The sequence below is a fragment of the Polypterus senegalus genome, chromosome 2 (assembly GCF_016835505.1).
Source record: "Polypterus senegalus isolate Bchr_013 chromosome 2, ASM1683550v1, whole genome shotgun sequence".
Taxonomy (NCBI): Eukaryota; Metazoa; Chordata; class Cladistia; order Polypteriformes; family Polypteridae; genus Polypterus; species Polypterus senegalus.
The window spans coordinates 79,734,012-79,878,190 of NC_053155.1; the positions used below are offsets into that span (position 1 = coordinate 79,734,012).

The window sequence follows — 144,179 nt, forward strand, 5'->3', positions numbered from 1 at the left end:
TCTTAATTATTTATTTTAAGGTAGGCTGGAAGGATACAAAAAGCAAGGAAGATACGACAATCAAGTCTGAGACTTGACAAGACACCATATGCATAAACGTAACCCTGCAGTGTGGTGGCAATTAAAGTTATACTTTGAACACTGAGTAGGCATGTAGTAATCAGTTTAACAGTAACTGTTTTGTTAAAAGTAAATGCAACTTTATCACTTGCAGGTAGCTTTCAAACTCAAGTCACATAATATATATTGGTTTTCATTCTATTAAATGTCTTAATCAGATTTTACCCTTTAATATAATGCAGTGAATTATATCAATTCCCTGTCTCTGTTTTGTCAGTTTCATTTTATAGATCTATAGTTCTACAAAAAAGTGCTTACTACACATGCTATGACCTCCATAGGTTCAGAGTGCATCCATAGCTTCTTTGATTCAATGATTTTAATTGAAGTTACTAGTCCAGCACACCACAGCGTTGAAGATTACACTGGCCATCACAGTTGCAGTTGCAGAAGATGTGAAGGACATTACTATCCACGTTAAAATAACACAGTCTCCTAAGAAAAAACAGCCTAGTCGGCCCTTCTTTTATAGTTCTGTGTTATGAGACCAGTCATTGATGTGGACCCCCAAGTACAGTACAGTACTTGTAAGATCACACTACCTCTACATTCACTCCCTAAATAGTAATCCAACATAAAGACTGTTTGGTATGGTGAAAGATAATAACCATTTCCTTGGTTTTGCTGATGTTAAGTTGCAGACTCTTTGCACCAAGAAACAAGTGTCTCCACCTGACTCCTATTCTTTGTCTTAATTCCTCTTATCAGTACACCCCATAAGTGCAGAAGCATCAGAGAATTTCTGCAAGTGACATGACCTGGTGTTATACTGTATTTAAAGTCTGAGGTGTACAGAGTGAAAAGAAAAGGAGACAGGACTGTTCCTTGTGGTTCTTTAATGTTGATGTCATCTGTATTAGAAACAGTCTCACAAACTGCAGTCTGCCTAATAGATAGGTGCCTGCCTTCTTTGTAACAGGGACAATATGAAATGTTTTCCCCAGTAGTGGCACTTTCTGGAGCTTTAGGGACAGACTGAACAGGTGACAGAGGACACCTGAAGTTGCTCAGCACAAGCCTTAAGAAATCGAGGACTAGCTCTGTGTGGTCCTGCAGCTTTTCCTGTGTGTGGCTTCGTCAGTTTTCTCCATATTTGGCCTTCAGTTATGGACAGCCCATACCTATGGTCAGTGGTGGACTTGCCAATTGCCATTCCAGCCGATGTGGTAGACGTTGTTAATGTAGTAGGGATGGTGTGGGGAGACTGTCATTGTAAGTAAGAGGGTGGCAGTGAGAGGGAAAATCTGTCAAAAATTAGTTCAGGGCATTAGTTTTATCCACATCCCTTTCTAGCATATGAACTCTGGATTGCTTGTCTCCAGTAATTATGCCCAGTCCATTCCAGAAATGCCTCACATTATTCTGAGTGAGTTTGTTTTCTATTTTAGCTTTGTAAGCTGCCTCTCCTTCACTCAGCTCTTTCTTTAACACATGCTGTATGCCCTTTTGAATCTCTTTGAATGCACTCATTTTCTCATTCGTTCTCTTATTCCTTAGTAATCCGAGGCTTGTTGTTTGCGCAGCAACTCTCTGTTTTAGTTAATACAATTGTGTCAACACAGAAGTTAATATATTCTGTGATGCAGTGACAGAGTCCCTCAAAATTGTCTCTATTTGACTCACACATCATTTCTCAGTCTGTCATTTGAAAGCAGTCATTCAGAGCCATTTCATCCTCCAGGCTTCACATCCTCTCTGTTCTAGTGGCAATATGTTGCTGTCTAAATACAGGCTTTTAGCTGGGAATAAGATGAAACTGGTTGTGATCAGATCTGCCCAAAGGTGCCAGTAGTTTACATTTAAAGGCCACTTTAACATTTGATAGAGTACGTCCAGCTTGTTATTTCCTCAAATTGAGCAACACAAACTTATAGAAATGTATCATAGTTCCTTCCAAAGTCACATGGTTGAAGTCACCACATGATATAACTGCTGGGTGAAAATGAGTTATCAGTGCCGGTGACAAGAGTGAATAATTTCCGTTGCTGAATTCTCCTTTGCGGAGGAAGGAATGTAAACATTAATAAGGATTATGTGAATATACCAAGGACAAATTTTGACAGCCAGAATTTCAGTGTCTGAATTGGGTCTCTGTCTGCTCAAATAAGATGAAATCTGTTTTGTCAAGGGAGTTAAAATACGCATGTGCAGAGACTGTGAAACCCTGAATTAATAACATTTTCTAATGACATAGTATTTGGGTGGATCAGCATTAGTAGTGTGACTGCACGCATCAGTAAGTTGTCAGATCTTCAATAATGATATTTCCACAACCACTTACACCTCAGTGTCACAAAGGCAAATGAGCTAATAATGAACTTAAAAAGAAGCAGAGAAAGCCAAAGTCCTAAAGCATCAGTGTGAATTACCACCTGCTTCAGATACTTTGGACTGCACATCCTTGAAGTCTTGGCTTGGACCCACGATGCTCATGTCATACTGAAAACTTCACAATAGCCCCGTCACTTGTTGTGGAACACAGAAAAGTGCAACGTAATTAAGAAGATGCAGTTGAATTTTACAGATTGGTTTGAATCCTACCTGGCAGGTAGAAAATTCTTTGTGAGTTTTTTGTAATCACATCTCAAAGACACATGATATCCGATATGGTGTTCCACAAGGCTCTATCCTGGGTCCGCTGCTGTTCTCAATCTATATGCTTCCGTTAGGTCAGATTATCTCAGGTTACAACGTGAGCTACCACAGCTATGCTGATGACACACAGCTGTACTTATCAATAGCACCTGATGACTCTGACTCTTTCGATACACTAACACAATGTCTTACTGGTATTTTTGAATGGATGAATAGTAATTTTCTCAAACTAAATAAAGAGAAAACTGAAATTTTAGTAATTGGCAATAATGGATTCAATGAGGTTATCAGAAATAAACTTGATGCACTAGGATTAAAAGTTAAGACGGAAGTAAAAAATTTAGGGGTAACCGTTGACTGTAATCTGAATTTTAAATCGCATATTCATCAGACCACTAGGACAGCATTTTTTCACTTAAGAAACATAGCAAAAGTTAGACCTCTTATATCATTGAAAGATGCTGAGAAATTAATTCACGCTTTTGTTTTCAGTAGACTAGATTACTGTAACGCACTCCTCTCTGGACTACCCAAAAAAGACATGAATCACTTGCAACGAGTGCAGAATGCAGCTGCTAGAATCCTAACTGGGAAAAGAAAATCTGAACACATTTCTCCAGTTTTGATGTCACTACACTGGTTGCCTGTGTCATTCAGGATTGACTTTAAAATACTGCTTATGGTTTATAAAGCCTTAAATAATCTCACTCCATTTTATATATCGGAATGCCTGACACGTTATATTCCAAATCGTAACCTTAGATCTTCAAATGAGTGTCTCCTTATAATTCCAAAAGCTAAACTTAAAAGAAGTGGTGAGGCGGCCTTCTGCTGTTATGCACCTAAAATCTGGAATAGCCTGCCAATAGGAATTCGCCAGGCAAATACAATAGAGCACTTTAAAACACTGCTGAAAACACATTACTTTAACATGGCCTTTTTATAACTTCACTTTAACTTAATACTGATACTCTGTATGTTCAATACTTCATAATAACTATTCACAGTGGCTCCAAAATCCATACTGACCCCAACTCTCTCTTCTGTTTCTTTTTCCGGTTTCTTTGTGGTGGCGGCCTGCGCCACCACCACCTACTCAAAGCATCAGGATGCACCAACATTGATGGACTGAAAGCCAGAAGTCTACGTGACCATCATCATCAGGTCCTTCCATGAAAACCCTAAATACAAAGAGGACTGTTTGACTTATGTTAGGTAGATTACCCAGAGGGGACTGGGCGGTCTCGTGGTCTGGAACCCCTACAGATTTTATTTTTTCTCCAGCCTTTGGAGTTTTTTTGTTTTTCTGTCCACCCTGGCCATTGGACCTTACTTATTCTATGTTAATTAATGTTGACTTATGTTTATTTTTTATTGTGTCTTCTATTTTTCTATTCATTTTGTAAAGCACTTTGAGCTACATTTTTTTGTATGAATATGTGCTATATAAATAAATGTTGATTGATTGATTGAGATCTGTGCACCAGTATTTGATTCCCACTCTGTCCAGTGTTGGGATATTCTATTGATATTTGCATTGGTTCACAAGCTCACTGGGTCACTCTGACATCCCAAAGATATTGTAGGTCATGTGAACTGGCTACTCTGAACTGATCCAGGTGGATGTGCATGTGAGTGTGCCCTACTGTGGACTGATAGTCCTCCAGGACCGCTGACGTTGGGGGACATGGCTGCCCTTCAGAAACCCCCTTCTTAAACAGTTTGTCAATGGGAAACAAGCACACTCTTACACTTTCTCTTTGTGGGATCAGCTGCAGGCTTGTCACACTATGTGCTCCTTGTGCGAGGCTTCGAACATTTAAATTACCGAGCTGCGGCTATTCTGAAGTCGCACTCTCCAGTGCAACTTTGTGACTCAACCTTCACAAGTGGTACCAGGTGGGGTGTTGCACAGATGGATCTTCAGTATGTTCTCCTTCCTCTGGACCCAGGCAGAAGTTTGGTTAGGCCTCAGTTAAAGAAGGTGAATGAGGTGCTCGCTTAACCCGTCCAGAAACTCAGAAATAGGTTTGTGCCTTCCTTGGACATGCCGGTTATTATAGGAGATTCATCCCAAAATTTGTTAATAAAGCTGCTCTTCTTACTGATCTTACTAAGGGCAGAAATAACCACTGCATTGTTTGGTCCAGATGATTGTGAATGGTTCTTCAGTGATTTGAAGTCTGCTTTGTCATCGTAACCGTTTTTGTGAAACCCTGATTTTTCTTGGGAGTTCCTCCTGCAGACGGATGCTAGTACGTTTCGGTTTAGGTGCTGTCCTATCTCAGGTTTTCGATGATGAGGAGCATTCCATCATGTTTTTGAGCAGGAGACTGCTTCCCAGGGAGCACAATTACTTGACTATTGAGAAAGAATGTTTGGCGATCAAATGGGCCGTGGAAGCACTCTTATTATTTTAAAGGTGCGTAAGTTTACCTTGGTGACAATCACACTCCCCTTCAGTGTCTCTACAGACAGAAGGATGCAAACTTTCGTCTTACACAGTGGTTCTTGAGCTTGCAGCAATTTAATTTTATTGTCCATCATTGTCCTGGCTCTGCGCACAACAATGCAGATGTCCTTTCTCACCTGGCCGAGTCCAGTTTTACAGATGAACAAAGCAGAGGTTGGGGGACGTGGCCACCCTTCAGAAACCTTCTCTTAAACAGTTTTTCAATGGGAAAGAAACACACTCTTACACTTCCTCTTTGCGGGATCACCTGCAGCCTTGCTGGCTTGCTGCACAACGTGCTCCTTGCACGGGGCTTTGAACATTTAAAAGACCGAGCCGCGGTCATCCTAAGGTCTCACTCTCCTGTGCAACTTTGTGACCCAAGCTTTACACTATGTTGCACCCAATTTCTTAAGAGTATGCACTTGTTCCCCTTTTACCTTGCAATGGGAAAAAGCTGGATATGATAAGGTTAAAACAACATAAAACATTAAAAGAAGTAAGGACACATGCAATACAGTAAACAACTTCTTATAAAATTGTATGTCTCACACTCTGCATAGATTGATTCTCCATATCAATGGATGAACACAATAAACCAAACAAACATTCATTTGACTTGGGATAATGGTGCCTTTTACACAGCATGCTACCTATCTGATACATTTTTACAATGAAATATGTACATTAATGTATGATTACTAAAGTATATTTATTAATTTTGTTATTTGTTTCATATTTGAATATACGCCCATGTTCTGTGGATGGATTTCAAAGTAATGACTGAATTAGAGCTTTAGTTGTCTATTTCTAAAAAGTATATTGCAATTACTTTTCTGAAAGCATGCTCTTTTTTTTACTTCCAGGCATAGAAATATTTTCAAATTAAAATTCTGAGTTCTACAGTTTATTTGCTACTGTTTGACAAGTAATTATGCTTTAGCACAGTGTGATGGAATAGCCAGTTATTCAGGGCTTTAGAGGACCCTGACAATGGTATGAATGTAAACGCTGGCAAGAGCAGCATGACTTCCTGTTGGGTCTTGCGGGTAGTGCCAGGGTGTGCTGCAGGGACTGGGGAGCCCTGCTTTGTCAGAATCCCACCTCACTCAGAAGTGCTTCCGGGCCACTTTAACGGGCCACTGGAAGTACTCCCGGGTGTCGCATAAAAGAAGCCCATTGCCATAGTTCCAGTTTGTGTTTAATGTATTGTGTGTGTTTTACACTATGCTTCTGTGGGAAACGCTTGGGGAAGAGTTTCCCACAGCCAAATAAAAGCCTATGTGTTGCTGGACTTGTGTCTGTGTGTCTGTGTGGAGTTAGGGGAGCTGGAGCGCCCTCTGCAGGTCACAATATTCAGTGGATTCAGAAGGTCTTCAGACCCTGCACTTTCTTCACATTTTACTCTGTTGCAGCCTTAATGCTAAAATCCTTTAAATTAATTTATTCTGCTCATATCAAGGAACACTTAATAGCACAAAATAGCAAAGCCAAAACAGGATTTTAGAAATTTTTTCAAATTTATTAAAAATAAAAAACAGTGACACAAGTATTTAGACCCTTTTCTCAGAGACTTGAAATTTGTCTCAGATGCGTCCCATTCTATTGATCACTGTTGAAATTTTCTGCACCTTGTTTAGAGGCCAACTGTGGGCAATACATCTGATTGCAAATAAATAGGAAAGGCACACACCTCCAACCCATAGGAGGTTCTCTAGCTGACAATGTGTATCAGAGCAAAAACCAAGCCATGAGGTGTAAGGAATTGCCTGAAGAGCTTAGAGACAGGATTGTGTTGAGACACAGATCTGGGGAAGGCTACAAAAAAATTCTACAGCATTGAAGGTTCATAAGAAAACAGTTGCCTTCATAATTCTTAAAGAGAGGTCTGGAATAACCGCAGCTCTTCTTAGAGCTGGCCACCTGGCCAAACTGAGCAATCATGGAAGAAGAGCTATGGTAAGAGACTTGACCAAGAACCCAACTGATCTGCAGACAGCCTATGAGAAGATGGGAGAAATCTCTCTACAGCCACTCTTTTTGCAAAACTGATCTAGGCTTTATGACAGAGTGGCCAGACAGAAGCTTCTCCTCAGATAATGACAAATAGAAGCCATCTAAAGTACTCTCGGACTGTTGGAAACATAATTCTCTGGGCTGATGAGACTAAAATTAGCATAATTTCTGGAGGAAACCATGCACCACATGTCATCTGCTGAGCAGCATTCTAACTGAGCGGAGCATGGCCGTGGCAGCATTATGTTGTGGTGGTTCTTTTTCAGTGGCAGCGACTGGGAGATTAGACAGGGTTATAGGAAAGGTGAATGGAGCAAAGTACAGAAATACCCTTAATGAAAACCTGCTCCAGGGGGCTCTAGACCTTAGATTTGAATGAAGGTTCATGTTTCAATAGGAAATAGATTAAGCACAAAGCAAGTACAACAAAGGAATTGTTTAGAGACAAATCTGGGAATGTCCTTGAGTACCCATGCCAGAGCCTGAACTTCTGTCCATTCAAACATCTCCGAAGAGACCTGAAAATAGCTGTTCACCAACAGACTCCATCCAACCTGTCCAAGCTGGAGGGGATCTGCAGAAAATATCCGAGTCCAGGTGGACAAAGCTTGTCATGTCAGACCAAAGAAGACTCCAGGCTATAATCACTCACAAAGGGGCTTCAACAAGGTACTGAGTAAACTACAGGGTCATGGGGGTCTGCTGGAGCCAATCCCAGCTAACACAGGGTGCAAGGCAGGAAACAAACCCCTGGCAGCACAGACTAGGGTGTGTGCCAGCCCACCGCAGGGCACACACACACACAGCAAGGGCAATTTAGAATCGCCAATGCACCTAACCTGCATGTCTTTGGGCTGTGGGAGGAAACTGGAGCACCCGGAGGAAACCCACGCAGGCACAGGGAGAACATGCAAACTCCACACAGGGAGGACCTAGGAAGCAAACCCGGGTCTCCTAACTGCGAGGCAGCAGCGCTACCCACTGCGCCACTGTGTTTCCCGTCTGTTTATTATTTTTAATAAATTTGCAAACATTTTTAAAATTCTGTTTTCACTTTGTTGTTCTGGGATATTGAGTTTGCTTGATGTGGGGAAAAATGAATATAAATGATTTTAGCACATGGTTGAAATATGACAAAATGTGAAGAAGGTGAAGGGGTCTGAAGACTTTCTGAACCCACTGGATCTGTGGTATCCGGGATGAACTTCTCAAGGCTGTCTTCCTGGCATTGCAAGCAATCTTTGCTTCCATTTTGGAGATGGGCATCATCCTAACTGACTGGAAAATGGGACTTGTCATCCCTATCTGGAAAGAGAAAGGTGATTATCTGGATTGAGGCAACCACAGGGAGATAACACTGCTCTCAGTGCTGGGTAAGGTCCTTACTAGGGTCATCCTCAATAGGATCCGTGATCACTTGCAGTCTGGGCATATGCCTAAGAAGTCTACCATCGACCGCATCCTGGCACTAACAGTTCTCCTGGAGTTTCTTTGCAGCCGTTGTCAATTTTAAAGCAAAAAGTGTTCGACTTAATTGATCGAGCTGCCCTGTGGGACAGCATGAGACTTTACGGGGTCCCCTCAAAGTTGTTGAATATCATGGGTGGGCTGTACACTGGTACTGTGAGTGCTGTGCAGAGTGGAGGCAGAACCTCTGCGTTATTTCCCAGTTGATTCTGGGGTTTGTCAGGGGTGTGTTCTTGCTCATCCTCTGCTCAGTGCTTGCATGAACTGTGTATTGGGCAAGGTTGTGGGGTCCAGCAGCTGTGGGGCATCTGTTGGTGAAGAAAGATTCACTGATCTTGACTTTGCTGACAATGCTGTGATCTTTGCAGAGTCAATGGAGGCTCTGATTGGGGATCTCCTGAGACTGAGCAAGGAGTCTGAGTGTCTGGGCCTGCGAGTGTATTGGATGAAAACCAAGACACAGGCCTTTAACAACCTCTTGGGCACAACCATCAGCAGTGTGTCTGTCTGCAGAGAGAGTGTCGACCTGGTTGAGAGGTTTACTTACCTCGACAGCAACGTTCAGTAGACAGATTAGGAGAGCATGGGGGCTCATGAGGTCACTGGAAAGGGCTGTTTCATGCTCCTGATATCTTTGCAAAAGGATGAAATCAAGTCTTTAGAGTCTTGGTGCTTCCTGTCTTGCTATATGGTTGCGAAACATGGATGCTATCCAGTGACCTGAGATGAAGACTGGACTACTTCAGTACTGTGTTTCTTCAGTGAATCCTTGGGTACTGCTGGTTTGATTTCGTGTCAAATGAGTGGTTGTTCACAGAGTTCCGAATGAGGCACATTACCTGCATTGTGAGGGAGCGTCAGTTACGGCACTATGGCCATGTGACATGATTCCCTGAGGGTAATCTGGCTTGCCGGATCCTCATTGTTGAGGGCCTAGTGGCTGGATCAGGCCAAAAGGGAAGCCCGCGTTAACACCTGGCTGCAGCAGATAGTCTTTTCCGTGAAGGTTTTGACTGGACTGCATGTCTGCCTGAGGGGTTACCAACCAGGATCCCAAGCTGGTTTGTCATATGGTGGGTGCAGCCTAGCGTTGTACCAGTGCATGCTCCTCAACCTGACCTGACCTGAATATATGTCATGTTTATATCTCAACATTTTTTGTGTTATAATTTCATTCAAAGATATAACTGTACTGTATCCATCCATCCATTATCCAACCCGCTATATTCGAACTACAGGGTCACGGGGGTCTGCTGGAGCCAATCCCAGCCAACACAGGGCGCAAGGCAGAAAACAAATCCCTGGCAGCACACACTAGGGACAATTTAACAGTTTAACCTGCGTGTCTTTGGACTGTGGGAGGAAACTGGAGCACCCGGAGGAAACCCACGCAAACACGGGGAGAACCCGGGAAGCAAACCCGGGTCTCCTAACTGCGAGGCAGCAGCGCTACCACTGTGCCACCGTGCCGCTCAACTGTACTGTATTCATAATCAATATGTACTGTAGTGTAAGTGTCCTTTATAAGAAAAAAAATTAACTGATTAAACTGAATTTCTTTATTCTCAATGCACGTCATGCTAGGATGTATTCTGGCTAACGTAAGCACTAAGCAGAGGTTTCATACTGTTATGAGTTACACTGGGCACACAAACCAGAATAAATAATATCTGTGTAGTTATCAGTAGTTTTTGTAATAGTGCTAAAACATGTGGAATATAAACACACCACACAGAATAGAAGAAATGTAAATAAGAGAATACAATTTTGTTGTACATCCACACCAAGACGTCTCCCCTGCCAAGATTTACATTTCTTAACTACTGTGAAGTGCTGTATCAGTGTGCCAATCAGTGAACACAATAAGCACAAAAGGTTCACCACTACACTACCATGTCTGCCATTATGAAATGTTCTGGGTGAAATGTTGAGTAACCCCTGCCCCATTATTCTGCGTTGTGAATTGTGACCCCAGGACATGCTTTTAAAGTGTAACTGTCTCCATAGATCATCAAAGGTACATTTGCATGTATTGTGAGTTGGCTTAGTGGATTACAATAAAATTAAGTAATAAAACATTAAGGTCTGCCCCATACAAGCAAGATTGTTTTCTTCAAACAATTAGTCTTTCTGGTTCTTAGTCACCTGTTTTTTTATTTTATTACACCAGGGATCAGATTTATAAAATCTGTGTACATATTAAAAAAGCATGAAATGTGTGTAGACAACTTCCCACACAAAAGTTAGGATTTATAAAAGAAAATTTAATGGGAGAACTTGCTTCTGTTTATGGCAACTCTGACCCATCTGTATACAACATTTCAGACAAACTTTGAAATGAGGACATCCTTGCCTTGAACAAGTAGGGACACCCAGATTGTGGGTTTTTGACATAACCTGCTTGCACTTCTTAGGGTTGGTTGTCAACCTTGTCAGCCACAAACTATCAATCACCACCCGAAGGTGGACAAGATGAGATTTCACAGTCATTACTGAAAATGATCACATCGTCAAGATAGGCACCCGCGTATGTGGAATGGGGATGCAGGATCTGGTCCATCATATGCTGAAAGGTCAGCAGTGTGCCATGGAGACCTAAAGAGAGTGCTGTAAATTCAAACAACCCGTCTGGAGTGGTGAATGTGGTTTTCTCACAGCTTGACTCTTCCATGGGGACCTGCCAGTAACCCTTCGTGAGAACAAGGCTGGAGATATGTGAAGCCTGCCCGAGCTTTTCTAACAGCTCGTCCTCATGTGGTATCGGGTATGTATCAAACTTGGAAATCTTATTCAAACGCCTAAAATCATTATAGAACCGTACCATTGGACTTTGAGACGAGTGCGATTGGACTTCATCATTCACTGTTGCTCGGCTGAATAACACCTGATTGGAACATCTGTTGGACTTCCTCATGCATCACTTTCCTGGTTGCCTCTGGTAGGCGATACGGGGGCACCTGTATAGTCACACTGGGTGGAGTATCAATCTTGTGTTCTGCAATTGTCGTCCACCCAAGTGTTGCTGAAAAAACGTCAGAGTACCCATCTATCAGCGGTAGCAATTCCGCTTTCTGGGTGTCAGTTAAATCATCCACGATAGGCTGTCTTCCATAGATTGCGGCGATCACACTTTGGGACGCTTGTGTCGTCCCGCTGGGGGGAGCCCCAAAAGAATTTAGAAAACTTACAATATATAAAATATAATATGTTTTTGCCTATTTAAAAAGGCAATTGTTTAATTGTCCTAACGTAATCAGAGTACTTTACTGCACTCATATTGCAGTAAGGACATACTGAGAATGAAACTCCTTTTGTTACCTATGAACAGTGACAAACCTTTAATGGACAAGTCATCTGAGATACCAAGATGAGACTGACAAATTTTATGGCTCAGTGGATTCATTTATTTTGAGGCCGAGTAGCTGTGGCAGACGTGACATTCGTGGTGGATGCCTTGTAGGTAATATAACTAGCCAATCCCTCAATTTGTTAGATAGCCTGTACTATTCATTGTAATCGCAATCACATAATTAACATGAGCCAGTTGATAGTGGCCAACTGCTCAGATGCTTTGCCTTACATATTTCCCTGAACCCCAGAATATAGAGGAGATGGCTATACTGCCTCACATGCTCTTTTGGCACTCAAATGCGGAACGCAGCATTAGATTCATTGTGTCAAGAGGGAGGCAACTCAACTAGCCAATGAAATTCTGCACTATCCTGATTGCACATTTCAAAGTTGATTAGCATAGTCCATACAATGTTGTTTCAGGGTGGCAATTGGGTGGTGTTTGAGGCAAGTTCATGTGTGCACATTTAAAAGATGATTGTATATTGCAAGAAGTATCACCAGATTTTATGAATCATATCTTTTTTTGGTGTACACATTTTCTTCTTTTTTGGCTTAGGCATATTTCCAAGTTTCAATCAATGCAAAGCTTTCTAAATAGAGATCCCTGGTTAACAGTTTATTACTCTTCTGTTTGGGGGAGGAGTTAATTGGGAATCAGAGATTCAATTTCTGCTGAAAATGTTTATGCAATTCATTTGGAATTTTTAACTGAAGCATCTCTTTGACCAGAATGGAAAATTAGAGTTATTATTTTATTCTTGCACTTCAACTTGTTATTTTGTGTTGAACAGAAGCACAGTTCTGCAAGTGGCTCTTCTAATGGCATCTGCAGCACTCTGAATATATGATTCATACCACAGAAGGGCACTGTTTTATTCATTTACAATGAATTAGTGTCTGCAAGTTTAAATCAATAAAATCATTTTTTTCTCTGTGACTACAATACGTACATTCATGTAGGACACACAATCACTTGACCCAGCTTCGGTTAGTGCTGCAGCCAAACTCCTGCATTGTTAGAGAATGACTCCCGCTCTGATATTTTTGCTGTCCTTCATTCAAAATGTACCTCATTAAAAATCAAAATAGAATTACTATGTTTTGAATTACACCAAGATGCCTGTTCGGTGGTACTGGGTAATCTTGTCAAATTATAGAATTTCATAGATTTATCCTGTGAAATGTACTGCTGTCTAATCATTGTCTTTTGCAGTTTGATGCTATGGTAGCATTGGAGGAGTACAGAGAGATATTCTTAGAAATAACAAAACTTCATATAAAATAAAACCTGACAAGCAAAACTTGCTAAACTTGAAAACTTGTAGTACATTAATACTTGGGCAGTAATAATCAACCATACCGTGATCAGTTGAACAGGTACTCCCAAATGGATTTCAAACTCAAGGCACCTCATTTATGTTGATCTTAATTTCATTAAATGTCTTAATCAGTTTCAACCCTTTAATATAACACATTTAATTATATCACTTCGTTCTCTGTCTTGTCAGCTCCATATTTCACATGCCCCCTTTTCTAATGTGACAGATAGGGGGCGCTATCGTCTCCTTAAACCCTCAGACCAGACGCTAGACAGCAGATAAAAGTCCAACCCGCTGGGGTTTCCCATAATCCTTTTATAATCCTTGAAGTGCTTCTGATCCCTCAGTTCATGTGATTACCCAGCACTTCCTGGTCAGGTGAAAACTCATCTTTTTCTTCAGCCTGGAAGTGCTTTATTTCTTCTGTCCTTGTGACTTTGAAGCCATACTGAACATATGAGTCCTTGAGCCTCCTTGCAGCGTCCTCTGGTGGCCCCTACGGTATCCAGCAGGGCTGTGAAGGGAAACTCCAAGGTCCATGATGCCCTGCTGGAATTCGGGGCATCTCCACATTGCAGGGAGGGCTCCACCTGGCGGCTTAGGGGTATTGGCCGGGATAAGCTGTCATGTCATGTCATGTGCTTCAGAAGCTCTAGGCTGCACATACTGTATGTGACATCCTGGCTTGGACCCACAGTGTTCAAGTCATATCGAAAAAGTCACAAGAGCCTTTTGTGGGGCCAGAAGAAGTGTGGTGTGACAAAGTAGATCCTGATTACTTTCACAGATCTGTAGCCCAGGGTTTGATTCCCAGCTCTATCACTCTCTTTGGGGTTTGGATATTCTGTTCTTATTTGTATTGGATCACAGGGTCACTCTGCCATTCCAAAGATATGAAGGTTAGTTGGATCGACAGCTCTTAATTGACCCAAGTGAGTGTGCCTGTGAGTATGCCCTGTTGTGAACTGATATTCCTTCCAGGACTGTTTTCTATTTTGTACTTAATATTGCTGGAGTTGTTCCCTTTTTACCCTGCAATGGGAAAAAAAAAACTGATTTTGATTTGATATACTTTATTAATCCCAGAAGGCACATTCTCTTTTTGCATGACCTTTGGGGGTGTCAGATGACAGGTTCAGCCATTGTACAGTACACCTGGAGTAATTTTCAGATTAGGGGCCTTGTTCAAATAGTAGGATTCCTTCTGGAATAACAGGAATTGAACCAGCAACCTCTCAAATACCAGTGCAGATCCTTAGCCACAAACCCATCACTCTGTCCAGTAAACAGCATATTCTCATCTCATATACATTACAATATAAAAAAATGTAAGGACATATCACACTAGGGGCGCAGTGGGTAGCGCTGCTGCCTTGCAGTTAGTGGACCCGGGTTCGCTTCCCGGGTCCTCCCTGCTTGGAGTTTGCCTGTTCTACCCGTGTCTGCATGGGTTACCTCCGGGTACTCCGGTTTCCTCCCACAGTCCAAAGACATGAAGGTTTGGTGCACTGGCGATTGTAAATTGTCACTAGTGTGTGCTTGGTGTGTGTGTGTGTGTGTGTGCGCCATGCGGTGAGCTGGCTGGGGTTTGTTTCCTGCCTTGCACCCTGGGATTGGCTCCAGCAGACCCCAGTGACCCTGTAGTTAGGATATAGCAGGTTGGATAATGGATGGATATTACAATAAATATAAAGTGCAATTTAAAAGGTTCTTATGAATATTTGTGTGTGTCACACACTGCATAGATCGCTTCTCCATATCAGTGGATTAGCGCAATAGACTATGACATGGCAGACTACCTACTGTATCTCCTACATTTTTCGCTATGAAAAATCTAACTACTGGCATACACTCTTTAATTTTGTTATTCTTTTTATTTTTATATTTAAAATGAAAACATTGAAATTTGCCTTAGTTCCTGAATAGATATAACCAGTCTATTGATGTATTCTTTGGCGTTACCTATGTAAAATCTTCTCAATGCACTTTGCAGTATTGCCGCTTTAGGTCTTTACTGCTTAGGACCCCTTTGTGTTTCATCCTTAGATCCTGGTTTTATCAGGTCTCTATGTCCTTCATAATATATCCTGCTTTTAGCCTAAAAATGTCAGATTGCCTTTTCATTCCTGCATTTTTGCATTTCATCTCTGCCTCTTGCCTGACCTCTGTGTTGTTCACAGCTTAACGTTACTAATGCTTGATCCTGTCTGATTTCTGTGCCCTTCAGAGCCCAACTATGCCACGCTCTTCATGGCATTACCTCTTTACAGAGTGATTCTGTCAGATCTCTGTGCCTTTGGAGTTTGGTTCTTTCAGATTTCTTTGTCCTTCACAATTTAATCTTTGGTTAGAAGTTATTACTGTTTACAGCATTTCCTCTTTTGTACATCATGAAATCTATGATAAATCAATGTGTTCCTTTCTTAGATAATGTTCTTTTCAAATCTTTTGTGCTTCATAGCTTTTTTTTTCTTGGAATTTGACCCTACCAGATCTTTGCCTTCTTTACAATATTATGTCTTGTGTGACTTACCCCATCAGATATCTTTGTCACCCACGGCATATTTAGGGCCTGCTGTTTTCACAATTCTCTGCCCCTTACAGTATGAAATGAGAGATCCAGGTGCCCTTAACAAAACTCCCTTCTTTAAGTTTGATCCTAAAATATTTCATGGAATTTCACATCACTTCTCTATTGCCTGATTTTGTTAGACTAATAGTTACATAATAACATTACTTCCTTAATGTGTGTTCTTTTCAGATCCCTTTGCCTTTAATGACTTTATCATAGTATAGCTGATCGCGTCCCTTTTTTGTTCCCTTCAAAATGCTGACTCCTTAGTGCCTGACCATGTGAGATCACAGCATTTGCTTCTTTGAACCCCTACACTGACATGTCTATGGACGAGTCCTAGCATTACTTCTGCCAGACTGATCCTGTCTGATGCTGTTTATGCAGTTACCTCCTGTGGCCACTAGGGGGCACATCAGAGCCCCAGACCTCAGACACAACTGCCAACACAAAGTCATGGGTTCAAAAGAAGTAATTTTATTTGCCTGAGTACCTTGACAGGCTTCTTTCTGTCAGTCCAGCACAGCACAGTACAGTATAATACAATACTGTATAATGCAATACATTTTGTTCTTATCCTTTCCTTTTCTCTTCTTACACTCCTCTCAGCCAGCCTTGTCCCAGCCTTCCACCCTACTCCAAGTCCCTGGGTAAAGCAGAATGCATCTTTTTATGCCAGACCAGGGAGTACTTCTGGTGCCACAGCATTGCTCCCCAGAAGTACTTCTGGAGGCAGTGTGAGAGAATAATTCAGAGGTAGCAATACAGTGAACCCTCGTTTATCATGGTTAATCCGTTCCAGACTCTACCGTGATAAATGAATTTTCGCGAAGTAGGATTCTTTATTTATAAATCGAATATTTTTGCAGTTAGAGTATAGAAAACCTGTTTACGACCTTCTAAATGCGTTTTTTAACATTATTAGAGCCCTCTAGACATGAAATAACACCTTTTAGTCACCATTACACTCATATTACCCAATATATTAGACAAAATAAGAGAAAATAAGACATATTAGACGTTACAAATATCATATTATTAATAGGCTCACCTACCTTTTAAGGCGACCGACTTTTATCATCAATTTGTGTGCACTCCATGTGTACATCAGGCATGTAAGTGTAGGGAATGAGAACATCAAAGTGCCCATTCATAACATGAGTCCAACGAGTGCCTGTCCAAAGTCGTACAATGTCAGCCCGAATCTGTACCGCTAAAGATGGAGTTTCATGCACTAAATAAGCTATAGATGAGAATAAGCAAGCACCATCTCCCCTGATATTTACTACGCGGTGAGGCATTTGTACTCCATCAACATTAATTATTTCCAGAGACATTATTCTGTCTATTTTTCCAGTGCATCGCGCACAAAAGCAAGGGAACGACGGGAGCACCAGAACTCTGCTCACATCGCGTCACTTCATACCGCAAGCCGCAAGTAGTAAGTCTGTGATAAGCGGAATACCGCTACGCTTTCCACTCACGGGACGGAAGGACAATCCCGACCGCTTTTATATAGTAGATTATTGTACTGTACATTTAATTACACACACACACAGTTCTTACACATAACCACTAACCTATGAAGGCACGACCTCAGAGGAGAGTCTTCAGGTGGTGTAGTATCTTCAGCAGGTGCGTCGTTAACTTCTTCCGCTGAAAGAGTACTTGGAGTAGGCAGTGGGTGTCTGGGTGCGCGGCTGAAGAACATCTTGATAGGCAGTTGCTGGCACTGTCTTTTCATATGCTTGAGGAGGCTTTTGTAGGGTATTGCCACCTTCTCCTGGATAGTAAGATTCTTCCTCCGGCGCTTGGTTCTATTGTCAGAAGGCTTAGAAAAAGCAGCACGTTTAGGAGCCATCCTGGGGCTTAGATAAAAGTTCTCAGAAAGCGCATGTGTAGTGACGTAAGCGTGTATGAGAAAAAATCGCGATAGGGTGAAGCCGCGAAGTGTGAGATAGCGAGGGATCACTGTAGTTAAGTATTTTGGTTTGCAGTGCACAGTGAAATATATAAGCGTTTGTCTGAAATGTTATTAAGAGACTTCTGAAATGGTCAAGCAAACAAGTAGAATGTTCAGGGGGGGATGGTTCAAGAAACTGGCTTATACAGTATAATGTTCTTTCACGCACCTAGTAAGACTTGCTCATTGGCACATATATAGTTTTCATAACTTAATAAGAGCTGAATTCAAGAGATTGAAGAATAAGGATATAATGGAGAACGAATTTTATTTTATCCCGGTTGTGCTCTGTGCTAAAGCACCTCATATCTTTTAACCAAACAGAGTATGATTTGCAGACATTAATTGTCTATAAATATAACCCTCTAACTGTATTTTTGATCATTCTGACCATCCTGTAACAGACTGCCATGATGGATGCTTCCTCTTCAGCCTGGTGATGCAATGGATCATTTTTCTCCTGCCTTATTATTGACTCGAAAAAGGTTTTATCAAACTTGTTCTGGTAGAGGATATGTTCCTTTTTGTTAATTAGGATGTCGATTTTTACCACAGCAGACCAGCCATAAAGTACAGGAGGCCTCTCCTGGCAGCACGTCCGGTGGCCCCACAGCACCCTACTGGACTACAGCTCCCATAAACCTACACATTGTGGCATACCAGTGAAGCAGCACCACCTAGTCTATTGGGGGACTCATCTACTTTTGTCCTTTTAACCTTCCTAGGGCACCCATCCATCTTATTGCTCCCTCCAGCATGGTGTACTTCTGCCCGGGAAAGGTATGATCTTCTGTCCCGGCTGGTGGGTCAGTCAACCCGTGTACATTACCCTCTACAGAATGTAATCATGCTGGGTACTTTTGTCCTTCACAATATTACCGCCTCACAATGTGTTCCTCTTAGACATATTACCATTGCCTTCTTGAACCCTGATCCTGTCAGATCTCTCTGTGTTTATTGAAACATACCATTTCAGATCTATATACACCTAGGAGTTTTCTTTCTTTTAGGGTAAATTGGTAATTATATTGAATATTTTCTGAGAGAAACAATAGGTTAGACTTATAGTGCTAGACAGTTCAATACTTGGAAAGCCACTAGAAAACATATTGGCTGCTAGTTGGTTGTTATCCTTTTAAATTCCTTCTGTTTAAATGATTTATTTAATGTGAATTTAAAGTGATTATCATTGTCTTTCAGCCATCAGTGATGATTTAGACTTTCTGTGATCTCTTTGTCAATGCTTATAAATAAAAAAATCATTTGGTCACCGAGACAGTCAATTTTCTCATTACATAAAACACATAGGGTTTGCCACTAGGTGTCCACATTTGCAACCTTACAGGTTTTATATAATAAACAACATCATTTTGTAATCCTTTCTGGACCTAAGAGCTGGAGTTGCTGGGATATAATACTGGTATTTGTAGTATTGGTGTTCAACCGTAACAATTCATTTTTATTGCATATAACACCTTTTATATACTTTGATGAGTAACATAACACTTTATTTAAAAAATCACATTATGGCACATAAACGAAGCAAGTTATTTAATGGAAAGTAAGAAATAGGAGTAAAAACACATCAAAATAATAAGGCAGAGTAATGGAAAGTGAAAATGCATCAGAGTGTTAGCATTGTAAGTTTCAGAGTGCAATGCATAGGAGGCGACCACTGGGGTAAGAGTTCCAGAGAGTGAAGTTGTGAGATGCTTTGAGGGGAGTTTATCTTATGGTTAGTTACGTTGACACCACATTTGCAGTACAGCACTGTAGAGGGATAGCTAATTTTTTCCCTGCCTAGTGAACCAGTGATGGGATTTAAACTTAAAAAATGTTTTGGTATCAAGTCCCACAGCCGCAATCAGTACACCACAGAGATACTGGTCTTTTTCAAAATACTTTATTCGACACATGAGTAAAGAGCACAGTGACTCTCACCAGGAAAAGCAGTTTCAGAAGATTAGGTGAAATGAAAATAAAGGTTCAAGTGACTGGTTTTTGGAACTTTTGTCATTTTATAGAATCAGCTTAAAGGGAAAAAATAATAACAATGCTTTTGTCCAGTAAAACGTCCAGCTTATATGTCAAACCTTGTCCAGTTCATCCTACTCTTCTCTATAATACCTGAAACTATCCTTCTAGATGAGGTGAGACATTTCATACAGTCTATACCAAGAATGGCCAAATCCGACTCTAAAGAGCCACAGTGGCTGCAGGTTTATGTTCCAATTAGAAACTAATCCTCAGCAATAACATAACTTATATACTTTTATGGCTTGTTAGTGTTTAACTCTACCATGTCAGTTCATTCTTAAATCATAGATTTGTTTTTTTATCCAAGTGATGTGAAGCCTAAAATAGCTGAGTAATTTTCAGTTCTTCACTTCAGTTTTCTACTTAATTTAACAAATAGTGAGTGATGAATACACAACTGGTGGAAATGAAGACAAGCTACATGTAAAACTACTGGTTCCTTTGTTTCGTCATTTGCATCTTACTGCTAATAAGGAGAAGTTAAAACAATGGCTATAGCTGTTTAAGACTAAAATAAGCAATTAAATGTTCAAAGTCTTAAAAAGAGACACAATTAAAATGAAGCAGAAAAATGTCACTTTAGCAATAAGTGCTTCTTCAGCAATGAATGATTTCTAATGAAGGAATTGGGTTGGAACAAAAACCTGAAGCCACTGCAACCCACCAGGAATGACTTTGCTTAGTCCTGATTTAAAGTGCCTGAGTCTTAAATAGCAAATAAATTAAATGAAGTTAATTAACAGCAAAAACTAGTCACTAATAACGAAAATAGAATGAGAACCTGTTAGCCACTGTGGCTCCCCAGGATCAGAGTTGGCCACCACTGGTCTACAACTTACTACTGTAAATGTACGTTATCTTGTCAAGCTTGTTCTGTGATGTCACTACTTCCACTAATATTGTAAACAAACCATACCATCTTTAGTGTCTCCTGTTTAGTCATATAACTCTAAAACAGCAAGCAAGATTGCCATGATTAATTCCATATAACCTGTACTCCACAAATCTGTTTTTCCCTGAACCTGTCCACTAACCTGTTTATTTTTCATAAAATTTCCCTTACAAAAGTATGAAAGTACTCGGGAGGATTTAAAAGTCACTGTGATCAATCGTAGCTGGCAATATGGCCCCAGTTTCCCAAACCCCCCGCATCCCCTGCCTTATCAGGATCTCGGACCATAAGCCAAGACTGTTTCTGTGTGTCAGGAGTGGCGCCGGGCAGCCCAGCAGTGTCCACATTGCTCATTATGAATACAATAACAGGGAGGAAAAGCAGATACCAGAGAAACAATGCGGGCAGCCTGGAAGGGAGGGGTCCTTCCTAAAAATAACTTTTCTGGAAAGCGTCCCACAGCTCAGCTTATCAGCTGGAAGGTTTTAAATGTGCCTCAGTCTTAACTGCATGTGTAACTTGCCCACTTTTTGAATGTTTCGGACAGAACGTTCTTTTACCACTGAAGAATTTTATTGTGGATGTGATTTTGCAAAATGATAAACACAGACAAATGCGCACATATACCCTTATGCAGCTGCACTGGTAACATTTACAGACATGTTTAGATGGTATTCCAAAAATATGGATTCTTACATGTGTGTTAGCTTTGACTGATTACACACATAAATAATTTTCATGTACAAATATGCTTGCAGCTGTACTGTACACACTATTGTGTACACTTACAGAGATGCAAACACTTGTGTAGAAATGCATATATTCATATGCAAATTCTCTTACACAAATTAACACAAGTTTGATTATAAACACACATTGTATTCTGCAAGCTGAAATCTGCAGGTAGTGTTTACAGTATGTGCATAGCTGTGATTATAAATGCATGGGCAGCCACAATAAAATGGATTTAAAAAGAGACAAATATGAATTTAGTCCTGTATTTTTCTACATTTATTAACATGTGCAGTATATAAAGACATACTGTACAGTTACACACTTCACTGTTTACACAAGTTATCATGTTTGCTAGTCATGGAGTGCAGCATGCAGACTTCAAAAGCACAGAAATAGGATTGGTGGGGCGGGCAGGCTAACAATTGTTATTTTAGCTGGAAATCCTTTAAGTATCTCACGTGAACTGGGAGTTGCTGCTTTAAAGTGTCTGGAAAGCTGAACAGCAACAGATGAGACAAATCCAGAGGCTCTCACAAGAACACCTTATAGTTATTCTATGTGTGCCAATAGTACAAAGAGCGTTTAGCTATTAAAGTGCCTTTAATATGCAAGTGCTACTGTAAATATTTCACACTCTCCTAGTCCATTGTCCTCACTATCAAGGTTTAAGAGAATTTTGAAGCATTTTTGCCATCTTTTATTGTTTTTGTTTATTTTAACAGTATCAATTCAATAGCTGAAGTTATCACAAGAATCACCATTTTGTTCAGCTGTTACTGTGATGATGTGTGCTGTCAGGGCCCATCTTGTATCATAATATGAGATGTCATTGTGACTATCAGCCTGTACATCACATTCCGGAATCCTACATTTTTTTTTATCAAAGTTTAACCATGCTGTGGGTTACCAATTTTTAAAAAATCCTGTATTGCAGACAAGTTTTGCAATATCCTGTTCCTTAATTTACTTTGTAATCTGATTACACTTGGAACACCTAATTTTAATGTTGCATTTATGAAAATCAACATTGGCACCTTTTAGACTTTAGAGATTCATTTTGTCATTTCTCAGATTCATGTTTCTTTATTACAGAATATTGTAATGCTATCATATACAATATTTTTGACCTTGGGTGTGATCCTCATAAATCAGCATATTGTTTGCTTCTAAAGACTTTGGTTCTAAGAAATCTATTAGAATAATGTGAAAAGAAAGTACAGTAAGTACTATTTAAGATATTGCAATGTAACTAGCAATATGGTAGCCCAATGTTAAAATTAGATAAATCTAATATCAGGTGACAAACAGCTAGTTCATTATTTATTAAATAAAATAGCCAAGAGGCACAAGTCATGTGTGAAAATATTAGTACACCCTTACAGCTTCCATACCAGTTGCAAAAGTTAGTGATATCCTGGTACAACTATCAAGCATACTTGATGAATTGGTCGTGAAGTTCTACTACTACTATAGAAAAACAGAGTGTTAGCAGGTATGGAGTATTCAGGTTTACAGTAACTCCATACCAATGATAAAACCAGCTGTACTGATCTCAGGAAAGTATTTCCTTCTGTCAGTTTGGGAGGCTGTTTCTGAAAAGTAGATAGCTTGAACTTTGTCCATTTTACATTATTTTTTATTTGCCTAACAATGACCGCCACCAGTACTGTTAGCCAACAGGGTGCTGGCGGAAATTGGGCTACTGTTGGCTGAAGAGGAAGAAGGAGAAGAAGAGGGGGGATGGCGTGTCCGGAGGCAGGAGGAGAGGAGGAAAGTAAAGAGAGTGGAACTGAGGGTAGGAACTGTGAATGTTGGCAGTATGACAGGTAAGGGGAGAGAGTTAGCAGATATGATCGAGAGAAGGAAGGTTGATATATTGTGTGTGCAAGAGACTAAATGAAAGGGGAGTAAGGCCAGGTGGATCGGAGGTGGATTCAAATTGTTCTATCATGGTGTGGATGGGAGGAGAAATGGAGTAGGGGTTATTCTGAAGGAACAGTATGTCAAGAGTGTTTTGGAGGTGAAAAGAGCATCAGACAGAGTGATGATTACGAAGCTGGGAATTGGAGGTGTGATGATGAATGTTGTTAGTGCATATGCACCGCAAGTTGGATGTGCAATGGGTGAGAAAGAAGATTTTTGGAGTGAGTTGGATGAAGTGATGAACAGTGTACCCAAGGGACAGAAAGTGGTGATTGGAGCGGATTTCAATGGGCATGTTGGTGAAGGGAACAGTGGAGATGAGGAGGTGGTGGGTAGATATGGTGTCAAGAAGAGGAATGAAGAAGGTCAGAGGATAGTGGATTTTGCCAAAAGGATGGACATGGCTGTGGTGAATACATATTTTAAGAAGAGGGAGGAATATAGGGTTAAGTACAAGAGTGGAGGAAGATGCACACAGGTAGATTACATCCTATGCAGAAGTGTTGATCTGAAGGAGATTGAAGACTGCAAAGTGGTGGCAGGGGAAAGTGTAGTTAAGCAGCATAGGATGGTGGTCTGTAGGATGACGGAGATCAAGAAGAGGAAGAGAGTGAGGGCAGAGCCAAGGATCAAATGGTGGAAGTTGAAAAAGGAAGACTGCAAGGTTGAGTTTAGGGAGGAGGTGAGACAGGCACTGGGTGGCAGTGAAGAGTTACCAGACAGCTGGGAAACTACAGCAGATGTAGTAAGGGTGACAGCAAGAAGGGTGCTTGACGTGACATCTGGAAAGAGGAAGGAGGAAAAGGAAACCTGGTGGTGGAATGAGGAAATACAGGAGAGTATACAGAGGAAGAGGATGGCAAAGAAGAAGTGGGATAGAGATAAGGCACAAGGTGAAGAGAGACGTGGCGAAGGGTAAAGAAAAGGCGTATGATGAGTTGTATGAGAGGCTGGACACTAAGGAGGGAGAAAAGGACCTGTACCGATTGGCCAGACAGAGGGACCGAGCTGGGAAAGATGTGCAGCAGGTTAAGGTGATAAAGGATAAAGATGGAAATGTACTCACAAGCGAGGAGAGTGTGTTGAGCAGATGGAAAGAGTACTTTGAGAGGCTGATGAATGAAGAGAACGAGAGAGAGAAGAGGTTGGATGATGTGGAGATAGTGAATCAGGAAGTGCAACGGATTAGCAAGGAGGAAGTAAGGACAGCTATGAAGAGGATGAAAATGGAAAGGCCGTTGGTCCAGATGACATACCTATGGAAGCATGGAGGTGTTTAGGAGAGATGGCAGTGGAGTTTTTAACCAGATTGTTTAATGGAATCTTGGAAAGTGAGAGGATGCCTGAGGAGTGGAGAAGAAGTGTACTGGTGCCGATATTTAAGAATAAGGGGGATGTGCAGGACTGCAGTAACTACAGGGGAATAAAATTGATGAGCCACAGCATGAAGTTATGGGAAAGAGTAGTGGAAGCTAGGTTAAGAAGTGAGGTGATGATTAGTGAGCAGCAGTATGGTTTCATGCCAAGAAAGAGCACCACAGATGCAATGTTTGCTCTGAGGATGTTGATGGAGAAGTTTAGAGAAGGCCAGAAGGAGTTGCATTGCGTCTTTGTGGACCTGGAGAAAGCATATGACAGGGTGCCTCGAGAGGAGCTGTGGTATTGTATGAGGAAGTCGGGAGTGGCAGAGAAGTATGTAAGAGTTGTACAGGATATGTACGAGGGAAGTGTGACAGTGGTGAGGTCTGGGTAGGAGTGAACGATGCATTTAAGTTGGAGGTGGGATTACATCAGGGATCGGCTCTGAGCCCTTTCTTATTTGCAATGGTGATGGACAGGTTGACAGATGAGATTAGACAGGAGTCCCGTGGACTTTGATGTTTGCTGATGACATTGTGATCTGTAGTGATAGTAGGGAACAGGTTGAGGAGACGCTGGATGGGTGGAGATATGCTCTATAGAGGAGAGGAATGAAGGTCAGTAGGAACAAGAAAGAATACATGTGTGTAAATGAGAGGGAGGTCAGTGGAATGGTGAGGATGCAGGGAGTAGAGTTGGTGAAGGTGGATCAGTTTAAATACTTGGGATCAACAGTACAGAGTAATGGGGATTGTGGAAGAGAGGTGAAAAAGAGAGTGCAGGAAGGGTGGACTGGGTGGAGAAGAGTGTCAGGAGTAATTTGTGACAGATGGGTATCAGCAAGAGTGAAAGGGAAGGTCTACAGGATGGTAGTGAGACCAGCTATGTTATATGGGTTGGAGACGGTGGCACTGACCAGAAAGCAGGAGACAGAGCTGGAGGTGGCAGAGTTAAAGATCCTAAGATATGCATCGGGTGTGATGAGGATTGACTGGATTACAAATTAGTACATTAGAGGGTCAGCTCAAGTTGGATGGTTGGGAGACAAAGTCAGAGAGGCAAGATTGCATTGGTTTCAACATGTGCAGAGGAGAGATGCTGGGAATATTGGGAGAAGGATGTTAAGGATAGAGCTGCCAGGGAAGAGGAAAAGAGGAAGGCCTAAGTGAAGGTTTATGGATGTGGTGAGAGAGGACATGCGGGTGATGGGTGTAACAGAACAAGATGCAGAGGACAGAAAGATATAGAAGAAGATGATCCACTGTGGCGACCCCTAACGGGAGCAGCCAAAAGAAGAAGAAGATAATTGATTATAATTTTTCATTAATGTTCCTGGAGTTTTCCTTACACTTAAAAAAACCTATTTACATAATTTCTGGGGTTTACTTATCCAGTGTATCCATTTTGACATTTGTTTTTCGTTTGGATTTAATAACATTATTTTCAATGTCATCTTGTTTTGAGAGCTTCTCATCACCTGTTACCTTGTTAATGCTCCTATCCTTCATCTGGAGTATATGTTGTTGATGTCATCAAGAGCAACATTATAAAGTTTGCTCCTTGTAAAATTCAAACTATCATAGATTGGATAATCTTACTGGTAATTACATTTGACTCTTTCTTTATTATTTTGGTATTTGATCCTTGCTTGAAATAAGTCTTTGAATTTATATTCTGAAGTTGGGAATGTATCCTTCAGTGGTTCATTAATGTTTAGACAGTGCTGTCCTGTCATGAGTATTGTGTTTTGTATTGTGGATTTTTGCTTCTGTTTTGTGGTATTGATTTTGGATTTTATATTGGGACTTGTTTGTCTTGGATTTTCCTTGGTTTGCCTTATTTTGCCCTTTTTGCCATTTTTGTTCTTCTTGTGTTTACGTGAAAAAAAAAATCTTTAATAAAGATTCTTTGTGCACTTATTTCTCAAGTCAAATAACTTTCCTTTTCTTTGAGAGGTATTTTGATATATGTTGGGGAATTTAAAGTAATTAGAACTTTCAAGGTCCGTTTCTCAATTTTGGGGCATGGACAGGCCTGAAGCCTGCATGTGGAGTTGAGAGATCAGGCTACCTAAGGTAAGGCCTATTCTATGCAGGCCGGGGAAGCCCTTGTATAGACTTGTAGGTTTTCTAGAGACCTTGCACCATTTTTCTATTTTGTGTGCTGTTCTGATTCAATACCAGAAAATTCTCATAAAGATCAGACTGTGTAATGTTGCAGAACTGCAAAGAACTTAAAAAGCTACATCATGTATCTACAGGTTTCAAAATGATAGCAGTTCATAACTACAATCAGAAAAAGATAAGATAAGAATGGCAAACATGGAAGACAAGCCAGGAGAAAGACCATTTTCTCCAAAGGGAAAATGGAAACATGGCTTAGATTTGTAAGGTTTGTATGTGAATGAACTACAAAAATTTCAAAACAATGTCCCTAAGAGAGAAAAGACCAGAATGAAGTTGTTTAGTTGATATGAACACCACTATGTATGGTAAAAACACAAGGTGATAATTTGTAGGACAGAATGTACTGCAAGGAACTGCTTATTCCCTCCATCTTGCTGAGGGCAATCCCTTGGTGGTGACAGAGAGGTTACCTGTCCCCGCCTCTTGTGGAACCACACACAAAATGCAAGGAACATGGTAAAAGAAGCATAGAAATTGTAAGAACTAAGGACAGAGACAGTCAGTGTTTTAGGGCACCCTGAGTCAAACCCTGTATAATTGAATGCATTCATTCAAAAATAAACTTGTGAAAATATGCAAAATAGTCTTCTTAGACATGAGCACTTATTGAGATTGCCCATGATTGTGGTCATATGGCAGCCAGACAGGAAAAGTCAGGTCCGGGTGGATGGACACTGGAAGTGATGTTGGCAGAGGAGAGCTGTCAGTCTTCCTGTATGCAGAGGAAAGAAAAGAGGGAATGTTAACATGCAGTGCCTCCCCCTAGACTGATGGAGAATTACCTTCACCTGAGCCCTTAAATTCAACGCATAGAAATAAAACAATACACAAAACTAATAAAAAAACAGAGAATAGCATTATGAGGATAAGCAAAAAAAAAAATCAAACCTGAACAAAAACAGAAATAAAAATGGAATTTGAATATGGCTGAAACATAACTATGGCAGTATGGAAACATGGGTAAGGAGTATATCAGGTCAGCTGAACTGTGTTTTCTAATAAATAAAATGTAAAGTATATAATGCATCCTTATTTATCATGGTAGCAGAGAGTGGTGACACTTTACTTGTTTTGGTCAACATGTAAGTAAGATTTTTTTTGTACTCTTTATACATGGCATTTCTGTTACTACTGCTACTACTACTTAAACCACAGGAAATTTGACTTCCTTGGAACGTGATTCTGTAAGACCCCAGTAAAGCCTTACTCAACAGAAACTTATTCTGTCTCATTTTAACATTCTGTTATTTTATTAGATTGAATCTGATTGGGCCATCCTTATTCAGTGAAATGTGATGCTCTTAAATTGCTTGGGGTTTTAATCAGTTGAGTCTGATCCTTTTAGATCTTAAGATGTTACCATTTCACTAATGTGCATCCAGTTTGACAGTGTCCTGACAAAGAATCGGGATTGAAAACCAACCAAGAAATAAATGTTAATGAAGGAATCTAACCAAAATTGAAAACTGTGAAAACAATAATACCTACAGTCAAACCCAAAACATTCATAAAAACCTGTTGTCAACATTCAGAAACTATGAATTGTAAACCAAAGAATTACTTAAACCAGTGTTTTTCAACCTTTTCGCTGGAGTGGAACCCTGCGCGAATGGTTACCTTGCTTACGGAACCCTGTGCAATTATCCACCAGTATGTCCTATATCTTATCAATAGCACCTGATGACTCCGACTCTTTCGATACACTAACACAATGTCTTACTGGTATTTCTGAATGGATGAATAGTAATTTTCTCAAACTAAATAAAGAGAAAACTGAAATTTTAGTCATTGGTAATAATGGATTCAATGAGGCTATCAGAAATAAACTTGATGCATTAGGATTAAAAGTTAAGACGGAAGTAAAAAACTTAGAGGTAACTGTTGACTGTAACCTGAATTTTAAATCGCATATTCATCAGACCACTAGGACAGCATTTTTTCACTTAAGAAACATAGCAAGTTAGGCCTCTTATATCATTGAAAGATACTGAGAAATTAATTCACGCTTTTGTTTTCAGTCGACTAGATTACTGTAACGCACTCCTCTCAGGACTACCCAAAAAAGACATAAATCGTTTGCAACGAGTGCAGAATGCAGCTGCTAGAATCCTAACTAGGAAAAGAAAATCTGAACACATTTCTTCAGTTTTGATGTCACTACACTGGTTGCCTGTGTCTTTCAGAATTGACTTTAAAATTCTGCTTATGGTTTATAAAGCCCTAAATAATCTCGCTCCATCTTATATATCGGAATGTCTGACACCCTATATCCCAAATCGTAACCTTAGATCCTCAAATGAGTGTCTCCTTAGAATTCCAAAAGCTAAACTTAAAAGAAGTGGTGAGGCGGCCTTCTGCTGTTATGCACCTAAAATCTGGAATAGCCTGCCAATAGGAATTCGCCAGGCAAATACAGTAAAGCACTTTAAAACACTGCTGAAAACACATTACTTTAACATGGCCTTCTCATAACTTCACTTTAACTTAATATTGATACTCTGCATGTTCAATTCATCATAATAACTATTCATAGTGGCTCTAAAATCCGTACTGACCCCAACTCTCTCTTCTGTTTCTTTTTCTGGTTTCTTTGTGGTGGCGGCCTGCGCTACCACCACCTACTCAAAGCATCATGATGCTCCAGCATTGATGGAGTGACAGCCATAAGTCTACGTTACCATTATCATCAAATCCTTCCGTGAGAACCCTAAATCCAAAGAGGACTGTTTCATTTATGTTAGGTAGATTGCCCAGAGGGGACTGGGCGGTCTCTTGGTCTGGAACCCCTGCAGATTTTATTTTTTTTCTCCAGCCGTCTGGAGTTTTTTTTTTGTTTTTTCTCTCCACCCTGGCCATCGGACCTTACTTATTCTATGTTAATTAATGTTGACTTATTTTGTTTTCTTACTGTGTCTTTTATTTTTCTATTCTTCATTTTGTAAAGCACTTTGAGCTAAATTTTTTTGTATGAAAATGTGCTATTTGTTGTTGTTGTTATATCATGGGACTTTTTCGGCGGAACCCTTGGCTAGCACTCATGGAACCCCAGTTGAAAAACACTGACTTAAACCCTTGAAGTGCTTCTGTCTTGTACTTTTAGGATGTTCATGATGCTGACCTTTATACCATCACATTCCCAGCACTCCCAGTACTCCTCACATACTGACACGGTAGCAACTGCTAAGAAAAAGACAAAACGGTGGCGTCCAGAGGAAACAAAGATGACATTGTGGGAAGATGAAAAAAATCTCTGTAAAAACAATGTGAAAGTAAATATTGATAGTAAAAATTTAAATCGGCACCTTAAAAAACCCTAAAGGAAATCTGAAACATGAGAAGAACAAACAGGAACATGTTAAAAAAACATCTCAAAATGAAATCAAATTGTGACATGTTGTTCTGTTCAGTGGAATGTAATGCTTACTTAGTTTATTATCCTGGAGCAGGAATCCTCAAGCTTTGGTCCTGGAGGGCCATAGTGACTGCAAGTTTTGGTTTCATGCTAGTTTCTTAATTAAAAAGTAATTATTGCTATGGAAGCAATCTTTACTCAAGCAACTTTTTATTGTTTCATTTTCATTAACTCACTTGTTGTGATTCTAAACCCTCAATTACTTCTTTTAAACTTTAATAGCTGTATTCTTTGCTTTTAATTGCTTCTCATTTCCTTATCCAGCTGCCAATTGACAATGAGATAAACATAAGAAAGAAACCCACAGTTCAGTACCTAACATGGTCCCATTTACATTTGGGCGGTCATCATGAATAAAATATTTGGAAATGGAAGAGAAAAAAAGGTGATTGACCTGGAATTTCTATTCTGGTCCAGTTCACAAATCATTTTGGTGATATTCTAATGAATATAAGGTCTAGGAAATATAAAGAATGACCTGATGTGGCAGAATGAAAATGCTAGCTAACCAAAAAATTAACTAACAAGTTCCATTATCAATAAAGAATTTAGACATTACATTAAAACATAAACGGCGGTGCGGTGGCTGCCTTGCAGTATGTAGATAAGGGTTTGTGTCCTGGGTCCTCCAGGTGTGACGTTTGTATGCTTTCCCTGTGTCTGTGTGGGTTTCCTCTGGGTGCTCCAGTTTCTCCTCTCTGTTCAAAGATATGCAGGATAGGTGAACTGGTGACGTTAAATTGGCCCTAGCGTATATATGTTTGCCCTGCAATGGACTGACACCCTGTCGGGGCTTGTTCCTTACTTGTGCCATGGGCTTGCTGGGATAGGCTTCTGAAACCCCTGTATGGATTAAATGGGTTAAAAAATGATATTGAAGCAAAAAACAGCAGCCACCACAGCTCTCCAGGACCAAATCTGAGCAACTATGTCCTGTAGATTTATTCCGAGTAGTTAAATTCGGTTGTTTTTTAGTATTTGCTTAGTTAATTCAAAGGAGTTTGATCCTGTCAGATCTTTGTGTGCTTATTCAGTGTTGATTGATCCTGTCAGTTCTTTGTATCATTTAGACTGTAGCTTTATTTAGAAGAGTCCAATCCTGTTAGATCCTTATATTTTTTGGTTATATCACTCTAGTCTTTTCCTGAAAGATCTCAGTATGCCATGTCTTTAATCTGGGGAATCAGATATGTTTCAGTATTCTACTGTTTTATATTTGTGCCTGGTCTTGTAAGTTAGGGTGCTCCAAGTTTCTAACTCAGAACTTTATTCAATATAGTCTGATTCTGTATTATTTCAGGGCCATGTAGCTTTATGAAGGAAATTCTGATTCTCTCACATTTTAGTATCCAGTAGGTTTACTCAGTGAAGTCTGATCATGTCAGATCTCATATGTTGTACAGGGCAGGTATTACTAAATTTGATAAGATAAACTGGGGGCTAAACCATATTAGGCTTAGCAGAGATTAAAACAGAAGTACAGCACTATAGCAGAAGAAGACTATGCCAAGGTCCATTCCTGTCAGTCAATTACATTTACATTTTACATTTATTTTCTTAGCAGATGTTTTTATCCAAAGTGACTTACAAAAGAGGTCAAGATAATTGAGTATAATTGGTCTGGTGACTGTTTGGGGACAAGTGCAACAGGACAAGGGTACAAAATTGACCATCATGTGTGAAAAGTGAGTTACAAGTCCTAGATTTAAAAAAAAAAATGTCAGACAGGAATTCACCCAATAACAGTCTTCAAACACCACTTGAACACATTGAGAGAGAGTTTTGAATGGAGGTGTGCAGCTCATTCCACCAGCCAGGAGCTACACATGAAAAGAATATCAATTGAGATTTGATACCACACAAGTGGCATCACCAGACATCATAGATCAACAGACCTGAGTGGCTCAGAAAGAGCATAGGACCTCACAAGTATGTCCAGATGTATAGATGCAGACCCACTGGCCACTCTGTAGGCAAGCAACAAGGATCTGGACTTAATACATGCTTCTACAGGAAGCTAGTCTAGTGGTATGAAGAGAGGAGTGACATGTGCCCACCTTGGCTAGATGAACACCAGACATGCCACATCATCTGAAGCAGCTTGGTGATATATGCTGGTGCTCCTGCCAGCAGAGAATTGCAGTATTCCAGCTGTGACAAAACCAGAGCCTGGATCAGGAATTGTGCTGTATATTCTGTCAGATATGGTCTGATCTTGCAGATTTTGCACAGAGTGAATCTGTAAGACTAAGAGGCCATAGCAATATGATCCTTGATTGACAGCTGGTCATCAATCACCAATCCAAGGTTGCGTACCGACCTGACAGGTGTTAGTGATAATAAACCAAGCTAAATGGACATAGGGTGCTGAATAGAAAAATGAACTGGGATAACAAGAAGGTCTGTCTTTGGGTTGTTGAACTGGATATGGTGTTCCTTCTTCCAGGTTGCCAATATCAGTGAAACTCTGCAGAGATTCTAGCTGATACCATATTTTCCTCTGGAGGGAATGGCAGGTATAGTTGCATATCATCAGCTTAGCACTGACAGGGGAAACTATAGGGCTGGATGATGGAGCCTAGACAATAGAGGGAAGAGGTGAGGGCCCAACATCAATCCTTGGGGCACACCTGTGCTCACCTAATGCACCCTTGATATCTCTTCATGCCAGGACACATAGTAGGATCTGCCCAAAAAGTTAGGACTCAAAACACCTAAGAGTTTAAAGTACACGTAGATGAAGATATAGTGGGCACATTACCACTAAAACTACACTATTGAATGATGGTATAATTTCACCTGGTCTAATAAAGATTAATTTTTGTGGCAATAGGTAGAAAGTAGGGTCAGAATCATGCATAACTGAACCTTTCTTGCTTCCTGTTGATGGTTCAGGCTGATGGTGGTAATGTAATGGTGTAGGAATTGTTTTCTTGACAGACATCTCATTACCGAGTGAGTATCATTAAGTTGCAATAGGGTACCCAAAGAAAGGAGGATACATTCAGTTTGATACAAATGAAAGACCTGAGTATAGCTATCCATATGGCCTAAAAAACTGAGATTTGCCAAACCTGGTCAAATTTATGCATTTAGTGTATAGTGCCAACTGTAGCCTTATCTTCATGTTCTTACCTAAAATGAGTGAAGTCGATGGACTTGTGCTACTGTAGCCCATCTACTTCAAGGTCTGATACATAATGAATTCACAGATGCCTATCTGGAAACCATTGTTTTATAGAGCTCTGATTTGAGTATTTTTGTTCTTTTTATTAGCCTGGGCTAGTCTGACCATTTCTTCTCTGACTTCTAATGTTTGGTCTAATAACAGTTAAACCTACAGAACATGTCTGCATACAAATTAAAATACCAGTTACAACACCATTTAAGGCCATGCTACAACATTCTGAAAATAGAAATTTCTAATAAAAAACGTGTTTTTTCAAGATAAGAGTAAAGTTGTGAAGTTATACGTTTTTTTTAGATAGCTGCTCTCATTTCATTAATTCATGAACAAGCAAATGCATCTGATTTTGTTTTTCCTTTTTACATATCTCATTTAATTCTGTAGTACTAGGGTGTTGTACCATGTTAGTCATTATGAATGTAGTGAGAAGTCAAGCAAAATGACATCTTTTATTGGCTAACTAGAAAGATTACAATATGCAAGTTTTCAAGGCAACGTCTTGCCTGAAGAAGGGGTCTAAGTTGCCTCGAAAGCTTGCATATTGTAATCTTTCTAGTTAGCCAATAAAAGATGTCATTTTGCTTGACTTCTCATTTCATTTAATTCTGAAATACCTGTGATTGTTGGCAATTCATCCATCCATTTAGTTTTAAACCCTGTAATCGTGTGACAGACTACACAAGCCACTCTGGAGAATGTTGGGGCTACAACCTTGTGAATCCCCATTTAATTGCACAAAGTAAAGAAAATAATGGATGCTCAAGGGCACAACAAAAATGTCAGCTACAGTAGCCAAAACACTGCTTTATCTGAGAATATAGAAAAGGCAAAGTGGAGCTCCATCACTGTTGAACTTCAAGTATCAAGGACACCTTCTGGTTGGCTGTCCTTCTTTATAGTGCCCAGTCCATAAGATGTAGGATTTGCTCTGGAAGTCCCATGTGGTGATAGGCATCCTCACTGGATGTTTCCACAGAGCGGTGGGAGAAGGAGGACAGGCTGTAAGCATTAGGTGAAATTTGAAATTTGAAATTAGAGTGAGATGTGATACAATGATGTGAAAAGCATTTTCTTTTAATTTTGAAATGTGAGACTGTTTTGAATGTTTTGAGTCAACACTTAAGTGACACCCTTCTCCTTGCATCTTTATAGTAAGAATACTCCAAAGATAAACCAGTTTTGGTTCACACTTGGAATAATGTCCTCCTTACTGCTGATCCCAGATCTCCTTCAGCAGTGCTTCTTCTTGATCTCACTGTTCCTAAAGTAGGCTATAATACTTTTCTAAAGTTTTAACCATACATATGGATACATGCTACTTGTGCTTATACATCTGCTTCTCTTGTCACAGGTAGCCTGTTGTTTTTGGTGTTAAATCAGTCTCTCTACAGCTTCTCTCATGTGGTGTGCTTTAAGATCTGAATTTTGGTAGCCTAATGTTTAATGCCTTCCAACCTGATGGTGGGATTCTTGATTAGTTGACGCATTGTCCTTTGGTATGTGGATGATATACAGCTCTGTTGACCTCTTTCTTGGCATGTATCTTCTTCTAGATAGATAGATAGAGATAGATAGATACTTTATTAATCCCAAGGGGAAATTTACATACTCCAGCAGCAGCATACTGATAAAAAACAATATTAAATGAAAGAGTGATAAAAATGCAGGTATAACAGACAATAACTTTGAATAATGTTAAATTTACCCCCCTGGGTGGAATTGAAGAGTCGCATAGTGTGGGGGAGGAACGATCTCCTCAGTCTGTCAGTGGAGCAGGACAGTGATGGCAGTCTGTCGCTGAAGCTGCTCCTCTGTCTGGAGATGATACAGTTCAGTGGATGCAGTGGATTCTTCATGATTGACAGGAGCCTGCTCAGCGTCCGTCACTCTGCCACAGATGTCAAACTGTCCAGCTCCATGCCTACAACAGAGCCTGCCTTCATCACCAGTTTGTCCAGGCGTGAGGCGTTCCTCTTCTTTATGCTGCCTCCCCAGCACACCACCGCGTAGAAGAGGGCGCGCACCACAACTGTCTGATAGAACATCTGCAGCATCTTATTGCAGATGTTGAAGGACGCCAGCCTTCTAAGGAAGTATAGGTGGCTCTGTCCTCTCTTGCACAGAGCATCAGTATTGGCAGTCCCATCCAATTTATCATCCAGCTGCACTCCCAGGTATTTATAGGTCTGCACCCTCTGCACACAGTCACCTCTGATGATCACGGGGTCCATGAGGGTCCTGGTCCTCCTAAAATCCACCACCAGCTCCTTGGTTTTGCTGGTGTTCAGTTGTAGGTGGTTTGAGTCGCACCATTTAACAAAGTCCTTGATTAGGTTCCTATACTCCTCCTCCTGCCCACTCCTGATGCAACCCACGATAGCAGTGTCGTCAGCAAACTTTTGCACGTGGCAGGACTCCGAGTTGTATTGGAAATCAGGTATGATCCTGATAGAACAGCCCAGAATCTTCAAGACATGGATTCAGTGAGATGCTGGAAATATTTCACATGCAGTTTACTTCATATTGATTATTAATAGAGTCACACAATTCCTGCGGATGTTAAATCCACATTTTTATTAATAGAGTCTCACAATTCCTGTGGATGTTAAATCCACATTTTTATGATGTAAATATCCCATTCCGCCTTATCCCAAAGGTTTCTGGGGACTGTGCAGGCCATTGCTGTAAACTGAAGTCACTGTTATGTTTGCAGAAGCATGTAAGTTGGTGTGTTCTTTGTAATGTGGTGCATTATTCTGATGGAAATACCCATATTACAAAAGTTAGCAGTAAAAAAATGCATGTGATCAGGCACAATATTCAGGTATTCTGTGGCATTCAAATGACAGTTTGTATTAAGGAGTTCAGAAACACCATTATTAATAACAATATTTACCTGACTCTTCACACAAGCCAGATGGTTCATGTTCTTGCAAATTCTGACTCTACAATCTGTGTGCCATAGAAGAAATCGAGATGTGTCAAAAATGTTCTAATTTTCCCATTCTTCAGTTGCCTATATAGTCTTTTGCTGCAGTAGTCCATGTGCTTCAAAGTCTGATGAGTAGTTTATAATGAGATACCCTTCTATGCACAAACTGTTGTTAACAGATGTTATTTGAGTATTTGTGGTGTGATGGACGGCACACATCGACTGGCATCCTGACTGGGATTGTACAAAGATCCTTACCTGGCTTGGAGGCCAGTACAATGGAAGGACTGGGGGAGATACACACTGATAAATATTTTCTACACAACATGCTAGGAGGCAGCTTCCTTGGGTTGGGTTCCCTACATGGACACCCACAGGGCATGTTGTAACCTATAGTCCTGTGAGGCAGCACAAGGGAGCGCTGAAGGGATTTACAGTCCCTGCTTTTGGGATTTCTGACTGAGCCAAAAGTGCTTCAATGGGTCTGTGCCCTAGCACTACAACTACTCCTGGTTGTGGCATAAAATAAGCTGCTCAATATCATCCAGTTGAGTTGGAGTTGGGTGGAAGAAGGACAACGTTCGCTTGAGAGTTCTGGAGGAGAAGAGAGACCGAAGAAGAGAAAAAGAGTTGTGCTGTCTTTGCCACTATTAAAAAAGAAGCCTTTTTGTCACAGTAATATTTTATAATAAATCATTGATCTGAACCCGGGACATATATCTGTACAGTTGTGCTTGGGGTTTGAGGTGCTGCAATGCCTCCTACTGGTCACAGTGGCCATTCAGTTTGCCTGAATGAGTCTAGTCATTCTCCTCTCACCTCCTTCATTAACAAGGTGCTTTCTCCCACAGAACTGCTTGTTTTTTCTTGTTTATCAAACGATTCTCTATAACAGGGCTGTCCAAAGGCTGCAGGTTTTACCTACTACCACTTTTTTAATCAGTAACCAATTTCTGCTGTTAATTGGCTTCTTTTTATTTTAATCCCTATGTTTTTAAGTCCTCTGAATATTTTTCCCAAAAATGGAAGCCAAACAAAAATGAAGGTGAAGTGAGCCAACAGTTGAGCAGCTAAGTCGGGGTTTCAAACTCCAACCAATTTCACTTTGACTAGTTTCTTAATCAGAAGCCAATCAATTTTCTTTTTTTCTAAGAGCACTATCAATTTTTTTTGTTTACTTCAACAGATCCAGCTTACTGAAACCTTCACCTTTCTTTATTTTCGGACACAGGTTAGCTGTTCATGCGTTGGCTCATTTTTTATCACACTATTGTTTGGCTGCTAATTAAGAAAAAAAGAAACAATTGAGGGGTCTGACTATTGAATTAAAATGATGGGAAAAGAAGTTAATTAGCAGAAACACCTGGTCACTAATTAAGAAAAGGGGTTGGAATGAAAACCTGCTGCCACAGGATCTTTAAATTCCTCTTTTTCATCTACTGCTCCTCTTAAATGTGGTGTTCCTCAGAGATCCATTTTGGGTCCTATCTTATTCTCTATATAACTTCACCCTATTGGAGCGATTTTTAGGAAATTTACCATTTCTTTTCACTGCTATGCTGATGATGCTCAGGTTTATATTCCCGTCTGCAACTCTGCAATACATCAACTGCACAACTGTCTTTCTGAACTAAGATCCTGGATGGCTAATAATTTTCTTGATCTAAATCAAAATAAAACAGAGGTGCTTATGGTGGGTCCATCAACTGAAGCACAAATTGGTCTTGGACTTCTCAGCTCTTTCTCTGTCTTTTGCAAACCTCAAGTCTGCAATCTTGGTGTTATCTTTGACAGTTACCACTCTTTTGAGAAACAAGTTAATTCTGTAGTCAAGAGTTGCTTTTTCCAGCTTCGTCTGTTAGGTAAGATGAAGCGTTTTTTAACTTCTAGGAATCTTGAGAAAGCTTTTATCTTTTCTTGCCTTGATTACTGCAGCTCACTGTATTCTGGGATTAGCAAATCCCTGATATGCAGGTTACAGTTGGTCCAGAATGCTGCCGCTTGCTTTCTGGTTGGGGCAAGAAAGTATGACTCTCTTTCTCCAGTATTAGCATCTTTATACTGGCTGCCTGCCAGTTTTCAAATTGATTTTAAAATCTTGTTGCTAGTTTTTCAATCTTTACATGGACTTGCTCCTACCTATTTATCCAAATTGTGTGCTTTACACCAGCCATCCAGAGTGCTTAGATCTTCTGGTCAGTTGTCTCTTGTTGTCCCTCGTACTAAGTGCAAAATTATGGGGGACAGGGCCTTTGCAGCTGCTGCTCCTCGCCTGTGGAACTCTTTATCTCATTACATAAAGGAGTCGTCTACAATTGAAATGTTCAAAACAAGATTAAAGACTCATTTCTATTCACTTGCATTCCGTGACCTTCAGTACTACTGATGGTTCCCTCATTGTGAATATGTAACATTACTTCTATTTATCATTTATTTTATTTATGTTTCATTTATTTTATTTCTATTTATGTTTTTTTATGTTATGTTTATGTTTTTATGTTTTTCCTTCTTTCATTGTAAAGCACTTTGGCCACAGCATTCCTATGTTGTTTTAAATGTGCTATATAAATAAAGTTGACATTGACATTGACATCCCTCTGAGGTCACAGATGAACTGTTAAAATCCAGGGAGGGCAGCTGTTTAGATGCTGAAACCACCATGTCTGCCTCAACACACAAACTAAAGTCGATGTTGCTTAGATCACATATCTTACCCATTGTAAGTGAAACAAACAAACCTGTTGACAATGGCTGCATACAATACAGACTGATTTGCAGCCACGATTGACTGTTCAGAGAAGCAGGTTATAAAAACGTATTCACTACCTTGCAAGCTTTTACAGTTTATTGTTATACATATCAGTGGATTTGGTTCGCCTTTTTGATGATGATCAACAGAAAAAGACGCTTTAACATCAAAGTGAAAGCAGATCGCTGCTAAATTAATTCCAATCATAAAAACATAAAATAATTACTGTGACCTCAGAAGTATTCAATCCCTTTTAATATGACACACTTCAGTGATCACTGCTGCAGCCAATTGGATTTACACATCACATAATCAGTTCAATTGAGACAACCTGTCTGTAGTTAGGGGGTTTCAATTGACTGTAATATAATTACACCTTATCTGGAGGGTCCAACTTGTGGTGAGTCAGTATGGTGGCCTAATCTACGCATTGAAGAAAAAAAAAAAAACACTCCAAGCAACTTGGTGAAAAGCTCAATTCGGGATGAATGCAAGAAGATATACAAGTCATGGAATATTCCTCAGAGTCCAGTTAATTCAGTCAATAAGAAATGGAACAAGTGTGGCACAGCTGTAAAACTGCAAAAACTGAATGATCCTGTAAGATGAGGATGGGAGGGAGGTCACCAAGAAACCTAGGTGGTGGTGACTGGGCAGACTGTTGCTACAACTGTTGCCAGGGGAATGAATTAGTTGAAGCTGTATGGGGGAGTGGAAAAGAGAAAGCAAGTCTTAAAAAACACACACACACCTGACATCTCAGCAGAAGGCATGTGGGAAGTCAGCTAGCAGAAGGTTCTGTGGTCTGAATGAAACCCAAATTGAGGTATTTGGCTGTCAGAATAAACTGGTGAAAGCCAAACATTGCACATTATCAGAAACACACCATTCACACTGTGAAGCATGTTGGTTGCAGCATCATGTTGTGTTACTAATTCTCTGCAGCAGGCCTTGGAAGGCTTGAGAGGGTAGAGGGTAAAATGAATGAGGCAAAAAACAAGGAATTCTGCAGGAAACCTACACTTTGGGAGAATTCCAGTGAGACAATGACCCCAGCATAAAGCAAAATCTACACAGGAAAGTCTTCAAAACAACAAGGTTAATGTCCTGGAGTAGCTGAGTCAGTGTTCAGATCTTATTATCTGAAAATTTGTGTCTGGACTTGAAATGGGCCATTCACTCACGATGTCCATGCAACCTGACAGAGCTTGAACAGTTTTTCAAAGAAAAATTGGGAATAGCTGCAGTGTCCAGAAGTGCAAAGCTGATACAGACCTGTGTACAGAGACTAAAGACTGTCATGGATGCAAAAGGTGCATCTACTAAATACTGGCTTAAACTGGTGAATACTTATGTGATCATTTATTAAGCTTTGTTTTCATTGTCACATAAAAGAGTCTTTCATGTTGATCTGTATTGTTGATCAATATCAAAGAAGCCTAATTGAATCCTCTGTGATTCAATGTTGCATAACAAAAAATATGAAAACTTCCAAAAGGATGAATATTTTTATTGGCACTTTATGTTAACTAGCTGGTTGCTGAGTGTATAGTCCACTTTATCTCTGATGGGACTTTTCTCTTCTTTGCAAACCCTTTCAGTTAGTTTGCTCTGATAATGGGATTTTATAAAATAAGGATTGTTTAACATAGCATTTTCTGATCTTCTTTGCATTTCATCTGTGCTATTGTTCTTATGAATATTAGTAAAATGTTTAAAACAGAACAAACATGGGCTGAACTGTTCAAGTGCATCTTTTTTTTTTCTTCAAAGTGGCAGCTTCCACACAACTTGACCTTGGGCTATCATATTGCTCTAAGGTTAGGCATCAACAAAGTATTCTCGGAGTGACTTCTCGCCCTACTACCAAACAGCAACTCTCTAGACCTTCTGACTGTTCATTGATTCTGACATGTGTGACACAGCATTTCAGTTTACCATAGCCTTAGCTGTTGACCCAACTAAGTGTCTTCTCTTTCCGAGTGATCTTTTTCCTTTAGCTCTGGCAAGTCACTTTTTCTTACAACTTCTCTCTTTTTTTCTTCAGAGTCTTTTAACACAGTTGGTATTTGGCATTGAACTGCTAAGAACCTGTCCGGCAGAAGGAGCACAGCCCCTCTGTAAACATCTTCCCCTTCTGATGGGGTACAGCAAGCAGGACAGAGCAGAGTTGAGGGACCCTGCAGAGGCGACGCCCCCGAAAATGGCTCCTAGAATGAATGTGTGCATTGTCCTCCCTGTAAACAAAGCTGTTATTGATTTCTACCAAACACAACTTCTGATGTTTCAGAGATTTCCGAGAATGCACCCCCCACCCCCAAAGCCTTCAGTCGGTGTGGCTTTGAGAGAAGAGCCCGCCAGAGAGTCGCTAACGAGAACCATACGTTGAGAGGCCCTGCCCCAACTACCCCCCCTTTTCCCAGCCACAGGAAACGGGGCGGCTGCAGACCAGCAGGTCTGGCTGAGAGTCACTTCCTGCACACACAAGGCAGGCTCCAGCCACCACCCCTCCACCAGCCAACTATCCACTAACAGCCGGGCAGCGGCCGATAAACAGGAGGGAGCAGCCCTCAGCCTCACTTCCTGCACTTCCTGAGGTGACATGGAGAGGGGAGAGAGAAGCGAGTGAAGGGGAAGAGGCAGGAAGCTGAGCGGCTGCATGTGCCCATAGGTTGGTAGATGGACACAGAGGGACCGCTGGCTGCTTTGCTAGCCGGTTTTGAGGATGGAGGATTTTTCCCCAGCTCGTCTCTGGCATGTCATGAGCTGGCTTAGCTGACCACTGGCAAGCATTCAGATTTTTGGACCCCTTTCCCATGTTCCAGAACTTCCAACTGATGCTGCTGCTGCTCTTGTAAAGACCTTCACGGATCCCTCATGAAGAACAAAGCTGCAAAGCAGAAGAGCAAAGGCAAAGGCAGTGGCAGTGCTTTTGGCTGCGACCTGACTGAGCACCTCCAGAGCTCCGGGCATGAGGGTGAGTCTGATGGGGTTAAGGGTGGAGGTGACTGCTCATCAGAACCCGCCTTCATTGAGTTGTCTGATTGTACTTGAAAGCGTTCACAGGTATGGGGTAACTGCTTGTTCTGAGTGACCTCAGTCCTCAGATTTTTAGATGTGTTCTGCTTGCTTCCTGCTGTGGTGAAAGAGCAAAGGCATTCGGAGTCTGTGAAGAGTATGACTGATCTGAGATCCGGTGTGCGAGCTTTCTGAATGGGTGAAGGAATATAGCGGAAAACTCTCACCCGGTACTTGGCTCTTACACCATGTCTAATGACTAATGAGTCTCAGATGTGAAGGTGAATCTTCCGTCTGCTGGGAATCCTTGATATACCGAATATTCATTGCGTCTCAGATGCGCAGCTGCAGAAAATCTAAATGTGTCATTTGAAGTCCATGATAGCAGCTTTGGGTGATATGTATGTGTGTGAGCTGTGAACCTCCTGGCACCACTGAACACAGTTCAGAGGTCAGAGAAGTGGTGCCACAGCTGCTTTCATCTGTGACCAGCTGAGAAAACAAGAGTTTTAGTCTCAACTGAAGTCTTTGAAATAGGAAAATTTGCAGCTCTTGTTTCAAGCTTAACATCTTGGTGCCCTGCTAGAATTTGATCTTCCGTTATCCAGTTTTGCATTCCTTATGCCAGCTGATTACAGTGTAGAAGTGGAGCTCGGCAAAGGCAACAAACCTAATGAATGGCTGAGGAGATCTACACTGTGGTGGTTGAGTTCAGTGGAACTACTTTTTGAGTAGGGAAAGCCTGTTGCACTTGAGGCCTGCGTGGAACATGGAGGGATCATAAATAGATAGTTGAAGATCGAGGTCTCAGGAAAAGGCAAGGCACTAACCTGGTGGTTTGATAAGGCTGTTTTGTGTGAGAGTGTGTGAGTATTTGGGCCTGCTGAAAAAATCTGTGCAGGAATTCCCAACAGTTGTACCGATGAAATCCAATGCCCAGTCGATTTGCAGAATCAACCAAAGTGATTCCAGGTTACTAGAAAATATGCCAGTCTGGCCTTCTAGTAGACACTCCAAACACACACATTGGCCAGTTGAGAGATTATCAATTGGCCCTCAGAAACAAGTGCAAAGTCTCTAGTTTTTTAGCCTATGGCATTCTAGTAAACCAACACCATCTCATCCACACGAATGGATGCACAGTTCAGGAGCTCTAGTTTCCCACTGTTCAACAATATTATGGACTCCCACAATGCACTTAGGGCCGTCGGGATAGCACTGGGTCTGAGCCATGAGTGCACAGATTGTGTTCCTGCAGCATGTTTACGTTGCTGCCCTTAGCCTCTCACTTCCTGTCTATCAAGGCCGTGGTAGCTGAGGCAAATGCCAAGCCCTAGCAGCAAACAGGATGAGCATTCCGATAAGAAAACCGGCTTGTGTGGGGAGAATGGGGCCCCATGGGCCCCCTCCCATCAGATAGAGACGGGCATCTGGACAACGTGGGCGTGAGATGCTTTTGCCTCTTGGGGTCCTAAACCCCATTGAGCCACAGTGACTGAATGAGACTGATTGTTTCACTGAAATTGTATGACTTTTCCCAGGATGACTTACTCATTCTTTACTTCATTTACATATTGTGTCAAGGGTACAGCTCAATGGGCTGGGGGATGAGTAGACCAAGGCAGAACTCTGCACTGTATGATACATTTTTTTATTTTTCCTTTTCGCATACACACACAGACACACACACACACACTTAAGCACAATTGGGTGGGACACTGAAGGAACACACATCAACCTAAAGAACAAAGCAAAAGCACAAAACCCTAGAGACTTGTGTGGGCTCGCTCAACCAAACAGGATATGTGTTGCCTAACACAGAACCCATCTTTTCTGCCTCCCACCAAATCACCTGAAGGGCCAGATTCTCTCTCATCTCTAAGCCCTTTTCCTCCCATTTTTAACTGCTCATCCTCCTTACTGCTGAGCTATTTTCATCGGCCTTCCAGCTCTAAACTCAGTGCTCAGTATCTTTTATAGCCTGCTTTCCTGTGGTGACCCAAAAGGTCTTACGCTTCTAAAGACCCCCAATTTCCTTGTGATCTGTAGCATTACTGATAAAATAAAGGATTAAGGATGTTAAGAGGTCCCGCCTTCTAGTGGTCACTGGTATAGCTGTCCCCCAACTGTTCTGTCCATTAAAGGACCATGGTCTTCAATCCCTTGTGCTTTTAAAGGAGGATTACACAGTTACTTAAACTGAGCATGCCCAGCCCCATTCTTTCCATAATTTGAATAAGAGCACCACTATCCCCCTTTTTGTCAAAATGTCAGTTCTTTATGTTCCAAAAAGTCTTCCAGCCTTCTCCCTTATATTAGAAAACAAATTGTTCCTAGTTTCTAGGAACAAAAATAAGAATTTATTTTCCTTATTGAAACAGACAAGCTCCTTTTTTGAGCCACCTGGTGTTTCGTATAGCTAAAGGTCATGTCACATTAAATGACATTTACATAAACTTAGCAAATCCAAAGCAGTCAGTGACTGGGTCTGATATACCCAGTGACTTATTCTAACTTGTCCACAACTAGCCCCTACTTTAATTGTAGGAGTGGGTTCTGTGTACATGAATGCTAACAAGCAATAAATGCTCATGTGGAAGTACGATACATGGAATGCATCAATGAGGAATAAGGAATGTGGTTGTTTTGAACCTCACAAACAGAAGAGAAGCTCATCTGTCTGATGTCTGGTGCTTACGTACCGACAGAATGGAAAAAATAAAAAAAAAAAAAAGGACCAAGATTGCAGCTGAACTCCCCATACTTGTTAACCCTTTGTTCATCAGATAGCACGCTATTGGGTGTCAGAAAAAGGGGCGAACATGGTTGTGCTGGAAAGCCATCATACAGTCGCTATATTTGACTTGTCCAGCATTTTCAGTCATGTAAATTAACATGGTCAAGCAACATGATCAGTAACTACAGACATCGTGTCTCTACATATCCTATGACTAGAAGTCATGTAAAGTGACATTGGCTTGACAGCCCTCCCAAAAACCCTTCCTGCTGTGCGATGGCCCAGAACTGTCCATATCCAATAATGGGTAACCTGTCCCCACAAGAGCTCTTTATTTTATGGAAGTTATTTGCATCACATCAGCAAACAACGCATTAGTCCTCAACATTGGAGTGAGAATTGACAGGGTAAAGACTCAAGAACTTGGAAATGTATGACATGTGGATGTTGGGCCATATTAACCTTAGTGTGTCCTATTGTTGTTTCACGTTAGCTGGTAATGGTTTTCTATTGTATATAGGTTGACAGGTGCTTAATGAAATCAAAATCAAGTGAACAGGAAGGATGTATGTAGCTGAATTCCCAGTCACATTCATGGGACCATTCCAGGACTTGTCTAATCTTTTTTCACATAGCTTTACACTTTTGAACAAAGACCATGCAGACCTTTTCAACATCCGTGCTCTGCTGCATAAAGGGATACCCCGAACTGACAATGATGTTAAGATATCTTGTGTTGTTCAAATGATGATCTACTCACATACGACCAAAACACACCCTGTACCATTTGTGGAAGACAGCCCAGACACAGACAGGCGGACAGTGATGGTTCAACCCACACACGTTTATTATACATAATTTCCTATTTACAACAGTGCACACAACCCCAAACAACTCCCCCAAAAGTCCAGGCCTCTACCCAATGCCTCTTTCTTCAGGCCGCCTCCATTCCTCTCCAACAAGACTTGGTCCCCTCCTCACCTGACTCCAGCCCTCAAATGGAGGGAGGCGGCCGCTTTTATGCTCACCTGGACGTGCTCCAGGTGCCTCCCGATTAGCTTCTGCCGGCACTCCCCAGTGTGGCGGAAGTACCGGGTGCATACCCGGGAGCACTCCAGGTGTCCCTGCTCTTCTTCCCCCCAGCACTTCCGGGTGTGGCGGAAGTGCTGAGGGCCAGGGCTCCTCCGGCATTAGGGCGTCCCCTGGTGGTGATCACGGGCCCCTATAGAGTTGAGCTTCCATGCTCAGTTCCCATGGTCCCGAAATCCACCAGGGCGGTCGCCCCTTCGTGGTCTGGAAGAGGCGCAACCCCTCCTCTTGTCCTTCCGGGCATCCCGGCTGGGTGCCACCCCCTGCTGCTTGCCAAACATTACACCATTACCAGTCTGCTTTACTGACATCCAGGAAGGTGCATTCAAGTTTTTGCTACATCCTGACCTTCCAAGCATCATTAATAAGCAGGAAAAGGTATTCAACTAAGAAAATGTTTTATAAATCTCCAATGCTGAGTGCTTGTGATTTTCAGGCCTTTGCAGCCATTTTCTTGGTCACCTGATAGTATAGGCGTAAAATTGTTGGCTTGCTGGCTGCCATGTTCCATTCGAGATAGCATATGATAGGAAGTCCATTCTGATGTGCCCTTGTAAATTGCAGTGTTCAGTTAAATGGCTGACTACACCTTATCTGTTATTCTACTTGATCATATATTATTATTAGTTGCAGTGGCGTTTAGAGGGTTGTGCTTTTGATGCTCTTTTTTTTGAAGTGGGAAGAGGGTCCACCCCCAGTGTCTGATTCTACCTTGAAACAAATGTAAGAGGCTAAAGACCCTGATACCATCAATCTGAGAAACACATCTGATTAATAGTATTATTGATAGTACCTATTGGACACTTTAAATCATTGTCTGTTTTTGATCGCAGGATGTTTTTTGGATGGTGATACAACAACAATGTCAACAACATTTATTTATACAGCACATTTTCATACAAAGAATGTAGCTCAAAGAGCTTTACAAGATGTCAAAGAAAAAGTTACAAGAAGGTAAAAAACAAGATTAGATAAGAATATAAATGAACATGTAACAAAGAAGAACAATAAATCCACGCAATCATGTAACATACAGATATATGGTTAGTTAAAGGGTAGAGTTCTTATATATAATATCATAATGTAAGTCTCTAAAGATGAGTCCGTTGATAATGTCAGATGGTCAGGAGAAATATCTGCAGCATGTTTTCAGTAGACTTGAAGTGCTGTCATGCATTAAAATCCTGAAAGGGCTGATTTTAGTAATCGACCCATTCACAGACAGACATGCCCCATTTATAGCTATTTAAATACTTAGTGTTTCTTGTTTCTTGTGTCTCTTATCTTCTCACACAGGTGATCCATTGCTTTCTTCTGTCTGCACCTAATGCTCCAGTAGGTAACAGAGCAAAGAAATTATTGGAAAAAGCAAGCATACCTAATAAAATAACCACACAGTTTGTAAAAGTGAACTGCATGCTGGTTAATTGACTAGAGACAGAGTACATCTATTAGGAGGCTGGGCACTTGAAGGACTGACTGGTCTTTTCACATGTCTTCTCATATTCTTCAGGATTTGACATGCATGATTTGATTCTTGTGCCCCCAATGCTTTGACCTAATCTTACAATATCTTTTTAATAAAGTTATCTCATATATGCCTTATTTACCACACACCAGTGGTGACTTTTAATCTGATTGGCACAATGCACCTTTTAAGAACAGGTCCATTCTTGGGGTTCAAGAAGCAACTCCCAGACGTTTAAACTGTGATAAATTTCCATTGATAGGAATGTATTTTAAGGCTTAAATGATTTATCTAATTCTTCTTTCGAACATCTTTTGTAGCCAAAAATTTAAATTAAGATCAGTACAGAGATTAAGAAAATGTCAGAAAAATGTGGAATGAATGGTGCTAAGCATATTTATATTAATTCTGGGACTTTAGCCTCTCTTTTACACCATCATATATGAAGAATGTTGATCAACAATCTTAAGAGTCAAGTATTCTCCTGCTGTGATGCAAAAGAGTCAAAGTAAATCCTTTTCATAGAGTAAGAATGGTGCTAGCCAATTCTTTAAAGTCTCTGCCTCTCAAGGGTATTGTAACTGTCTCATCTATTTTGCAGAAAAGCGTGTTACTGTTATCTGCATGGCAATCATCAGCACTGGCACTGGCTGACGAACAGGAAATACAGAATTTGGTTTTAATTAAAGTTTCATGTTTAATACTGTTTTCCTCTGTCTCTGACGTTTTCATCTCCCTTTAGTCTAATTTGTGGGCAACACACAAGTCCCAGGTATACAAGAGATACATGACTGATTGAGCTTCCAGATGTTTCCACTCAGCTTACAGCTATCTTCAGTTGTGGTCAGGGTGTCAGCCTGCTTGGCTGTTACAATGCAGAGGCTATAGTCATGAAGTCCAGTGTGAGAGAGGAAGATGGGCCTGCTAGAACTGGACAATGCACTATGTAGTGATTTCAGCTTGAGGTGCTGGACCAATATAAGACAGGGAAGGAGGTCTGTTGGTTGGCAATCTGGAAGGTGATTGTTGAGATGTCTTAATAACTATGAAAGTGCTTGATTTTTTTATTGCACTCTGGTAACCTTCGTCAGAAGGCTTTCATCCTGCTCTTTTTATATATAGGAATATCCTTAACTAGCCAGTGCTAACCCTTTCCTGGGTATATCAATTCTTTGAGGTACCAGAAGTTAAATTAACTTTTGACAAGTCAAGTCACCCTTGGTCGTGCCTGGCTCTGCCCCCTTGTTAAAAGTAAATGATCAACTTTCTCTTGCTGTGTTGAGCATCCAGAGATAGGGGTGAAACCTTAACCAGCTCTCAAACTGGTAGTGCAACATACAATCTTAGCTGGATAAAATGGAGATTTTTATCGTTGTTCTGCTTGCAGGGACTGGACTGGTCATCGCCCTCTCTGTTTCTATACACACTGGCTTTAGCTGCCCTTTTCCATTCAATGCCCCATTGCTCTCCTCATTCGCTTATTGTGTTTCCAATTGCATGATGGAAAAAAAGGCCACTGGCAGGAAGTCCAATGGCTTGCCAGGAAGTGAGTTCCGACATCAACAGGATGCATCCTGTGAGGAGAGAGAGGACAAGCACACACATTCCCAATGGAAATTAATGAAATTTCTTACTGGTTATTCTTTGTCTTCTGTGGGATTGTGTGTGCAACAGAAATGCAGGTTTCTAAACTGAGACTCGTGCATTTTCTTCCATCTTTCTCACACCAATGTCTGCTAATATCCAAATGCCTGACAGAAGAAACATTGATGTACAGCAGCCCACCATCCTGTTGCTGACACACTAACTTTAATGGCAATTAGAATGGCTTTAGCCCTGAGTTGGGCATATGCAGACATGATTAACTATGAAACATAATAGACATGACAATTATTAAATGTTTTTAAATCTCTATTTTAGACTTGCCGTGCTGCTCTATAGCACCTTGTCTCCCAACCTGTTCAAAAGCATTTCTTCTCACTTCTCTCCATCCTGAAGAAACTATTCTTCTGCTTTGTTCTAAAAGTCTCACCTTTCTTTTTGCCACCCTAGTTTATTCACGGATTTCCTGTGCCTGCTAGCCTGTGCTTGTTATTTTAGCCACACAATGTGTCAGTTTTATGACTACTCCATTCCACTTCTTAGTACAGTGCATTATATTTGATGTAATGCCCTGTCTACTTGTGAAGGATAGGCCTAGTGTTTTTTAATGTCTCCAGCAAACTGAAGTTCAGTTTAGCTCTCTGAATCAGACTGGGGAGTCTTGTGGGGAACCAGTTTGGGTGTCAGTCCATTACAGAGCCATCTGAACAATGTCTACTCCATCCCAATTCGGATACTTGTTGCTCCCATTAATTCTACATTGACATATTTTAGTTTTTAAATTCCTAAATCTGCATCTTTTTCATATTCACTGCTTTGGCTGCCATGCCAATTATAATCTTTGACATTGTCATTTTCCATCTGCTGTTCTTCTTGTAAATCAACATTTTTCCTCAATTACTGTATGCCTTTCTTACTATAAAGAACTCAATGTGATCTGCAGTATTAATTAAAAAAATCAAGGGCTGGCAAGCACCTGGCATCCCAAAAGACAGGATCCGTCACATGTGGTTTGTGCAAGTCTGCTTAACCCATGGTTTAGTCATTTTATGTCAGAAGCTGTAGTTTATATCATCGAGTATTCCACACAGTCATCACTACTGGGGACATTACGTAGTTTGATTATGGTGAGCATGTGCATCAGCCTCTTCAGACAATTTCGACACATATGAATCTCAACTTTTTTTATAAATCTGTCAGTGTTAAAACGTTGTTGTTTACATCGCACATGATTTTGAAGTTTTGAAAGGTAATCATTGATAACTACTTTTACAAAGCTGTAAGGATAGTTCAAGTTTTTCTGGCACTTGACTTCATGAAGATTTGATTTTAGAAGTAAAATATTGCAGGCCAGTATTTGTATTACAAACAATGAAACAGATGACTCATATCACATTGAAAAAAATTGCAACATCCTTTCCCAAATGTGCTGCAGTTTTGTCAGACAACTATTATTTGTAATGATTAGAATTAAAGTATCAGCACATCCAGTGTTCAAACAAGAATCCTGAGCTATTGAATTGTGGAGAAATGTAAGGTGAATTTCATAGCTGGGGAGGAATTTCGGATACATCACTACGACCCCGATTCCAAGCAGCAATCAAAGCAATTGAAGCATGGTGGTTCTCCAAGACCAAGGAAATTCAAAGTTCAGGCCAGTGCTGGCAAGATCATGTGCACAGTTTAGACCACATTGATGGTCTCAAATGGACTAATTTACATCAATCAGGGAAACTACGCAAGGAAAGCTGTTGAGCATCCCATCTTCCACTTTATGACAATGTCCCCACTAGTAATGTGTGAGTTGCAAAGACTGCCTCTTAAAACTGTTGATTTCCAGATGTTACAGCCGCACGATTCTCCAGACCTGGTCTTGTGTGACTATCATGTTTTCTCCAGTCAGAGTGGTTACCACTGTGAGGTACAATATGACAATGATGTAGATGTCAAGACAGTCACAGAAAGCACTTGCACAAGTAAGTAACTGTCTGAGTAGCACCGAAGTGCGTTGTGAATGTTAAAACAACTAGTGTTCATGCATTGCAAAATAATGTATATGCAAAAATAAGACAAAAAACTTTAATTAGGAGTTGTTTTGCTTGTATTTAGCAAAAAAAAAAAAAATCTGCCAACAGGGTAAGCAAAGTTTACTTGACAAGATTTCTTAAAGTAAGCTAAATAATTGTAAATGCTCATTTTTGGATAAGTTCATAATTAATAAGAATACAATAAGAAAAAGTGGAGTTGATGTCATGATTCGAAGATTTCATAGATAGATAGATAGATACTTTATTAATCCCAAGGGCAAATTCACATAATCCAGCAGCAGTATACTGATACAAAGAAACAATATTAAATTAAATAGTAATAAAAATGAAAAAAATTAAAATAAAATTAATGTTAGCATTTACTCTTCCGGGTGTAATTGAAGAGTCGCATAGTGTGGGGGAGGAACAATCTCCTCAGTCTGTCAGTGGAGCAAGACAGTGACAAAAGTCTGTCACTGAAGCTACTCCTCTGCTTGGAAAGGACACTGTTAAGTGGATGCAGTGGATTCTTCATGATTGACAGGAGTTTGCTTAGTGCCCGTCGCCCTGCCACAGATGTTAAACTGTCCAACTTTACTCCTACAATAGAGCCTGCCTTCTTAACAAGTTTGTCCAGGCGTGAGGCGTCTTTCATCTTTATGCTGCCACCCCAGCACACCATCACGTAGGAGAGGGCACTCGCCACAACCTTACTGCAGATATTGAAGGATGCCAACCTTCTCAGAAAGTATAGTCATTTTTTGCAGTGTGGGAATAAAGATTGTTTGGTTTTGTGCATACTGACAGTATATATAAGGAAAGCAATAATGATTGTTTATTTGCTGCTACGTAAATTACATTTGTTTCGATTATTGACACATCTGAAGAGCGGCATAAAAATTGCACTTTACAGAAGTCTCATTCAATTCACATTTTGTCTCTCCACTTTCCCTTTGACCATTCTGCCATTACAAACATCAGGTAGAGGACAATTTACTACATGACCTCTTCCTCGTTTTTTTCTCTGGCCTCCTTGAGCCACCCTTCCACAAAAGCAGTTCTGTTAAAGACTGTGCTGCTCCTTCTGTTCATCAGCACCCCTTCTTTTCCCATAGAACTCTCTGCCTTTCCCCAGGGGCTTGAACAGACCACTGTTACACTTTATTTTTATAAGCAAGCTTTTTTCTACTGAATTCATATGCTAAGACTTTACACAAATTAAGATCCCTATCCTTTATTCTCAGACTTCATCTCTTTTACTAGTTCAAACCTCGTTTTCGCTCTGATAATTCCTAACTGTCTTTCCATCCATCCATCCACCCATCCATTATCCAACCCGCTATATCCTAACTACAGGGTCACAGGGGTCTGCTGGAGCCAATCCCAGCCAACACGGGTCGCAAAGCAGGAAACAAACCCCGGGCAGGGCACCAGCCCACTGCAGAACTGTCTTTCCTCTGTCCAATAACCCCACACTATTCTCTTTCAGCTACTCTACATCTCTGTAACTTTTCCCACACCCCTTTACAGTGCCAGCGCTTTCACAGGTAACATCTTTGAATCTAAAGAACTAGAGGCTTTAAGAAGAATACTCAGCACTGCCTCTGAAAGCTCTGGAAGAAGTTTGCATGGTCTCACCCTGAGTGCTCAAATTTAATGTTAGGGTGTGGCCACAAATTCCATTTTAGCTCCATCACTTATTTGTGTAAAATCCCAGGAACATGCTTTTGCTTTAACAGTATACGTCTGAGTTCATTTATTTTCCATGGCAAAAATCCACGAGGTGGCTGAGCCTGACAGACTAAATCAGGATGAGCTCCACTGGGGTACATGGAGCAGCTGAGCTTTTGACATGGACGTTCAAGAGAAACTGCTGGGTGGCAGTTAAAAGCTGTGATCTAAAAATAAGACCTCCAAATTAGAGGAAGCGGCTGCGGGAGTTTACTGAAGGGTATGTTTAGTGAGTGAGGCCGACTCCCAAAACCAGTTTCTATAAGAGGAAGCGCTGGTACAAGATGTAAGTCATGGGCGTGCTGGCCTTGTCTAAAAGAAACAGCTGGTTTGTCACTTCCTATGAACTTGAGACTTCATTGGCTGCCACATGCTGCGTTTACTGCCTTGCTTGTAGCCGCTGAGCTGAGATCCACAGAGCCTGGCGCTGCTGTAATCGGTTAGTAAGCTGCTTCCCAAAGATCTGAACTGAGTAGGAGAACATGACTTGTATCCATTCCTTATTTCACTTATAGGTGTCCATGAATTATTTCACTCTTTTATGGAACAGCTTGTGTGTCCTTTAAAGAGATTCTCCTGTAATACAGATAATGTCTGAGACTCACCAATTCTATCATGCTGAGATGGAGAAATGCTTGTCAGTTCCAAATTGTGAAGAAAATGTCTACACCACAGCTTTAAAAGTGGATTCTTGGAGTAATTAGTCGGTATTTATGGATGCTAAGAATAAGTCAGGATGCTGTTTTTTTTTTTGCAGAAAGAAGTTGAGGGGTTTAGTCAGTTGAAAACCTCAGCTGCTAGTGCCACCACCTCACAGATCCAGCATACTAGATTCAAAATGCACAGTTTGATTGTTGAGTGTGGGATTTCTTCGAGGCACTCTAGAATTCCTTCAATATCACCTAAAATTTACAAGTTCACATCATCCTGTAAAAGCGCTTGATACTCCTTTTTATATTAAACTAGACAGAAGCCTGTTGATCATGCTCTAAGGCAGTAGGTAGGACTGGTGTGCAAACTGTAGCACACAGGGAAAAAAAACCCATTTGGACCCCCAGGGTCAGAGTTTTGAGTTCCAAAGTAGTCTGTCTTGTCCGTATAGTCCTAAAGAGCAACTATTGTAAAATGTAGTGTCAGATTGTATGGGTAACAAAAGGATAGACCTTATGTTATATATATATATAATCCACTATATATATATATATATATATATATGTTACCTAGTTAACTGTCACATAATGCAAAGAGTATGCAACACGTGTTTCGCCCTATTTTGGGCTCATCAGGTGTACACACTCCACTGCACCCCTCATCGGGGATCGAACCTTGGACGTCAGCGTTAGAGGCAAAGGCTGTTTACGTTGCGCCACAGCGTGTGGCTCACTTACTTGAGAGCCTGGAGATCGGACTAATTACAGACATAGCATTCGAAATCTGAATCACAATCTGATTGTATGGGTGGTTACCTACCAGGTAACGCGTGTGGTTGGTCTGCAAGTCGGCAAACATCTGCCATGGGTGCCCTCTCAGTTGCGAGAAGCAGATCATAGAATGTCACCCATACAATCAGATTGTGATTCAGACTTTGAATGCTATGTATATATACTGTATATATATATATATATATATGGATTTTTAAGTTAATATCACTGTGTCCCTTTCTTAAAAATCATAGAAATAGTTTATTAAGTTTAATAACTACAGTATATTCTTAAAGAATAAATTCTATATTTGAATTTCAAGAAACTCTTTGTGCTCTTTATTACTTTAAGGCAGTCAGTCCTGTTAATCTAATTCTGATCATGGTTGGTCTAATTTATATTTCCTTAATACAAAGATATTGTGACTCTCCCGAGGTGTCGTGGCACCTACACTGTTATCAGCCCTGAGATGAGAGTGTCAGTTCACTTCTTGAGAGCTCGAGTACTTCAGTGAGTCACTCGTGTGTGAAAGGAAGCTATAAAGTCTCTCGGTTGCCTAATGTCCACTGTCTTTGGAATATACTTAAGAACATACTTAATGGAGCATAGTGCATGGAGTAGTTACTAAGAAAGCCATTATATTAAACAGAGTTTGTTTGGATATCTGTGATATAAACAGGGGGTTGTAGACAATGAGTTCACAGTATAATTAGAGATGACAGGGAGAACTAATGGTTGTGAAGTAGGTAGGTGTGGAAATGATTCTCTAGGCAGCGACCTCCCTGATGAGCATTGCTCTTTGCGAAAGACTACATGCTAAAAGCATCATGAGAAGACATTAACCATCAATAAGCAGATATTTACATGCCTGTTTTCCTCTTTTAGATATAAAGCCCAATTTTAGAAACGCCTAGTACCTCATCTTGGAAAGAATAAATTATGTATCATAGCTGCATTTTGAAACCACCTGCCGCTCCACTGAAGGAGTTTCTATCAAGGTCTTAGGGAGGAACAAACGTTAGCATTACTTTTTTGACTCTGTCGGCCCAGTTGCTGCCTTTGCTGAGTCTGCACATTCCTTCTTTGTCTAAATATGTTTTCTCTGGGTCCTCCAGTTTTCTCACACACATCCCAAAAATGCAAATGTTAAGTTAGTTAAAGTCTCTAATTTTGTCACATCATAAGTGAGGTTGTTTGTGTGTATGTGTGTGTGTGTGTGTGTGTGTGTGTGTGTGTGTGAGCGTACCTTGTGATGGGCTGCTGTTTCCTCCTGAATTGTTTCCAGCTTTGGGCCCAGAGCACCAAGAATAAGCTTTGTCCCTCCAGTACCCTCTCATGAGAAAGTAAGGTTGAAAACATAGACAGATTTGAGAATCTCACCCACATTGTGCGTGGTATGTTTCTATATGAACCTAGTCCTCTGTAGAACTAATCATTTGTACCCAGGGGATAGTGAAGTTCAGTTTGTGATGTATTCTTCAGATTCTATTGACTGTACATTAGAGCTAAGCAAGTCGCTGTGCTGCATTTTTATGTGAGTAATGCAGGGTCCTGTTGAAGAAACACAGTGTGCTAGAACAATGCATTCAGTGCTTTGAAAAAGCCAGGGTTCTTCAGTATCCTGGAAACTTGGAGTGCCAGCTGACCTCTTTACATGTGCTTCCATGCAAAGAGAAAATGCAAGGGGCAGCACTGGCAAAGTGGCACATTACTTCAGGGTGACGTAAACCTTTCCCCCTCATTTGTGTCTTGCAATTTTCAGGGTATGTGGTTTGCTCCTCCATCTGAGTCATTTAAACAGTTTTGGATACTGCAAAGCATTTAGTCAAATAATAGCTGACTGAAATACTGAATGTAAAGATGGCATTACAAAGAAACCGAGCAAAATGATAAATCAAAACCACTCTGTTTCAATCAAAGCTAACTGTCTGCTCATATGCCAGTCATTCTTAAATGTTTTTTTATGATTTGATCTTTCAACATGTGTTATTTAACTTGCTATATACTTCAGACAGTCTGGCCTGTAATTTTTTGAGTTTTGTTGTTTTCCATATGTATACTGTAGGTGTAAAAATAGAGTATAGACTTCTGCTTTTCAACCGATTTTAGGAAACCCTGAATATGAGTAATATGTGTATGTTATGAGCATGCATATGTCCACCTGCTAGTGTGTCTAAATATGAGTCCATGGACACAATCACTCAAAAACAAACTGCTCAGTCTAAATGAAACTTGCTATTAACATTATAAAATACCAGAAGCCCATTGACTGAGGAAGTTTGCTTTGAGGTTGTGCTCCTTCAGTTTAATTCCCTCATTGCAATATTGATTAATATACTGCTTTCATTGGACTTCATTCCAGTAAAGAACTGAATCTAGATAGGAGACAAAGCTGTGGTTTGGAAAAAAAAAGATTCTCATTTGGTGGCACAGATCAGTCAGATACAATAGCATTAGATCTGTCTTAGCACTGTATGTTGAATCACGGCCAAGCAGAAACATCACATAGTGGTGTTGCTCTTAATTTGGTGTTAGCAGAGCTGGCCTATCCATTAGGTGATGTAGGTGGCCACTTTGGGTGGAGTCATCTGAGGGACATCATTTATGAAATGTAAGGGACAGGTGCTGTGGACACAGCGGTGAAACCCCTGCGTCATCTGACTATTTATGACAGTAACAGTACGTGCACTCTTTAAAGTCCGCAGTATAAACACAAAGGGGTGGCGTTTGTGGTACTGACGCAGGACAATAATACTGACTACGTGCTATGGACAATGAGGGATGACATCTGTCCACCCCGTCTAGTACTCCAAATAGGCACTGGCTGTTATAGAGGACTAATGAGTTTGCAGAGAGATGTAGCATTTAGTGAGAATTAACGTATGTGACTTGCTTTTTGAATTGGACATTTTTAATATAAATTATGTATGCACCCCGAGATTATTCCTATATTAATTAGGATTTTTGTGTTTCTTGTAAGCCAGTCACAAATGAGCAGTTGGAATCAAATGAGTGTATAACCAAAAGAAATTAAAAAATGTTAAAAAAAAAATGTGGTCCTTTAGATTCAACAGATAAAAGTTTCCTTTTTGCACCTGAGTTATGTCATTTTCATCATGACAGCAAAATACATCCATTACATTCACACGTACACATATAAAAGCATGGCACCAGATTTATTAATATGTTTTTTAATTAATACTCATTTTAAGGTCTCATTAAGTTGTTCTTTCCCATTCATCACTCATATATAGTCAATGTCAAGCTGCATAATACAAAGGGAGACCCAAACATTTTGGGAATTGGTCAATAGCACAGAAGTAGGGTGTCATTAACTCTCAAACTCTGCTTAATTTACTCTCTGGCTAAAGGCTCCAGGCTGGTAACTCGAAGGTTGCTGGTTCAAATCCTGGCAGTGCTACTCCTTTGGGCCCTTGTGCAAGGCCCTTAACCTGCAACTGCTCCAGGGGCGCTGTACAAATCGTCGCTGACCCGGCACTTTAACCCCAAACGTTGGGGTATGCGACAAATATCTAATACAAGAAATTGTCAGTCAGTCAGTCAGTCATTATCCAACCTGCTATAACCTAACACAGGGTCACGGGGGTCTGCTGAAGCCAATCCGAGCCAACACAGGACGCAAGGCAGGAAAAAATCCCGGGCAGGTCGTCAACCCACCGCAACAAGAAATTGTATATGGCGAATAAAGGATTATAAATCACTGAAAAAAAAATCACTAGTTATCAAATACACTGCTAGATATCGTATATTGATAATCCGCTTAATCAGTCCAGCAAGTGGCACCATGCAGAGTTGATTGAGTGTGTACTTCTAGCATTGATTCTTCAGTCGTGCCCATGACTTGGCCTGTATTTTCTTTCTCCAAACCCACCACGGCAGATTTTCAAGAGAAAATGGTGATTGTGTTTCTCGCCATTAGTAGACTTTTTCATAATACAGACTGTTAATCAATGACAGTAAATTGAACTGCTGAGGCATCTTCAGGAAAGCATCAGGAGAAGAATGTCCAGTGAAGTGACACATGCAAAAATGGATTTTGCACCATGACAGCTCACCTGCACAGATCACGTTGTCGGTCAAAGAGTTTTTTTTAGCCAAAAACAATGTGCTTGACAGATACCATTCCCTTTGACAACTTTTTCTTCCTGAAATTAAAGTTTAGACTGAAAGGGAAAAGATTTGCCATTGTGGAAGAAATCCAGGAAAAAATGCAGATGCCCTTGACATGGTAACACATAATGAGTCGTGGGACAGGTGCGTTACATTTGAGTGAAAGCATTTTGAAGGTGACTGAAAAGTAATTGCTGTAAATCTTATAATAAAGGTTTTTTTTAAACAAATCCCCCTCATATTTCAGGTGGCCTGGACTTTATCAGGTTTCATTTATTTGACCCTTCACCGTTTTGGTTTTTCAGTAGTTCTCCAAAAATGCGCACTTTACAACTAAATTGCAAAAATAAACCTGCAAAGCCATCAGACTTTCCTATGGTGGAACTGGGCCACATTATTGTACAAATTTTATAAAGTGCAGTATTTCTTCTGGATCCAAGTATAAATATACCTACTCACAGGCTCCAGCCTTCCCTTCAAATGCGAGCTTCTCCGTATAGCTGTGCTCATGGTACATGGCGATTAGTTGGTCTAAATATTTGTCACTGTGGATGCTATAAGTGTTGTTGCCCTGTGAAACCCACCAGACAGACGTTTAAAAGCACCAAAAATAATTTATTTAATATTTTTCTTAAATAAACTGCACAAAGCACAGCACACTCCACAATTCACGATTCAATAATCAATAAACACAATCCTTCACTCCCAGCAGCTTCGTCACCTAACCTCTCAACTTCATCTCTCCTTGCTGGGTTTCCCAAAGTCCTTTAAATAGTTCACGACCCAAAAGGGTTCCTTCTCCGGGTCAAACGCCACATCATTCTCCTCAAGTAGCCCGGAAGTACTGCGGGCTTCCGTCCTTATGCCTCCAAAGTACTTCCGGGTCGTAAAAACAGTAGGAGTCCCCAGGTTCCTTCTGAGCTCCCCCTGGTGGCACCCATGGCACCCAACAGGGCTGAAGAAACGGATTCAATGTCCCATGATGCCCTGAGGGAATCCGGGGAACCATTTCCGTCCAGGGGAGCTGCCATCTAGTGTTCCAGGGGAGGCAGTGTCCTAAAAAACCTGCTCTTCCTCCTTCTTTCTGTTCAGGCACATCCCGGTCACACTGAAACGCCGGCCGTCCATCACACCACATAATTCTAGTTCATTGGAAAGAAGTATTTTGTTTATTTCGAATAGCAGTGACATTAATTTCAGGCATTAAATGAGCCTGCAGTTCTTCCTAATTATTCTAACGTGTTCTTCCATTAAAACTTTCCAGATCAGCATTCATTGTAGTTTTTAACAATTCAACCACAGGCAGATTAAGTGACTTGCTCAGGGAGTCAGAATGAGACAGAGACAAGAGATGAACCCATAGTATTGCTGTCCGCTGCAGCATGTTGCTTACACTTAACTGTTTTATCCGTGATTATGGCCAAAGGGCTACTGCAACCCCTGGGTAAGCAGCATTTTTAAGCCTGATGAGTTTTGCTGAGTAAAATAAAGTAACATATTGTAATATCTCAAACTTACTTAGGAGTGACAAAGCCTGCCTTAGTAGCATTAAATCGGGCCACACAACAGTGTCAGTTCATTTCAGGGTCCACTCTTGTGTTCCAGCATAGAGAGGTCAATCATAAAATATGAAAACAGTGAAAAACTGGACAGAGCAGAGGAAGAAAAAAAACATGCTATTACAGGGAGAATGTGGTAACTTCTTACATCCAGAGCCAAAACTCTGATTTAAAGGTAGGACTGTGGAGCTGTGAGGTACCAATGCTTACGACTGCACCATTGCACTGCCCCTTGCTTTTTAAGATCTTGTGGCAGAAGAGATCCTACTCCACCGGGCCCTTGACCTAAATTTCAGTGGTACATGTGAATCATTAATTATTTTCTTCATTTAGATTTCCTCATTTAATTTGTTTTTTCTCTGTAAGAGTCTGCCCTTAATTGCTGTTTCAACAGTATGCATGTGCCATGTAACCAACAGAGAAGCACCACATCAGATGTCATTTGCACATTTGTGCAATCATATGAGAAACGGCTACCTTATATGGTATACTGTGAAAAGCAATATTGTGCATCTAAATATAAAGCACACCATGTTGTGAAGCTGCTTGTTTCATAGTTGGGATGCAGGGAGTCAGAGCACATTAAAACCAACCCTGAAAAGGGTGCCATTCCACTGTAGGATACACCAGCACACATGCACACACACTTTCTCCAGGCCAGTTTAGACTCAGCAAATATAATCTAATGTGCACGTCTTTTGACATGTGGAAGGAAACCGGAATGCTTAGGGCAAATCCACACAGGCAGTGAGAGAGAGGGAATGTGCAAACTCCGCATATACGGGGACCAAGCCGGGAAATGAAAGCAGCAAAGAAGTACTACATAAAATACGCCAAAATTCACATTTAATATAGTATATTAAGTAATGTGTCTTGTATGGTAGTCCATCTTAGAGCATTGTAGAGATTATCACAGAAATAATGCAAAACAAAATAATGACCCGATAACAAATGACATCAGAGCTTCTGGGTGATGTTTATAAAACAATGAGGAACAGATCAATTGGCAAAAGACAGAAGAAGGTGGCGCAGTGGGTAGTGCTGCTGCTTCGCAGTAAGGAGACCCGGGTCCTCACTCGGTGGAGCTTGTATATTATCCCCGTGTCTGCATGGGTTTCCTCCGGGTGCTCCGGTGTTCTCCCACAGTCCAAAGACATGCAGGTTAGGTGCATTGGCGATTCTAAATTGTCCCTTGTGTGTGCTTGGTCTGTGGGTGTGTGTGTGTGTGTGTGTGTGTGTGCTCTGCGGTGGGCTGGCACCCTGCCCGGGATTTGTTCCTGGCTTGCACCCTGTGCTGGCTGGGATTGGCTCCAGCAGATCCCCGTGACCCTGTGTTAGGATATAGCGGGTTGGAAAATGACTGACTGACTGACTGACAGAAGAAGTTAATGGATTTGTGCATGTTGTCCTAACTTCTCTGAAGGCACATGATATTCATTCCTGGTGATGAACTGATTCTATGTGCAGTTTTTCATTAGTATAACTTTAGCTTTATACAGTATGTCTTCTGTGCTTTTCCCTTTCAAGTCTGTGACCAGCTACCATTAAATTGTGTACTCTAAAGCACTGGGCTGCAGGTTCAATCCCCACCACCAACTCACTGACTGAGCCTGTTCACCTGCCATTGCTACTGTTATAGGTGCAGTGATCACTACAGCAAGGAGCTACATAAAGTAAAGTTTAATTATAACGACGTCCCGTCAAGCTGTTTCTCTGGTGAGGACGTCTTTTTATAGCTACCGTCTCATCCAGCGTTTGTTGCTTCTGGTGCACCAACATCATATAAAATGAATAGATGGAGAAATGTCCACTTGTATAATTTTTACTTGCCATTCACTATGTGTCATTCCTTTTTTTTTTATGACCATTTCCTAGGGTGTGTCATTAACACAGTTAAACTGAAAACAGGAAAATGATGTAGCTGCCTGTTTGTATTAAAAAAGGTACAAGGGTATTTTTTTCTGTTTTGTAGTATAAAATGTGGTGTGTCCCAAGCAAAGGCAGAAACCTGTTTAGATTTTTAAACATTTGCTTTATTATGAGAAAAGGAAACATTATACAGTATATTGGTGTTTTAAGAAGTAAAACAATACAGTAATACCTTATAATTGGACCACTTAAACTATTTTTCCTTTAGATATTCCTGTTACTAATTATCACCCATCTGTGTTCCCTGAACAAGTGAGAAGCCTGGAAGTAGAGACAGCAGAAATAAACATCAAAGATCGAAGATTGACTTTCTTGGTTTTAAAAAGGATTGTCATGCCTAAGTAAAGCTGCTGTGTTTTATACAGTAGAATCAGCTGCATTGATCTCCATTTCATGCTTTAAGCCATTAGCATTCTTCCAGTTCAAATAATTAAACATCAGTCAGGAAATATAATCAAATGATCATTGAAGATGGGAGAACTCTGAAAAGATCCATAACAATAAGTTAGTGGAGATGCCCAAGATGTCCGTATAATTGTGCTTAATGGATGCTAATGCTTGGCTGGATCTGCTACAAGCTGGGGTCTGCATCTAGATTTTAAATTTTACATGCATGGTGTATATAAGGGGGAATCAAAACATAAAGGTAGCTTAAATACTGCTAACAGCAGATGAACATAATAGTTATATCACTTCTCCAGATAGTCTACCTATGTTGGGTATGTTAGATAGTTATGAAGATGGACCTTTTGAACTGTTCTGCTAACTTTGGTTGCTCCTGAATCTAAGTCTGCACATCTTCCTTAACCTCATCATAACAGGTGAATCTCTGACCAAGGAGAGCCTCTTTACTGTAAGTGGACTGGAGACATAATAGTCGGTAGGCCCCAGCTGTAAGGAGGATGTAAAAGACATTGAGTCCGCAGCTGTTGCATTGTCTGTACCATTGTGGCCTCCACATAAAGACATACAATAAGTTGTCATGGCGCAGCAAGAATATTTTTGGCAGCATTGCTCTTCTTTTGCTGCAAATTTCAGATTTCAATTTCTCTCTAAGCATAACACAGTACATTGCACTGGCTGGTCACTGATTTTTCATGTTACTGAAAATACAATAGAACAGGCCCCTTTATGCCCCATCATGATTTTCTTGGTAGAAGGCTGTTGCTTGAATTTTCTTTTTTACTGGAAAGGATGGGTGCTTCGACTGCATGCATTGTCCAAAGAAATCTCACTTTGGTGCGTAGTTCAACATTGGTACAATCCTGCAGTGGAGCATCCATTTTCATTTGACCATGGCTTCAACAACGATTAATAGCAGGGCACTACGTTGTCCGTGTTCAAACTACCCATAAGCCATCTCAAACTCACTGTATTGCGTCATTGTGGTTGCTGTATAATTTTCAAATGGAACTTTACTTTTTTATTTACCTTCATCTTCTTCTTCTCTTCCTCTTCTTTTGGTTGCTCCTGTTAGGGGTCACCACAGCAGATCATCTTCCATATCTTTCTGTCCTCTACATCTTGTTCTGTTACTCCCCTCACCTGCATGTCCTCTCTCACCATATCCATAAACCTTCGCTTAGGCCTTCCTCTTCCCTGGCAGCTCCATCCTTAGAATCCTTTTCCCAATATACCCAGCATCTCTCCTCTGCACATGTCCAAACCAACGCAATCTCGCCTCTCTGACTTTGTCTCCCAACCATCCAACTTGAGCTGACCCTCTAATGTACTCATTTCTAATCCTGTTCATCCTTGTCACACCCAGTGCAAATCTTAGCATCTTTAGCTCTGCTACCTCCAGCTCTGTCTCCTTCTTTCTGGTCAGTGATTTACCTTCATATTAAGGAGAAAAATATTCGATTGAACAGTGGCTTACCACTCAATAATCATAATCATGAATGTGTGATTGTCCTCCAGCTCTGTTTCATAGATCCTTTGGGTCAGATATCTAGTAGACACTGGTATAGTTCTGATGCTACTCCTTTACCCATAGAGTTTTTTTAACAGAGTTCTCTATAGTGGACAAATTGGATTTTTTTTAAGTGTAGACATTTCTCTCTTTGTAAAAAATTTTAAATATTTAAGTTATATTTTTCATGGAGTCCTTCAAATATTTGTAAAATGTTATCAATATATTACGCTCTAAAGGCCTTGATATCATGTTTTTGCAAGAAACAAAATGCTGGATATTTCAATGAAATGAAAACCATGTGATTGACTTGCAAAGTGCAAGAGTGACGTGACATGACTTTGAATCAAAGTACTACTGCTATGAAGTCTTAATGATTTTGGAACCATTAGACATTTAATAATGTATTCTTAAGAAACACAGTTCCACATATGAGCCTAATATACTATCTGCTAATTAAAAATACAATGTAGTCATAATTTAACACAAACTATAATTTTGAAATGCCAATATGCACAAGAAATACCTATACCTACAATTTTTTGTTCTTTTTTACATGATAATAAAAGTTTCTATGAGTATCTTTAGTCTCTGATTTTGATGGTCCCAGATCTGCATTGCATAATGGGGCAGTCAAACAGCAATGAGTACAGTAGAACATCACAAAGTTTTGGCAAGGACTTCATTATTGGTGACAGCAGTGTCCACTTGAAAGTATGATAAGTGCCACATCAGGACCCCAAACAGAGAAATAAAATTAGAGAGACAGCTTCTGAGAAAAACATCTGGAACAATAATCAAAAAGCAATATGAATGGCCACAGCAGCAGTTGTAACAAGCATGCAGTTCACTAAAATAACTAGGTTTGAACCTCGATTCAAATGCTGAAACCGAAGGGGCTTCTCTAATATTGGTAGGCACTTTAATCCACACTTATAAGGCCATACAGCTACAGGCAATGCCTCCAATGGGAGATTTACTTTGTACTGAAATTTTATGCAGGCTTTTACCTTGAGATCATAGTTTATACTCATAAATATAGGTATTAGAGAGTTTTGTAAAGTTAGAGGCACTACGCCATTTATAGCTATATACGTGAGAAGGAGGATTTTGAAAAACAGCTCTGAGCTTAACTGCAATCCAGTGTAGTGATTTAAGAGGTGGTTGTGATTATTAATTCTAGTTATGAGCCTTTCTTATGTGTTTTCAGTTAATTATAGAGTGGTAAGCAAGCGATTTGAATAGCCTGAGAGTAAAGCATTATAATAGTAAATTCTTCTGAAAATGAATAAATAGAGTAGCCTTTCCAGCTCCTTCAAACAGAGGTATAATTTACACTAGAATCCCCTTGGTCTACCATTTCTACTGTGGTAAAATCAATGGTACTGTGAGTCAGTATGGTGCGATGGATAAAGAAAGATCAGACATACAGTATAAGGTGACATTTATCACTTGTAACTTTTTGTTAAGCATTAACTTCCTCTTAAAAATAGGATTCTAATTATGTCTACAGAGATGCACATGAGATATTCAGAGTAGAAAGGAAAATAGAAAAAAGTTATTTTCACATTTAAAAATAAAAAGTTTGGAGACATAATGTTTCAGCGTCTTTAGGAAGAGACAAATCTGACAAAGGCACATACTGTATGGTCAAAACATTGTACCTCTAAATGTCTTGATCTTATTTCAGCATGGAAATAACCCTAAGCTATTATTAATACTTTTCCAGATGCACACAGAAACTGTAGCAGAGTTAGTCTCATTGATACAGTCTATAAAAGAGGATGCATTTAGCAAAGTCTCCATCTGAGACGAAAAACGGATTAAAGTGTTTATTGGAAAGGTTGCTCAGTATCTGCCATGGAGTTAGTGCCATGAATAATAAGTGGAGAACTGAAGAAGTTGTCAATTTCTGGGTAACTTTGAAGAACTGGAAAGAAAAAAGGACTTCCTTCAATGTAGAAGGAAGCATATTCAAAAGTGCAAACTTTACGGTCCTTTAAAAAGTATTAATTACTAAAAATAATAGTATTACTATCACATGTTCAGAGAAGAGTGAAATTTCTGACTTCCAAGTCCAACCCAAATGCAACATATTGTCACTTCTCCTACGCCATGAGAAATAAAAGTATTGAGGGTGAGCAATATATGGTTGGCTAAGTATTATTGGCAAGTATACTGTACATTTATGAGAGAAGAAATTAAATTAAACATCAACTCACTGTCATGGCAGTTAGCAGCATACAGGAGCCAACTTTTGTATTCATATCTGTACTGTATTGGTGTAACTTTGCCAAGTTTCTGTCCCACATCCCTTCAAATATTAGAAATGATTCCTCATGTGCAAATGGGTCGACTTTAAAAAACAAAAAAAAAAGATAAAAACTGATTAAGATCATTTGCTTTAATTAGTATGTTAGTTCATTTATTTCAGAATTTAATCCTTTGACATTATAATTGATAAAGTTCATTGAACAGTCAATCCAAGGAACAGTCCTATCCTTTAATTTTAAGTATTGTTAATGTTTGATTTTAGATTATAAAGAAATAATAATCCATACAATAATGGAATGGATTTTCATTAACTGGTTGAAATAAAATTAAATTTAAAAAAAAACATCTTTATATCTCATTCTTCTTGGTGCATTACATCCAAATGAACATTGTTATATTAGGCCACAGCAGATGGGTCACTGTCACCGCTCTTTAGTGTTTTTTTGTTTTTTAATTTAATTTGAATGGAATTGTGGCACACTGGTGCAGACCTTACACATGATCAGCTTGTCTCCATGGGTTTTCCTCATGGCAACCTAGTCTTTCTTTTCCAGATTCCAAAAGCATGACTTTAATTTTGATTAATGAATGGACTGTTGTATCCTAAAGGGGGCTGCAATTGGGCTACCATCGTGATGTCTGCAATAGGCGTCTAATGACTCAGTAATGAAAGGTTGTTTTCCATTTCATACTGTTGAAAAACCACAGATTTATTTAAGCTGTGCCCAGATTTTTCTTGCAGCCCTATGATCTTTCTTTCTTTCTTTCTTTCTTTCTTTCTTTCTTTCTTTCTTTCTTTCTTTCTTTCTTTCTTTCTCAATTTTGGTAGAAATATTGATGTCTTGCCTATTGGCTCTTTTGATAAATTGGGTTAAATTATCATTTCCATTTTTACATGTGGATCCTACTGCCGTCTCATGGATCTAGTGCCTTGCCCCAAGACTTTGTGTGAAGTTTGCACATTTTCTCCATGTTGATGTGGGCTTTACCCCACATACCCTGGCCTTCCTTCCATATCCCCAGTAATGATGGGGTAGTTTAACTGGTGATTCTAAATTGGCTCCTGTGTGAGTATGTGTATCTGTAATGGCATGTTGCCCTCTTCAGGGCTGCTCTCCGGCATATATATACCCTGTGCTGCTGGAAAACTGTCAGCCTTGAATTAGATTTAGTACATTTGGCATTGTGTTATTTCGACAGACTTTCTTTCATGCATTAGTTTATTTACTGGGTCTATAAATGTATACATTCTCTAACCCACTTAATCCAGTTCAGGGCATCAGTAAGTCCATATAGAACACTAATAACAATTAATATGTAAGTCCATACAGAACACTAGTTCATTACACCACCCATTTACAAACATAACAGTTAATTAAGCATTATCAATTGACATATATTCATTTTAAGATGTGGGAGGAAATATATGGATTTTAGGAGAACATGCAGAGTCCACAAAGACAATGGCGGGGTAGAATTCAAACCCTGAATGTTAGATCCATGAGGTAGCACTGTTATCCACTGTGCCACCCTCTACCAGTTTTATCTTTTCATAATTCAAGCTGACTTTCAGGTTGTGTTTCTGATATTTAGATGTGTGACTGAATCTGGGTGACCATAGTAGCTTGATCCTTCCTACTGCCTTCTATTCTGTACACAGTCATTCTTCCTTTTAAACAATGAATTCAATTCAGAGAGCCTTAGGCTGCCAAGGGATGCTTTTCTGGGATGAAACAAATTCATAACAGGAATCTGGCCTGAGGTAAGTATTATAATAGTAGTTACGGCTGCTGAATTGGCATAGTGTGGACATTTGGCTGTGGTTTTTGACCCTGACTATTGGCAATACATTAAAATAACTTGCAATAGCAGAATGGCACAACTCTGATCAATGCAAAAACGTAATAGATACGGTGCCATGAGACTGACTTGGACTGATGGATGTGATACAAGAACAATGTAAACTACTTAATTGTCATGGATTTGAATCACAATAATTGGTTTTAATAATTTTTCTCTTGTCTTCTCTGTAGTCCCACAAGTGCTGAAAAGCTGTGCTGAGTTCATCGAGGAGCATGGCATTGTGGACGGCATATACAGGCTATCAGGCATTACCTCTAATATCCAGAGGCTACGGTAAGTCTTATCTATATTGGTAACAATTAACTGTTTGGTTGGTGCCAAAATGCAAAGAAATTCCCACTCGTGGCCTGCTGTGCACAAAACACTAGTCCACATTGTACTGTTGGCATAGGTGCCCAGATCCTGCAGGTATGCACGTCATCGGAGCAGATTTCAAACATTTTCTTCACAGAGTGTGGTAATCCAGCTTGTTGGTTTATTTTACCAGATGGCTTTTCTTGGTTCCATAGCAAACTAGCAGACAAAGAGGCACCTCATATGTGTATCTGTCCTTTGTGTTGTTTGAGAAGACCACGGATTCCAGTGGCTCTGAATCAGCGTGTTTCTATTCAAAACAAAATTTATTAAAACTGACCTCAGAGGAGCTGAAACAAACTATAAATTGTGCCATTTCAGGCAGGAGTTTGGCTCGGAGGCATGTCCAGACCTAACGAGGGAGGTCTACCTTCAGGATATCCACTGTGTGGGGTCTCTGTGCAAACTGTACTTTAGAGAACTGCCCAACCCCCTGCTGACCTATGAGCTCTACAAGAAGTTCACAGTAAGTGAGAGTCTGCATGAGGCGAGTGTGACATAACGCTTGTGTGTGTGTAAGTGAGTGGAGTGTGGCCTTGCAGGGAGGCCTACATACCTGAGTGCAAGCGAGCGATGTGTGAGTCCAAACTGAACTGCGTCCATGTGTGGTGCACAGATATTTGGCTGTTTGTATGGTATGTGTGGGGGCTCTATGAAGTGTGCCCAGTGTGTGGGCCTGCATGGCTCTCCTGCTTTTTGAAATTGTTTGCTTTTGATTCATTTATTCCTTTACCCCAAATATGTGCATAGAAGATAAATTTACTGCTCTAAATTGCTTAATGTGAGTAAGCATGGATGTACCATATGACAGCAGCCTGATGCTAACAAGAGCAGCTCCAGTTCCCTGGATTCCCATAAAAGAAAATTTAGATTTAAAAAATGGAAAGGTGGATATTTTTGATCTTGTTCCTTGCAACCTTGCTTTCCTGTTGCTCTTTTTCCATCACTGTGTAACAACAACAGGAACTAATCTCCTGTCTTAACCAAATATATTTGCTTGTTCATCAGGAGAAGGTATACCGATCAGCCACAATATTGAACCACCTGCCTAATATTATGTAGATCCCCCTCATGGCACCTGAACACCTCTGACCCATCGAGTCATGGACATCACAAGACCTCTGAAGGTGCCTTGTAGTATCTGGCACCAAGTTGTCTGCAGCAGATTCTTCAAGTTGCTTGGTGGGGCCTCCAATCGGATTGAGATGTGGAGAATTTGGACGCCAAATCAACACCCTGAACTCTTTGTCATGTTCCTGAAACCTTTCCTGAACATTTTTTGCAGTGTTGCAGGGTGCATTATCCTGATGTAACAGACCACTGCCATCAGGCAATATGATTGATACTGTTGGTCTGCAACAATCTTTATGTAGGTGGTATGTGTCAAAGCAACATCCACATGAATGCCAGAACTCTAGGTTTCCCAGGTCATAATATTGCCTTTGCTGGCTTGCATTCTTCCTATAGTACATTCTGCTACCATCTCTTCTCCAGATAAACAATACACAGATAAACAACACACATGCACCCAGATGTCCACATGATCTAAAAGAAAATATGATTCATTAGACCAGACCATGGTCCAGTTCTGATGGTCATGTGCCCATCATAGGTGCTGTCTGTGGCTATGCAACCCCATACGCAACAAGCTGTGAGGCAATTTGTGTTTGGACACCATTCTCTCATGGCCAGTATTAAGCTTTTCAGCAGTTTCTGCTACCGTGTCTCTTCTGTGGGATCAGACCAGACAGGCTAGCATTTGCAAACCCATATGCATCAGTGAGCCTTGGGTGCCAATGGCCCTGTTGCTCGTGTGTCCCTTGTCAAAGTCACTCCGATCCTTACACTTGTCCATTTTGTGCTCTTCCAATACATTACCTTCAAGAACTGGCTGTTTACTTGCTACCCCAATATACCGCCCCTCGACAGATACCGATATAAAGGGGTAATCAATGTTATTCAATTCATCTGTCAGTGGTGTTAAAGTTGTATTTGATCTGTGTAAATTCTTCTCTCCATCCTCCTGTTCATGTACTATACTCATCCTTTAGAGCTATGCTTAATTGGTGTCAGCAGAGGGCGCCAAGGTTTACTTTTTCAATTGTGTTTTGACTCAAGTATTCAGGAGCTAAAGATATTGTCTCTGGGAATTGCAAACATACCGCCTTTTTATTATAACACCTTTCTGTTGTGAACAACTCACAAAGTGCTTTATAAATATTGATATATAATGAATCTTTAATTACAACTAGAGCACCTTGCCATGTTAGGTGATTTGTTCAGGGCCACACAGTGAGACAGAAGTAGTAAGGGACCTTGCAGTCTTGTGTTTTTAAAAGTATTACCACAAGGAACAAACAAGGTTAGGTTAAATTCAAATTGATTAGCTGTGATTGGAATGTTCTGCTCTAGATTAGATTAGATTAGATTAGATTAGATTAGATTAGATTAGATTAGATTAGATTAGATTAGCCTTTTAGGTCTAGTAATGTTTTTGCCCATATCCAGACTAAAGGTGGCTCAGGAATTACACAAGTTGTTTCTCTGGGTTTAGTTGTTGCAGATGCAGTGCAATGTGCATGCCATATGTGTTCTAACTGGCCTACTCTATGCATTGTTATATTTGTAGTTTCAATAAAAAATGGATCAAAAAAAGAATGCAGACATACGGGGGTTAGAACTAATGCCTCATGGATTCAGTGCCCTGGGTTTGAATGCAGTATCAGACTACCATCTTCTACCTCACACTGAGAACAGTGCTTCTTTTCTTTAAGCAGACAGCTATGCTGAGGATGCGTGTTGGTGTCATAACTCTTTAATTGGTGATCTATTGCTGTAATATCAGTGTATCATTGAATTTTAAATGTAAATTACATACCGAATCTTGAAATTTGAAAAAATTAGTAAAATATGGCAAAAGATAAAGAAATGTAGAAAGAAAAGTCTTCAGCTGCATGGCCTTCATTAGATGTGCCCCCAGGCTGCACAGTTAAAACTTTGACTCTACTTTACATTTTCTTTTTTTTTTGGCTTTAGATTAACTTTTACCTCTTTTTATCTTTTGCAGATGCATGCTGACATAGACCTTCATTAACTCCAACATACTCTTTTTTTTTTTTTTTTTTTTACAGGACGCTGTATCTGTTAAAGAGGAGCAGGAGCAACTGCATCGGATTCAAGATGTCATCAAAGAACTCCCTGCTCCTCATTATCGGTAAGAGCACTGTGCTTGTTGTGCTTTGTATGTTATTCCTATTCCTGTTTTATAATTGAGTGCTCAGTCAATAACAACATTTAATAGTACAGTATATGCAGAGGGTGCTTTTTGAAAGCAGGAATCCAATAACCAACAGATTTTGTTTCTGGAAAAAAAATGCAAGTGTTGTGTGGTAGTAGTGCTGTGGTTTTCATTCATGACAGTGTATACAGAATGAACCATCCCTTAAAACAACCAGCAAGTGGCAGCCGTCTGGTTTGACACAGCAGTGATGACTCTAGAAATTCAGCTGAAAGATGAGATAAACAGAGGTCCTGCACTGACGTATAAGGATAGATGACTTGTCGCAAATGGGGGATAGACACCTTTAGGTCAGACCCAGCTAAGTTTCAAGCTTGTCATTAAAACACCTACTGTCAATTGGTTAGTCTTTCTAACATGATGAACATTTGCCAATCTGGTGGTCTTCTTGGTGTTAGTTTGTCAATCAACATACAAATCTTGTCCTTTGTACATCTGCAGGACCCTGAAATACCTGATTAGGCATTTGAGACACCTGGCTTCACTCAGCTCCCAAACAAACATGCATGCAAGGAACCTGGCACTTGTGTGGGCACCCAACCTGCTCAGGTAAGTTTCTGAACCCAGTAAGGCTGGAATGAACATCATTAGGTAATATAGTCTTGTAAGCCAGATGTTTAATTTATACGTCTGGAGACAATCATGAGTGAATTTTGCTTAAAACTGAGTTGGATTCAATTAGACGGCTCACTGAATGTCACATTTCTAAACCAACCCAATTCCTTATGAAGGTGGAGCTCAAAGTAGGGGCAGTGATTTTGAAGTGCAAAGAGCAGTGGTTGTCTTGTTAACCTGAACCAAGAGACGGCAAGCTTCTGTTTACGATAAACCATCTACAGACAAAAAGTCTCCTAAAAGACCTATATTAAGCACTTATATGTGTGTTCCACGGGCAGAGAACATCAGATTGTAGTTTGGCATTCAAAGACATCAATAGACGAACGGAAACAACTGATAAGTTGACACAGGTTTTGTGTATGTGCTCTCTATTGTTCGGCGATACAACAGAGTGTAGGAATTGATGTAAGGTTAAAGGAACTGGCAGCTATATTCATGAAAATATGAACAGCAAAATGTGCATTTAAAGTAAAAGGTGTGTCAAAAGGACTGCTGTTAATTAAGAGAGCTGCTAACAAAGAGCCACAGGAGATGCAGATTTCAGTACTGAAAACATCAAAATCAACAAATCTGAGTAACGACTGCACGTCTAAATGAATAACTATAGCAAGTTAGCATTACTTTCTAATTGGAAATGGAAACATTCCATGCAAGAGTATAGCCATGGCATTAGAATACATTGTATATCCATAGACCACAATGTTTCTCGTTGCAATGAACACATTAATTATTAAGCTTCAGTTACCTTGTGCTATTGAGCTTGGATAATGGCAATTTTAGCTTTTTATTTTCTCTCAACATCAAGTCTTTTGTGAGGTTTCCTTTGCTGTCTCCTGGGAACCCCAGCAGTTTAGACTTCATGGACTGGAGGAACTGGGAGCGGGTGTCTTAGGGAGAAGGCTTAGCCTACAGCCATTTCAGCTGGATGTTGCTGCTGTTCACTACACACCTTTTAACGGGTTGTCCCCAGACGTGTATTCTCATTTGACAATCACGTTTTGCCCCTTGAGATTAGGCTTAGTGTAACCTCTTCACTAAAGTTGAGAATTTGTCACAATCTTGGTTAGACAGAAGGTGAAGAGCTAGAGATTAGGCAGTCGGGAGACTTGTACTAAACCAATTAAATGGCTTTAAAAATAAGATTTATTAATTTTACTTTGTATGAAAATGTTTAGCTTTAAGAATAATTTTCAATATTGCCTATAAAAAATAACACAGATATAAGAGATGCACCAAAGCTTTATAATAACACAGACAGACCCCCATGACCCTGTAGTTAGCATATAGCGGGTTGGATAATGGATGGATGGATAAAAGAGATGCACCTGGTGTTCCATCCATCCATTATCCAATCCGCTATATCCTAACTACAGGGTCACAGGGGTCTGCTGGAGCCAATCCCAGCCAAAACAGAGTGCAAGGCAGGAAAAAACCCCAGGCAGGGCACCAGCCCACTGCAGGACACACACACACACAAACTAGGGACAATTTAGGATCGCCAATGCACCTAACCTGCATGTCTTTGGACCGTGGGAGGAAACCCACGCAGACACGGGGAGAACATGCAAACTCCACGCAGGGAGAACCCGGGAAGCGAACCCGGGTCTCCTAACTGTGAGGCAGCAACGCTACCCACTGCGCCACTGTGCCGCCCGCACCTGTTGTTTTCATCAAGAAAATTAATTTTGTGATTGCATTTACTTTTCAGTTTTTAGCCAGGAGAGCCAATACTAATGGGCAGAAGAAGAACTGGAGTAGTGATTCAAAGAAATTAACTGGTACCAGAGATTCTTTGCCCTGCCTATTCAATCCAATGCCAGCTTATACCGTGATTATACTACTTTTTTGTAGATCCAAAGAGATTGAGATTTCTACTTGCAATGGGGATGCTGCCTTCTTGGAGGTGCGGATTCAACAGACTGTAGTGGAGTTCATCTTGAACCACATGGAGCACATCTTCAACAACAACACAGATCATCCACCTGCAGAGAAAGAAGGTAGCCAGCAGGTTTTGAAATATTTATGGTAGGATGGCATTGGGACAGTGAGGGATCTTTTATATAGTGCATCTCTGATCAGTACTACTGTACATTTGCTTCCATATCTCTACAGCTGCAGCACTGTCAGATTAAGTGACTTACACCATTAGAAAATTAGAACAATTTTGATGGAAACAGGCCATTCAGCCCAAAAATCTGGCCAATCTGATTGTTTTGTCCAAATTAACACCGAGTCAAAATTTGAAGGTCCTTAACGTCTACTCTCTATCACATTACTTGGTAACTTATTCTATGTGTCTGTTCTCTTTTTGAAAACAAACCTTCCTGACATTTTTGCCTTAAAAAATATGCCCTTAACAAGCTCCCATGAACCTGTGTTCTTGTTGAAGAATTTATTTTAAAGCCTCAGTCTTGACCCACTGTACTACTTTCTTTCATAATTCTGAACACTTCTTAATCTTGGTTTTACTTATGGTAAAAAGACTTAACTCCTTCAGCCTCTCCTCGTGGTTCATACCTGTCAGTCCCTGAATCAGCCTAGTCACTCTTCTCAGGCCCGTCTCCAGTGTTGCTATGACTTTTGTTGTAATTTGGACACTAAAACTGAACACAGTGCTCAAGTGAGGCCTCACTAGTGTTTTACATAACTTAAGCATAGCCTCTGTGAAGCACAGCCGGGTCCCATGCCCGGCAGGGACGCCCCTGCTGCTTATGTTCCGGGGGAGCCACCATGGGCAGTCCAGTACCTCCCCCGGGACGCTTGGTGGCAGCCTCCATGGCTGACGGTGATTCTGCAACCACCCACAGGGCTCCATGTGAGATGGAGTCCTCCACAGCCTGGTTGGGGGCTCGGATGGCCGCTAGAGGGAGCTGCATGGACTCAGCAGCCTGGCTGGACGAATCTTCAGCCCCACCCGGAGGTGCAATTAGGACCAGGTGGTCAAGCATCTGGAACACTTCCGGGTGGGTTATAAAAAGGGCCAACCACCATCACTCGAGGAGCCAGGGTCGGGAGGAAGAAGACTACGCTTGTGGAGGAGTGGTGGTAGAGAAAGAAGAGTGTGTTGTGTTTTGGGACTGTGTATTGCCTGTGGGTCACGGGGAAGACGTGTGCCCACGGGTGAAGAAAGAAATAAAGTCTTTGTGTTTTTATACGTGCCTCCGTGTCTTTCTGTGTCGAGTCAGGCGCCTATATAGCGCCTTTGTTACACCTCCCTTAAGTTGTTCTGTACACACTGTGATATATAACCTTACAACTCAAAGCTCTTATAATCTTGTTTTGTTTCCATATTTATTACTCTTTCTCTGCATTATTTGTTTTATTATATGACCTTTCTAAGGGTTTTGATACTTCTTGTGGGATACTTGTGGAAGTAACTGATTTTATGTTTTGTGCAGTGGCTTGTTGGTGGAATATTTTTAATGTCTTTCCTATTATTTACACGATAAACATGAACAAAGTGTTGCTGTTGCTATAGTGTTGCTATGATAGGTTGGCCATAGTTGCATGTTGAGTGATGCCAGTCTCATGCTGGTATACATACTGCATTTCTTAGTTTTCCTAGTTTTCTGAAGTTGTGAATTTCAAAACAAAACTCTGTTCCATAATGTGTAATTGTCTTAAAGTATTCTGGTATTTGCTTCTCGATTTTAATTTCTCGTTAGTGTTTTGGTTTCAGATGCAAGTAGGACTGTCTTACTGGTAATGAACTTTGGCTTGGTTACATTTATCTCCTGGTCACAGATATTAAAACAACTCAACAGCTGTGCTAGCTGTTGTAAATAGGTCATCCAAACATGGTGTAAAGGGTGTAAGGCTTCCAAAAAGATCCCCAAAGCAGGACAGGACCTTTACTAGCCTCCCTAGAGATGATCTTACCACAGGTGGCCAGTCCCCAACTAACATATCTATGTTTTGGCCTTCATAGATCTAAAATGGGGCCTGGCTTTTCAAAAGTGAAAAATATATTTTATATTCTAAAAATGCCCCTCTAGAGAACAAATTATCAACAACCTCTGGCTTGATAAGACAAGTTCAGCAAGGACATTTTATAAAAGAAGAATATATTTGAACTTCACAAAAAGATCAAAAAAGACAAAAATCATAAAAAGGGGTTTGTCTAACAAGGTAAACCAGAGCAAAGAAAACAAGTTCCAATATGAAATCCAACAATCAAAAAACCAAGAATAATATCAAAAAGTCCACAAAACTAGAAGATCAAAGTAGCACAAAGTCACAATTGTGAACTTCAACAACACTCAATTGCACTCTGAAGGATTCTTTCTCCCCCACCAAAAAGATAATAAAGGTGAAGGGTGGCCTTCATGGTTGACATCATGGTGGCCCCAAATCCCTGAATTTAAACCTACAGAACACAAAGAACATACTACCAACACTTAGCTAAACAATGCATAAATATTAAATAATAAATGAAAATAGTAAGATTATGGGAAATTAATTAAAAAAAAATGAAAAATAACCAAAAACATTAAACAGGATAATACAGGGAACAAATCCTGGCTAAAACATAACACTAGTAAAAATTAGAGAATTGTTCCATCCAAAGGCAGCATAGATGAATGGATTGTATACAAGCCAGGATATATTCCTTGAAGTTCTCAACCATAGTAAGGCATCTCATGAGGCATTGGAGAAGCATAAATTGGACATGTTTAGCGTGATAATTCTTATTTCACACACCATGGCTATGTCTCTTTGCTTTTTAATATGCAAAAACATGAACTGAGTTGAATGAGGTATCATTTTAAATAACAGCCTTTTGGGTATAAGGATTGGACCATTGGGGAATGGTCTATTTTATGCTCTTATTCTTCATTTTCCTTATTTTGCAGACAATAACAGTACAAGGAAGTGTTTGACGCTCCCTGCTAGCGTGCCATCTCAACCAATGAAGCTAGTGAGCCTAGAAGAGGCACAAGCCCGTTCTCTTAGTCCGAATCACCCTGCCCGACGGGAGAAACGTGAAAACAGCTTGCCAGACACTGAGGCTTGCAATGCTGCCCTGTACCACACTGTCGTTGACCTCCCAGATAACAAGTATGGCTCCTTGGCTATTATATTTTTTCCTGCCATTGTATACTGCTATAATGAGATAAACAAGTTTATATACAGTGAATTCTTTCTTAATGATAACATTTAGAACATTCAAATACTTTCAGGGAACTAGAAGCAGGCTTATACTGCTTAATCTTTACCAATTTATTTTTCAAATTTTCTGAAACACAGAATGTGAGGTACATTGCAGAAGTAGATGAGTGCAAAGTAAGCCTGCTTGTTTTATTCTAGGAGGAAGTTCTCAGGAAAGTCCAAGAGGTGGAAGTCCATCTTCAACCTTGTTCGGTCAGGATCTGAATCGAAATCAAAGCTGAACCGCAATGGCAGTGTGTTTGTACGTGGACAGAAGCTATCAGGTGTGCAAGTCTGATGACTCTCTTATATACATGTCATCTCTCAGGTATTGAGTTGATGATTCATTTTACAAAAGGGTAGTGGAGGAATCATTTTGAAGGATGGGTCTGACTGAATAGCGAGACTTGATCAAGGTAAGTGGTTCAGGCAAAGAGGTGGATCCGGATGTCTTCATTACCTGTGGTTTTATTTTTAACTTTCTATCTGGTGGCAACTTTCAGCTTAATCATTTCATCCTGTATATGTATATAATATGTGAGTGTGTGTAAACAATTGTATCAAGATCCTGTAAAGTTGCAGGTAAAGGCATCTGGCAAATATACAGACAATAACAGTTTGATCTTCTCTCCCTTTCTCTATTTCTTTCAACAGAAAAAGCCTCCATCCGCCCAGCAAAAAGCATGGATTCACTCTGCTCTCTCCCAACAGAAGGTAAGGAAATGATGTGTACTGTATATTACAAGATGAAAAACCAAGTGGCTAGAATGGAGTGTCCTCTTCCAACTATTAGCTTGCTCTAAATTTTAAGCCTCATACTCTGTTAAGCATATAAAGATTCCCCATCACTGGAACCCCTGCAGCCTTCTGGTACTTTGGCCCTACCAACTACTGATTCATAGCATCGCATATGTTAGTTACTGTAGTATGTGGGTGTGGTTTTGTTTATATTCTTGCATTTACATTACTTTTTGCACATTGGTGAGATAGTTGTGCAAAATGTAATTCTATGATCATCAACTCGACTTTGTCTAAACAAGTGATTTTAATGTTGGCAGTTGGGGTTACTTGTGATTTTAGGCATCGGTGGAAAATGTTTCCTTTTATTTTTGGTGGCAAGGAATTTTATCTTTAATTTAAGCACTGTAAGCCTGTTTAAGCTTATCTTCATCTCTGTGTGAAAATGGCATGACTCAACAGGAATGAAACATAAGAATGTTAAATATCATAAAGGCATCAAACATGCCATTGAGTTACATGGATTTTTAGTGGTGACAGATAGACATACGAATGAAAACAGCATATGGCGGTAAAAAGTCACAATATGCACTAACACAAACCTGAAAAACAACAAATTAAACTGTAGACCTTATGGTACCTCCCTGGCAAGGTGTTTTGAGCATATCCAGCTGAGAGGAGACCTTGGGACAGACCTAGGACACACTAGACAAATTTTATTTCCCAGCAGGCATGGAAACTCCTCAGCATTCCACTGGAGGAGTTGGAAGTGGTGGTAGGGAAAAGGGACATCTAGGCATTTTGTTTAGATTGCTTCCCTGTTACCTGGACCCTAACCTAACCCTAACCCTGGACCTGGACAAGCAGTAGAAATTGAATTAATATTTATTTAAGAATATTTTAGCAAAAAATGCATGTAGTTTGCCCTTTGTGAGCATATGACTGGATGATCTGCCGTGTGGATTATATGACATGAGCATCATGAGATTTTTTCACTGACATTTTTATATTGTTATGATCCAGCGTTGGTCACCATAGGTCCTTAATCTGTCTGAAAGTTTATTTTCATTCCCCATGAAAACATGAGAATAAAATTTTTTCTCAGCTATCACTATAAACCTTGTGAAAATATATAGTTTCTGAGTGGAGTATTCCTTTCATTAATGATCATTATGAAAGAATCATACACTTAAGCTGTGAGGTAGATTCGGTTCCTCAAAGGTGGAGACATTTCAACATGAGTGCAGGAGTTTAACATTAATAATGTGTAGATGCAAATAATTGAACTAATTCAAAGAGTACAGCAGTTAACAATGTTTGTAGTAGAGATTCAAACAAATAGAACCACTTGTGGCCAGGAGATTTAAAGGCCTTCTGCAGTTGCATTTTCTACCTCAACATAATAAAGGATAAAAAAAATCTAAAGTTGTACATTGAAAGGAAGTTCAGAGACTTGCATGGGCTTTTTAAATCAATTTCATCAGATATAAGGCCAAACTCTATTCAGCACCTGAGACACTCTGTGTATTGCAGGAACATGCTAGTAGCTGAGAGGTGACATGCAATGCTCCTGTTGACTGGGAGTCAGTGTGGTAGAGCGCTAATGGGTGAATGGTAACAGTGTCTCTTTGAGGTTGGTGATGCAGCTGCAGTGTCCCTTGCAGGTGAGACATATCACTGACCCTGAATGTAGAATCTATTGCAGATGTGATTCTGGAAGGTAGTCCAGTCATGACAGAGACATGTACTACACCATCACTGGGTGTCACTATGGCGCATTGCACCAGTGACATAAAATTAAGGACTTGAGTGCCGTTAAGATGATCCCCATGTTAGCTCTGAGGCAATATCTATTGCACAGGAGAGGTACTGGTTTGTTGTAGCAGTGTCAGTAATCACAGTCTTTCTGTGGTTGGACATATTAGATCCCGAGCCAGGTCAGTGGGAGATTTAGTGTGCTTTCATTATTTGTTCTATCGGAAAGACATGTTGCATGTTTATATCTGACATTTGTAATTTTCTTTGCTCTATTTAGAATTTTGTGTCTGCAGTGTCATACTGTCATGTACTGTATTATTACTGCATGTTTTAGCAAAAGTGGGGTGGGGAACAAAAGCTTGACATTAAATTGTATCATATAATGATAATAAACTGAATGGAAAAGCTGTATTATAGATTCACCATTGATACCAAACACTAATTTCCTGATTTTTCTTTGCACACCAGAAGACGACAAGGACAGGGAGTTCAAACGCTCAGCAGCAACAGGAGGCTTTTTCATGCCAGCCTTTAAATCCCGAACGCTTGGCTCTGGAAGTGCTTATGATCTCAGCCAACGAGATCCCAACTGGGAAAGTGAGTGTTCTGCACCCACGGAAGACTCACCCAGAAGCAAAGAGAAGCTAGAGGCCAAGGGATCAGCTCCACACCGTTCCTTGCCAGAGCAGTTAAAAGTCTTCAAGGGGGACGAGGCGAGTCACTGTGAACCCACCTCTCCCAAGAGTCGGCGAATGTTCTACTCCATCAGTGCCAGTGATGGCTCCTCCAAACCTGCATTTCCCGGCAGCCTGTTCCCTTTGGAGGCTTCACCACGACATCAGCGCAAAGCCCTGAATATTTCCGAACCCTTTGCAGTCTCTGTACCTTTGAGAGTGTCGGCTGTAATCAGTGTGAACAGCACACCTTGCAGGATGTCCAGTAAAGATAAACAGGGCCTACCCATCATGGAAGAGTTGCCCACTTCTGTTCCATGCAAAGAGGTTGAAGAAAACAGTCTTTCTGAAAATAGTACTACCAGCAGCATCGGAGGAGGTGCCATGATGGTTCTGAACAAAGAAGACAAACATTCACTTGTGGGCACCACAGGTGAGCAAACAGAGGACACAGATTGAGGAGTTCCCTCTGTTCACAAAGGAAACTCTTGATTAGAAAAGCATGGCACTTGCTGTGCGATGCTCTGACCCAGTATAAAATGTAGCATGTGCCCACTTCCAAACATCACACCGCTGTCATGTACTCTGCCAATCTGCCACATGTCTTCTGTGTTATCCACCACATAATGTTTTGTCCACACATCCCTTCATCTCCCCAGCCTCTACTATGAAGCCTCTGTACCTTCTGCCACATCACTGTTCTTTGAGCTCTGACCAGTGGTAACCATTGATAAACATTCTAGATGGGGTTGACTGTGCCATATTCAGTCAGTTTCAGTAACCATCCTAACAGACTTTATTACAAACTGCAGAATACCAGTGCTTTGTGAAATCAGTCGTTTAATTGGCATTTTAAAAAATTAGCAGAGTGCCACACATTGCTGGATAATGTTATATGCTAATGTCAACAATACAAAGCAAAATGGAATTAGGAGAATGAGTGTGTTTGTGTGATATCTTATTTATACAGGAATTGTGCCATTCTTTCTTTCTGAATGGCAAATTTCTCAAAGACTCTAGTATTAAAGTCAGCAATGTTTCTGATCAGTTTTTTCTCCAGAGCGTTCAGGCATCTGTTTAAAAGGTATGTTATGGACATTGATGTACTGCAGCACAAGCACCAACTGACACTGGGTAGAAATGTCAGTTGTCTCGTCTGCCTGAAAAGCAAGATAATTGACATTTTCTACTTCCTCTAGAATGTAATCTTTAATAACTAACAGCATGCAGTCCAAAAGTTTGTTTTGCACAATCTTTGAGCTACATTTTCAAATGGTAGCAGTCTTAAGGTGCTTCTCTGACGCACGGTCAAGCAAAGCAACAAGATTGACTAAAGCCCTGAAAATACTTGGGTTGTCTGAGGATTCCGTCTCATTTTGGCCACGCAACGCCAGCTCAAAGGCCCCCAAGAATTTAACACAGTCACATATCTTGGATATCTTGGATCCATTTCTTTGTTGAGTTTCTTCTCCCCAAGCCTGTGCCCTTCATCCAGTTGTGTAGTGATATTAACTCTGCCGTATTCTCCATATGTGCCCTTGTACCCTCATGTTTTTTTTTAATCTTTTCAGATAAATGTTTTATGTCCCTAACTCCTAAAGCAGTTCATGTTGTATCTGTCCCTGCCGTTTTAAAAAAGTAAGCATGGGATGCAAAATACATCATTTATGTGAGCATCCAGATAGCCAAGCCTTTCTGTTGTACCCGTTATTAGAGAAGCCTTGCGTGTAGGTTTAACATTTTTCACTAGCCTGTTATGTAATTTTGATGTCTGGTTGATCTCGGTCAAGCTGTTTGACTTGTAGTTTCTCCACCAAAGTTCTCCTCTCAAATGTATTATGGAGAAAAGATCTTACTTAATTTGGAGGGGACTAAAATCTTGTATCTTGATTACGTGCACTCATCATTGTCAACAGTGGTTTGTGTGTATTCTGGCAAACAATGTCAGATGTCCCTGCTCCACCAACGTACTTTGCTTGGGGCAATAAATGAATTGCCTTTTAGGCATTAGATTCAGGAATGCTGATTGGGTAAATTTATGTTTCTATTTTGATATCTTTTGTCAGTGATTGGCTATGCTGCTGCAGTGATTATGCAATTTTTCTAGCACCTGCAATTCCCCAGAACAGATAATGAGAGAGGGGGGATGAATATGAAGTTCCCCTAAATATAATTAATTACGATTAGTTTTACATTACAAGTTATTGCCTCTTTTAAACACACACATTCTTAAAATGAGTAATTGACTTTTTCTTTTAAAAATGTATGTTTTAGAAACAAAACACAAAAATGCCTTCCAACAGGGAGGATGGCCCCCTAGCACCTACTATTGGCCAGCCTCCACCGGCTCTGACACACAGTTCTTCCCCTCTTCTGTTTTGCAATTACATCATAGAACTCATCTCATCATGCAGACCTCTTTCCCTGAGCAATACCCTACCATATACTGTATGATCTTACTTATCCCTGCCTTCAGTCACACAGTGACACCTACACTCATCTAGTGCTCTTCTGCGCTATGTCCTACAAATTATCTCTTACACCCAGTATTGACAAAATGATGTCCAGTAAAGCTGAATGAAAATATTTTTTTTTCTGAATGTCTTTAAATGACTTTCTATGTTTTAGATGAGCACTTGCAAAACATTAAAACCGAGCCCATTCCATCACCAAGCAAAGCCTCAGAGACAGATCTTCCAGGAGAGAGCTGCATGGCACAAGCAATGGTGTCAGCTGCTGCAGCTGAAGGACAGAGCAAATCAGCAGAGAGCTGGATGGACTTGGAGGCTGATGTGGATACGGCACCTCTGGTAGGTGTGATATATGCTTTGAAGTACTACTGCCCCACTCTCTTGTTTCTCACTGTTTATGTCAGATGTAATAGGCATGCATTAGTCATATTAGAAAAAAGACCAGTCTGCATCTTATTGCTAAAATGCACTCTTCTCCCTATCTTCAAACCCACCCCAGCCTGTCTGCAACTGCCATTTTCTGTCTCTCTTCTTTAGGTAGAGCTCCGGATTATTGAGCCTGATGTGGACATCAACCCCAGCAGCTGTGGAAAGTGGCCTTTGCTAGCATCGTCAAAGCAGGTGTCCTCTTGCTCTCTTGAGCACTTAGCAGATGGCTGTGGATTAGCATCCTCAGAGCAAGGTTCAGGATGTGGAGATTTGGGTGAGCTAACAATAACAGACACACCTTTGGGTGTTTTGAATAGTCAGGCTTCTCCTCCGGCAGAGGACAGGGTTCAGCATCCAGCTGCCAACATGCAGCAGGACCACTCCAGCCATGCCATTGCATGTACCTCTGAACAGGACTCAATCTGCTTTGGCGCCAAGGAAAGTCTGGGGTTCTTTAACCCAGAAGGAGGTGAGGTGCTAACAAGGAGATGTCCTGAAAGTCTAGATGTGCTTGAAACTCTTGTTCACAATGGCTTTGGATATATGAAAACAACTGAGCATGTAGGCCCATTTGGCAGTACAGAGACCTGTAGGAGCTCTGAAGAGAGCACAAGCTCCCTGGAACTTCTTGAACGAGAGGAAGATGAGGTATGGCATGAAGGCTCAACTGCTTTGGATCTGGTGGAGCCATGGGAGGACCAGCAGTGGGTGACCAGTCCTCTACACTCACCCAAAGCCATTTCTAGTTCCTGGCAGCTCCCTGACTTCCCACCATCTCTCACTGTGGACAATCTGATAAAGCCAAATTCAAAAGGCTCCTCTGAAGAGAAGCAGAGACAAGAAGAGTATAATGTCACTAAGCCAGAGAAAACTAGTGACTGCAAGCCTGTTGATGAAACGTCTCCTAGTGTTTGCATACAGCCAGACAAGGAACCATTGAATGCAATTGTGATGGACACACCACAAGACAGTGCTTCTCTGCCACAAGAGTCGGAAAAAGCGGATGGAAGAGGTGAGGACACCCCCAGACAAGCTGTTGAACAGCCTCCTCCAACAAAAGCCAGTGTTGACACTTCAGAGACCCCTGCCAGAAATGTACACTCGACACATAGGCCATCTTCTCTGAACTTGGACCTGAGGACCACTGCCAGTGAGCCGTTCATCTTCTTTGGTGTGGCATCTGCAGCTCCATCTCAATCCCCTTCAATACAGGACAGCGCGGGGAAGGCACATGCCAATTCTTGTTCTATAGAACTGGAAATGTTACTAAGTGAACGGCCAGTTCCTGTGCGCCGTAACTCTGCTCCTGTCAGCGTGGCATCTGTCCGCACCACTTTCATGGTCAAGACTTGCCAGGCAAAAGCGGTCCCGGTGATACCACCAAAACTCCAATACACACAGATACCTCAGCCCTTGCAAACTAAGAACTCTGGTACACGTGTGGAAAAGGAGCCTGATAAGACTTCAGAATCCCCATCAGCTGTACGGGACCCCAAAGATGAAAAGGAGAACAACGAGCCTACTTCAAAAATAACTAAACATGGGGGAGGCAGTGGAACTGCAGAGTCACCGATACAGAAGGGGGTGCCTGTCGCTGAGGCCATCGTGCTGCGCAGGAAACGCAGCTCTAATGGTGTGGCCTTCACTGACCCTTCCTCCTCCTTCTCCTCTAGGCCTGCTGGCATGCAAAAATCCTCTTTCCGGGCCAGGCCCAACCGACCGCAGAGCCTAATTCTGTTCAGTCCCCCATTCCCCATCATGGACCACCCTCCATCAGATGCCACTAAACTGCTCTTGTCACCCATTAAGAGTCCCACTGACACAGCAGCGCTGGGCTGTCTGTCTAAAGAGCTTGCAGAGAACCTAAAGACACCTGAAGGCGTCACTCTGCGAAGTAAAATGACCTTACCAAAGAGTGGCCAGAGGCTGGAGACCTCAACTAACTGCTTCTACCAGCCTCAGCGACGCTCCATGATATTTGACAGCAGGAACAGCAGGCAAATAGAGTGAGGCCCTGGAGGCTGAGGTCTTTCACTAACAGACATGGTCAGCTGTAAGGCTGTGGCCACTCAGCAGTGGATAAGGTTGTTTTCCAGATGGTGTTTTTTTCCAGAAGATTCAGACATTACTGTTCCCTGTAGTTTGTAGCTCTATCCCAGATGTTGTGGTCATCCTTAGCAGACATGGACAATTGCAGAACAAACAGTGCTGTTGTTTGGAGTGGAACAGGATGTACACAGGTATTGGAAGATGCAATCCTGTCCAAGAGATTGTGTTCACTCCTCAGGGGTCATTGTCAAATCTTAGAATGTGCAGTCCTGTCCAAGAGTCTGTTGCAACTGGGAATTTTTGTCTTTTGTAAGCTTGTCAGAGAAAAGGCCTTTGGACTTATGAAGAAAAGAGTGTGAAGATTATTTGAAGGGCAAAAGGGGCGTGAATGTGGTAAGAATGATAAAGAAATACAATAGAAGTGACAGAATGAGACACAAAAGGAGATGAGAGACTGAGAGTGAACGACTAAGTGAGTGTGCATTGGTGTTACAATGCCGGGTAACACTAATTACGCTAGTGCTGCACATGAATGAATGTTAATTTGAGTGTGTTTGTGAGTGACTAGTAAGAAATGAAACTATTGATAATCCTGTGTTTAAATGAGTGAATCTTTTAATGCGTGACTTACCGAGAAATTAAATTAATAAGAATCCAGTGTTTTTTAATGAGTGGGAGTGAGAGACATATTGAGAAATTAACCTAGTGATAATAACATGTTTAAATGAGTAAATGACTTATTGAGAACTTATATTAATAAGAATCCAGTGTGAGTCAGTGAGGAGATCAATGAGCTATTAAGAAATCAAACTGGTAAGAATGATGAAATAGATGTGTGAGTGAGTGAAGAAGTGACATTCTTAGACAACAGATCAGTGACATTGCAGAGCTTCAATGAATGAATGATATACTGAAGAATCCAGTGTGTTAAAAATTGAAAGCATGACTAAATGGGTGACATATTCAGAAAAGAAACTAGCAAGAAACCAGTGTTTAATGAAGAAATGAATGGGGGAGTGAGAGTTTGGGTGAATGATGAATGACCTAATGAGAAATCAAATGAATCAGAATCAAGTGTTTTAATGAGTGAATCACTAGGTATATTGGAATGGTATATTGCAATATCAAACCAGTGACCAGTGACAGCAACCAGTGTGTTTCATGGAATGAATGACAAACTGAGAAGTGAAACCAACAGTAGTTTGTTGTTTTATTGAGTGAATGAATGAGTAAGTGAGTGAAAAGATAACGCCATAGACCTCTCTGTGTCCAGGAGATACATAAGAGGCCTAGAGGTCTCTGCTGCTTGATGAGTTTTCTTGGCGGTTCCCACATTATCACGTGTCCATAAAACCAAAGACTCTTGTCTGGTCTTGTGTGTATTCAATATATGACCATTCTTGACTGGACAATAAGACAAATTGCCATTCTGGACAAAACAACTTTCCATTGCAGTGTGCCTGATCTTTTACTAGCCAGGCACTACAAAAGACATGATGAAAAGATGTATGTGTAGACATTAAATTGCAAGTGAGGTGACCAAAGGCAAAAGGCCACCTTTCTTTATTATCTCAGGGGACCCTGGTGGGTTGGTTATAGGAGGTGTGAAAGAAGACAGTGGCCATCAGAATGAACTGGAAATGTGGATGAAGAAGGTGAGGAAGAAAATGGAGATAAGAGATTTTGTGTATCTGTGGCCAGTTATCATGAAATTGCTTTTTAAAGCACTTGGTTGTTATTGAATAGAGTTTATTGAACACTTGTCACTTGGAAGGTGGGTCTGATATATCCTGGGCTTAGAGCCACTGGGATACATCAACAAGGTGGTGCTACTGAAACCCTCAGTCCTTGAGAGCACTAGACTGAGGGGCTGGCAGGTGTTAATGGAATCCAAAGTTCTAAGGGGCACCAGAATGTCCCACCAGTTGGTGCTGATGTGGCCTCAGCTCAGAGAGGAACTCGACTGAGTGGTGCTAATGAGGTCCTTATTGTGAGTGGCACTTAACCCAGTCACTTTATGAGGATGAAGCTAGGAGTCGGCTTTACAGGAGCTGAAATGCAATTACAGTCATGTGCCGATTTACAGACGACCACATTGAAGCCATTTGTATGCATGGCCAATGGCCATGAACAACGGAGTAAAAATGTTCTCAAAATTCCAGCTGCTACAGGTCGCAAAGGCCATACACCTTTTGTTTATCACGTACTTGTGGCCGTCATAGAATGATACTGCCTGCGTGAGAGAAGCGAAGATGGAGCTGCAGAGGTAGCAGTCTCTCGGCTGTCTTCCTTCATGTAATGATGCTGTGGCCAACAAATGGCCACAATCTAATTATGATAAGAAAAAATATACAGTATATATATCATTGTGCTCACAGAGTGCCAGGATTCAGGGCACGGATGGCCTTGTCACACAGCATTTTTCTGAAGTCCGGCTTCACACAACTGGCACTTTTTTTTTAATTTCTGTTCAGTGCAGGTGGTTTGCACCATTTTCTTCTATCAAGGAGATAGAAACTTCTTGTAAATAGTAATGCATCTTTTGTTATTACTATTATTATTTAATAGGGTCACCTATGTTTTTTGTCTCTTGGAGGGCTCTTTAAGGTTTATTTTGATTGGTGCTGCTGCATGTGGCTAATTCTTATGCACTCGGCCTTCACCGCCTTCCCTTACACCCACCTGTTGTGTGGTCGCTGCCGCTCCAAGATCAGTTTGTGCTACCCCCATACCAGCAGCTCAAGTATGCACCTTGCTGACCCACACCAGACCCCCAGAGCCTCAATTGTAATAACCTATGCATACGGCCAAATGGCAGCTCCCTTATGGAGCCGTAAGTTGGCGCATGACTGTATACTCACTACAGGGATGTTTTACATTTGTTAATATGACCTCACAATCATTCAGATAGATGGTGACTTGATCAGCTGACATAGCCAACAAGATGACAGTGTCACCACAATGAGGAAACAATAAGCCTTTTGTGCAGTGAACTCACAAAACAAGCTGTTAAGCAATACGGATATACTGTTTCAAAAAATCTCAGAATATGTGACCAAATACTTGTGAATGAAAGATGGATAGGAATCATTGGGGGTAGTGCATATAGAGAATGGCCACGTCTGTAGTGACCCTCACAGTGCTGAGCCCTTAAGGCCATTATTGATAAGGCAGCTTATTGATAAGGGGATGGAGCTGGGCAATGCTGGACAGGGCAGCTGTGCTCAATGGATGACTGTTGGGATGATTTCTCTTGTATAAAAGCTTCCCTTTTTTGACTTGGTAACCTTTCCTATGGCAGAGAGTGGAGTTTAACTCTGTCAAAACTAAAATAAATGATTACTTTTGCAATAATTTTTGTTTCTTGTATAATTTCTGCATGTACTGCAGCGATTGGCCACAAGTCAGTTTACTGACCCCAGGGCTGCTATTCTCTCTGCCAGACTGTGGATTTCTGACTTTTGGGTCAGACTTATCCTCGACCTGTGTAATCCTACAAAGAACCTCGTCGTCCCAGAATGATCCTGCACTCTCAGAAGGCTACTGTCTTCCATGTTTGTATGCAGGAGTGTGTGTGTGACCTCCTCACCTTCTGCTTTTGATGATACTTTTGACTCACACTGGAGAATTGGCAGCTAACCTTTCCATCTAGGAGCAACTGTCTCATTGACGAAGGGGCGGTCAGATCATGAAAGACGGGGGAATCCACTGTGTATCTTAAAACGTCAGCACTCTAGTGGCTTCCAAGACCTCCAGGAGAAAACCATTGTAACTTTCTTGTCTCGCTCCTTCAGCTAACCCCAAAAACGAACTCGTTATTAACCTGGTTCAAATATGACATAACATTACATTCTCAAACTTGCATAATCCAGTTCAGAGTGACTGAAATGCCAAAGCCTATCCAAGCTGCAGGGCCAGTCCCTGGGTGGGGTACCAGTCCCTAGCAGATCCCATACACTTATGAGGGGCCATTGTGGAATTGCTGATCAGCCAGCAGGGAGAACATGTAAAATCCACTCACAAAATGGGTGCAGGATTCAAAATCTGGGTGAAGCACCAGCACTAACCACTGCTCCTCCACTCAGCTCTCAAGATACACTTAGTTGCCAGTTTATTAGGCCCACCCTAGCCTGCCAACCTTGCCCATTATAGAAATTTCACATTCCAATACATCACATAATAGATGTGAGGGGTAAAAACCAGGCAGACCACCATTTCTAGCATCGGTTATTGCTTAAATGAGTGTTGGAATGAACACAATGAGTGACCTTAATGAATCTGAACATAGCACATCTATCTGCACTATACAAAAGAAACCTGGAAGGTTCAGAATTTGATATAAGCAACATGGATCCTTGGAGCCATCATCTTTGTGTCAACAGTACAGTCCTTTGGTGTTTTAGATAGATAGATAGATAGATAGATAGATAGATAGATAGATAGATAGATAGATAGATAGATAGATAGATAGATAGATAGATAGATAGATACTTTATTAATCCCAAGGGGAAATTCACATAATCCAGCAGCAGTATACTGATACAAAAAAAATATACTAAATTAAATAGTAATAAAAATGCATGTAAAAGCAGACAATAACTTTGAGCAATGTTAGCATTTACTCCCCCGGGTGGAATTGAAGAGTTATTTAGTTATTTAGTTTTGAGTTTAGGAGTTCCAAAATACAAAAGTTCCAAAGAAATTTCCTACAATGCCACCCATCCATTAGTCTTTGTCCTTGACTGATATTAGTACTAGACATCATCTCATGCCAGGATTTAACTCTATCCATGCTGTGCTTCCATTATGGCCTCCCAGCCAAGTAAGGTATTGTTTATCATTCCAGATGAGATGCCTGCCCATCCATTATGAAATGTACTATATATATATTGTCTGTCCAAGGTGGAGAATGAGACAACATTGTGACGAAAAAACTCGTCCCGGAGAACTTCAGGAATTCCCGCCAGTACCACATCACTGGCTACTTTCTCCACAATCCACTCAGTTGGGTCCCCCTCAAACCAGCTGTGAACAAGATGAATTAAATCATGCAACTGAGCACGAACAGGGTGCTCCAGGTCAAGTTTCCATTGGCAAAGTGCTGAGCCCTTAGCCAGGAAGCTTGTAGTTTTACTTCAAATGACTTTTTGCTTCAAGAAATAATAATCACCAAGCTTATTGAAGGGTACATTTCGCAATGCTAGCAGGGCATCCCTGGACAAATATGGGACAACGATGGCAGCCCAGGTTCATCTATCCCAGTACATCAAAGTCACCAAGTGTTTAAAAGCTAGCAGAAACATCTCGGGTCATCCATAGGACCCATCTTCACTAGCAGATCCTTAGGAGCAACAGCGGGAATAGGAGGCAGTACCTCTGGGTCTGGAGGAAGCGGAACATTCACACCATCCTGAGGATCCATCTGTGCAACAACTTCTGAAATACAAAACAAGAGAAAGGATCCATTCTGTCTATTATACATACTGCTGTGAAGCACACTGTGAAGATGCCGAATACTCTCAAAAGACCAAGTCCAAAATGAGACTGCTGAATCTTGAAAATTGGAGGTTTTTATAGCAGAGAGGAAGTAAGAGGCAGGTCTTTGGAGCTGTAGCAGGAAGTGACGTCAGGATCTGGGTTGTGACTGGAAGTATTATCTGTGGAGGAACTGGAGGACAGATTAGACAGGTTTTGTGACTCTGTAGAGAGAGAAGAAAAGTCATTAGTACTCTCTGCCAACCACCTATCCGGTCCAGTATGTTTGACTACGCCCCTTGACTGCCTCATATGTGCATGTGTTTGACAATATGCAGCATATGCTTTACAGTATCTGCCAAGTAATACAAAGGGCACACCACACGTGTTTCAGCCTTACTGGGGCTCGTCAGGTGTACACATCTTTACTTCCCCTTACAGGGATTGGACCTTGGATGTCAGCGCCTGAGGCGAAGTCTCTGACATGGTGACATGGCAGCTGGTTTGCTTGTTTTGACAGCAAAAGTGTGTACACCTGACAAGTCCCAATTAGGGCAAAGCACATGTTGTACACTCTTTGTATTATTTGTCACATACTGTATAACATATCTATGATCAGCTTCTTGCAGCTGAGAGGACGTGGCAGATATTTGCTGACTGGTTGACCAACCACAAGCGTTACCTGGTAGGTAACCACCCGAGTAATCAGATTGTGGCTCAGACCTGAGAATATATATACAAAGTATATACAGGTAGTCCCCAAGTTATGGACATACAACTTACGAATGGGGCCGCATCTGCAACGCATGCGCCTCAGTAACTGGCACTCTGTCATCTTCAGCCTGGGGACGCTGCAAGTGGAAGCTGGACATAGGCTGGAGGGGGGCGATTTCGCTGCTCATGCAGTGTAGTGTCCCTCGGGCAGCTCACGGAGGCAAGCAATGACCCGTGGTCCATAGTCACCGGAGCCACAGCTATCGCTTGTGTGCAGGATGGAGGCTTGATGGGGCGGTTCTCTGCCCGCCCACCACGCCACCGCAGCTACTGCTCCTGACTGGACGCAGGCTGGATGGAGCGGAGGGGGTCGTTTCACTGCTGGCCCAACACACACGGCTGCCCCGTTTGTTCTCGGTGGGCGGCTGGTAATTCTGCAAGCAGTGACCCGGTTGTGGCTGAACGGAGGCCATTGAGAGTGAACGGGGTGGCGGGGGGTAGCATTGTAGTGTGCCTCAGGTGGCTGCCTGTTGAATGGGGGCAGTGGTGGGAAATTCACTACCCACCTTTGGCCGCACTGTGTTCATTCTTGGTGGGCGGATGCTGCAGGCAGCATACTGTTAGTGGAGTTGACTGTGTGGTGGGCGAATGGTGAAACCATGCATTCTCAATAGCAAGTCTGGAATCCCTACAGATTTTATTTTTTCTCCAGCCGTCTGGAGTTTTTTTGTTTTTTCTGTCCCCCCTGGCCATTGAACCTTACTCTTATTCGATGTTAATGTTGATTTATTTTTTTATAATTATGTCTTTCATTTTTCTATTCTTTAATATGTAAAGCACTTTGAGCTACTGTTTGTATGAAAATGTGCTATATAAATAAATGTTGTTGTTGTTGTTGCTTGTTCTGTTACACACATGGCAGGAAGTTGTCTCTTGTCAGTACATCAGACGTGTTGACGACGGGTGCCTTCCTGCTGTGATAGCGTGTACAGTGCTGTGCAGAAGAGCTCATCTTAACCTTTTGTCTTCATCCTTCAAGAATGTCTCTGAAACACAAATCTGATGCAAGTGCTGGTGATACAGTAAAGAAGAGAAAACCATCACCATTGAAAAATAAAGTAGAAATAATAAAAAGGTCAGAGAGAGTTGAAACTCCATCATTCATGGGCAGAACACTTGGTTACAGTCGGTAAAACAATAGCATTTATTAAAATAAGGTACCTGTTCTGACTTACATACAAATTCAACTTAAGAACAAATCTACAGTCCCTGTCTTGTACATAACCCGGGAAATGCTTGTATATCTATATCTATTTATCTATATATATACTGTATATACAATATATGTGTGTGTGTATATACGTATATATATATATATATATATATATATACAGTATATATATATATACTGTATATATATATATATATACTGTATATATATAGTGCATCCGGAAAGCATTCACAGCACATCACTTTTTCCACATTTTGTTATGTTACAGCCTTATTCCAAAATGGATTAAATTAATTTTTCCCTCAGAATTCTACACACAACACCCCATAATGACAACGTGAAAAAAGTTTACTTGAGATTTTTGCAAATTTATTAAAAATAAAAAAACGGAGAAAGCACATGTACATAAGTGTTCACAGCCTTTGCCATGAAGCTCAAAATTGAGCTCAGGTGCATCCTGTTTACCCTGATCATCCTTGAGATGTTTCTGCAGCTTAATTGGAGTCCACCTGTGGTAAATTCAGTTGATTGGACATGATTTGGAAAGACACACACCTGTCTATATAAGGTCCCACAGTTGACAGTTCATGTCAGAGCACAAACCAAGCATGAAGTCAAAGGAATTGTCTGTAGACCTCCGAGACAGGATTGTCTCAAGGTACAAATCTGGGGAAGGTTGCAGAAAAATTTCTGCTGCTTTGAAGGTCCCAATGAGTACAGTGGCCTCCATCATCTGTAAGTGGAAGAAGTTCAAAACCACCAGGACTCTTCCTAGAGCTGGCCGGCCATCTAGCATGTGCAATTGGGGGAGAAGGGCCTTAGTCAGGGAGGTGACCAAGAACCCGATGGTCACTCTGTCAGAGCTCCAGAGGTCCTCTGTGGAGAGAGGAGAACCTTCCAGAAGGACAACCATCTCTGCAGCAATCCACCAATCAGCAATGTATGGTAAAGTGGCCAGACGGAAGCCACTCCTTAGTAAAAAGCACATGGCAGCCCACCATGGAGTTTGCCAAAAGGCACCTGAAGGACTCTCAGACCATGAGAAACAAAATTCTCTGGTCTGATGAGACAAAGATTGGACTCTTTGGTGTGAATGCCAGGTGTCACGCTTGGAGGAAACCAGGCACTGCTCATCACCAGGCCAATACCATCCCTACAGTGAAGCATGATGGTGGCAGCATCATGCTGTGGGGATGTTTTTCAGTGGCAGGAACTGGGAGACTAGTCAGGATAAAGGGAAAGATGACTGCAGCAATGTACAGAGACATCCTGGATGAAAACCTGCACCAGAGCACTCTTGACCTCAGACTGGGGCGACGGTTCATCTTTCAGCAGGACAACAACCCTAAGCACACAGCCAAGATATCAAAGGAGTGACTTCAGGACAACTCTGTGAATGTCCTTGAGTGGCCCAGCCAGAGCCCAGACTTGAATCCGATTGAACATCTCTGGAGAGATCTTAAAATGGCTGTGCACCAACGCTTCCCATCCAACCTGATGGAGCTTGAGAGGTGCTGCAAAGAGGAATGGGTGAAACTGGCCAAGGACAGGTGTGCCAAGCTTGTGGCATCAAATTCAAGAAGACTTGAGGCGGGAATTGCTGCCAAAGGTGCATTGACAAAGTATTGAGCAAAGGCTGTAAATACTTATGTACATGTGATTTCTCAGTTTTTTTATTTTTAATAAATTTGCAAAAACCTCAAGTAAACTTTTTTCACGTTGTCATTATGGGGTGTTGTGTGTAGAATTTTGAGGAAAAAAATGAATTTAATCCATTTTGGAGTAAGGCTGTAACAAAACAAAATGTGGAAAAAGTGATGCGCTGTGAATACTTTCCGGATGCACTGCATATATACAATACAATACAATACAATTTATTTTTGTATAGCCCAAAATCACACAAGAAGTGCCGCAATGGGCTTTAACAGACTCTGCCTCTTGACAGCCCCCCAGCCTTGACTCTCTAAGAAGACAAGAAAAAACTCCCAAAAAAAACCCTTCTAGGCAAAAAATGGAAGAAACATTGGGAAAGGCAGTTCAAAGAGAGACCCCTTTCCAGGTAGGTTGGGCGTGCAGTGGGTGTCAAAAAGAAGGGGGTCAATACAATACAATAAACAGATCAGAACAAATCCTCAATACATTATAAAAATAAAAAGTTTACAAGTACAGAGTAGAATTTAACAGTAGATGATATCACATAATATGATTTGGATTTGTTTAGAGTCCTGGAGACCTTATCCATCAAGCTGCCTCCCCCATTTGGCCATTCCATAGCTGAAATAGCGCTAATCCAATGAATGGACCCCTCTACCCCACAATTCCTGCGATCCTCCATCAAGGATGTCTTTACATTAGGCAGGCAAAACAACTTGACAGGTGGCCCTTGGCACCAAGTGCCACATTTGAGTACCGAGAAGAGAAACAGAATAGATGAGGGTTAGTATCCAATTATAATGATCATGTTACTTATGTTTTAGTGCTAATGACTAACAACAGAGATGCAGTCTGTACAGTTAATCAGCAGCTCTAGTCAGGATATGCTAAACTGAAGTAGTGAGTCTTCAGTCGGGATTTAAAGGCTGAGACTGAAGGGTCATCTCTAATGGAAGCAGGAAGACCATTCCATAGTTTAGGGGCCATGTAACTAAAAGTTTGACCTCCTACTGTTATTTTATTAATCCTTGGAATCATAATCAGACCGGCATCTTGAGATCTTAATGTGCGCTCTGGTTTGTAAGTCACAATAACTTCAGACAAGTAAGTCGGACCTTGGCCATTTAATGCTTTATATATTAAAAGGAGGATTTTGAAATTAAGCATTTTGGATGAACTGGAGGCTGTATAAAGAACAGTTTGAACATCCAGTGAACACCGTATTGTAGTAGTCAGTCCTACTTGAAATAAATGCATGAATTAATTTCTCAGAATCCTGTTTTTTTAGAAAGCACCTTAATTTCCCAACATGTTTAAGATGGAAGAAACATGATTTGGACAACTTTGTATTATGCACTTAAAATGACATGGTAGAGTCAAAGATAACTCCTAGATTGCACGCTGATTCAGTAAAATGAATGGTGATTCCAACTGAGTTAAACGATGACAAAATATTGCTGTGATCAGCGTCATTCCCTCCAACAATTAACATCTCTGTTTTATCTGTATTTAAAGACAAGTAGTTCTCATCCACCCACTCATTTAATTCACTAACACAACTAATTAAAGACAACATTGGAGAAACTTCATTTGATCTAAATGAAAGGTATAACTGGGTGTCATCTGCATAAGAGTGAAAATTAACATTATTTTTCCTAATCACAGATTCCAGTGGAAGCATGTAAAGTGAAAACAGTAAAGGTCCCAGTACTGAGTCCTGCGTGACACCATATCTAACTTCTGAGTATAATGACGGAGTACTGTCAGCAAATTTCTGTACATATTGGAATCGATTTGATAAATAAGAACTAAACCAAGCAGCACGGGCCTGTAAGCCCAACATCATTTTCTAGCCTGTGCAGTAAAATAGAATGGTCAATGGTGTCAAATGCTGCACTTAAGTCCAACAACATAATTACAGTGGAGTTTCCTTCATCAGAGGATATCAGAATGTCATTTACAACCCGTGTTAGTGCCGTTTCTGTACTATGACCAGTGCGGAAACCAGACTGGAATTTCTCAAATAAATTGTAATGCGTAAGGTGTGACTGAAGCTGACTGGCGACTACTTTTTCTAGTATTTTAGAGAGAAATGGTAAATTTGAAATAGGCCTATAATTTAGTATGTGTGGGTCTAGGTCTGACTTTTTAAGTAATGGTTTAATGACTGACACTTTTAGTGCATCAGGTACTGTGCCATGCAGTAATGAACTATTGATAATGTTAGAATAGGTGGTGCAAGAACATCCATTGCACTTTTTAAGAGTTTTGTTGGCACTGGATCTAGGGAACAAGTAGTGGGCTTCATTTTAAATTAAAGTTAAGACTTCCTGCTCAGTTACAGGATTAAAATTACTAAAGTGCTGAATGCAATGTGAGACAGGGTCTGCTAAGCTAGTATTTGGTTTGTACTGTGATGCTGAGATCTGGGATCTTATATTTTTAATTTTCTCATTGAAGAAGTTCATAAAGTCTGTACTGCTAATATCTGTTGGTATTTTGCACTGTTGATCTGAATTCCCATTTGTTAATTTAGCGACTGTTCTAAACAGTAACCAGGATTTTTATTATTGCTATCTATTAATGTAGAATAGTATTCTGAGCAGCTTTAAAAAGGGCTTTTTTATATTTATTAACACTCTCTGTCCATGCAATTTGAAAGACATGTAGCTTTGTTGTTCTCCATCTGCGCTCCAGTTTTCGACACTCTAATTTAAGAGCTGAAGTGTTTTCATTAAACCAGGAAGAGTTTCTATGTGCTTTGATCACTTTTGTATTAAGGGAGCCACTGTGTCCAGAGCATCTCTCAAGGTCACATTATAATGTGATGTTAGCTGATCTAAATTGTTTTCCACGTTTACATTTGATGTTAACTGATCTAAATGGTTTTCCACAATTACACTCGACTTACTCAAGGTATCTATAAATTTTGAAGCAGAATTACAATCTAGATGTCGCACTGTCTTTGTTTTAATCTGTGAGTGTTGGCATGGGCAGAACTAAATCAAATGTAATTAAGAAGTGATCGGAAATAACTACATTTAATGGAGTAATATTTAAATTTTGAATTTCAACTTTGTAAGTTATAATTAAATCTAATGTGTGGTTATGATTATGAGTTGGACCTTTGACAATCTGACAAAATCCTACTGAATTTAACAAATAAGTAAAACATTTGCTAAAAGTGTCAGTTTCCACATCAATGTGTACATTAAAATCCCCCATTAGATCATAATTTATAGCCAAATCAGATAGAAGGTTGCTAAATTCAGTCATGAACAATGAATATGGCCCTGGTGGTCTGTAGACTAGCACTATAATTGTGTTGGAATCTGTTTTAATATTTAAAATGAATGCCTCAAAGGATGTAAAGTTGCCTAAATTTTTAGGAGTGATTTGCATTTTGTTACAATGAATTATTCCAAGGCCTCCTCCTCGACCAGAATCTCTAGACTTATGAAGGAACGAGTATCCATCTGGTGACGCCTCAGCTAGGGGAACAGTGTCATATTTACTAAGCCAGGTTTCAGTAAGAAGACACAGATCAGATTTTGTAATTAATATAATATCATTTACCAAAACAGCTTTAGTGCCAAGAGAGCGAATGTTCAATAAACAGCATTTAAAACTGCATGTTCTTTCTGAACTGCTGATATATTTTTGTTTTAATTTGAATTAAATTTCTATTACAGATGCCCCTGGTGGAGGTCTGGTTTTATCCCTTGGTCTATTTATACACCTTATTTTTTGGTTATCAAGTAATTTAAGGTTTGTATCAAGACTAAATTTACTGGATGCCCCACAACAGGGATTATGGGTAACAGCTTCAGGAAAATAACAGGTGGGATAAACAACAGCCTGTGATTTAAGATCACATGACTGCGGCCTGGATGGTGCTCTAATCAGTCAACCAGGCAGTTTTGCTGGCATATTTGGGATAATACATAAGATCCTCTCCAGTTAGGATGATCACCATCTCTTTTGAAAAATCCAAGCCTTTCCCAAAAATCATCCCAATTGTTCACAAACGCTGTGCAAATAAAAGTTTATGTTTATAAAATTTAAGCAAGTTTAACCGCATGAAATGTGGTCTTCATGAAAGATTCACTAGACAAATTCACTGACAAAGCCAAGAGACTCACCTATTGAACAATGGCAGCATGTGCTCCAAACAAATTAACTAAAATTTCAGATTATTTGCTCAAACAGGAGAAGAGTGGGATGAGTGGAGCACTGCAGTGGTTACCTACAGTTCAGCAAGTGGAGCTGGTCGTCTGGTCAAATTCATGGAATTCTCAGTGCTATGAAGAACACAATCACATTCTCATCCATCAAATATGTGTCTGAATGAGCAGAACAGCCAGTTTTCATGTAAAAGTGCACAGCAGCGTACACAGGACAATTAATAGTCTAAAAGCAAAGGGTGATCACACCACATATTGATCTGATTTTGTGTTTTACTGCTTACTGCTATTTCTACTACATTTTTATGAAATTTACAAACTTTTCGTTTTGCTGTTTCTGAAAGCATCTTCGCTTTACAGAGTTACATGCAGTAAGGCTTTGCACAGTAGTCTGCATTTAGATGTACTGCACACTTTTAGAGTACCCTCTCATATTTATCCATCCATCCACTTTTAATCTCATATATCCAGTCCAGAGGAGAAAATGTCTGTTCTGGCAGCAAACAAAATGGAAAACAACCCTATAGGGGGCGCTAGTCCATTGGAGGGCACATTCATAAAGACCCTAATGTAGAATTGCCAATTAGTCTCAATGGCCCATTAGAACGCAGTCGTGATCTAGAAGAGTATTAAAGGCAATGTCAATCCCGCTCAGTTGGCATGAGCAGAGGCAGGAGGTTTGTGGGACGCTCAGACACACATCTATAAGGCTTACAGGCTGTTACCTGGGCTAACTGATGACCTGCAGCATGTCACTTTTGGAGCCTCCAGTTGTCTCCCCCTTGATTCTTGATGGCCGGTGGCTTCAAGTAAGTAGCAGCACCTCCTCAGCCATTCTAAATGCCATCCCAGTTTGAGGCTCACATTATTTTTAGAACTTTACTGCATATGTTGTTGTCTCGCTGCCAGTTTCGACATTTACCTTGTAAATGGTTCCAGCTGTAAGATTCCTGTCCTGAAGTTACCCTAGGATAGGAAAAAGAATGGGGCACACAGGAGCTCATGCATCTTACATTTCTGACACCGGTCCCCAGAAGAGGCTCCTGTGTCCCTGTGCCACGAGGGCCGGACAGCTGTGCTCCCCATGGAGCCTCAAAAGCCCACTGATTGCACAAACAGATAGGACTTCTGTTTTTGGTGCTGCATCCTGCCGGCCAGCTTGTATGCATTAATCACGAGAAACATGTGCAGATTGTGCAGGACTGCAGAGGAGTCATCTGAGGACAAGCCTTTCGCTAGCGGAGCCTCCTGTGCCGACACACAAGAGGGCGCCATGAGACAGGCCACACAACCATCTCTCCACCTCCTTCTCCTCCTCTCCTCATGCATTTGTTCTCGTTTATTTACATTAAGTGCAGTGGCTTTTTGTCTCCCTTTCTCCTAAAGGCCTTGAAGTTGAGAAAAGAGCACAACAAACAGAACTGTGGCAGCAGTGCACATAGACCATCAAGTCTGAAGCACTGAGCCAGGAAGACCTGGGGGATTCAGCTGTGCACAATGGGCATGGGACCGAAAAAAAGGAAGATGCAGACCTGGTCTCATGCAACCAACAAACAGAAACAAGGGCCAGCCATGCAGGTCGAATGCCCTCAGAGACATTTAGCTTACACTCCAGCCCAGCAGGCCCAGTGTATCTTTTACTCATCTAATGATTGCCGAGGCATGGATGTTGCTGTTTGTGGGCTCTAAGCACTTTCCATCGAAAAAAGGGGGGACACACTGGCTGAATTGGGTTAAATTACATGAGACACTTTAAAATGTTCCATTGCTGAACCAGTTGACTCTCTGTTTTCTTACTCTTCCTTTGAAGACCTACTGAGACCTCCAAGTACTGGTCTCTTGTCAGCATCCACACTGGCTCTCTGCTATCATTACTGGTCATCAGGTTGTTGACTCCCGTCATCTCACAGTCAAGTACAGGACCTGAGTCCTAGTTGGGTTCAGACATGTCACCTCACCTCCCAGAACATCTCTGATCTCTGGCACCCCTACTCTCTTTTCATTTGGGGGCTCTCAGGTCATTGCTGTGTCTGATGGCTTCACTTCTTGGTCCTGTCCTGTCACTGCACATGTGTACTATGTCAGCATGCCCCCCCAGTTCAGATCTTGACCCCCAGTGTGTGTGTGTCTTTCTTGTTGAAGTCACCTCACCTCTCTGGACAGACATTAACTCTCAGTGTACTCACCAAGCCTCAGTGCAACTTTGAGACAAATTACCTGACCTTCTAGTCCTGCCCCTGAGTCCATTCACTGTCTCCCAGTGAGCAACACCACCTCACTTTCACAGTGCATCTGGAAATCCAAGACATTTCACCTCCCAGTACAGATGAAGACTTCCAGGGGGTCTCCTTTTACCTCCTGGTCTAGTCACTGGCTTTAACATTGTGCTAAGCCTGTTTCTCATTGGTCCAGTCACTGACTTACACCCACTTCACACTCTGACCCCCCCAGTATGCTTCTCTCAGTAAACACTGAGGGTCAGACAGTGACTTGTAGCTCATCCCTAATCCAAAGATGTCTCAAATGTCAGGCATCTCTGTGCTAAGACTGTTCATTGTCAGACAGTCGCTGTCTCCCATTATGTCTTTGAAGCATGTCATCTTGCCTTCTTGGTCAGTCTTTCACTTGCCACGTTTCTGTGATTAAAGATAATTTACCATCCTGTCCAGCCTTATCAGTGCAGCCTTCGACTCCCAGTATTCCTTTGCCACCAAGCCTCCCAGGTCAGCCCCTTCTATGCAGTGTTTTTGTCAATTGACTACCCAGTCCAGCACCACTCAAACAGCGTTTTCATCATTTGACCTTCCAGTCCAGCCCCTGACTCCCAATATACCTTTGTCACCCAACCTCCCATGTCAGCCTCTGATGCCCAGTATTTTGCATCACCTAATTTCCTAATCTAACTTCAGACTCAAACTGTGTTTTCATCACCTAACCTCCCAGTCCAGCCCCTGATGCCCAGCATTTTCATCACCTAACTTCCCGGTCCAGCTTTGGACTCAAACTGTGTCTTCATTGCCTGACTTTTCAGTTCAGCACCTGACTCCTGCAGTGTCTTGGTCACCTGACCTCCTAGTGTATTTCTCTCATTTATATCACCTCACTGCCCAGGACTGACGTGGACTGCTTGTCCACACCCTGGTCCAAGTCATCTCACCTGCCAATTAATTCCTCAGGTCTGAGGCTAGTCACATGACCTCATACCCAAACATTGGTGCTAAGCATGTCATTGAGCTGACTCAATCGACCCCAAAGTCCAGTCACATGACTCCCAGTGTGCCCCTGAATCAACTCACTTCACCTCCCAGTTCAGCCCACTATATCCCTGTACTAAGTATCTACATTATCAGCCCATCCCCTGACTCCCAGTATGCCTTTGTCACTCAATCTCCCCATTCAGCTCTTGATGCCAAGTATCTTTTTTGCTTTGGACCCCCCAGTCCAGCCCCAGACTTTCATTATGTTTTTGCCATATGACCTACCAGTCCACACCCTGACCTAAGCTACCACCCCGCCCCAATCAATTCATCAAGTCTAAGCCTAGTCACATGACCTCACACAGAGACACCAATGCCAATTCATCAAGCCTCCAATGCTGGACACACAACTCCAAGAGTGTCCCTGAGTTAAGACACCTCACCTGGAGGTCCAACCCACTGAAAGCCCCTACACAAACAAAGCAGAGGTCACATCTGTCACTCTCATCTTTTGTTTCTAAATGTTAAGTCACTATTAGTTTCTTAACCTGCCTACTGTAGGGTTGTGGGATTGAAAAGCCACTATGTGTATTCCTGGATACTCCAGGTTTCCTGCTGTTAGGTTGACTCGCGAACCTGAAGTGGCCCCATTGTGTTTGACTGTGCTCTATGATGGCCCTTTTCACTCAAATACATGGCCTATACTTTCATTTTCTCTCTATCATCCAACCTCCTGGATGTGTTTAGGAGCCAGTGGTCATATTTAATACTTTAGATCATTCCAGAAAGGGCAACATGACTTCTTTATATTTGTGCCTTTGTCACCTCAGGCTCTGCAGCACATAGTTTCAGAGAAGGAGGAATGAAGATAAGCAGGTAGAGCAACACTGAGCGGGTGTGGGAGTTTCTGTGACACTGTAGCTTCAAAAACAAGAATCATCTGGGGCATGGGGGAGAGTCGAGACATGGAAGCTCCTCCTGAAACACCATTCCAGGTTTAACACTCTCTGGGCAGAAATCACACACAGATCCATACATTGATTATGAGTGATTAGATGACACCCTCAGGTACAGAAAGCAACAGTGGCCATTCCACAGTGCTAAAGAGCTAACAGACTGGGTGAATGTCATGCTGTTATCCATCAGCCCATTTTCCTTACGCACAGAGCCAGACCCCATCCTGGCAACATCACTCACAAGGCCGAAGGTCCAAAGGACAGGCTGCCGGACCAGTGCTGTCATGACGTTATATGAACAGTTCATATAACGTCATGACAGCACTGGTCCGGCGGCCTGTCCTTAGGACCTTCAGGCTCTTCTCTGATTAATGATGCTGAAATTCTGACTGTGCTGGCCAGCTTCTTGTGGCTTGTTCCGGCCAAGGGACACACAAAGATACTCGATAATGAGGCCTGCTCAGTGATCATATGTGCAAACAAATGAAACATACCTGCCATTGTTTAGCTTGACTCATCACAGTTGACATTTATCATAAGGCTAAGCAAGTAAGTAAACCTGTCTGAGTAACCGGAAAAGCATCCAAACCAAAGGTAACAAAGCGTTTTTGTGTATTTATTGAGTGTAAAACATCAAGTCTGAAAGGAAGTAACAGGTTTACTCTGGTGGGTAAAGCCGTGGAGGTAAGAACTGGCAGAATCAAACTCTAGTGAATAAAGGGACCGGGTGATCAGACCTGTCAGCATCAGACCTCAGTCGTGAGCTGATCAATGGCAAGATATTGTAAGTGGACGGTTATTGCTAAGAGGATCCACAATCGAGTAGGTTTAGCTGGGTAAAGCTAAACTCAAGTAGGGGAGATCTTTGAGGATGGAAAGATGGAACACTTATACACCATTGTATAGTAGTATGGTGAAGCACAGGACTTGATAGATCTTCAAATCTCAACTTGATATTTTGGAAAACCAAGGTGAAGAGAATGGACAAGCTTGTTGAGCTGAATGGCCTGTTCTCTTCACCAGTGTTCTAATGTCCTAATGCCAAAAGTTAATAGTATCCTGGATGGATGTGGTGACCTTCATACCATTCCTACCCTTCAGAAAATGCAATTGACAACAGTGAGTTGAGCTGAACTGTTACAACCCTTGTCACAAAAACGACCCTCAAATATTGAGAAGGTTTGGGGCGCCACCCGTATAATTGTTCCCGGCTGCAAAACTGATTAATAAACAAAGACATGTTCATTCAACTGAGTCCACAACAGAACTGATTTTCTGGAGACAAGATGGCAGCTTTAAAGGCCAGTAAAGGAAGTGATGTCATCAATACCGGAACCGGAAGTGACGTCATTGGCTGCCCCAGAGCCAGGCAGGATTTCCCTAGAATGGTCTGCAAAAGATCGAGAGGGAAAATTAGTGCACTTTTCCATCCCCTGGTCTGGCATGGAATCACATGTATTCAAGCCCTTTAGTTGTCTCCTAAACGCATGTGTGTGACACCCTGTAATACTTATTTGGGTGTGCTGTGCTAATCTGCTCTTTCACAGTTCCCAGACTCCCATTAGAACAACAATTTTGACAAGAACAGGCCATTCATCCCAACAAAGTTCACCAATGCTATCCACTAATTCCTCTAAATTGACTTTGAGTTGAGTTTTGAAGGTCCCCAAAATTCTTCTCTCTACCACTCCACTTTGTAAATTATTCCATGTGCCTATAGTTCAGTGCGAAGAGAAACTTCGTAACATTTGCGCGATACTGATCTCTTAACAAGTTTCCTCCTGTGTTCCCGCATTCATGTTCTTTATTTAGTAACTAGTATAATCTATGCTTGTATGTTAACCGAGAATTGCTCACAGTGCTCCACGCCTGCAATCAGTGAATAGTGCTATACAAAAAAGAAATTGTATTCTTGTTGAAGGAATTGTTTTAAATGAACGAGCAGATTCCACCAAACTAATCCACTTCATAATTTTAAACACATGTTATACCTCTTACTCATCTCCGTTTACTTAAACTCGTTTTATTTGTACCATGGATACCAAAGCAGCACACAATACCCCAGGCTAGGCCTCATTAGAGACTTAGCATAACCTCTCTTGAATTGTACTTCACACATGAGGCTAAGTCAAGTCAAGTCGAGGAGCATGCACCAGTACAGTACGTTGCTGCACCCACTACACGACAAAACAGCTCGGGATCCCAGTTGGCAACACCCCCCAGGCAGACACGTGGTCCAGTGCCACCCTCTGGAAATGACCCTCTATCTGCCGCAGTCAGGTGTCCTGGTCCAGCCACTCGGGTCCTTAACATTGAGGATCATGAGCTGGATCACCCTCGGGGAAACGCACCACATGGCCATAGTGCCGTAACTGATGCTCCCTCACAATGCAGGTAATATGCCTCATTCGGGACTCCATGAGCATCTGCTCATTCGACACAAAGTCAAACCAACGCTACCCAAGGATTTTCTGGAGAGACACAGTACCAAAGGAGTCCAGTCTTCGTCTCAGGTTGCTGGATAGCATCCATGTCTTGCAACTGTATAGCAAAACAAGAAGCACCAGGACTCTAAAGACTTGGACATTCGTCCTTTTGCATAGATATCGGGAGCACCACACACCCCTTTCCAGTGACCTCATGACTCCCCATCCTCTCCCAATCTATCTACTGACTTCACAGGAAGAGTCACCAGAGACACGAATGTCACTGCCAAGGTAAGTAAACCTCTCAACAAGGTCGACACTCTCTCCGCAGATTGACACACTGCTAATAGACTGTGCCCAAGAGGTCATTAAAGGCCTGGGGCCTAATGTATAACGTCGTGCGTAGAACTCGCACTATAACATGGCGTAAACACAAAAGCCGAAATGTGCTTACGCACAGAAAAATCCAAATGCAGGAATCTGTGCGTACTCCAACTTCCACGTTCTTCCGCTACATAAATCCCGATCAGCGTGAAAACTACCGCTCGTGCACGCGCTTTATGTAACGCCCCAACTCCTCCCAGAATTACGCCTCTTTGAATATGCAAATGAATATAAATCGCCCTTAAAGTCAGCCTTCTGTGAAAAGACAATGGGAAAAGCACGGGGGAAAATATAAGAATTTCAGCGAATACCATGTGGAGGCAAAGGAAAAAGATACTATTTGTTCAAATAAACCGTGGTATAATCAACAAAAGGAAGTTGATCGAGTGACATAGCGTGTTGGAGAAACATGAAAGCTCACATCCACAAAATCGCACAGTGCCGGAAATAAAAAAGAAGTCACATATCAAAGTCGCCGTGAAAAGCCGAGTTGTAGCCCACTGTCTGAGTGTCATATGAAAGCTTATTAGGGTACAGAGAAAAAAGGCACACAGTGGGGAAAAAGCACGAAATGTCAACTTCAATCTCGACATTTCCACTTTAATCACGTAGTTTATTTTGTCATTAAAGTAGAACATCATAAACTTCATCTTAAAATCGTTTAATTAACCAGTTTCTCAAATCACATCGTAATTAAAGTAGCACGTTAAATGCTTTGTTTTGTATTTGATCTTCTACTCGTATGTGATCTGTGTGTGTGAATCACTACTTGCTTCTTAAATTGGCTCTCTTCCTCCAACTGGACACAGAGTCCATTACAGTACATTCGTGATATTACAGCTCTCTGAATAACTAAAATACTGACATGTATACGTGATGTCATTTTTATGATGATAGGAGTTAAAGCATGTTATTAAACGTGTTTCACTTCGATGAAATAATTTATTGCAGCAGTAAATTCAGGGGCGGCTCTAGGCTTGTAGTGGCACTGGGCAGAGGAAGAATCGGTGGCTCCTTTGCCCGCCAATGTCAATAAAGTATCTTATGCACGGTGGATGGCCTCGTCCATTGCAGACACTGCATAGCCACCTCGTGCTCATGACACAAGCATTTAACTTTTGCCGAAATTTGTCGCTGCGTTTTTAGCTGTGTTGTTATTTTCTCTTTCTGTTTTATATTCAATATATATTGGCGTAGCCATCACTGCAGTCAGTGCTTTTCTTTCCCCAAGTAACCGATCGCCACACAATCAGCTCTGTAATAGAAGTTAAGCCATCTGTAAGCTTAGCGCCGATTCTTCAAAACGTTTAAAGAACATTGAAATATCTTCGTAGTACATGTTTAATTATTCTATCCTTCACGACACTCCCAGTGAAGAATATAGATTATTTAAATGAAGTTAAAGTTTTATCTGTATAATATAATAAACATATTTTGCTGCATTTCACCTTAAAAATGGTATTGTCATCATATGTAAATACGCGCTTTATAAAGTGGCTCAGGTTGTGAGATATTATAATTATAGTGCAAGTTTACAGTGAGGTGATTGTACTTATAAGTACAAACAATTCTACAAGGAGCAATTGATTGAGTGCATTTAAGGGTCTTGAGATTAAACTGTTTCTGAACCGCGAGGTCTGTACAGGAAAGGCTTTAAAACGTTTTGCAGTGGCTGAGACAGCGTGTCCTTAAAGCAGTATACCGATAATTCTCTTTCCGATCAGCTGCTGCTGTGATTCACACTCAGATACAGTGATATAAATACTCCAAGTGGTGCAGTGAGAGTAATATGGAAAAAGATGATCCGCTGTGGCAACTCCTAATGGGAGGAGCTGAAAGAAGAAGAAGAAGAAGATGGTGCAGTGAGAGTAACAACGCTAAAGCAGTTATGGTATTTGGAATACTATGGCTATTCTCTGGACCATTATATTGTTACAAGTTAATTATAATCAGATGCATTACACTAATAAACAATATGCGGTTAGTTTCAGTGTATTTATAAAGCCGCGTCAGTAAAATAATGAGTAATCACACAAGAACAGTACCATTGCTTTGACGCTGGGTGCCGTCAGTTTGCAAAACCGAGCGGAGAACTTGCGTACGACAAGGCATGAGGTACCATGGAAAAGTGCGTGGCTTTACGCCAAGTGTAGGTTTTATACATCGCGATTTGAACGTGGAAAAGTTCTTACGCAACATTTCTGTGCGTACGCACCGTTTATACATGAGGCCCCTGGATCTTGGTTTTTATCAGGACACTGGCAAGCCCAGACACTCAGACTTCTCACTTTTTAATGGCTTCTGGACAGAACTGATCAGTCCTTTAAGCAACATAGGCTGCACCATCACCCAAGGGGCACAATTTATGAAAGTTGTGAAGGCCCCCATTTATGTAACTATGGCGTGTACTCTGAAATCAATCCCCAACTGTGCTATGGATACTGAAGGGTGCCATTTTGGTAGCTTAAGATGCTCGTGCTGTGGACCCTGAGGGGGGCGCCACTCCCTTCCTTCAGTCCTCAAAGTCTAATAATACTGAATGCAGCCTTTGGACACCAAGAGATGGTGTTTTATGCAACTCAAGTAAGCACTTTCTAGAGCATGTGTGTCAAACTCCAGGCCTGGAGGGCCGCAGTGGGTACAGGTTTTCTTTCAAACCCTTTTCCTAATCAATGTCTAGTTTTCACTGCTAATTAACTTCTTTTCCCTTTATTTTAGTAGCCCTGTTTTTAAGGATTAAGTCTTCTGAATTGATTCTTTTCTTCATTAAATGACAGCCAAACAGAAATGAGACATAAAAGGAGCCAAAGGATGACCAGCTAAATTGGGGCTTCAAACTCCAACCAGTTCCTTAATGAGACGCTGATTCTTGCTGTTAATTAAACTCGTTATTCAATTCCATGGCTTGTTGCTGCTCTCTTTTTGCCACAGCAGATATTTTCAAAACTGTTGATATTCTGTTTTTTCCTACGAACTCCTAAAATGTTTTAGTAACCTGAGGGATCAACCTTACTGAGACCTTCATCTTTATTTTCAGATTTTGTTTGATGGGTACAGGTGAGTTGGTCATGTCCTGCTTGTTTTATATCTCATACTGTCCGGCTGCTAATTAAGGAAAAAACAACTAAGGGGTCTGAGTCAAGCTAATTAAAGCTAAGGCTAAAGAAGTCAAGAAGATCATTAGAGTGAAAACCTGCAGCCACTGTGACCCTCCAGGACTGAAGTTCGACACCCCTGCTCTAGAGTCCCCAACTCCAGTCCTGGAGGGCTGCAGTGGCTGCAGGTTTTCATTCTAACCATCATCTTAATTAGTGACCAGTTTTTGATGCTAATTAACTTCTTTAGCCTTAGCTTTAATTAGCTTGACTCAGACCCCTTAGTTGTTTTATCCTTAATTAGCAGCCGGACAGTAATTAGACATACAGTAAAACAAGCAGGACATGACCAGCTCACCTGCACCTATCAAACAAAATCTGAAAATAAAGATGAAGGTCTCAGTAAGGTTGATCCCTCAGGTTACCAAAACATTTTAGGAGTTCATAGGAAAAAACAGAATATCAACAGTTTTGGAAATGTCTGCTGTGGCAAAAAGAGAGCAGCAACAAGCCATGGAATTGAATAACGAGTTTAATTAACAGCAAGAATCAGCGTCTCATTAAGGAACTGGTTGGAGTTTGAAGCCCCAATTTAGCTGGTTATCTGTTGGCTCATTTCAAGTCTCAATTCTCTTTGGCTGTCATTTATTGAAGAAAAGAATCAATTCAGAAGACTTAATCCTTAAAAACAGGGCTATTACAATAGAGGGAAAAGAAGTTAATTAGCAGTGAAAACTGGACACTGATTAGGAAAAGGGTTAGAAAGAAAACCTGCACCCACTGCGGCCCTCCAGGCCTGGAGTTTGACACACGTGCTCTAGACCTTTCCGCCCCAACCCATCCTGTCTCCACTTTGTACACTGTCTGCATAGAGCTAGAGACACATCTTAGATCCATGTCAGAAGGTAGATTTTCGAGTTTCAGACCTCCTCAAACCTAACATTTTTATACTTTACATTGTGACATACTGTTTAACTCACACATGTATCTCTCATTATATGTAAGCTAACATCCTGTTATCCCTCTTGATCACTTCTGAACTCTGTCTGTCAGTTGATGGTGTCGAGTCCACTACGACTCCTAAGTCCTTCTCATATGGTGTACTTTCAAGTTTCAGATCTCCCACTGTGTATTGAAACCTAACATTCCTGCAAGGGCTGATTGGAAAGCAATGAGACTATTCCTGGTTCTCTGTTAGGGACCCAGACATGGGTATGCTGTGCAGGTGTTAGTGAACGACGTGTGTGAACCTGCAGTTGGACCGCCGTATTCTTCAGCGTTTTGTCACAGAGAGTGGACGTGTCATCCTGGCAGATGAAGAAGACATTCTTGTGAGAGTACGGCAGAGGTGTGTGATTGAATTATGCCCTTATGTTTGGGAAGAGTGGTGATGAAACTGTTGAAATGTTACGGCAAGTACACAGTGATGAAATCGTTAGCTGCGCTGCTGTATTCTGGCAACACGTAAGTGAATGACGAAGTGCGTTTGGGGAAATCATCCATTACAGTTATGGATGTCAACATTGCCAAAGCTAATGAAGACAGAAGAAGACAGAAGGCTCACTTTATATTTGGCTTCACTCGCCATCTCAATTGAATGAACTCAATACATTGAGGGACTTAAATCTCACAGAAGAACAGATGCTATGAGAATGAAAAAACCATGACAATGGCGGACCACATTTGGAAATTGGCGGGACTCCCCTGGAACACCCTCCATATAGCCTGGACTTAGCACTGTGTGATTTCTGGGCATTTCCAGTATTGAAAAAGCAACTATGTGGAAAGAAGTGAAGTGAAAAACACCCCGGCTGCATCGCTAATAGTGATGGTAAAAAAAATGTGTGCAATATGACTGACGCCACTTTAAAAAGAAAAATGTTCCAAGCCTGTGGAGTCCTAAAAATCAATCTTGTTACTTTTCAATCAGCCCTTGCACTTCCTGCATGAAATACTTTGTATTTTCTTACAATAAATGTCATCTGTTACAAATCCACCAAAGCCTGTATGTTGTCGACCTCCCTCTGTAACAACTTGGCTGATTCTCTACTATCTGCCACCCCCCTTAGTTTAGTTTCATATGCAAACTTAACCAGATTTTTACTGATATTCTAGTCAGGATCATCCATGTGTTTAAAAAAGACCCAGTGGCCCCAGTGTTGACCCCTGAACAGACACCACTTTGAACATCACCGCCTGTAATTCAGAACCCCTTCCACTGACCCTTCCTGCACCTTGAATTCGCCCTTCCTTTAAAGTCAGATCAGTAACGTCTCATGTGGTACCTTATCAAAAAGCTTTTTGAACATCGAGATAAATAATGTATGCACCTCTCTGATCGTATGGCTTGTTGATCCCTCATGAAATTCCAGCATGTCAGTAAAACAGGACCTCCCCATTGAAGCCCACCCAACCTCATGTTTAGTGCTCAGTAATAAGCCTGTTCTTGACACGTGCTGTTCTTTTCCTTAGTAATTGGTTCCCTTCATTAATCCATTACGCTTGTTAAGCTTAGTGACCTGTGGCTATATGGACTCACCCAACCACCTTATGTAGTGACACACAGTTTCCAATCGATCGCAATTTCCTCAGCATGTGGTGATTTTTTGAAAAATCCATGCCACAGGTTTCTACACCTACTTATTAACCCCCTTAGGCACTCTAGGTGTCCTGTCCCAAAAATTTGTTTCACTTCAGTCTTTTTAATTCGCGCAGAACCTCTCATTCTCTCCATCTCTCGCTTAAAAATGTCCAGAGTGCTCCCTTTATCTGTGTTCGATTCATAAAGGGCTGCTTCAGTTTTCCTTCCACATGCCAGGTTTTCTTGCCAAAGACTGGGGTCACATTTAGCATTGGCTCCTGCTGTACTCCTGATACTGCTAGCATAGACAGTGGGTCACAGTAACCTGGAAATGGACACAAGATGGATGGCTGGATGTGATTAACCACAAATGTCATATTATACTGGACGAGTAATGGCACACCGCACGATGACGTGCAGTGAATACACTTGACTTGAACATTCGTAGTTTTCCTCCTCTTTCTCTGTCTGTTTAGCATTCATTTGCTCAGAGGTTGATGCGCTTGCTGCTTCCTGAGCAGCTTTTCTTTCGTCCACCCTAGCGTCTCGCTTCTTCTCTTCTTTCTTTTTGCATTAAAACTGATTAAGTCCTTGTTTGTGCTGCAGTTACTTAGCACGTTTTCCTTAACTTTTCACTTAAGTCTTTAATCTGCCTCAAGAATGATTTAAGATATGAAGAGTTAGGGGAAGCGACAGCGAAGGTGGTAGGGTTGAGAATGGCGCCTGTACACATGCACCACATGGCCACCCTGCTGGCCACTGCCGAGAGTTGATTCTAAAATAAAATAAAATAAAAATAAAAAGAGGAATAACCTTGGAGGTCAATCATCACCCCGAAAGTGGATAGTTGATGTCACGTAGTATATGTGTACCAAATTTCAGGTCAATAGGTGAAACGGTTTGTGAGCGACAGGCGATTTAAAATCCTGGACATACAAAGGACTGCCACGGTAGCGTATTATATAAGAAGATTAGTTAGTATGTTTTTACAAACACTGCACTATTCTATAATCGGTTGTTGAATGTGTTTGAAGTCATCGTGTTTCTCAATCATTTAGAGTTATTAACAGGGATTTGAAGATTTAGACGGAGAAGCACTGGTGCTGTTCACGCCGGTGCTTTCAAAGAAATAGACAACAACGAGAATGGAGGATATTTTCATTGTCATACTCCTAGCATGCACAAGTTTATAATTCTTTTATTCATCCATCCATTATTAACTCATTTCAGATTAGAAGTAGGAGTATTGTTATGTGTACAGTGAAATTCTTACCTGCGTGTCCAACAAACGTATAACAGGAAACATGCCATGTATTTTTAAAGTACACAACTTCCGTTCTAATAACAGCTTAACTCCTGGTGGAAAATAACTCTACTACCTGTGGTGGGCCAGCACCCTACCTGGGATTTGTTCCTGCCTTGCGCCCTGTGCTGGCAGGGATTGGCTCCAGCAGACCCCCGTGACCCTGTGTTAGGATAATGACTGACTGACTGACTAAACTCTACTACAGTTAGTATATTGTATCAACCTGGGAACAACGTCAGTGCTGAGTTAGCAGCAGTGCAAGCTGGCATTTTATAGTCAATAGAGCAGCTTCCGAGCCAGCTGCAGGGGAGCCTATTGAAACAGCAAGCCTGCCACAGTCTCACAGTCCTGAGAGAGTCCATAGTCCTTACCTAAAGAGGCAATGAAATGAGAAAAATATAAAACCATTGAGTTGTCACTGTATGTATTGTCAGCCCCATGCGAGCAGGAAATGCTTTGAGGTGGTACAGTCATTAAGTTAGAATGGCTGAAAACCCATCTGAGGACCTCTGACATCAATTATTGCTCAGTGAAGGAAGTTCTACCTATTCTGACATAACTACAGTCTAAGTGGGTGCCAAAGTGGAAGTTGGCATTCAGAAGGGGATCAGCCCTTGGATAAAGACAGAGCTCTCAGCCGAAGAGCCTACCTTGGAAGTGCTCACAACAAATGGAGTCTTGGACAGTCCAGACTAACTTCTGTCTTGTCTTTTCTTTTCAGTTGGTACTTGGCAGTTGGTATGGGGTTCTCCTCAGTGGAGCCCGGCTCTTTACCTGTTTCAGTGTACAGTATACACACATTTGTGATTGACTCACTGGCAGACTGACAAGGAATTCCTTGCTATTTACAGACAACCGGAGTGAAAACAGCATTGACTTGAGGCTCAGAAAGAGTTCATCCTCACAGACACTTCTCCTTTATTAAGGCAGATTATTATACTTTATTATCTAGAGGTATAATGAAATCTTTTGATTGCTTTTGACTTCTCTATTGTCGTCTTCTGTATTCTTTAACTTAAATTAATTACACTCCGTTTATCCTGCATTTATTACGTTACGCTTCTAACTTACTCATGCACAGTTTTCTAGCTGGAACTTTAAAATGATCACTCCTGTTGCTATACATCAGGGGTGCCCACACTTTTTTCGGCTTGCGCGAGCTACTTTTAAAATGACCAGGTCGAAATGATCTACCTACATATATATATATATATATATATATATATATATATATATATATATATATATATATATATATATATATATATATATATATATATATATATACTGAGTATACTTCATACATAAAATACTGTATATTGTTGTACCTTGCATAACTGAATAACCTTTATGGCACAATTACAATTCAATACATTTATGGTCACTACTGTATTTGGATTTAATAATCTCCATGTGGGAAAAGGCTGACTCGCATAAATAAGTAGAGCCGAATAATGCAGTCAAAGAGCTTTTGAATTCAGCCGAGTGAAAAATGACAGCTGTCCGATTAACTGTGATTTTAGTTCCCTCTCCTTTCTCTTTCGCTTTTCGGAAGGACGTCAGTTTCGTAGTTTTTATGAACAGTTCGAAAGTGCCATTCCACATTTTCCTTCTTTGGAATAGCCATGATAGATTGACAGATCAGACAAACGCACTTCGATTGTGACACTGTGAGAAAAAATTCCTCTTCCAATTCCACATCCAGCCCATACCCTCCGTAAACAATTTTTTTTTTAAATCCTTCTTTAGTCGATATAAATTGGAAGGCTAACTAGATCACCTAGATTGCCGGAGTTTTGCAGTAGCTCGCTCGTGTGATCGCGCGTTTGGCCCCTCTGTATGTCAATCAAGTGGCAAATGTCATAGGGAGCATATATGATAGACTAACGTTTAAAGAATATATTTTTTGAATGCAACACGATCTACCTGCATTACCTTTGCGATCTACAGGTCGATCGCGATCAACGCATTGGGCACCTCTGCTATACATATTGTGGCGCTCTGGGTAAATAATAACAGGAGCACTCGCAGCTGTCAGGGCCTCTTCAGTTTTATTTTAGTTAAATTGGTCCTGTACAAAATAATGGGGCAATCTCGTTGACTCCGGAAATCCCCTCACTTCCAGCACGCACCAGGAACCTCACTCACACAAAAAAAAAAGAAAAAACACACCCCCACAAGATGTGTCCGCCCCTCTCAATTACAAACCTCCCCTTCCAGTCCCCCATTTCCCTCAGACAAGGCTAGAAAGCATTGCCTGTACGTTATACAGCCTCCACCTCAGCTCCTCGTCCCTGAGGAAGCACAGTCCCTGAGATGGGCTGGCAGGCGTTGCTGTCGATGAAGTTGGTGTAGCGGACTACTGCCTATCTGCGAATTTTGTGCAGCATCCATGGAAGTGGTTGGACCTTGATTTCCCTCCTGAGTAGAAGCTGGTGATGGTGACGATTCCATTTGTCTCTTCCCGTCAGAGCATCGATAGGGAGCCAAACGATTCTGGTGGAGGAATACGCGGCGCCCTGGCGGGTACAGTTGAACCCAGTACACGACCTCCCCCACCCTTTCCAGAACCCGGCAAGGGCTTACCCAGGAGCTGTCCAATTTTAAGCAACGTCCTCTTTTCCATTTGGGTCCAAAGACCCAAACCTGATTACCCTCTTGAAAAGGTTGGCCTCGAGCTCTCAGATCGTACTGTCGCTTCTGACGAGTCCCCTCTACATGGAGGTGATCCCTGGCAAATGCATGAATAGACTCCATGCGAATCTGTAGTTTGCAAACGTATTCAGGAGCAGACACTTCAGCCATAGTATCAGGGGGTAGCCCGAATGCAAGTTCTGTGGGAGTTCTTAATTCTCTTCCCAACATTAGTAGGGCAGGTGTGCAGCCAGAAGACTCCTGCACTGCAGACCAAAAGGCTAGGAGTACCAATGGCAGCTGCTGATCCCAGTCATGCTGGTCTTGGGAAGTGGCAAGAGCCAACTGTGTTGCAAGCGTCTGTATGAACCTCTCTGCAAGCCCATCACTCTGTGGGTGAAGAGGGGATGTACGGGTCTTTTGGATGCCCATCCGCTGGCACATCTGCTGGAATACCTGACTCAAAATTCCGGTCCTGGTCTGAGTGTAATTCATCCGGCATCCTGAATCTACTGAAAAATCCATCAATGAGGGCCTCGGCCACAGTCTCCGCTTCTTGATCCGGTAGCGTGTAAACCTCAGGCCACTTGGTGAAATAGTCATATGCTACCAAGACATAACGATTGCCCCTGAGTGAATGTGGAAAAGGGCCAAGGATATCAACAGCTACCCTCTCCATAGGTGCTCCCACCTGGTATTGTTGCAGTGGTGCTGTTGACTGCCCTGTTGGACCTTTCCTGGCAGTACAAGCATCACATTGCCGACAGTAATCCTTTACATCCCTCCGACTCCGACTCCAGTAAAAAGCTTGGCGTAACCTCCTTAGTGTCTTCGTGACCCCAAAATGACCAGCACCAGGAGTGCCGTGTACACTTCATAATACCTCTTCTTGAAGTGCACGAGGTACCACCACTTGCCACCTTCCTTCACCAGTTACAGGATTCCGCCACTGCCTCTTCAGAACTCTCCTGTTGATGGACAAACTCCCCCACTGAGACCAAAGACCTTTCACTACAGTGGACTCCGCTGCAACCTCAGCCCAAGCAGGACGCTGCCCCCCCTCCAACCATTGGATGATCAGCTGCAATTCTGGATCAGCCTCTTGACTGCTCCTCCATTCCTCTTCACTTCCAGGTACAATTAACTCTTGGCAACGTATGCTTGCAGACATCGAACCACCTTCCACTCTGTTCTCCTGGCGGTCACAGTGTGTACACTCTTCCCCTAAGCATGGTCTTCGAGACAGAGCATCCGCATTTCGATGTTGTGCTCCAGATCAATGTTCCACAGTGAAGTGGAATGCTCGAAGCCGCTCCAGCCACCGAGCTATTTGGCCTTCAGGTTCCCTGAAGGAAAGCAGCCATTACAGAGCAGCATGGTCTGTGCGGATCACAAAATGTAGACCACACAGGTAGTGCCGGAAGTGCTGAATGGAATCCACAATGCCCAATAGTTCTCTGCGAGTTACACAATAGTTCATCTCTGGCCGACTCAATGCACGGCTATAGTAGGCTACAACTCATTCCCCTTCCGGATGCCTCTGAGCCAGCATGGCTCCAATCCCCACGTTACTGGCATCTGTATCAAGTATAAATGGCAGATTTATATCTGGTGCTGCCAGGACTGGGGCATTACAAAGGGTTGTCTTCAAATTTGTGAACACAACCTGCTGTTCTTCACCCCAGTGGAAAACTTCACCCTGACTCAACAGGCGGTGCAATGGTGCTGCAATTGTGGCAAAGCCAGGCACAAAAAGGCGATAATAAGAAGCTAGCCCAAGAAACTCTTTCACTTACCGCTGGTTTTGTGGCTCGGACCATCTCTGCACTGCATCTACCTTGCTATCCTTGGTAGTGATTCCCCTTCCACTCACTCGGTGCCCAAGGAATGATACTTTTCTCCTTAGCAAATGGCATTTTTCAGGGTGGAGCTTGAGATTGGCGGCTCAAAGTTTAGTCAGTACATTCCGGAGACTACTTATAGCGTCATTAAAAGTCTTCCCATGCACCAGAAGATCATCCAAATAGACGAGGCATTGCATGCCTGGTATATCAGCCAATACCCTGTCCATCAGTCTCTCGAAGGTGGCTGGTGCATTGCAAAGTCCCAAAGGCATAACCCGGAATTGCCATAAACCCTTGCCAGTAGTAAAAGCTGTCTTCTCTCTAGCCTTGGGTGCAAGGGCCACCTGCCAGTATCCACTCTTTAAATCCGGGGACGAGAACCAAGACGATCACTCTACTAAGTCAAGAGACTCATCAATACGAGGCAAGAGATAGGAGTCTTCTACAGTGACAGGATTAAGTCTTCGATAGTCAACACAGAAGCGCCAACTTCCATCTTTTTTTGGTACAAGGACAACTGGTGAGACCCAGGGGGACTCAGAGGGTTCAATAATACCTGCCTTTTGCATTTCCCTTACAATGCTGTCTGCAGCCTTCTGTTTCGCCATGGGAATACGTCGAGGACGTTGTCTAATGGGCGGTGCAGTGCCCGCATGTATGGGATGTTGCACTAAGTGTGTGCAGCCAACATCTTCTGGCGAGGTCGCAAAACGGTCTCTGAAGTCCTCCAGGAGCTCCAACAGTTGACTCTGCTGAACTACAGTCAATCCTTGTTTATACCTTTCCCATAGTTTGTGGATGACCTTCCAACCTACACTCGTGGAGTCTGTGTGATTATACATGGGTGTTTGATTTGGTTTCGACACCTGGGTGGTGGTCCTCCCCTTCCTATCACCACTGCTCAGAAGGTTCAAAATTGTTCCATCCTGGAATGTCAAAGTCCACTTTTGTAGATCAATTTGAACTCCAGCCATCTCCAAAAAATCCAAACCCAGGATACAGGGGTCAATAATCTTGGCCACCCAGACCTCCAATGTCCAGCAAAGCCCACCAACACAAGTAGCTACCGGAGTTCTACCTAGCATGGGTGCTGTTTCACCTGTGGTGGTCGTCAAAGCTAGATAGATAGATAGATAGATACCCCTGTACCCTGTACTGTTTTTCTCCTGGTAATAAGTCTGGTCTAACAATTGTGGCAGTCGATCCTGTGTCAATCAGGGCCTTACAGACAATATTGCCTATCCAAGTGTGGACATGGCAATAGGTCCCTTCACCCAATCGGCAAACAGGCCCCAGGGGTTGCACATCTTGTCCCGGTGGACTACTTTGTGATGGGACATGCTGTGGGGCCCGTGCTGTCCCTCCTACACGGGTCTCTGGTCGCTTCCCTGGGGTAGCTGTATGGGGTTAAGCTCAGTTTTTTTCTTGTGTGGACAAAAGTGCTGCAGATGCTCCACTCTGCCACAATGCCAGCATGGGGGAGGTTTTACTGAGCGTGATGACCGTTGTGCTTGCGAGGGCAACGCTGTCACAGCTGAAGATTTGTCTTCTTGCATGTGTTGATGCTGGACAACCTGCTGTTTAACTGGAATTGTGTATTTTCTCATAGCTAAGGGGCTGGGGTCCTGGCATCCTTCTGATAGCACCTGCTCAGCCTCTTGTGCTATTTGCAATGCCTCTTCAAATGTACTTGGCTTGGAAAATCATACCTGTTGCCTCACTAACTGGGGTGTGAGACCCCGGATGAAAGCCTCCTTTGCCAACTCCTCTTGGACTGCCCGATCAAAGTAAGGGTAGCCTCTTCTGACCAAAGACTGAATTTCGGCTGCAAACTTGCCCAGACTTTCTGTCGTATCACGAGTTCGCTCCCCCAACTGCTGACTGATGCCCGGAATGGATTCTACATGACCGAATCGTCGCTCCAATGCAGCCGCCAGGGCGCCAACTTCAAGCAGTTCCTCCTTCTCCTAAGTCTGTCAGAGCATTCAGAGCATCGCCCTCTAGGGCAGCAGCCAGCAGCACCGCTTGTTCCTGTGGATCCCATCTATTGGCCATGGCCACCATACGAAAGTGCCTATAGTACGCTTCCCATGCTCCTTTTCCATCAAAGAGGCCTGGTTTTAGTATTGGTTTGCTTACCGCTGGCATCTGCAGCATAGCCAAAGGCTGGAACGTTCTCCCTGCACTTGTTGCCACTTCCTTCTCTTTCACTGACTCTCTCTCTCTCTCATTTGCATAGTCTTCTAAACGATTTAACAATGTTGATTAGCCACGGCAACCATTGCGCAGCGCTTCTGCTAACGCAAACACCGCCCCCTCTGACACGCAAGCCAGCAGCTGTCCTGCCCCATATTCTTCAGACCATTTCTGTGTAACTGCTAGCCGTTTAAAGCTCCGCCGAAACTCCTCCCACTGCATTGCGCCCGGATACTGTGGAAGGTTGCCTTCTATGTTCTCCCACATGGCTATCACAAACTGACGCTGGCCCACGTGCGCTTACCGAAGGATTCAACAGGTAACTTCTTGGTGTTGAAGCCGACACCCCGAACACTCCACTTCCTTCCGTTAAAGAAACAAGCCCACTATCCTGCTTCATATTAATAGCAGCTGCCAAACTGATGTCAGGGATGCCAGGGGCCATGACCCGGCCGGGACACCAGGAGGGACCGGAAGAGGGTCAGAGCCCTGCCTGGATCACGTGGGGTTCGCCTTCCGGGTTGCTTTGGGGGCCACGGGTCAAGGGCATGGAAGCCTTTCCCTGTAGGGGCCCGTGATCACCGCCAGGAGGCGCCCCAATGCCTTGTGGACCTGTTAACCCAGCACTTCCGCCACACCAGGAAGTGCTGGGGGGAAGATTTATGATGGCGCCCGGAGAGCAGCCGGGAGGACAGCCGGCACTTCCGCCACACTGGGGCGTGGCCAGAAGAAGATTGCCGGAAACACCTGAGGCTCATCCGGGTCCTCTATAAAAGGGGCCGTCTCCATTCATTCGAGGCTAGAGTCGGGTGGAAGAAGGACGAGGCAGGAGAGAGTGGAGGCGGCCCGAAGAAAGGCATTGTGGCCAGGACTTTGTGTGTGATTTGGGGGTTTTGTGCACGTGATTAAGGTCTGTGTGACCATTGGACTGGGTCTTTGTGACCACATTATTGTAAAATATTGTGTTTAATAAACGTGTGGTGGTTTTAAACAACATGTCCGCCTGTCTGTGTCCGGGCAAAGTTCACACTGACCTTCTTCTTCCTCGCCGTCTGTACTCTTCTCCGGGTGTCAGCATCGGGCTCGGATCTTCTCGAATCCCCACACAGTAACTCGCCTCCAGTCGCTCCTTCCAATTCCATATCCCACTTCTGCCACCAAATGTGCAAATCTGGGTAAATAATAACAGGAGCACAGGCAGCTGTCAGGGCCTCTTCAGTTTTATTTTAGTTAAATTGGTCCTGTACAAAATAATGGGGCAATCTCGTTGACTCAGGAAATCCCCTCACTTCCAGCACGCACCAGGAACCCCCAACTCACACACAAAAAAAGAAAAAACACACCCCCCACAAGATGTGTCCGCCCCTCTCAATTAGAAACCTCCCCTTTCCTCAGACAAGGCTAGAAAGCATTGCCTGCACGTTACAATATTGTTTGTATTCTGTATATTTCTCTGTTTCTATACGTCGTCCCAATCCAGGCGGTTCGTCATTTGGTGGATGCAGAAATACGCTATCAGCACATGCTGCCAACCTCTCTCTACAATGTACTATTATGATCCATGTTATCTACTCTATGAAAAAACAAAAAAAACGCTTACTGAATACAAGCCCTGTTCATACTGTAAATAGCAGACACTAAATTCTAGGACCACATATAGGAGCAATACTCCCAGTTTCATCAAGCCTGGACTCATACGCTCTAACCTAGAATAACAGACAATATGCACAGAGTTAAGCCTGACTGAAACCCAAATATACTGTAGTTCTTATAAATGCACAGACTTAGCATATCTGTCCTGGCGCTGACAGTTAAGTTCTGATTACTTAGCAAATTTTTGTAACCCTAACATAAAAATCCTAATATGCTGCTGCAGCAGGAAACAGGAAGTCAGTGCGACAGGAAGTGGGAAGTGAGTGCAGCAGCAGTAAGTATGGTGTGTTTGTTCTCTCAAACAATCCTTTGCCATCCTACTTAGTTAGCCCTTGTGAAGGCATTCCCTGTAAGTTATCTCTTTTTTCTAGTTTTATAGCTTTTGTTTAAGTAATTTTGGTTAGGAAATGTCAAAGCAAATGTTATATTTCAACACGTACATTTATTGTTAAGCTCTTAGTTATAAATGCAGTTGTATTTAATGTATGCTACTTATAGAAGTGTTTGTTTGTATTTGTATTAACAGTTTCACACCATTTGTGTAATTAAACATTCTCAACATCACTTTGTGATTGTGGAAATTATTGCATGAAGGAGTTTAGCTTGCTGGTTAATTGAACAGGAGATTCAGTGAGGCCAGTACATCATCAGCTAAGGTTCTATACAATTGCAGCAATAGAGTGGCAAAGAACCAATTAAATAAATATAAAACCCCCTCGAGACGCACATAAAGTAAGGGATTGTCTGGCTGACAAGAGGACAATTGGGTGATCTAGGTGAGGCCTCTGAAGTGAAAAGAAAGTGAGACATCAACACTAACTGATGAAGAGTCCCCCCGACAGCACCGAGAGCAGAGGTCACCAGAAAACTTCCATCCATGACAAGACCACAAGTGCCCCTAAGGTATAACAGGGAGAATCAGGATGCAGGAAACCTGCCAAATGACTGAGCTCTTTGAACCCCCTGACCGACGAGCCATAAAGGACAGCCTGGACTCCAATATAACTCCTTGGGAACAAGAGTTGATAAAAGAACTATCCCCCCAGGAACGAGTGGGAATTTAGAGTCTTCCTATTTTTTTTTTTTTTTGACCAATAGAAACAGTCAAAGCAAGTTTCAAATATTAGTAGTAAAACAACGGGGTTGAAATCCCATCCCATCGAATTACATATGCATAATCCACTCTACACTCATCCTCAACATGAAATCCAGGGCACAAAACACAAATTAACAAAAGCATTAAAGATCACACATGACTCCTTAGATTCTTTGGATGAAGCAACAAAATAACCGGATTTCTCCAGAGGAACAAGTGGTATGAATCAGACTTCAGTGTATGGAATTGCAGGGTGGTAAAGTCCGACAGGAACACAGAAATGAGCAAAAAGCTTCGGAATGGTGGGATCAGGCACAATCAGACCCCAGAGAATTAATATCAAGATTACTGGGATACGATAAAAATGAATCTTTTGAGGTTAAACTGCAGGATGCTAGGATCAGAAAGAAAAAAAAAAAAAAAACCTGACATTTTATTATTAAAGTTTTAATAATGAAATCCAGTAGCTCATTTAAATTTGGCAAATTAATGAGACAAAAGACTTTTTTTTTTCCTCAACATTTTCTTAGTCTTCTCACACACCAGCCAACAAGAGAGTGCGTCATTTGCTCTCTGGCTGCGGTCCCGATTTCGGTTTCTATAGTAACTGTACCTCATATTTTGCTTGGATGTCAGACAAAAGATTTATTAGAGGCACCTTGTCTGTGAGCCTGTGGAATGAGACTGGCTGTCCGTGTTGACTGTGCCATTTCAATCCAGAAAGCGGGATTAAGTAACACTCTCCCAGTAATCACGCATACTGTACCGTGTTTCTTGCAGTGATTTCTCTTTGATAGTCCATCTCATTAGCTCATGACTGCTCTGTGACATTGCCACATCACTAGCAGTTTAACGTAATTAAGAACTGTCCTCTTACTCAAGAACTCCACTGGCTGGGAGCTTTACCCAGACTCCTCAATAACCTGGCTTGCAAAAGATCTATAAATGCCCCCAAAAAAATGTTGCACCACTCTTAAGTCAAAATTGTCACAAAACGTTAGGAACTTCTTCTGAGGATATAAAAAGGAGCCATCGATCAGAGTACAATGTAGAAAGAGGTTTGTTCTCCTGTTACACAGCTGACTTAAAAACATGATTTGAGGATGAAACATAAATACATCACTTTGGAAAAAAGAAAAGACTAAATGACATTTGATCTTCTTGAATCTTAAATTTTAGCAAGGAGCCTGCCAAAAGGCAAATTAGCTTAGCCTCTTCAGCAAGGATGAGTTTAGTAGACATGTGGTCAAACTGTTAATTCAGATTTGTACATGCAGCTTTGTAAAACGTTGTAGAAATGTTTAAAGAAAGGTCACCCGCACAGAAATGATTCGGATCCCCCTTCAACATGATAAAGCAGGTCCAAAGCACAGAAAAGAATCACAAAACTAAGGTGGGCTGTTCTTCTCCGGCCACTCTACAGCCCTGATCTCGCTGCCTTAGATTTCCACCTCTTTGGAGACTTCAAACGTACCCTCCATGGAAAAAGGTTTAAGAGCGTGGATGAGGTTATTGAACAAGTTCACTGATGCAATGCTATTAAATTAGCAGAGATTATGTACAAAAATGAGAAGATTATCAAATACATAAATTACTTGAGGAGTTTAAATCTAGGACAGCTTACTAACAAATAAAAAAACGAAGTGAAGATTTTCTGGACATCTGTTTCTGGATGATAGCAGGGTTTTTTGCTCCTGATTTCACAAAATATCTGACCAATGCAAACTTTAAAGAAAATTTGCCACTGGACTGTTCTTGATCGCTTGGGCCAATTTCTTTCCTGCTTAGCTGAACTGGGTTTCTTCAAAGAATAACTAAAACTATTGAAAGTTTTTTTTTTTTTTTTGCACTTCCAGTTTGTGAAGTAAATTTAAAATCTTCGTTAGGCACTTAGTTGACTTGTGATTTTAAGATGCAGTCCTTATCAGATGAGACCCAAATAAACAGATTTTTTTTTTTTAAACTGATAATGCTCTTAAACTAAGGCAGAGGCCACCTAGTCTGCTATGTGATTTAGAATCCAATTGTTTATACCAGGAATCATTTACAAATGTGGTTATTAAGCAGCACAAATACTTACCTAAACCATTCCCTCAACCCCATTTTTAGGTAATATTCCTTATTGGGAGGGCTTTTTCAAATATTATTTAAGGAGTTTTTAGGTAGGGCCATTGGCTAAACACAAAATATATGAACATGCCAAAATTTTGGACTGATGTTCCAATGCCATTGTAACAAAGATTTTTGACAAGTTATTGAACCTGTTAGGCTTAGCAACTAGTTTTGGTCTCCGCTGGTGGGTTTGTAGTTCCTAGTATCAAGCTGCTTTTAAGAAGGCATACACATATGTTTTACACAGACAAAGGCAGTCCAGCAGCAAAGCGACTGGCTTGCAAACAGAGGTAGAAGCTAAACTTGTCAAACTGGTGTGGTCAGGCCATGTCACAACAAAAATCTCTTCAAATTCCAGATGCAGGTTGGGTTCTTTTAGCATCACAAGAAACTTACAGGTGTTACCAAGGTCTTAAAAGGCAAAACACCTAAGAAATATGGGGAAATGCTACCAAATCCTATAAATGACCTCGATCTAAAGCGGAGCTGACTTGTAGCTAGCTGCCTGTCTATTGTGTCAGCTACAGCAGAGGCTAATTTGGAAACTTTCTTGTCATATAGAGTAGAAGTAGCTCTTCAAAACATGTGGAACCCAGTACTGTACCTCAAAAAAAGCAAAGACAAGTATCTGCAGAGAGGTATATAATTTAATTCCAATTGGGAATCAAATAATAAGTAATATGGATTAATAGTAATCTTTAGTTGGTGGTGTATAAAGCAATTCACCCAAGTTTTAAAAACAGAAGTCTGTATATGCCACCATAGAAATATGTACTGTAATGGATGTGCCGGATTACAATGCATTATACCTGAGCACCCAAGAGTAATCTAACCTATACAATTTGCTTTTCCAAGCCGAAATGTTCCAATTAAATGCGTAGGCTAAAAGAGGAGCCGAGTCTTAGAGCTTCCTCATCTCTCTGCTAAATAGTAAGGGGGCTCAAAAGGATTGCAATATATTGTAGTTCCACTCGTATTTCAGAAAGAAACAGCAATGCTCCAATAGATCAAAACACTTGGGACAATTTCTTTTTTTTTTTACTTTAAAATAAAATGACCCTACTTAACCTTTTCCACTAACTATGCTTGATAACCTTTCTGATGGATTGTCTCTCCAGTTCTGACAAATGGCACAGTTATTATCCTACAACATCATCATCTCAAGATGGTTTTGGTTGTAGTAGCCAGTGGCGGTTTTTGATATGGGCGACATGGGCCATTGCCCAGGGCGGCATCGTGGTGGGGGCGGCGTCTTGGGCATCTGCAAATTTTTTCTTTTCTTTTCTGCGCGCGCCCATGCTGCCCCGACATCATGCCAGCACATTTTTGGGATTGCATGGGCACCAATCGGTTTTCTATTGCCCATTTACGAGGAGTAAGGGCGCCCTTCATTTACAAGGTGCGCTTGCTGCTTGCCACACAGGGAGGAGAGGGGCGGGGGATTCTGTGGCTGGCTGGCGCGGCATCTAATAACCAGCTCACAAAATAAAACAAAATAAAAACAAACAAACACAAAAGCACCAGACATTATGATATGGACTTATAATTTGTACCGATGTGTTTTCTAAATTCTATCACACCCATATATGTGGGAAGTGAGCGCGAGGGCCCTCGGTGTGCCTGCTTGCTGCTGCTGCTGCTGTGCTGAAGTCTCACACACAACCTGTCGAAAGGGGAGGGGGGTCGGGGTGCTTCCAAATAAAGCACATTTCATTCATAATATTGTCAATCCAAGCCCTTTATGTCACAATTAATTTTTCCTGGGTTGTGCGAAATCGCAGAAATCATTAGATGGGTGCTCCTTGCGCGAGCAGCATAGAGCAGAGTACAGCAAACAGGAAGAATAAATTCTCCTGTGTGAAGCTGACGCCAGGTCAATGCGTGTGCTCTCTCTATTCTTCATCACAGGTTAGTAAATTCGCCATAATTGGAGTGCACATTACAGGCTTTAAAACGGTAAAATATCGTCAATGAGATTTTGAACATGTTGATGAAATGATTTGAGTTAGTAAGAGTTTTTTTGTATGGATATATGTGTTTGCGTGCTAACTTACTAATGCAAATGACTCACGTAGTGGAGAGTGGTAGGCGGGGAAAGTTAACCCGAAATAATAAACTGACTGCAGCTCTGTGAGAAAAGGTTTATGGAGTTGTTAGTGACCTGGTGAACTGATGACTGGAGATGGTACTAAAGTGAAAATTCTTCACACTATAACGAAATATTTTGGTGCTGTATAAATGTAAAATTTGATTTTGTCTCTGTTAGACATTATATTTCCAATAGTTTGTTTTAAACACTGAACAAAATCAGTGCAATATTAGAATGCTGGGTTGCCAGAGGGGGTGTTCGCCCAGGGCACCAAACAGGCTAGGACCGCCCTTGGTAGTAGCAATGCCAGGCATGGTTTTCATTTCAACAGCTGTGTTCAAAATCAAATAGGAGAAGAGTGGTTCGACCCTTTAAAATTTAAAAATGAAAACTTTCAAATACACAATTAACTAGAGCAATTTGGCATGAACACCAAATATCCACTAAAGATGTTTTCTTTTGCAATGACTAACAAGTTTAAATAAATGAAGGCCCACGGCAAGAGAATGCCAGACACCTGGTCACTATCGTATCATACATAACAGTTACCCATTTGAATAGCTGCCAACTTGAAACCAACTAGTCTCTTGCAGTTTAATATCACTACAGGGATATAGTATAAGAAGTATGACAAACATGACCACAGTTAGCCCATCAGCTTTCTTGCCCCATTAGGTCATCCAGAAGACAGCCTACTATATAAAATCTTTGCCAAGTGGTAATACAAATATAACAGTTATTACGACCACCATCACTGTGCTATTGCACTTGTGATTGTCACAAAAGAAATATACAGCACAATATGCTTATAGGTAATGGCTAAAAAAAACCTATATCTATATCTATACCTATCTTCACAACGACTGCCTTATCCTCCACCAACATCATTCCTCGTTATTTAAACAGAATGCACACAAAAGCTCACTTCAGCGAGTTTTGTAAATCATTAACCAATCAAGTAATAGAAAGCAGCTTTACATTTTAACACAAACTTAAGATGTATATATTGAGGTAATTTTATTTAAACAAACAAGGTAAGATACAAAATGTATTAGTATAATCTTACCCTATCATACAATAGAGAAATACTACACAGAGCTAAGTGATGCAAGTCATTCGCTGTAAACAGAGCAGATGTACCAAAGTGGGACAGAAGGCAAGCAGCAACAAAGATGCTAGAGAAGGAAAAAGGTTAAGAGTTTACCACAAATTAGCAGTGTTATAGCAAGCAATCCATTCCAGTTATATTAAAAAAAATATATATATATTATATATATATCCATCCATTGCAGATCTCTCTCCAAGTAATCCATGTACACAGTAGCTATGGTTTAATGTGAAAATAAACATTAATTTATTCTAAAAAATAATAAAAAATAAAATCTTATTTACCACAACACCATCCTTCATCCAAGAAATGTGAGCTATGGAAACCACCCTATCTATCCACAAGTCACTTTGTCTTGTAAAACACATAATACTATTGGACTGGCTAAATCCAAAGACACTTCTTGTATACATGACATATCAGAGCTACCCCATTACAACAGAACCATAGTTCACGAGTCAATAAAATAGCAGGGATTTCACATGGGTGGAGAACACTACTTTGAAAGGGCTTTAAAAGAAAGAACAAATTCAAAAATCCTATACACTTTATTCTAATCTGTGTAAACCACAGGGCTGTGCTGATTACAAGTAAAACAAATTAAATTGAATCTATACAGAACTGATTTCATTGTGTCATTTAAGCAGCACATAGGAACCTGTCCTATATCAGAGATGCGCACACGCAAACTGGCATCAGGAGACAGGTGATGATGAGCCAGAAGGGACCAATACTTCACAGGATGTGCACTTAAAGTCCTCAGGCCTCCATATTGGTAAGGATATATCAAGCAGCAATATAAAGTGTCATGTTGTCCTTATGATGCTTCCTCTTGTCACTAGGCTTCAAGTTGTGTGTAGAAGAACATGGCTCCAGCAATCACAAAGAACTGAAAGAGATTCATACACAGAGATCAACATCAATATGCTTACAGTCACTCTGGTTATCATTGAATCTCAGTTGTTCCTACAGCATCATTGAAGTCACTGTTGCAGAACTGTCATTCACCTTCAACCAATCAGCTTTAATGTTGGCCTCTGACATTACAAAAAGTGAGACTTAATGCTCAAGTGCACACAATTTTAAAAAAAAAATGGTTTCCTTAGTAATTTAAATAATGGATTTTTTACAGGGTGGCATGGTGGCGCAGTGGTAGCGCTGCTGCCTCACAGTTAGTAGACCAGGGTTTGCTTCCCGGGTCCACCCTGCGTGGAGTTTGCATGTTCTCCACATGTCTGCGTGGGTTTCCTCCGGGTACTCCAGTTTCCTCCCACAGTCCAAAGACATGCAGGTTGGGTGCATTGGTGATTCTAAATTGTCCCTAGTGTGTGTGGGTGTGTGCTCCCTGCGGTGGGCTGGCACCCTGCCCAGGGTTTGTTTCCTGCCTTGTGCCCTGTGTTGGCTGGGATTGGCTCCAGCAGACCCCTGTGACCCTGTAGCTGGGATATAGCGGGTTGGATAATGGATGGATTTTTTACATCTAAATTATAGGATTTTTGCATGTTTTTTATTAATGAGAAAGGGACTTTTTCCTGCAAACAGGGGATGTTCCTTTCTTTTTCTTTACTTCATGGTTTATGGTTTCAAAAGCTGATTAGCTCAAGGTGAATGATTTTCTTTTAACAACTTTGATGTTGTTCCAAGAACAACATAAACCTAACATTATCAGATGCACCCCAAAGCATTAAACCATCAATTATCAGATTCCATTTTAACTATGGCATGGGCATATAAATGTATTGGTTAAAACAACTTAACCAAAAAAAAGTTGTCACTTATGAATGACAGATAAACAGCTATAAATACTCACTGTCCAGCAAAGTATGGCAAATCCAAACCAGGCCACGCCCCAGGCATGTCTATTCAGTGGACCAGCAATAAAATCAAAGCAGCCCTAGATGTGTGGATAGAGTCATTAATTGAATCATCAGCACTTTGCATTTGACCAAACACTGCTGAATACTTCTGGGGACACAAATATATTACCTGAGTGTACACAAAGTTTGGGATTCCAATAATGCAGGCGTTTTCATTTAAAATGGTACCATCTCCTGCTTGACCGCAGCACTGCCGGGGCCACGGGAACTGAGAGTCTGAATTATACGCCCTAAATGTTGAATTGTAGGTTATCCAGTCCTGAGGTCCATTGACTCCACAACATTGGTACTGTGCAGAAATAAGAAACCATTGTTATACAGAAGCAGAATATTTTAATCAGTATGCTAGTCTTTTCCTTTCAGTTGCCACAGCGGATCATCTTTTTCCATATCTTTCTACTCTCTGCATCTTGTTCCGTTATTTAATCAGTATGCTAGTAAACACACAAAACAAATATAAAAAGAGAACGACCAACCACAAGAACACCAAATTAGACAAGGGGAAACATGGTAGCATTTACTATATAATAAACTCCTAAGTTCTGTGTGACTAGTTTCTCAGAGCAATTTGATTGGTCCGTTTTGCTTTGGTGCAATTGGTCAGTTTGGCTTTGGTGCTGCAACGAAATGAGGAAGTGCAAGTTGAGACGCATGAACAGGAGTAAAGGTGCGTGAGCGACACAGAGAGTTGCCTTCAAAAATGGCAAGACAGAGGCAAGAAAGGTGCCTCGCAACTAATGAAAAAGTATTAGATACCAGCTTTGCAGGAACGTGCTTAAGAGATGGAGCACCAGTGAAGAGGCTTTTACACACAAGTGAATACGGAGGAAAGGAAAATGTTTGCTATTACCTGTCTGCAACAGGTACTTTAGTTAGTTATATACTATATAAAAAACAAATGTGCGCCAGAAAAGTATGACTTTGCAAAGTAGTTTAAGTGCTGAACGTTATATTTAAACCTTGTCATTGTCTGGCACTATGTCTGTCAGCAAAAATGTAACAAATTTTATGTACGTATATTAAGTGTAACTTAAATTAGGCAATTACCATTTATTGTAAATAAAACACAAAAACATCACAAAACAAACTTTACAGCTCCTGATTTAAATGTGGAGGTCACAAATTCTCCCTCTGTCTGTATGATTTTTTTTTCCCTAGGTGCAAGAGCTGTCCTCCCAAATCCCAAAGACATGATATACAATATGTAAGTTAATATACATTTGGACTGGATTGATGCACTATCCAGGTTCAGTACCAGCTTGTGCTAATGCTGTCAGAGTTGGCATTGTCTCTCCACCATATTGAAGAAAATGGATGAATGGACCAAGGAATGGAAAAGAAAATGTACTAAGGTAAAACACATCTTCAGCATAAAATGATCAACAAAAAGACCAAACAGTACTACTTAATTATTAATACAAAGGAATTATATGGTCAATTGCTTTAAAAAAATTGTTATTCCCTGCAATTGGACTCTGATGAGGGAAATCTATGAGATACTCAACAGCAAGAACTTGTCTGGGTTAAAACCAAGTCACAGAAACGTATACTTGCCACTTGGCAAAGCTCACTCACCGTTGTCATAACATTGTTCCAAGAATTTGTGATTCCATTAATGATGTAGATCTGGTCTTGGGTACTAGGGATGGAAGTTGGAAGTGGTGCCTGGTAGATTTGTAACATCTGCTGAAGGAACAAGTTGGGAACAAACTACAAAGAGAAAGGTAAAATTAAAAAAGAAATAGAGCATCCAAAAGGGCATACTGGTAAAGAGCATGGTCAATGACTGATATTGGGAGTGTGTACTTACCCAGTCTCGATGGGTTATTGCAGCAATCGAGGAAGCAACTTCAAAACACCAGATAAACAGCATCAACAGAATGTACTAAAAAGAAAAAGAAATGCTATTAAGCTCCAGTTTCCTGCATCACATGGGAATACTGCAGAGTAGCAAAAGAAGAACTAGAGACTTCAGCAACTCACTGCCAATAGCAACTTTCGTTTAGATTTCATTATACTGTAAATTCCGAGGATTGATGTGCAGAAGAAGGCAAAGCCGGTAAAGAGACCAATCCAGGCAGCTGCAAAGATGGTATCCCTTCCAGTGGCATACAACATGATGTAATAGCCATTTTGGTCAGAAAGAAAGAAGATGCACTCAGCAGACAATGCAATGCCGGAACACTGGGAAGAGAAAAAAAAAAAACTTACTTGGTTCCACCTTTCTAACACATTAACAGAAAACTGAGCAATGAGAACAGGCAATTTACTTCTTACTTCATACAGTATAACAGGCTAGTAACTCCGTAAACTACATTTTGCTAGTTATTGCTAAGAAAAGTAGTCCTGCAACCCAATTTAATTAAAAATTCTTTGGCCTGACTTCATAATGAAAACTTAGAATTACTTTTGATGGTGTTCATATCTAAAATGTCTGCAGCAATCACTGTCAGTTGTCAGCTGTTTATAAAAGCCTCTGTGGGGTTATGTTAATAAGGCATTCAGCTAAGTGAGGCGGGAAATTAGACATGAGGGAAAATAACATGGGATTATGTTGTGTTTGATGCAAGGCACTCTTTGAAGATAGTTGCTTAAGCCAGCCGGGGTTTCCTACATTCAGACTTCTTTCTGCATCTTGAATTGGTTTTGTAAAGTGTGGTGTGTAGGAGATGAACTTTATTATGGTCACTGGAGACCAGTAGACTTCACCAACCCAGTTTCCCTTATATTCTTTGTCTGCACTGGACCTCAGTAACAATGAAATATCTAGGATAACAACTGTACACTTTTGGAATTTTCTTTATTCCATGAATGAGTGTATTAAGGAAAAATGCCAACAATCCGGCAGCAATAATTAAAGGGCATCTACTACAACCCCAGATCTATCAAACCAGTCACCTTTAAAATTGTTACATTTACATAAAGAGAGGCCTTACACAAAATCTTACTCATTGTATGAAGTCTAGAAGGCTAACTCACCACACCCTCTTTTATTAAAAAATGGTAACTTTAGTATTTATATGCAATTCAGGGCTCAAAAAGAAGATTACCACACCTTTCCATGAGTCATCACCAGCTTTTTTTAATGTTAAGCCACTGAATGGTAATCGCCATAACCATGGTTCAGAGGTAATTAAACACAAAAACATGCCATTTTCACCTACCGCGATCACCACATTGCCGAGGATGAGTGCAATCTGAAAACAGCGCACTGCAGAATCTCCCTTGCCAGCCATAGTGAAGGGTCAAAAAACCTGGAGAGAGAAGAAATATTAGAGGAATCATTTTCTATTCCCTCAAATGCTTCATCCTTCAAAACTCTGGAATTAAAAAAATTTAAACTCTAAAAATGGAAGTGGCAAGGTAAAATTCACAACAAACTTGAAACCTCAAGATTTTAAAACATATATTAAAATAGTTAAAATATTGGAAAAATGAGCTGGGGGTTGCTACTCAGACTTGCATGCACAAACTAAGGTAGATCACACAAAGGAACAGCTGTTATAAGCTGCTAAATTAACATATACAAGAGCAATCCCATAGGGCCATTACACACTTTTTTAGTTTCTTTCGACTGGCTGTAATTAGACAACACAAACTGGTTTGCTGAAAATGAAGCCAACATGTGATGTAAAAAGTATTTCAAGAGAATGAATTCTGGTGTTCATTCTCCATCTGCCTTTCTACTTTTTGTACACGATTACCTGAGACCAATGAGGCATACATTTTTAAAAAAATATGTAACAGACTATAGGCCTTCATGTATAAAAGGATTCAGAATATGTGCAAAGCACATGGAAAACTTTTGCCATTTTAAAATTTTCCTAAGACAATTATTGTGTAACAGAGCTACTGTTCAATCCATTATTTTAGCCTAAATGGAGTTTAACTCTGTAAAATTCTAAGTGGTGAAACATTTTGTCTGGATTCTGAACAGAAAAGCTCCTGCAAGGAGTTCCTAGATAAGGTCTCCATGGAGTTGATCAAGTTAAAAAAAATGAACAATCCTTTTCCCAACTAGGTTTACAAATTAGAATATGCATGCAGATTCCAAACAAAAAGGCAGTGGCACACAACTAAGGGGACATCTAATAAAATGGAGTATAAAATGTAACAACAAAAAGGTGTAACAAAAGGTGTGCGTAGGCATGCCAGGTAGTAGCACAAGACAGCATGCCGAGAAGACATTATGTTTAAAGACCGAATGTTGGAGGTAGAGCAGGGATGTGGGTTTGGGGGGTTGCTCCATCTTTGAATATCTGCATATGTTCATGCAACTGGCTGCAAATGCACACCAGTTAACTCTATATCTTACGCAACAATGGTGCAAAGTTTAGATCAGAGCTTTATAAAGAAGAGTTACTGTGCCACCCTGGCTGTAGAAACGGCATGAAATCATAAACTAGGACAAAAAAAAAAAAAAAGGAGACCTATTGGACAACAACTTAATTTTGTATGTCAAGCTTGACTCGAACAATGGTCATTTATTATTATTATCAGTTCAGGTTGAAAGGTACCAGGGTGATAATGGTTACTTGCCAAAGCCTCACTCAAGTGATGTTCTTGCAGTTACCAGCATTGTTGCCCAGTTTGTGCAATTGCATATTTACAGAAATGCAGTGGAAGGGATTACATAATAAACTTTTGCAAATCTGAATTCTAATCTAAACTGTTACTTTAAATGTAATAATTGTGGAAACATTTAGCAGCTTTCGGATATTTAAAGTTTTTGTGAGTTTTTTAAACTCAAAAGGAATATGCCTCTCACCCAAAAAAAAAAAAACCTCAGATATCTTTTTATCCATAAATATCTTAAACTTATTATGAATCACACAGTTTTACAGCTTGCATTTCTATCCAAGCAACATGGTGGAGGTGGGACAAAAGAAAGCTGTGCTGGATTGTCTGGTATTGCAAGTTATGGAGAGACCCTTCAAAAGCCCAACACAAACCACCACCCCCAACCCCCACCTACCTCAATCAGAGAGAGAGAGAGAGAGAAATCCAGAGAGAGAGAGAGATCAACCCTGACTTGACTGATTGAAAGAACCAGTTTGATTACATTCACAGAATTGCAAGCATTCAAGATGTGCTGGAAAAAAGAGAAACACACACACGCGCACACGCCGACATACAGAAAAACAAGGGTGGTGGCAGCTTTGGTAAGAGGAGTGGTGGCAAATGGATTTTAAACGGTAAAGATCCAGCCACAAGGCAGATCAGAAATGAACAAGGCACTCGACGATTTTAACTATTCAACTCAACAACCTTAGTATCTGCCCAGCTGTCAGAACTCGCTGCCTACACCAGACCTCCTAGCAGCACCATCTTTTTACAGACAAATAGTTTTAAAAACCTGCATGCCCTAAATCTGGCGGATAAAGACCTTTTTAATAAGTAAATAATAATAATAAACAGAAGAGTCGAATTTGTCAAAGCACAAGCAGGCAGATAATTCCACTGACTTGTTACAAACTACATCAGCATTGTAAATATAACAAAGTGACAAACGATATGGAAATTGCACTTATATGGCACCCTAAACAACACGATCCATCACAAACTACTCTTTTCTTAGGCAGCAACCATTATTTGCCAGGATAATTACGTATAAGGAAAGACTGTTTCAACTGAAATTAATTCATTTATTTTATACAGTACCATTGACAGGATTTATAATAACCAAGTGCTTAACAATTCAAAGCAAATTACAAAACAACTTCAATTGTAGTAATAATTCTATAATAAAATTAAAACTACAAGTGCAATGGAGAACAATAATGTTATGACAGGCAGATAGGCAACTGAGAATATTGAATACACAGAAATCAGGTGGTAACAGGCAGGATGTCAAGTGCATTTTTCTAAAAAGCAAATGGTAATTTTAAGTTTACAACCTTACTTTGAAGTACTCTGTTACAAAAACTATAACATACGCACGGATATGAATCACCAGTCCTTAACGTTTAATTTTACCTTAACTTTTGAAAAGCACCATATTTAACTAAAATATTACAGAAAAACAAAACTGTCGCGCACATTCCCAATCACTTCCCGGTAAAACCATCGTACCAGCCCAACTCACCTGCGTCTCTCGCTCTCTTGACACCCGTTAGACTAGTCGCAAATTTCATTGCAACTTTTTAAAGGCGCGACACTCTTCCTTGCCGCGCCTTGCCGCTGATTGGCCGTTTCTAGTCACATGCTTATCACGGCGCAAAGAAGTAGAGTGGAGGAGCAGGTTGGTACAGATGGGTGTGGGATACGTCGGGCCGCTTAGGGTGCGCTCTGTAATAATAGGGTCGTAGTGACGTATGGTTGAGTGAGCAAGACGAAGACGATCCACCTTCCTTTCAAATTGTCCGCCGGTAGAGTGAGAGATAGGGAGGAAACGGCGCCTGTCAGAACAGATTCTTCGCCTTACTGTATAAATGGACCTTCAGCACTGAGCTACACTTAGTTTCTCTTGTGCCTTCAGCGTGTGCCAGCCTTTGGTGTGAATTTAAGGTGATGCTAATTCTGAGTTGTGCAGGGTCCCTGGATTATCTGGGTGGGTCTTAGAGCCCTGGAGTCTTTGCCGTACGCTAGTTCTGTCAGCCCAGACCTTTGGCATTACTGTTCCGAGTGCCAGCTTTGCTTTTTTACTTCCTGTTGAAAAATATTGACGTTCCCAGGCCAATGTTTACTTACGTTACTTGCCTTGGTTCAGACTGTGTGATGTTGACGAGTACATTTTCAATTAGCCATTGCATAGATATATGGTTATTTAGAAAAATAGGAAATTATTAATAGAAAGGAAATATTTTTGAGACATCACATTCATCAGTGTAGTACAGTGACTTGATGTTTGATATACAGTCTCACAGGTCCAAGGACCTGGGTTCAGTTTCTGTCCTATTCATTGTCTATGTGAAATTTGAATGTTTTCTGTGAAAACTGGACACTGATTAGGAAAAGAGTTAGAAAGAAAACCTGCACCCACTGTGGCCCTCCAGGCCTGGAGTTTGACACCCGTGGTCTAATACATAGCATTGGTCTGAGTTAATCATGTACAGCATGGAGCAGCATTGTGGTGCAGTGGTTAGTGCTGCTGCCCAAGATCTTCAACATACTGAGTTTGAATCTTTGTGGAGTTTTTCCTGTATCTGCATGGATATCACTTTGGTATCCTCCCACAGCTCAAAAGCAAACCAAAATGTCCTATATTGGTTCTGTAAGGGTGAATGTAGCTGTGCTTGCTTGGATGCCTTTTGATGCACTAGCACCCTGCCCAAAATTGCTCCCTATCTTGTGATTGGTGCGGCCAGGACAAAGTCCAGTTCCCTATAAATATTGGACTAGGTTGAACAGTTTAAGAAATGTAACGGATAGTTAAACATGTATTTAGTACTTTGCTGAGTAAAAAATTAAATTTAACCAAAATCCTAAAAATAGAAATGAGACCAAAATCCCAGATTAATGAGGACAAACTAAAAATAATAACAAAAGAAACAGTACCCTGTCTCTCATTAGAGCTCCTGTCCATTCTGAGCATGACCACTCAAAATCATAGTGTGATTGCTGGAGTAAGTCAATAAGCAAGTAAGTCTTCTCATACTTATCAGTCAGATCTCTGCAGGTAACCAGTGCCTAAGGCGTGAACCTAGTCAAGAATATTTTTAGAATGTGAGGCAGAATGTAATGTAAAAGAGGCCCACAGACTGATGTTACAGATACTTAATCTTGATAAACAACACTAGAGAGTACCTGGTCCTTGCATCCATTTTTCAGGAGGACAGTCTTTGTTAAAACGTTTTTGTATTTTGTTTAAGCTAATAGAAATGTTACATTAGGATATTACAGTGAATCACTCTTTTTCTTTTCACTTTTTATGCAGGCTAAGGCAGCAGTTCTTTCTAGCGTCATGGTGTAACAAAGCAGGGGTACTGGTGGAGGGGGCAGCTAACTGCTGAAATGCGTAGATATGCTGTATATTGCCTATTTTGGGTGCTACATCAGTTGAAGGGACAGACAATGGGTTGCACCGGCTTTAAAGTTATAGGTTCAAGTTTAATTTTGTGTTGCTATGTGACCCCAAGAAAGTCACATAAGCTTCTTATTCTCTATCTTTATGAATTTTAAGTTATTTTGCGCCTTAAAGCTTGAAAGCTTCAACATAAAAAGATTGACAACAATAATTACATAAGTAAATAATTGATAAAAATGATTGCTAGATAGGATGTCACATTTGCTAAGTGGCTGTTCTTTCTAAAGTCAAAACATAAAATGATTTTCTTCTTCCATGGAGTTCTCCCTTTTAACACCAGCAGCACCGCTCCTTGAGGGTAATTCTGAACTTGTCCTTTAACAGAGCCTTTTTTATAAAATACATACAGGTAGATAATATGTAAAGACTGCAAATGGCTGACTGCTACTGTTTGTGAGCTTCAGTTATCGGCCAGTTGTTGTCAGCCGAGATGAAAGCATTTCTTATTGACTGGATAGCAGACAAGGGCGCACAAGCTTTTGTCCGGTGACCTTTCTTAATAGAAGGCGGGTCCTGGCTCATCCCGTCAGTGTTGCATCAATAGGGCAGAGTGACGTTAATGACATAAGGATGCATATCAGCTCGTTGAGGCTTCTGCCGGGTGGGGCCATCAACCTGCATGCGCATACCACAGATGGGCCTTACCTAAAACAAGAGAGTGTCAAAGTCAGCCACAAAAAATCTGCCAAGGGTGAGCCAATAAATTTCATGGTAAATGCCATCCTGACCCTGTTGTGTGAGATTCTGAGTTGAAGTCTGACCATCATCAGTCTTTGTAAGCCTCCTTGTATGCCATAACCCCCACCACCACCAGTCTGCCCATTTTCAACTTGTTTGGGAAGCTGCTGATCCTGCATAACCAGTATTTCCCACTGCCACATTCCCAACCACTCTCTCTCTACATTTTTAAACTTTTGTGACACTTTCTAGGAGCACTGCAACCCCCCTCCCCACCCAGCCCCCCAGTGTGAAATGCCTTAACATATTCCAACCTGTTCTCATCTTTCATCTGCATGGTGAACGTGTGCTTTTGTGAAGAGTCAGAAGAAAGACATACTTAAGAGTGATTGTCTGTCTACTGGGGAATCTGTTTGCAAACACAGCAGGTGAAAATGGAGTTAAGTACCCCAGAAAAGGATGAAGCTTAAGTGTAGCTCCACCTCAGTCCTCTTTGTGTCTGCACACATAGTAGCTTTGTCTGGCTATTGACTAGTGTTTGTTTTTAAATGAAGGATCATCAAGTGCATCAGTGTCAGGAGAAGAGAGAAATCCAGAAGCAACATGTCTGCCCATCCATACAGATTCCTAACTCAGAGTAGTAACTTGCTACCTAAAATACAATAGGAAGTATACAAATCTGGCTAACAATACACTCTCTTGACAGATTTTCAAGATAATAAAGGACCTTCCTGGATAGACAATACTCCCGGGTCAACTTCCTCACTGTGGACAGCGAATTAAAAAGTTGTAATTTCAAACAGGTACAATTTAGGTCAATTTAGTCTTGCGGGTGACAAAATGGAACAGTGATTAGTGTTGCTCCACCACAGCCCCAGAATCCTGGGTTCAGATTCCAACCAGGTCACTGCCTGTATCAGTTTTGCATGTCCTCCCTATGTTTTTGAAGACTTTTCCTTTCACATCTTAAAGATGTGGATGTTAGATCAGGTAGTGACTCCAAACTAGCCTCATATGAGTAAGTTGTGGCTATGTACAGGAGTTTGGCTTGTGATGGATTGGCACTCCATTCAGAATAGGTTCTCACCTAGCACTGTTTACTGCTGTGGTAGGCACTGGCACCTCACGTTCTTTAAATGGTATAAGTGGGTTAGAAAAATGAATGACTGACATTTAGGCATGACTCTCTCACATATGACATCCTTGCTTAGCATTTACTCATTGACCTCTGCAATGGTCAGTATTGGCGTATTGCACTTGGCAGCACTGGAAATTTGAACCTTCTACTAATTCATCTTCTCAAACTTGGTCAGCATCAGCTTTCTTTGCTGTCACTGGTTGGTTCTACCTATCTTCCTCAGATTTGGAACATCTTTCTTACACTGCTCACTGTAAGTTTATCTTCACAGTGGACAACATTTGACAGTTTCACAAGTATGTCTCTGTCTTATCTTCTGATGAGTCACTTGATTGTCATCATGAAAGCACTCAGTACAAGTCCATCTGTATCAAGAAGGCCAGTACAGGCTTAACTTTGTCACACAGGTTAGGTTAAGCCTTTCTTTATTAGCACTTCTCACTAATTTGTCTTCCTCCCATGAGTCAGTACTGGTCCAAATTTTTTTTTTTGGTAAAATATTCAAAGTGGCGAAGTTTGTCTTTCACTGCTCATGGAAGTCAAAGCTGAACAACCACTCAACATCTTGAGACTAATTAAAACAAGTACAACCTTACTTTGCTGTGTTCAATGGGACTCAGTTGACAAACCCAATTCCCTCCCACACAAGGAAAATATGGCTGAAGATGCTTAAGATGCACAACCCCATTTTTCCATCCCGTGGGAGGCACTTAGCTGCCTATCTTTATTCATTTAGCTTTTCATCTGGTAGTTTTGTACTGTATGTTAAGACTTTGAGGATATGATTCTCTTCTCTGTTCCAACAAGGAGAAATAAATGACTAGCAAGTCCCATAGTCATGTGAGGTACTTGGAATGCAGTTGGTAACGTAACACAGGTTTACATTTGAATCTCACAGAGCTTTCCTATGCACTTTCTACCTATTTACTTGGTCATTGCATATAACACTCCTGAATTACGGATCACATATTTTACCTCTTATGCAGTCCATCAGAGCTTCCCCTTCATTACAACTGTCCTTACATTCTGCTCCAACAAATACATCTGCAGCACTTCATATAAAGTGAAGTTGAGTAATGAGAATTGAACTTCAGGCCGCGTAGTGTGATTATCTTCAGAGACAGAGTTTTAGGGTCTGCCAGCAGTCACACATTAGTCATATTGAGATTTTCACTGTTATGGGACATTGGCTGTCTTGTCTGTAAATAAATGTGAAGTTTCCTCCAGTATGTCTGGCACCTGTGTAAGAGTTTTGCAAAAATCTTTTTACCCAGCAGAAGGTAAACAAACTTTGATCTTATATCACTCACCTGTGTGTCCCTGTCTGTGGCTCCATATTTTTCATTTGAGGTATCTCCTTTTTTGGAAATTTTTACATACATTATTGAGCCTTTTGCAAGCAATGCGGAGATACAAGAGTGCACTGGATGGGCAAGGGTCTTCAGGGGGCTAGGTGGCAGGTGTTCATCTGTGATTTCTCTGGCTTGAGTGAGTAGGAGACAGCCAGTCTTGATTTACTATAGCTTCCCAGATGCATGAAAACTAACTTACCTTTATTATGGCCAGCTGTCAAAAGGACAAAAGCAGCACTAAAGATAGGCAGACCCTCTAGGAAACATTCAAGTTGTTGTCACCGAGACCTTGAGAACATACACACTGCATGAACTTGGGACTCTCTCAGTGGAGTGAACATCAACTAGTGCTGCCCTGTGGACAGCCCTCAGACTGAAATCACTGGTGTGCTGGAGAGCCCCTTCCACCCTCTGTTGTGGAAGTGATGAGAATTGTGAGAGTTGGCAGGATGAAAATTTGACTGCAGGTCTACAAACAGGTAATGAGAAGTAGATGACTGGCAACCAACGCTGCCATGGGAGTGGCCTAGTGACAGATACATATACACACGCTTACTGGGCAAAGTGACTTTACTTTGGAAACAAGTGTTTTTTACAGTAGTGGTGCCAGATCTTGCACAAATATATTTCGTGGTGATTGAAGAGTCAGTGGTCTGCACTGTGTGGACCCCTTGTTTAGTGGAACCTGGCAGATGAAGTAGTCTGGGCTCCTGCCATGGTTTCATCCCTCTTCTTCCATTTCTTAGGGAGTAGTGGCCAATTCAGTCTCCTTCTGCCTTGTTCTTGATCATGGCCTGCACCTATAGATACAGAAAAGGAGAGAATCTTCTGAATAACACCACTTATAACTATTGTAAAGGTGCCATCTCAACGACCAATATAGAACTTGGAGTGTTTAATTGTACAGGGTAGAGGCAGGCTAGCCGTTTGGGAATCTGAATGCCACACTTCTTGCTTATAGACATATCTGAGCCAGGCCCAGACTCCAGAAATGCAGTGAAATAGGTGGCCACACTATGCTGGTAAGCAACTATAAGTCAGAAAAAGGGAACTACACCTGCAAAAAATATCAATCTAACTTATGGTGTGATTAATCAATCTTTATTTTATATAGCACATTTTACAGTGAATAATTTTGAGGTGCATTACATCCAGACTACATACTTTTTATGAACTAGAAGTGCATGAAATTTAAGTAACTTGTTAAAGATCAGCCAGTCAGTCCTTATTTTTACTGGGTACTTTTCACAGTAAGCACCATCACAAAATGCGAATAAAAGTAAAATACAATGCAAAAAACAACAAAAATCACAAATACTGGGAGGAACCCACTATTTTCTGGGCATCACATGCCAACACATGTGGATTGACCCTCGGAACTGATAAAGAAAAGCACAACCAAAAACAGCATCCTCTATGGCCTTCATTAAATTTGTGCAGAGCCATGCAGATGACTAAAGAAATGTTATATTGGTCATTTTGCAATAAACACCATAACAAGGGACTTTACAAAATAAATAAACAATCTATCAAAGTATAAGGTTAGTTTTAGGGCAGCTGCCTGGGTTTGAATCCTTGCCTGGTCTCTGTGTGGAGTCTGTATGTTCATGCTGTGTTTTATTGTAGTTAGTCCAGTTTTCCTCCACATTCCAAAACATGCACATTAGGCAAACCACTGATTCTAAATTAATCCCATATAAGTGAATATATATGTTTGATTAGTTCTTGTCTGGCACCTGATACTGTCTGGAATGGCTCTTTCGACTTCATGACTCTGAACTGGATTAAGAAAGTTGAATTATCTATGAATTATCCTGCAAAAAGTTAAGTTTTATTTTGTATACTTCATCATTATAGGTCAGTTTGTGCAGATCTAAGTTATGTACTAATTGTCATAGAATATTCAGAATAAAGCATATACAGAAAACAATGGTGCATTTCATGTGATGGGTGTTACAGACAGGTAGTCTAAAACAGATTTAGGTGAGGATAATGCACAATTTTGGATTAAGAATAAATCCATTAGTATTGGAATACAATAGAGAAGAGCATGGATTTTAATGTTAATACTAAAGGATCCTTAAAAAGTCAGAGAACACCACTTACAGCATATAAGCACCACAGTACTAGGAATGACGGGTAGACTGAGGAGTCTCAGATGTCAGAGGCTCATGAGCACAGCTCTTCTGTCACACTGATCATAACAGCCTCTCCCCTTCCTTCTTTTAGAGACAGACTTGGGTGTTGGTTGTGTCTGCCTGCAGTACTCTGGAGAGGCAAGATGTAGTTCAACAGGCTCTCTTCTGAATTCCTGACTTGCGTCAGTTTAGGTGGTGCTACGTCAAGCCATACCGAGCATGTGAGAATGCACTGCAATTCCTTTTCCAACAGTGGCTATGCACTGGCTGTGTGTTAAATATTTGGTTATTACTGCAAGCATTGCTGTTCCTGAAGATTTGTTATTAAGGGCAGACTGTACTCTATTAGAAACTTATTGGATGAAGTTAGACAGCATGGCCATCCATGCATCCAAAACTGCAACAGAAATGGCTGAGAGTGCAGACCTTTAATTTATTCATTCAACTTTTTCTACTGAGGGTTGTAGTAGCAGCACACTGACCTGGTCTAACTAAGTCTCCCTATCCACAGCAACTTCCTGCAACTCCATTTGGAGAATATTCAGGTGACTTCCAGAAAAATGAGAGGTATAATTCCTTTTCTCCCAGTGGGCCAATGACTTAAATAGATGATTAAAACTGAAAAGTGTATTGAAGGGGCATTCTAACTACATTTGCAAACCAGCTCAGCAGTTAAGAAATTCTAAGGCCCTCCTGTTTTGCCGATCAGCTCACCCAGTAATGAACAGTAAGCTCAGTAGCCCATTGGAGGAACCTCATTTTCTCTTTGTACTCACAATCTAATTTTTTAGTCACTACTCAAAATTTGTAACCTGGGATGTAAAGTGATGGGTAAATCAACAGGTTTGTTGAAATATTTTACATCTATGTTTGTAAAACTGGTGCTGCTGTACTCATTTGTTGATCAATCTCATGATCATCTCTACTCATATTCATAAATAACATCCTGAGGTACTTAAACTACTCTACATGGAGCAATTGCTTAGTCCTGACTTGCAGGGAACATGACATTCTCTTCCAGGATAAGACTATGATCTGAGAGTTCTGCATGCTAAGTCTTATAATTCCCTCATCACACTCAGCTGCAGACTGTTCCAGTGCACTCTGGAGATCACAGTCTGATGGGAGCAAAAGGCTAACATTACTTGCAAACAGAGATGATACAACCCTTAGCTTCCTAAACTTGATAACCTCCAAAAACTTTGATAACCTGTCCTTGGGTGGGTCTCCATATCCCTGCTCTGGAAGAAACTTATCTTTGATTTACTTGGAATATTCATGAGGGTCAGTTATGGATTGTTGTTTGTCTGGCACCTCCTCTTACACCAATTTGCCATGACTAGAACTATCAGGATCACATATTTCCAGACAACATAGTTCTAAGGATCATTGAGGCACACAAGCTCCCCAAAACAACAACAAGAGCACAATCATAGTAGGGTAGTGTGATCAGTGAGTTTAATTTCAG

The 144,179-nt window shown here is 41.2% G+C and overlaps 2 protein-coding genes across 2 annotated transcripts; one reads left to right on the top strand and one right to left on the bottom strand.

The window, feature by feature from the left end:
- Positions 1 to 41,724: 41,724 nt before the first annotated feature.
- Positions 41,725 to 88,922, top strand: arhgap31 (Rho GTPase activating protein 31). The gene is made up of 12 exons (XM_039744079.1): positions 41,725 to 42,247; positions 68,202 to 68,304; positions 68,707 to 68,851; positions 71,517 to 71,599; positions 72,125 to 72,232; positions 74,153 to 74,298; positions 77,155 to 77,359; positions 77,609 to 77,733; positions 78,104 to 78,163; positions 80,414 to 81,052; positions 83,248 to 83,429; positions 83,628 to 88,922. Exons 1-12 carry the CDS (start codon positions 42,148 to 42,150, stop codon positions 85,527 to 85,529), a joined length of 3,798 nt encoding a protein of 1,265 aa, XP_039600013.1. The 5' UTR covers positions 41,725 to 42,147; the 3' UTR covers positions 85,530 to 88,922.
- Positions 88,923 to 127,386: 38,464 nt separating this feature from the next.
- LOC120523104 (uroplakin-1b-like) lies at positions 127,387 to 135,553 on the bottom strand. Its single transcript, XM_039744080.1, has 8 exons — positions 135,465 to 135,553; positions 132,544 to 132,633; positions 131,363 to 131,563; positions 131,190 to 131,264; positions 130,955 to 131,089; positions 129,489 to 129,668; positions 129,313 to 129,396; positions 127,387 to 128,391 (listed from the first exon to the last, which is right to left on the bottom strand). Exons 2-8 carry the CDS (start codon positions 132,613 to 132,615, stop codon positions 128,341 to 128,343), a joined length of 798 nt encoding a protein of 265 aa, XP_039600014.1. The 5' UTR covers positions 132,616 to 132,633; positions 135,465 to 135,553; the 3' UTR covers positions 127,387 to 128,340.
- Between the last annotated feature and the right edge of the window lie 8,626 nt (positions 135,554 to 144,179).

What these genes read in the sequence shown, in the direction of transcription:
- LOC120523104 (XM_039744080.1), bottom strand. Translation starts at nt 132,615, where the DNA reads ATGGCTGGCAAGGGAGATTCTGCAGTGCGCTGTTTTCAGATTGCACTC. An exon ending in AACGAAAGTTGCTATTGGCA is followed by an intron (nt 131,265 to 131,362) that starts GTGAGTTGCTGA and finishes TTTTCTTTTTAG; the next exon opens with TACATTCTGTTGATGCTGTT. An exon ending in GGAACAATGTTATGACAACG is followed by an intron (nt 129,669 to 130,954) that starts GTGAGTGAGCTT and finishes ATTTCTGCACAG; the next exon opens with TACCAATGTTGTGGAGTCAA.
- arhgap31 (XM_039744079.1), top strand. Translation starts at nt 42,148, where the DNA reads ATGAAGAACAAAGCTGCAAAGCAGAAGAGCAAAGGCAAAGGCAGTGGC. An exon ending in ACGTGGACAGAAGCTATCAG is followed by an intron (nt 77,734 to 78,103) that starts GTGTGCAAGTCT and finishes TTCTTTCAACAG; the next exon opens with AAAAAGCCTCCATCCGCCCA. An exon ending in TTCACTTGTGGGCACCACAG is followed by an intron (nt 81,053 to 83,247) that starts GTGAGCAAACAG and finishes TCTATGTTTTAG; the next exon opens with ATGAGCACTTGCAAAACATT.